This window comes from Myxocyprinus asiaticus, chromosome 23 (assembly GCF_019703515.2).
Source record: "Myxocyprinus asiaticus isolate MX2 ecotype Aquarium Trade chromosome 23, UBuf_Myxa_2, whole genome shotgun sequence".
NCBI lineage: Eukaryota > Metazoa > Chordata > Actinopteri > Cypriniformes > Catostomidae > Myxocyprinus > Myxocyprinus asiaticus.
The window spans coordinates 31,861,186-32,005,364 of record NC_059366.1 but is presented as its reverse complement, the minus strand read 5'-3'; positions in this window follow the sequence as shown (position 1 = coordinate 32,005,364).

Below are 144,179 nucleotides of genomic sequence, written 5' to 3'. Positions count from 1 at the left end.
GCTGAATGTGGTGTAGGGTCTAGCTTACTCTTTAACCTAGCTAGTGTAACAATGAAAAATGTTTTCACATTCACATGGAAATTCGGGATAAATTAAATGTTAGATTAGATGAACATACCTCTCAAATAACAGCTTTCTTTTTGACCACAAATCGACGTCGTGAACTCATTGGAAGTTGGAGGTAGACGCTAGCTCGTGTCAGCTTCGTGCTTCTGACCGACCATTATACTACAGACCTGGCGCCCGCTGCCCACGACCTGCGGCACCTGCCTGTCCACCCGCGGCCTGCCCCTCCCCCCCACTGATCAAAGATCAGCTCACACAGCTTCAGTCCCACCACTACTATAATGGTCAGAAATATAAAACTGACCCTGGGTCAGTGTGGCTCTAAATCAACAAATGACCTGAGATGTCATCTTTGATTGACAGGTGTTTCTATTGGTTCTTCGTTCTTGTGTTGATGAACATGATGAACTACCAATCAGTTCTGGGGTGGCCATAGGGTGGCCAATGAGATTTCAGGGGTGGCCCAGGCCACCACAGGCCACCCCCTAAAATCGCCACTGCTGTTGTGTGTTTGTTTGTAGTGTGTAACCGAGTGTAATGTCACCGCTGGACACATTGCAAGGGTTCAATCCAGTGTTCAGGACTCACACGGAGCTGAAAGAAAATGTCAGAATCGAATGTCAAATCGGTAGATGCCTTAATTGCGATTAAGAAACAAATTAAGCGTTATACATTTTTAATTAATCGCATGTGTTAACGCGTTAAAGCAGTCACTTCCGCCTTATTTTCGGTTTGTTGATTCAGCAATTTTGTAATCGAGGAATTTTTTTAATCAAGTAATCAAATTCAATTGAGTAATCATGACAGCCCTACTCGGTTTGAAATGACTTGAGTGTGAGTACAAAATGACATAATTTTTATTTTGGGATGAAATGTTCCTAAAAATTGCTATTACACAGGAACATCAACATAGTAAATTGAGATATTCACTAAATTCTCCCCCCAGCATATATAACATAATTTGATTTACCCGCCTCACCTTCTTTCCTAACCCTCATCTTTCGCTCTCTGTTTGTCCTGTCTCAAATCGTTGACACATTGATGGCCACTTGTTCCTCCCAGGTCAGACAACTCTGCACTGGGGTAATAATCTCCCCCAGATTAGCTGAGATTAAAGTGTTTATTTTTCACCACTCCTGAGATATTAACTACCTAATCAGCAACAGCTGTGTCCGCCTTTCTTTCTGTTTACAAGAAAAATTAGCAGCACCTAATTACTGTGGTACTTACGTAGATGCCAAGGCCTTAGTTTAACTTCTCACTTCTAAAGAAGGAAGGAATTCTAAAGGATGGGGTGTCATTAGTTGGTATTCCTAAATGGTTAACCAATTGCCATGGAATGTTTTTCTACTCTGTACTTTTCCAAATCCTCTGAATAAACCCATTTTGTGATAAGGTCATTATGCACAATATACAGGGTAGAATGTTCTTAAAAGTTTAAGAATCTATTATTGAAAAACCTATGTTCATCCACCACTACTGTGAATATTGCAGAGTACCTCACAATATCGGTTGTTGGTTACAGCCCTGGCGTGTGGACATTTATTCTTTTTTTTTCTGTATTTCTTCTATGGAACCATCTATTCAGGGATTGTTCGGAAAACATCTCCCACGCTCATATCAAAAACTCTGTTCTCCTTCATGTTCCTCATTAATATTCTCACAGAGCCAGAATAAGTGGGTGGAAGCAATACATTAGCAGCTTTTCCAAATCCTTCCTGACTATCATGGTTTGCACTGATAGGTTATCTCAAGTGAGAAGACAGAGATAGCATAATGATGAATCATAGTTTTATACAGTGTCCTTCATGTTTTACACGTAGCAAGCAACTCTTGCTTTCTGTGTAGAAGCCAAAGAGTGAATGTCACAGGGTAGCATGTACTGGACAGATGATCAGTATATTTGAGGTTTACCTTTTGCCAAGCCTTGCCTCCATAGCTTGTCTGTCTACAGAACCAAGACACATATCTTTTATTTTTTCTCCAAATGAAGGCCGAGTGCTCAAGGCCCTGTGAGGAGTCTCGTCCGAAGGACCACTGTTTTTCGTGACTGTGCCAACATCTTACATAGCTACTAGCTACTCAAACTCTATGTTGTATATTGTTTCATCCAGAAATGTGTCAGAACACAAGTACACATTACATACTCAATATTGCCACAAGGGGCAGTATAGCGGACATTATTGTCTATGTCTACTTCTACGGTGAGTTGTCTCTTTCTGCTACAGTGATAGCAGAGCAACAGTTTGAAGAGAATATTTTTTAACAAGTAAGTAAATGTCAATACATATATAGCAATGTACCTGAATGAAAACACATGGTTTTATGGCATAAACGTTATCGCCCCCTTGAGTACTGAGGTCTGTTATTGCTACAGTTAAGCAAGAATGCATGTTAGTATGTTTAACCAGACCACACATTTGCAATACATTGACCAAGCACTCTGGTCTGCATTCATGTACTTGTATACAATATGTTTCTGGCCTTAATGTGGACAGAAAACCATAAGTAAGCCTTTCATAGGTTTATTTCCTCAAAAATGTAAACAATGAGACTCTGTGGCACTTTCAAAACATTGCTCTGTTCGTTTGAGCATCTCAAGTAGCCTGACATAGCAACATTGGCTCGACCAATGGGGTGAGTTTGGGACGGGACTATCTGTTTATCCAACCAATGGAAGATGGGGAGAGTGTTTTGGGAAATATTTTTGCAGTCCTGTGTGGTGCTTCTAGTGGAACAGAGATTACAGACTTCAAGAGGTGTGAGATTTTCAGTAATACTCTGGTTGGCACAGAAGCTTCACACCTCTATTGGGCATTTTGCCAGTGATGTTACATTTTCAGTTTAATACATGACAACAATCAAGTTAATGATGAATGTATGAGCAAAAAAGCATTGTAAAAAGTTTATACAAACAGCAGCAAGTACACTTTGGCGGTGTGACATTATGTCTTTTCTCAAATGCTCATATGCTAACAGTTATCCCCAAAGCGCTGCTGCTCCTCAGGCAAAATTTAAACAGTGCGATGCTTAATAACATTATGATGTCATAGTTTCTTTTCTTTGGCTGTGTGTAATGCCACTGCTCTGATAAGTGAATTGGCAAATGGATATGAGATTCTGCAGATCGTTCAAATGCACACACATAGACGTTGAGGCTATGTTTTTTTTTAGATGTCAAGGACAGCTAAAAACAGACTCAAAGTTTTCTCCTACCTGTATATACAGTACATGTACAGTATAAGATAGGAAAATGTTGACTTGTGTTTCAATTTGTGACATCAATGACAAATCCTCTTAAAAATTTTGTACATCGAAAATTAAATGTTTTCCAACTTCCAAAAGATAACCTTTTACAATGTGATGAGATTTGATGCATTATTAAAATTTTAGTGTTTCCAAAAAAAAAAAAAAAAAATGTAGAAAGGGATTATTATCTAACTCAGTGTTTCCCAACCACTGTGCTGCGGCACACTAGAATTTAAATTCATCAAGAAAACGTTTAGACCTAAACATAAGGTCATTTTATTACTTTCTGCTATCAAAGCAACTGCAAGCTTTTTTTCTCTCTTACAAATACGTTTTCAGTGTTTATTGTGCACACCTCCCGCTTTTTACGTGGCAAACTCGTAAAATTGCCCCTCTGTGACACTTTTGCAACTCTTGTCATGTGGAGGGCAATGCGGCGCATAACGTTGGCGTTGAACGGAGCGTTGACGCCTCGACTCAACTCATGTGAAATGCGCTTTACAATGACATAAGAACATTATTGAAACTCAAAATTATTATATTTGTCTATTATTGTGGTCTTTTCTGTTAAAAGTCATGCTCAGCAGTTTAAATAGGCTACTGTAGGAAAATGATACCGTAGATCTGCTTTGTGTTTATAATTCTTATACTGAAGTCAGTAGATTTGTAGCCATGCAAGTTTTAATAAAGGAGAAGGTAAGGACATTATTGAAACTCACTATTATTAGACTATTATTGTTGTCTTTTTGGATGAAAAATAATGCTCAGACTGAAGGAAGACTATAGATCTGCTTTGTTCTTTTAATGCTTAAACACTATAAAGTCTCTTGTTAGATTTCGGTCATGAACGACTCAAAATGATTCACTGACTCACTCATAGCACATAAGACACTCATTTGTCACCACCTAGTGACATTTCCAGAAGGGGCACTGAACTAATCAGTTAATAAAATCGAACAAATTTGTCAAGCCTCACCAAAATACTCTTTATTTTGCAGCTAATTCTGCACAATTGTAAACTTGAATAAACTTGAATCACTAAAATAGCTGGAATTGGTGCTTTTAGCTCCAGTATATATCCCCAGAAAAGATTTTCGTGGACCAGTGATTGTCTTAACTTTTTCACCCCTCATGAGTTTGCATCCCTGTTATTTGTTGTGGCACTGCAAGAACAAATCTACAAATTAGAAAATAAGCAAATTTGTTGTTTTTACATTACCCACTTTGCGCTCTTGCCACATGTGACTTCACACAGCGTAGCCTACCTATGTGATTTTTTTTTATTTTATTTTTTTTGCATTGCTGAATTTCAAATATTATAAGTAAAAACGCTACTAAGACGGACAGAAAACATGGACAAGTTTTTGAAAAGGACAAATGTCGATGGTTAGCCTAAGTGGGATAGTGGTGTGCCGTAGAATTTTTTAGTCTTAAAAAGTGTGCCGTGGCAGAAAAAAGATTGTGAAACACTGATCTAACTCACAGCGAAAGTAAAGATTGTAGAACTGGATTTGATCCAAGGCATAATCAGTCTGACTCAGTATTAAGTGATATTCTGGTAGAGTGCCACTGAGAATCTTTTCTGAGGAGATACAGAGTCCCAGGCATGCACGCTTTTGTAGTGCAATATTTAGATAACATCCTTGGGAAATAGTTTTCAGCAGACTGTTTGGCATTCATTTACTGTAGCATGGTTAGATGGTTTATAAATATGTAATATATTGTATACATTGTTTGACATTCATTTGCAACGCAATAACAAGATTTGTTTTAAAACTGCTCTCACTCATTAGTCAGTGTTATAATGAAACAAAAGCACATGCGCAAGACCTGTTGTACTGAGTATTTGTGCAGCTGGGTTGAAGGTATTTACAACTGTGCTGATATTCAGTACAACAGCACCTTTGATTGTGTTATCAAAATGTTAATATCAGGTAACTTAAATTTTGGACAGTTATTTTGATAGATAGATGGATAGATGGATAGATGGATGGATGAATATAGTGTGTGTGTGTGTGTGAGAGAGAGAGAGAGAGAGAGAGAGAGAGAGAAAGAGAAAGAGAAAGAGAGTACTCAGCTAAGATCTATGATCTAGTGAATCAGTGTTTGTGAAGGCTGAGCTGTTCTTGATCTGTTTACAGAAGGAGTAGGATGGGAGATAAGAACGACACAGATAAACGGCTATACACAGCAGCTTCAGGTCTGAATCACAGAGGGGGTTGGTTAAGAAATAACAGCCTCATTCAGATTGATAAGAAAAAGAAGAGGATGAGTGGTGGGGAGCACAAGGGAATGTTGACGATTCCATAAAAACATGCTTGCATTGCCACAGCCCGATTCAAGAGCTGCTTTCAGATGTAATAAAAAATGTTGACTATTTGAGTCTAGAAATCAAAGAGATAGTTCACCCAAATATATAAAAAGGTTGTCTTTACTCACCCTCATGTATTTCCAAACCTATCTGAGTCTCGTTCTTCTGTGGAACACAAAATGAGATGTTAGCCTCAGTTACCTTTCACTTTCTTTGCATTGGAAAAAAGTTGCAATATAATATATCCCCCTAAAATTTTAATTCAGGACTTGTTTTTTATTCAGTCTTGCATTATGACTTAAACACCTTTCAGCACTAAAAATTATTTTTCCGCTTCAACAGTTCATGTGTGTTTATTTGCCCTTCCTTCTTGTGTGGGGGACCTGTAACTTGAGATTCAGTTTTGCCAATCACTGATCAAACTCTTGAAGTCTTGACCTGAGGTGAAAAGCCAGTGCATATCATTAGCCTTCCATCTCACTCTTTTCCCCCTGTGGTGCGGGGATTTCGGAAGGGTTCCATATCTCTACCTGCTTTCGGATGGCTGCCAGAAAGGGCAATCGTTTGTGCTACCTTTTCAGCAGCAGACATCAGTGATTAGAAGGTGAAGAATTGGCCATGTGCTCAGGGTCACCCTGCACCAAGCTGGAAATTTCCAAAGCAAACAAATGCATTAATGGCTGCAATTCTCGATAAAGCAAATATACTCTTTGTCTTATTCAAATAGAGCTGTCACACAATCATCTGTATGGTTTCATTATTAGGGTAATTTGTCATTTGAGAGAAAAAGTTTAAAAATAATGATTTGCTTATTGATTTGTTCTGTAGCGATGTCAAAGGATTTAGATTTAGCTGAATGCATGTGATTCTCTGAACATAAAGAAACTAGCTACACGTTGTTGTCAGGATATTTGTGCTGTGAATTCTGCCACAAAAAAGAGGAAAGATATGCTCTGTAGATTTAACCATGGTGTTATTATTAACTATCAATAATGCTTCACATGAGACTTTTATTACAGTATGATTTCTGCAATGCTAAAATATTAATGTTATACAACATCTTTGATATACAATGGCAGTTGAAAGCAACTCACTTGTTGGACCCATAAGGACCCAAAAATATTATAAAAGTAGTTCATGTGACCTGTGAATCATATTCAAAGTCTGAAGACATAAATTATTATTTATTATTATTATTTATTTTTTTGGCTGAGAACCAGCCTGAAATGTAAGTAATCAGTTGGGGTGTTACAATCTAATGCAAAAAAGCTGTATTTTCCTTCTCCCTCATGTAGATTTCTGTGAAATATGTACAGCACAAAATAATTCTGAAATGTAATTTTAAAATGGAAAATTAACAGACAGAAAGAGCCACTTCTGTGTATACAGTATGATTACACAGAGTTAGACATGAATCTCTTTTAACCCAGAGTTTATGGATGTTCCTACTGAACTGGCACCGCAGCTGTGTGTGAGTGTGAGAGCTCACACACTTCTCTGGAGGTTTGTAATGCACTATGATGTCAGAAAGGACCCTAAGTTTGGCTGTGTGACATTCATCAGTCAGACCTCCTAATCCTGAGTGCCAGCACTTGGGAGATATGACCTCACAATGCTACGCTTGGCCTGACCAAACTCTCTCCAACAGTCCAGAACTCTGGCCATATCACTTGTTGCCAGGCAACTCCAATGAAAATATTGCCTCAGTGTCTGCTTTATAAATACTTTTAATTAGTTGCCATTTGAACAGAAATTATGGTTATGATTCAAAATGGGGTTGCAGTGGACCACAGGTCTCTGCTGTGTGGGCCTCAGTGGCTTAACTGGGTTAACGTCATTTTAGAAACGCTGCCCAGTTTGTAGAAAAATTCCCAACTTCTCACACATGCAAACCCACACTTACACACCACATTTCGGTGCTTGGTTTGCTGTTCCAGTGCCAGCCCTAAGGTTAATACAACTCAGCACAGCTGAAATGTACTACAAAATATGAGAATATTCAAAACAGTAGAGCAAAAATAGAATGGAATCCAAAACAACAAGGTTGAGAATTCAAAAGATGTAGAGTTATCATAGTATTTATATGCAGGTGATTGAAGAGGGCAGATCTTAAGAGCCCAAAGTGCGATTTCACTAAAGTATTTCACTATCTTATTCAACAATCACTCACAATCCAGTTTAAGCAGGCGCTAAATGCACAGAAATAGTGGTATGGTGTATTTAAATTAAGTCATTTGCTATTTCGAAATGCACGCTATCCACTATATAGTGCACTATTTTGAGTGGTGGCCATTTTGTCGTAGTGTCCGAATTCTGAATGAACAAATCGTTTCCTAAATATATTCACTCATTCTTACACACAATCCACTCTGATTTCGAGTGTACAGCCGATGGACACTTGCCGACGCTATATTGCCCATAATCCACTGTGGGGAGGACTGTCGAGCTGGGAGAGAGAGAGTACGAGAGGTGTCAGTTTACAGCTTCCTTCATTCCTGCAATCTTTTATTTCACACAGACTGCAGTGTTTTACTTTTTGACAAAACTGCATTAATTGCAAAATAAAAAAACGACAATAACCTAATTTACATAATTTCATCTAAATAAACAAATCTAATTGTAAAATGTATCTGTATGTTTTTGTCTCTGCATTTTAAAATTATATTTTTAATGAAGTGCACACAGTAGAAATCATAATGTGGAAAATTATTTAAATATACCGTTATCACAAATAGGTAAATTATTCGTCTAATCAATGGATGTTATATTATTAAAAATTTTAGTACTCTATTAAAGTCACATGAGGGTGCTATGCTCACATGTTGATCTCTTCTGCGCTCAAAAACGCTGCCCAGCATGGATAGGAGTTTCAAGATACAACAAATAATAATTAAATACAGTAATGTGGGCTTAATCAAATGTGTTATTTTTGTTGGTAGGTTTTTCAAATTATAATATTTTTATATGAATAAATATATTAAACTTGTCAAAAAGAATGAAGATTTATTGTATATACACCATTTTGAAAGAATATCTATAATAACAATAATAATAATAATTATTATTATTATTATTATTACTATATTATTATATTAATTATTATCTAAAATAAGGTAAAAGTATTTAAAAGTACATATGTGAGGGGGCCTGGTAGCTCAGCGAGTAAAGACGCTGACTACCACACCTGGAGTCGCGAGTTCAAATCCAGGGCGTGCTGAGTGAATCCAGCCAGGTCTCCTAAGCAACCAAATTGGCCCGGTTGCTAGGAAGGGTAGAGTCACATGGGGTAACCTCCTCGTGGTCGCTATAATGTGGTTTTCTGCACGTGGTAAGTTCTGCGTGGATGCCACAGAGAATAGCGTGAAGCCTCCACACACGCTAAGTCTCCACAGTAACACGCTCAACAAGCCACATGATAAGATGCGTGGATTGACTGTCTCAGACGCATAGACAACTGAGATTTGTCCTCTGCCACCCGGATTGAGGCGAGTCACTGCATATTGGGAATTGAGCATTCCAGATTGGGGAATAAAGGGGAGAAAATTAGGCTTATTATAAATTGCACCTTATTCACAAAACTCAGTCGTATTCACTTTGCGCAATTAATACTGCTATTACCGCCACCAGAAAGAAGGCGGTAAATGGCATTTTATTTTTTTTAAAAAAACTATTTTTAATGATTATGACAACAGTTATTTATCAAATGATGATCAAATGATGGAGAAGAGCATTATAACTGACCACATACCCAGAAGCGCAGTGTAATCAAACAGACTTTCAACATTTTAAAGAGCCATCAAATTGCGCTCAACACAAAAATCTGGTGCATTTTTATGCCATAACCTTATTTGTCTAATTCCTTTCGTGAATGGAGCCTTTTCACAGACTGTGTTATCATGTTTTAGGCTCAAGTAGCAGTGTAAATCTAGAAAAGTTTTTTATTATTTACTTTTTTTAATTATTTATTGAAAATATAATTGTTATTGTTTGTGTTTATATTAACCTGGCATTAACATGACAACAATTACAACAAAAAACTAGTCACCACTGCTGTAATGAAGTTAGCGGTGACAGTGGGTTAGTGACAGTAAATTTAGCCTTTCTTCAGACTGGCTAAAACAACGCATACAAGTGTGTGCAAATAAACTGCACTATCAGAAGGCGCAATTCATTCTTAGTGAATTCCCCCCTGGGGGTTTCCAGATAAGAGAGGAGGTGCTGAATGAAAGGGAAGACATACAGGGAGCTCAGAGCAAGCAGACCTCACACACCCACACATCGTGTGGATTGCGGTGTTCCCCTCTCTCTCTATTTCTGCTCAATCTCAGGTTTCATATCTGTCAGGTTTTACGAGCAGTAATTTGTTTAGGAGAGCTGGGGGAGGAGAGTAATTGCCTAACACCTTTACAGCTGTACTGCCAGGGGCTTTACTGAGAAGTGCTTGAACTGATTTGTGCCTACAGACACAAGAGTTGAGCCAGTGATGTCATCAGCATGCGCCTGTGTCATCTCAGTCAGGCTGGGGCGGCTGACAGGGCCATCCAGTAGGTGTGGTCGACACGGTGCTCTGCTTTATGTTTACAATACCCTTAGAGTCGGTATTGCAACCAGCATCACCCCTGATGAAACCAAGAGCCGTCTGTATTCAAAGTCGATCCTCTATCACAGTAGGAAGCAGTATAGAAAGAGAGTAGGGTCAGTTTTCTTTTGATTGATCTGATGGGAATCTGGAGATGTCATTTGAGCAGCTTAGTCATTTATGATGCTTTTACTGCATGCCTGAATTACAGAGGCATCATATAACAGCTCATGCTTAAACATGGCCTTGTATTGCCTAGATGTGCCAGTGTTTCTCTGGCTACATGGTTAAAGGCCAAGTTACCTTAAAGATGAAAATTCTGTCAAGATTTACTCACCCTCATGCTGTTCCAAACCCATATAACATTATTCTATGGAACACAAAAATTTGATGTTAGGCAGCACGTTAGTCTCAGTCACCATTCACTTTTATTGCATCTTTTTGTCAAACAATGAACGTGAATGGTAACTGGGGCTGTCATTCTGCCTAGCATCTCCTTATGTGTTCTGTGGAAGAAAGAAAGTCATACGGGTTAGGGAAAACATGAGTTAATGATGGCAGGATTTTCATTCTTGGTTGCAATGTGTCTTTAAACAGTCTGTTGTTGTGGTGACAAATTCATGCAGTTTTACCTCCCATGGCTCCTACCATTATGATGTCATAATGAATCAGAGTACCTGTGGTGCATCACTATATCCAAAAACAGCCCAAATCACCAGAAACAGCAACCTCCCCAGTAAAGATTCTGTAAAGAAAACAAGGGCAGCTCAGGATGACTGTTTGGCTCGGGTGCACTTGGCCCAAGGTGGAATTATTGTTTAATGGATCAGTTGGCGGTGTATCAGGGCAGTTTGAAAGTGTCTTTGACAGTCTAATGCCATTGTTGGAGTACAGATGAGCAGTTGTGTTGTCTCTGGCTGAGTGCAGGAGAGCCAAGAGCAGGGCTTGGCATGTTTATTATAATACGTTTCAGCATGGCCCAGGGGGACCCAACCTCCCAGAGGATCTCCACTATAGGTCCCTTACACAGTGGTGTGTATATATACTGCAGACTGTGCCGATGAGATGTACAAAAGGGCTGGCTGGAAGAAAACAGAAAGCCAAGTTATGATAATGACCATTATCTTGATAAGTTTGCATTTGCGTTGCACCATTTGGAGCCAGGATTGTTCTAAATGGACAATAAATTGTCAAAGGATGAAAACTTAATTAGAACTTCAACTTTACTTTGTTTAAAGATCACATTCTAAAATGGCTTATTTTATTGATGACCCTTGACAAGCTTTCATGAAGCCAATACTTACAGAATTAGCTGCCAGTTTTATAGCATAGCGAACATTACCATCAGACATCAGTAGATCCATCAGTAGACATACTGCAAATATTCATTTAATAGTGAGATATCATACAGAAAGTCTGAACCATATCATCCAACAATAGTTTCCTCAATAGCTAACGTCTGTAGTTCCATTATACAGTATCTGTTAGATATCCGTTCATTACAATAAAAATATAGCTATTCATAGTGTCTCGTTTAGAAGGCTGTGTGTTAAGTAGGACGCGTCCTTTGAAGGCTGCAGTATACCGAGTGTCCTCCTTTAAACAAGCCTCATTTAAATAAGACGGCCTTCGTAGGACAAACGGAAACAGAACATAACATGGTTGCTATGACAGCACGCCACACTTTAACAAGTGTGAGCGCTTTGAGTGAGAAGTGAACAAAGTCTCTCTGGAAGGGAATGCATGAGGTACATTTTAGGAGAGTTATAATGATGTAAAGAGAAAAGAAAATAGATTTTACAGGTGTACTTTTAGTCTAATACTTTATTTTATTTAATTATAATTTTTAATTATTAATATAATTATACATATTATATATTCTGCACCCATCTACTGAGGTACTTCAACTTGGGAATTAACATTCCTTGCATTTGAACATCATATTTACGGGCAAATTGGTGTCATTTTTTTTAGACATTTCTGTTGAAGCAAAGAATTTGGGTTGTGAGTGCCCACGAAGGATACACCTTATGCATCCTCCGAATTCCCATGAAAGAAGGTCACATTCGAAGGCTGCATTCGAAGTGTCCTACTCGCTTTTCTGAAACAAGACAGCCTCGATGATGTATGCAGCCAACAAATGCGACCTCTGGAGGACGCAGCCTTCCAAATGAAACACAGCCACAGAGTAGCAGTAGAAGTGATACATGTTATCCTCACTAAAGGACAGTCGCCTGGATGCAGATTTACATTTAATGCCAAAATGGCAAGATATTGCCTTAAATAAAGGCTTTGTGTTTTAATTAATGATAGTAGAACTTTTGTAAAATGCAATATTTTTGCAATCACAGTGGTGTAATTATTCTGTTCTATGTCAGTGGTGTTCTATGAACACTTTAAAGCTTTACAGTTCCATAAAATGGTGTGCCACCAGTAAACTAGCCAACATAGTCTCATGACAACTTTCATAAGATGGCGAAATCATAAAATATAGAACAACTTGGTTCAAATGAATGGGTACAACTTTGATTCCCAGACTAACTTTTCAAAAAACAGAATTTTAAATCAATACAATACAGGGAAATTTAAATTAGCCTTCTTCCAACAATTTAGTTTAAGAATCAAAATGTTTTTGAACAAGTTTGGTTACTCGTTCCATATGTATTTAAGCAATATAAATGACTAAAGATACAAAAGATATATGAAAATAATACGATTCCATCACCTCGTTCCAAATGTGATTTTTATTTTTCTTTCATGGTACACAAGTTATTTTCCTATTAAAATCATGGTCAGGTTTAGGGTTTGGGTAAAGGATTGCACTTAATGGTTGAGTTTAGGTTTGGGGATTGGGTTAGGGGTTAAACTTGTGAAAAATCATAAGAATGTTTGTTCAAAATCACAATGTTTCTCTTTCTTCCGTGGTTAGACTTTATGGTTTGGTTTGGGTTAGGGGTTTTACTTAGAAAAAACTTTTAATAACATCGTCATTGGTTCATTCATTTTTCTCTAAGTAAAAGTTAGAGGGATTTCAAAGTTGCTCTTTGACATACAAAAATGGATGGTGATCACAAACTATCAAGTTCAGAATCAATTTTAATTGATTTATAAAAAAAATAAAAAAATAAAATAAAATAAAAACTCCAGTTTAGGTTGCGAATTTAAGCTTCTTTGCAAATCTGTTCAGTTCTTTTCAAATTTGGAATAGATCATACACTAAAGGAAAAAAATCACAATCTTTTTATTTCTTGGTCATGTCTTATCTTGCATAGCGAAAGAAGTGAGTTGAAACTGCGACTAGTGCCTTCTCAAAAAAATGGGTGCATGACACCCCTTCTTGCTACCATGGTGCTGATGCACACAGTTCTGACTGTGTTTGATGAATGTTATTTAAAGTCATATTTCTTATGATTTCTCTATCTTTAAACTTACCTGAGCAAGGCGGACATGGCAAACTCTTTGAAGAGTCCTGTAGCAGCCTCAGTGTGTGATGGATTGGTCGTATCAGGGCATATGCTGGGCCCTGAGGAGCTTGTTCAGTGGCCTGCGTAATGTCTGCTCTCCACAGAGACTCTAGCTGCATAATTGAGCTGTAATTAGGACTGGCAAAAAAAGTGCAGAAGTCTCTGGCTGGTTGGAGCTAAGTGAAGATGTTAAATGCAATGACGGCTCTGAGCTGAAGTTTAAAAGCCAATGGAGAGGAAGTTAATAAGAGAGTCTATATTAAACTGTTAACAACATCCATGCATTATAGAAATTAAAGTTAGACTCCTGTTCAAGTTTTTTGTTGATGATTACACAGCTCTGTGAAACCTAAACATAGTAACTTCGAATCTGAGCATAGTCAAGCCAAACCTGTTTGTCACTGGACAAGTTATAATTTAAGACAAATTTTACAAAATGTGCAGTTACTGCATTTTGGCTTTGTAGGTCAGTACATTACCCTTCAATGCTAAAACATAGTAACTACTCCAACACTGAAACTGAGAAAAGTGTGTGTAGATTGTTAAATAAAGGTAGAGTCTTCGTAAATTGTTTTACTGAATCCAGAAATATCACATGTTCTTTAAGGAAAGGTGCTTGGAGGAGAATTTTGAATTTTGAATTTTAATCCAAAAAGTGATTGAAACTGTTATCCAAAGCATATGTATTATTAGATTGTGTCCAAATTGTTTGACTCCTATCATTCCATGTTAAAAATTCTACTAATTCCCACAACTGCACCCGACTGAGGGGAGTCAAGTGATTCCAGCACCGGCTTGTAAGATGATTACATAGTGCCAAAATTGGGAAACAAGACACTAGCAGCCTATTACCTCATTCACGATTTCCTTCAGTTCACTCCCTACTGGGATTTGCCAATTTCTCTGCGTTTGCTGTTTGGGTTTGTCAGCGTGGAAGGTTGGAGGTGGTGTAACGTTAATCACTCTCAGATTAAAGACATCTATTATCTGTCACAGGAAATGGTTTATGTTAATAGGACAATTGCCTGGTCTTTTCACTGAAATTAATTGCCTACCGTCATTAAAACATTTGGTTATCAAGTCAGTGGTTCATAGTTTCCTTTGGCCTTCTTTGAAGTTAAAATAAGTTGAACATAATCATTCTAATATAATTGATGAATGTCTTTGTGCAGTGGATCTAATTACCTTGTGATTTTATAGAAATTTTGTTATGTAAGCCTAAGCATTTCAAGGGTTTGTCTTGATGGATGAACCATTTAGTTTTTTAATCTGTGTGTGTGTGTTTAATGGATGTCTGTGCATTTCTGTGTTCATAATTTGGAAGTCAGTATGGACTTTAGCTTTTTTTAATAAGCGCTTTAAATAAAACACCATTATACTCTGACCTTCCACTAATTGTTGATATTTTTAAATGAATTTATCCCCAGTGCAGATTATGGGTTTTAGAATCCTGATGAGGATTGACCTGGAGTCGATATCACTTTGGTAGTTGCGTAAAGCTTTCAAATTTCCTTTTGAAAACAAATACATCATCGGCCATCACATGAGAATCAGTTCACCCTACGAACAGGCCTCTGGACCGCATCACTACTTCACAACTCTCTCTCACTCACTTACTTACTTTCCTTAAAGGGATAGTTCACCCCAAAATGAAATTTTGGCCCTTATTTACTCACCCACAAGTCATTAAAAACTCATGTACATGACTTTTTCCAAGGAGCAAATGAGAAGAAATTTTAAAGAATGTTGAGATGCTGCTCTTTCTCATACAATGAAAGTGAATGGTGACTGAGGATAAAATTCTGCCTAACATTTCTTTTTGTATTGCACGGAAGAAAGAAAGTCACATGGGTTTGGAACGACATGGGGGTGAGTAAATAATGACAAAATGTACGTACTCCTGAAATAAAGACACGCCAATATTTACTTAAAGCTGATTAAAAATTGGATTAAAGTATGATTGAGAGACAGCATTGGCCTGTCCTGTCAGACTGTGATTCTGTGTGATGTTGTTTTAAGACAAATGCTGGGGAGTAAAGGAAGTGATGTCTAAAATGAATCTGTTAGATCCGTCCGTCAGCCATAATCTGGTAATCACATGAGTGGTGGTTAATTTCCTGTGAGCCTTTGGGGCCATATACTGACTCACACCTGCAGGGCGGCAGAAAGTCAATAATATACTCACCGGCTAGCAGTGATTTACTCCCATCAAATATACACATCAAATGTGAAGCAACTATAAAGAAGTAAAATTTATGTTAGCAAATGCACATTCGGGCATAAGATAAAACAAGACATTAGAGAAAGAAAAAACTATGTAACACTGTTCGTGTCTGAGCTAAAGATCAGGTAGTTTATTAATTTAAATGGTCACTGTGACATATGGAAATGTTTTTTTTTTTAGAGCACTTGAGAAGTTGGCCATAAATTTGAAATAAAAGGTAACGGAGAGAGCCAAGTTAGTTTCTGGATTCCCTGACTTTGAGCAATTTTTTTTGCAAATCTACCAAATTTTTACACACTGGGAGACATAAAAACTCCTTTGGTAGCTTGCGATTTCCATTAGTCTCTGACTTGTAGGGTACAATGGGACTAAAGGCACCCCTTAAGAAAATCTTGCTTTTTTTGTGGTCACAAAATGTATCAAGGTAAAATAATAATAATAATAATAATAATAATAATAATTTAATATTGATGAAGCAACATCATTTGTGTGAAAAGAAATTATAATTCGATTAAAATTCAGTTTTAAAAAAAGGTGGTGAGGGAACCTTTTACACCACACTTGGGGTAAAAGTCCCCTAGGGTGTTTGAAGTAATATTGTGTAGATATATTGGTAATAGTTATTGTGCAAAATTTGTCAACTAATGCAAACAATTTTGAGACACCAAGATGTTTTTTGTGTAACAAATAAAGATGATGCTTACTCAAAATAACTACTTCAGAAAAAAAGTCAACCATTTCCTGTTAATTTCAAACACATTTGGCATTTTATTACATCTCAAATATTCTATCAACAAACTAATCTCTATTATGATTGGATGAGTCAATGTGAGCCCACTTTGAACATTTTTCATAACAAAAACAATGTGTTTTATAGGGTCCTTTAGCCCCTGCAACAGGGGGGCTTTTTACCCCAAATTATATCCTTTCACTTACTGGACAGTTATTGAAAAAAAATTTGATTTAATGACCTTAAAACTTAAAACCCAAAACTGAAAATGATAAATATTTCGTCACAAAAGAAATGTGTTAATTTCAGGGATTTTCATTAGCTACGTAAATTTGCAACATTTCAAAAAATATTATAATTTAGACAAAATTGCCTGAAAATCAACCTTTAGACACCACAAGCAAAGATCTCATGGATCAGGAATATTTGCAGTACATAGTGACAAACAAGTGTTTAGGAAAGTACTGTGGTAGTTTTTGTTGCTATTTAGTGTTTTAGGAGAAAATAAAATCAATGTAGCCTTTCACCCTGGGGAGCCTTTAGCCCATTGTACCCTACTGTGTCATGGATTTTTTTTCCCTAAACAATAAGTTTCTCTATAAGGTCTCTCAGCAGAGGCAAATGTTTTGTTCATTGATTTATAACAATGTTTTCTGCAGTGATGTAGTTAGGGGGAACTCCTAAAAATCTTTATGCCAATCACCCTATTGTGTCCTGTGCCTCAACTGGTAAAGCATGGCATTAGTAATGCCAAATTCATGGTTTTTATACCCAGGAAACATATGGACTGATAAAATTTCAACATGACCACACGAAAAGTCATCATGTAGTTTTCGGGAGGTCCGGTACCCTGATCGGCCGCATTAAGCTGGCTCTACACTAGCAGGCTCAGAACAACTCGAATTGGGTGGGGGGTGTCACACTTAATGACTGTTTTTGCTAATCTTGCCCTCCTAGTCAGTGAACCTGTCACATTTACCGATTAAAAATGGAGGGAAGGTGTCACACTTAATGACTGCCTTTGACTTTGTTCTCTGCCTTATCACTGCAGCAGTAGTATAAAGTTTAATTACAACCTGGCTCCTAATAATCGTTATTGTATATTTAAACGGTCCCTTACAATGTACATTGAGTTCGGCAGCAATTTCTGACCACTTCTTTTTTTTTTTAAATGGTCTGTCATGATATGAAATTTCATGATGTCAAATTTCGAGATGTCATACAAACATACGTGCTGACTCCAGAGAGCCATAAACTTTTCCTCCAAATGCACCGTCCACGATTGCTTTCCAGATGCCATGCTTTTTCTGCAGAAAAAAATAGCTTCCATCCTCCAGCCAAAAAAAAAAAAAAAAAAACGTTATTCATGAACTGCACTCATTGGTCACTGTCTTGGTGGCGTGTTCCCGCTCCACCCACAGCCAGTGATAATTTCAAGCAAGCCGGATGTGTATTTTTAGTGTTTCAAATCATTAACTCAGTTGGGAGTCCAGACAGTCAAGTAATTAACACCTCCCACTGAGAGGTGCTAATGTGCTCTCTGTCTCCCTCTGCCTGGCCAGTGATTATGTTAATGAAGATAACACTTGAAAATCATTGAAAAAATCAGCTAGTGTAGAGGCAGCTTTATGCCAACTCACTGACAAGCGGCATCGACTTCAGTGTGTTTACCTTCCCCTGTGGTGTGACTGGAAACATGTTGCGTCACTAACGTGAGAGATCTGGGTTTGGATACTGCATTGAAACCAGAAAGTAATCGCGTTCGCATAATCAGTAACGAGCGCGATTAGGAGGTTGCATATTTTACTCTAACATAACATTTTTACTCCACTGATGGTTAGGTTTAGGTTTGGCCATTGGGTTGGGGGGTATAGTAATAAAAATATGCATTCCTCTTCATTGTATTACAGCCTGTACAGCTGAAAACAACTTGCTATTGGCACCCCTCCGTGGACATTTCACCTAGAAAATGGAGCTCACACATGCCTATGCAACCAAAAAAAGTGGCCGCTTTTGCCACTGAGGGCAGCTAAAAAAAAAAAGTCAACCTACTTTTTCACATATCACTGCACTGTAAGCTGCTTTGGATAAAAACATCTACCAGTAGCATAAATGTAAATGCAATGGTACGGTAAAAAAATATGGTGTCCATAATATCCATGACATTTAATTGCATACATTGTAATTGCTAAGTTACAGTACCTTTTTACATAGTTTCTGTCATTACTGTTTAGTAAGGGTACCATTATGTACCATTTCATGTCCGTGAGCTTGATGGACACGAGGGCTGTCCCATGTCAGATTACGTCATCTCTCCCATTACTAACGGTGATGAGTCTAATGTGGAACTGCTTGTCTCAAAGTGATATTTGATTACAGTGTAGCTTTAACTTCCTGGCTCAGTCCTTATAGCTCAAGACATAGCTAAGGGACAGAGCATGTGTATATGGAAGGTTTGGGAGCCACGCAGAGAGAGGAGAACACATGTTAACCATTAATGTCTGTATTACCATTTTTCACCCTGTCAGGACGTGCAGCTACATGGTGAGAGCTGTTCAGTGTACGAGGTAATGCAGGCTGAGTTAAACTAAGCAGGACAGAGGAAGCTTGCAGCTCAAAGTGTATCAGAGAGAGGGAAAGAGAAAGAAGGAAAGAGAGAGATATTGCTGTTTTGTAAGTTGTCATTCTTTCATTATGTTTTCTTGTGTTGTTATGCTTTCATTCTATTGTAAAGCGACCTTAAGCTGTGGGAATGGTATCTACTAAATAACAATTATTATTATTATTATTATTATTATTGGTGACTGAGATTAACATTCTGACTAACATCTCCTTTTCCGTTCCACTGAAGAAAGAAAATCATATGGGTTTGGTACAAAATTAGTAAATGATGACAATGTTCATTTTTGTGTGTGAACTATCCCTTAAGTACCAAACGTTAACAGGCCTCTCTCTGTGCTCACTCTGTGATGGAATTATCAGTAGTAGTGTCACTTTGATGCATAATTCTGGCTTTCTCATTTATCTCATTACTATGTTGTCACCCATTCTCTGGATCATAAATTCCTCCAGCACTATTTTTATGGCACTCCTTCTAGTTCTTGCCCTGCAAGCAGCACTTTTGTCTGTATGCCTGCACACTTGTGTTTGTTTGTAGGTATGTAGGGTCTATGCCTTTTGCATTGTAAAGGACAGTCCACTGAAACATTTACAGATGAGTCCATTTCAAGAAGGTACTTTACCATTTATTCCACAAATACATAAAATCCATTGCACCATAGCCTATTGCCTGCTGACTTCCACAGGCTTCTGAATTACTCTGCTCAATTTGATTCTGTGGCATGTGTGATCAGAGATTTTTATTTTTATTTATTTTTTTAAAGGGACTGCATTCTATAGGGGGCAAAACTTTCATTTATGTGTAAGGCATTTAGATTAGTGAAATAGTTCACAGAAAAATGCAGTTCAGTCATAGTTAACTCACCCTCATGTTGTTCCAAACTCGTATGACTTTCTTTCTCATGCAGACCACAAAAGGAGATGTTTTAATTAATATCTTGTTCCCTATCTGTCACTCACTCGACGTTGTGTTGATGTAGTGACACTAGGGGTCACTCTTGGGAGACCAAAACACCTCTGATCTTTTAGAAAAGGCCAATGGGAATTGGCGAGTGGAATTTGCATGCCACTCCCCCGGACATACGGGTATAAAAGGAGCTGGCTCGCAACCACTCATTCAGATTTTCTCTTCGGAGCTGAGCGGTTGTATTTCAGCGAGCTGAATTCCTCTGCCGATCCATTCACCTCAACAAAAGCTGTTGGATTTATGGCGCATTACAGCGGCTTCTCCCCCTCTTGCACCGGTGGAGTGCAGAGAACGCCCCTGGGTGCTTTAGCAGACTAAAAGAGTATATTCTTCCTCTAAAAGAGTATATTTCCCTTCTAAAAGAGTGGCACTCACGGAAAGCGTCTTTTTAAAGATGCCTTTCCGTTTGTGTATAATTCCTGGTTGTGGTCGTTACCTCTCTGCTTCCGACGGCCACGATCGATGATCGATGATGAACCCTCACGGCTTGACGATTGGTTCCTGGGCCCAGAGCGCCACTCACGGTCCCTTTCTTCCCAGAGGTGCATGAGGAGCTTACGAGGTCGAGGCAGGCACCTCTCGCTGCCTGGACACGGTTTCTCAGCTCCTCCGCTCTCACTACCCTCAATGGTGGGGCTGCCAGGGGGTACTCGGCGATTCCCCAGGTGGATAAGGCAGTTACAGTGCACCTGAGCCTACAGAACGCTGTCACCTGGCGGAACTGCCCAAGATTCCCGTCCAGGGCCTGTAGGTTTACGTCGTCTCTGTTGGCTAAGGCCTACGGTGCCGCTGGACAGGCAGCCTCCGCCCTGCACGCCATGGCTGTCCTGCAAGTGCACCAAGTAAAGGCGCTAAAAGAACTGCACGAGGGTAGTTCTGACCCGGGATTGATGCAGGAGCTGCGTTCGACGACCGATCTCACTCTCCGGGTGACGAAAGTCACGGTGCAGACTCTCGGGCAGGCGATGTTAGAAATGCCACCTTTGTCTCAACCTGGTTGAGATGAGGGAGGCTGACAAGGCACGGTTCCTTGATGCTCCCATCTCCCAGGTTGGCCTATTCGGTGACACTGTCGAGGACTTTGCCCAGCAGTTCTTGGTGGTTAAGAAGCATCTTGGCAGTTAAGAAGCAGACGGAGGCTATTCAGCACATCCTGCCCCGGCGCGGATCAAGATCCCACAACCCGTCTGCTCGTCGCCAAGGGCACCCCCCTGCAGCAACAACACCGGCTCTGCCGCAGCCTGCCCCAGTGGCCCGGCCCCGGCGTGGAGCTACCCACAGAAAGCAGATGCCCCCGTCTCACGGCCCGCCGCCAAGAACCCGAGGAAGGCTTTGAAGCGCCCCTGAGACAGGCGACCCAGGGACGTGGAGACCCACTGCATTGGAGGTGGTAAACAGACCACTCCATCCCCTGGTGGAGGGCCGGGAGGAGAATCTTTTGTTTCCTTTTCTGTTGATTTTGCCGCATGCCCAGAGGGCTGCAGTACCCACATTGTCAAGAAAAGAGTGGTTTCCTCATTCCCTGGGTCACACACCTGGTGCTTACGGCTGTTGTTATCATGACCGCTGGACACCTTTACGGCTGGCATGGCGTCCCTTGGCAGCCCTTGCCCCGCTAAGGGAAGTGGGCATCCACATCCTCAACTATCTCAACGACTGGCTAATCCTAGCTCACTCTTGGGATTTGTTGTGTGTGCACGGAGACCTGGTGCTCAGGCACCTAAGCCGGATGGGGCTTTGGGTCAACTGGGAAAAGAGCAAGCTCTCCCCAGTTCAGAGCATCTCTTTTCTCGGTTTGGAGTTAGACTCAGTCTCGATGATGGTGTGCCTCACGAGCGAGCGCACGCAGTCGGTGCTGATCTGCCTGAAATCGTTCAGGCGAAGAACGGTGGTCCCACTGAAACAATTTCAGAGGCTCCTGGGGCATATGGTGTCCTCGGTGGCGGTCACGGTGCTCGCGCTAGCCCCTGGAGTCAGTTGATCTAAAGACATTCTCTTTGAAGACTGCCCTCCTGACTCCGCTCACATCCATCAAGAGGATAAGGGAACTGCAGGCGTTCTCTGTCAGCGACACGTGCCTGGAGTTCAGTCCAGGATACTCTCACGTGGTCCTGAGACCCCGACCGGGCTATGTGCCCAAGGTTCCCACTACCCTGTTTCGGGATCAGGTGGTGAGCCTGCAAGTGCTGCCCCAGGAGGAGGCAGACCCAACCTTGTCGTTGCTGTGTCCAGTGCGTGCTTTGCACATCTATTTGGACCGCACACAGAGCTTTAGATGCTCTGAGCAGCTCTTTGTCTGCTTTGGAGGTCAGCAGAAAGGGAGTACTTTCTCCAAACAGAGGATCACCCACTGGGTCATTGACGCCATCGCCTTGGCATATCACGGCCAGGACGTGCCGCCCCCCTTGGGGCTACGAGCACACTCTACCAGGAGTGTGGCAGCCTCCTGGGCCCTGACCAATGGCACCTCTTTAGCAAACATCTGCAGAGCAGCGGGCTGGGCAACACCCAATACCTTCGTGAGGTTCTACAATCTCCGGTTTGAGCCGGTTTCATCCCGTGTATTTTCAGGTACGAACAGGTAAGTGTACGGGACAACTGGCCAGGTGTACTGCTTGCGCATAGTGCCTTCCCCCTCCTGGAGGGGGAGACATGCACTTTTACCCCCCAGCTGTGTTCACGAAGTCGTGGACCATGGATGTCCTTCCTCCTTAACCCTGTAGCAGGTGAGTTGGCGGCGAAACTCGATGCCGGCCCAGCACGTGTGCTAATAGGCCCTGTGCTGCTGTAGGTGCTCCACATGCACCGGTTACCTGTATGTAACCCCATGTGATGTATCTTCCGCAAGACGGTTTCCCTATTGGTAAACCCGCGTCTTCCTTGGGCAGAGTTCCCTCTGCCACTGGTCGCCGTGTTGTAGAACTCCTCCCCTCTGGGTAGGACCTACTACATGGTAGGTGGTAGACTTCTCCATGTGCAACACTGCCGACAAGCTTGGTAAGACCATGTGACGTATTTCCACACAATTACCTCCCTTTCGGGTAGGGTGTGGTCTCCGTGGTGTCTTCCCCTTGGGAAGGGACACCTCCCCGACGCGGACACTTAATGGCCCCTAGCTGAACAAGATTTCCATTCTTTTTTGGGGAGAAAAAAGAGAAGAGGCTACGGCTGGGGCAGCCTGTCCCCATTCTTGGACAGTCGACTTGTCCCCGAGGTGCAGGGAACCGTACGATGCTCATAGGAGCATTGTGGGAGGTTACGTGATGGCCAGGTGTGCTGGCTACGAGGCACACAATGGCCTGCCTGTCTCGCACTGCCAGTCCACGTAACACAGTTCAGCTAGTTGTGGCATTTCGTATAGGAACCCCTAGTGTCACTACATCGACACAGCGTCGAGCGAGTGACAGATAGGGAACGTCTTGGTTACTTTCGTAACCTCCGTTCCCTGATGGAGGGAACGAGACTTTGTGTCCCTCCTGCCACATCACTGAACTACCCGCTGAAATGGCCGGGACCTTGTCTCAGCTCCTCAGCACAAAACCTGAATGAGTGGTTGTGAGCCAGCTCCTTTTATACCCGTATGTCCGGGGGAGTGGCATGCAAATTCCACTCGCCAATTCCCATTGGCCTTTTCTCAAAGATTAGAGGTGTTTGGGGCTCCCAAGAGTGACCCCTAGTGTCACTACATCGACACAATGTCACAATGTCTTTTCAATACAATGACAGTGTATAGTCCCTCACTTTACAGCTTAAAAAGGACCCAAGGGTATCATAAGAGTAGTCCATGCAGTGTAATTAGGAAGCAGTTTGTGCATCATTTTCCAAGTGTTTTTAAGCCATATGATATGCTTAAGTAAGAAACAACTTAAAATGTAAGTAATTTTTCAGTTAAAATCTTGACGTCCTTTGAATATTCAGCAACAAATATGGAATATGACTTGCACGGACTGCTTTTATAATACTTTCCTTTTATTTTTTTAAGCTTTAAAGGGAGGCCCTTTTCTACCTCCATTGTATTAAAAAGATGGGATGAGATATTCATTAATTTTTTTCCTTTTGTGTTCTGCATAAAAAGTCATAAAGGTTTGGAACGACATTAAGGAAAGTCCTTTTGACAGAATTTTTATGTGATCTATTCCTTTAAACTCAAAGTAAGGTGATCCAACCTTAATAATGCCCTGGATTTTTATTTATTTATTATTTTTTCAGAAAGAAAAATTCCAAAGTCTTAAATATGTATTGGTATGACTCACAAACCCTTTTAAAAATCTGAAATGTTTAGGTTTAAACAAAGGCGCAAGTTGGTGCAATTCACCCCTTCAAAAATTCTTCACATCCAGCCCGTAATCTATAATGACACAGCTTTGACGCCCATTTACTGTAAATAAACACCAAAGCAGAGTCATAAAACTTCCAAGATCGTTTCATCTGCCAGGCTGGTGGAGGCATTACCAGTTCATTTGTTCATTCTCCTTTCTCTCCCTGACTCTAATTTCCACTCGCACAGTAGGAACTGGTTTGGTCCAAATGAGCAGTGAGCACTGAGAGGATGTCCGTCTGCAATGGCATCCCGTTTCCAGCAAAACCTCCTCTCCACTCTCCCTTTAGCGCCCGTGGCCTTGCTGCATTTCAGTAATGGAAAACGGACCTTCCTCACATTTTGAAGGTTGATTGCAACCATATGGGGAATCTATTATTTTTTTTTCCTTTTTCACTCCATTTTTAATAGCCATCTCGGATATCTATTTCAACTGACTGGCGTTGTTTTTATTTAGAAATTAGTTTTCTGAAGTTCGGAGGATTGTTAATTAGGGATGAAAGCAGCCAAGCCACTGACAACAAATAGCACGGACTGCAATAACCTCCATAGAGGGTCCAAAATTTACTTTTTGCCATGCCTGCCAATGGCGAGTGAATTGAGAAAAGTTGCCGGACTCCATTTTACTTACTCACCAAAGCCAGTTCCTACTCACATTTTGAGTTTGGCAGGTGTTCGTTTTAGACACTACCTGCAAATCATTGTATGTTGACATTCTCAGGTAAAGTTTTAGTGCTGCAAAATTATGCTCAGAAATTGTTCAAACTCAAGAAAGTTCTTTCTGGAATTTGCCTTCAAATACTAACTGGAGTTGAATGGTCAGGCCATTGACGACACAGGGACACAGTGAGAGTGTTTACAGCAGGATCCGAGAGTTGTCTGCCAGAGTAAATTTACGGGTACACTCGCAGGCCGTGCTGTTCTGGGCTTTCTCACCTTTATGGGGCATTTGTGGGTCATTATACAATTACATATCTTTCAAATATAAACAAAGCCATAAAACACAATGACAGCTGCGTGACATTAAATCTGCTCTCGAAGACCTAATTATACACCATAACAGAGTTTTGCTTTCTGATGCTTTACCCAACAGGACACTAAAAGAATATTGATTGATGGTGATATGAATCTGGAAAATGTAATCTTTGGTAGTATTTTTTTATTTATTTTTTACATATTTCAGGTATGAAAAAATGCATTTGGGCTGCTCAGTACACCAGGGTGTGTGGTGGAACTTATATTTACACATGTAGTTTATACACAGGAGCTCCATGATCCCCCAGTATCCTGAATTAATGGTTTAAACAGACATTAACACGCTCATTATACTGATTTGACTCAAACACTGCATCAAATAATTTTCTTTATCAGTTTTTTTGTCTTGTTTGCAGTAAAAATATCTAAACATCCTTAAAACAAATAAGTTCACTTGAGAAGCAAAATTGTGATTCTGAAGGCCCGGGTATATTTTGTTTTTCTGTGTTCTGGATTGTGGTATTTCTGAGTATTGACCTGTTTCATGTGACATCACTAAATGACCGCACCACCATGTTTGTGACCAAAATGGCATACCTTCAATGTGCTGTGCTGTGGAATGCGACAAAAGCCTTCTTCAGAAGTTAAAAGCAGCTCTTACATTCATACAGACAGGATCATCACATACGTTTTTTAATACTATGAGTAAATCAGACCAGTAAACAACACAAAAACATTTGTATCTTCTGAATGAGAGATGTTTACGGTGATGAACTGCTGGGTGTGTGTACTCGCCAATCACACATCAGTCTCGCTAGCATACGGAGATGAATTGTGGATAAAATATCTTGAAATGTCCGCAAAAGTTCAATTTGGCAATATTTGTGCTGTCTTCAGACCTGTATGAACTTTTTCTGGGACTGGGCATGATCAAAAGCAATTTGTTATGGTTTTTTTTAATATTGTTTCTCAGCTATTGTTTCCTCCCGCTGATGGTCACAAATATGGCTGCTTTGTGATACTCCTTTAGTACAGTCAGTGGCAATGCGCACAGAGCAGGACTGCATATGCAGGTCTAGAACATTTGGGCCATGCGGACTGTGCTGATGACGAAATTTGCTTCACGCATACTGTGCGCAGACAACCGAAGTATACTCAGGCCCTAAGTCTCATTTACTGAGACTGTATTATTTTTCTTATCCCACCGTCAATTTTTTTTTTTTTTTGTTTTACCATAAACGTGACTACATTTTATTAGATTTATGCTTACATTCTCCTCTTCTCAAATATAACCAAGATAATGGCTAAATTCTGAATTGCACACTACCATACTATCTCTTACTATTTCTGCAGCATCTTTAAATGGCAGAGATACATGAGTAATATGTTCAAACGTATCTTTAAATGGCAGAAATAGTAATATTAGTATGTTTGTGTGCAATTTCAAATCCAGCCATGATCTTCACCATTAGAGCAAATTCTTGTTTCTCAGTAAATCCCAACACCACCCATTGACTGTGGTTAAAAATGTTTACGTTTCTGACTGTTGTACATGATGATTGTGTGACGTGACAGTCATCAGCATTGCAAACTTTAGCAGGTAAAATTTCATGTATTCATGTTTTGGTTTTGAATTTGGACATGTTGAGACCAGACTTCTGAACTTAACTGAAAAATATTTTTCCATTGACGATGACCTGCCCTTATTTCATTCCAAAACTCGGCTGCAGCACAACTTTTGTAGTCTTAATCGTTCAGCTTCACACTGGGGATGGAAATTGGACTTTTGGCTGCTTTTCCCATATGATCCTGAAACATTGCTCCAAATTATTCACATACACCGATTTTTTACCTCAACCCTCCGCCCACACCGGCTTATTTTAGTCTCTGCTTCCCGAGTGTTTCATCATTGGGGAGTCGCCCTGACATCTCTCTTACCTCAGCTCTTTTGTACTCGCAAACTTCTGCGGTTCCATCCGGCATTTCTAACACGTTCTCCTCCGGTGAATCCCAGAATTTTAGCCAGAGAGTCCATTACGAGTAGTCTCCAGCCCACTGCTCAGGGGAAGTGCTGGTCATCCTGTGTTAGGGTAATGCACATTACAATGCTGCAGTCATAAAGCTTCAAAAGCACACTATGAGTTACAGCATGAATATGAGGCTTCAAGGACTGGAGTTGGAACTGAATCTGATTTATCTGCATTATTCGTTGTCTGGAGCAGGAAACTGTTGTATGGGTTAAGAGGGTTCATTACTGTGGCCTCCAGTGCTGTTCCTGTTGGACTCTGTTCATGGTTTGTTTAGATGTTCTCAGCTTCAAGGTCCACCCCCCACCCCACTGATCAGCATATGCAGGCTTAAATAACAAGGAAAAGTGATTTCCTGAACTGAGACTAAACAATGTCCTGTAAAGGTGATGTGTGTAGTTTTGTCAATGTTGAAATTTAACTTGCTTAATTTGCAGAGTGAACTATAAGTAAGCCATTTGTGGTTGATTTCACCTAATAGTGCAACACTGTGGCCCCTTGGCGCTATCAAAACTTTCTTCTGTTTGTTTGAGTAGCATTGGCTCAACCAGTGGTGTGAGGAACTGAACTGAACAACTCGTTAATGCAGTGACACCACTATGTTTTGGACACTGACATTTTGCAGATTTGAAAACTATCTCTGTCTCTCTCTGCAACAGATACTTTTACCATCCCCGTAGTCAAGAAGTGACCTAGACAATTAACCTTTGGCAACTTTGACGAAAGTGGTTTACAAAAAATTGCTGGACGTAAATACATCTCCAGTTTCCCCAAAAACACATAATGGGTTAAACAGTTGCCATCCATTTCTTTTTTTACAGCTGCAAGAAGGCAAAACATTGTTATTGTAATCGGTATGTCAGTAATCAGAATTTTAAGAGTGATTCCTGTATTCCGTTCACCAAACATGATCACATGGCAGTTGGCATGTTTTTTCTGAATGTTCCAGTAACCTGACGTCAGCCCCATTATGCTGAGTAACTGACAAATACCATCTCCCATCAGACATTTTTGCATTGGTTCAAGTGTTTACCTCCTCCTTTGAGGTGACCGATAGCATGTTGCCTCCGCATCGTAGGAGGCCTGGGTTCTCAGCCTGTGTTGAAACCAGGAAGTAGTCTCGTTTTTTATAATCAGTGGTGAGCGTTATAATCATTTTCCCTCTAGCATAACATTTTTACTCCATTGATGGTTAGGTTTAGGGTTGAGGTTTGAGGTAGAGTTAATAAAATATGCATTCATCTACAATACATTACAGCATTTACAGCTAAAATCAACTCACTTTTGGTGCCCCTCTGTGGCTATTTCACCCTAGAAACTGGAGCTCATACGTGCCCTTATGTTCAAAAACACTTTCCATTTTGGCCACTGGGGGCAGTGCTTTGAATTTCAGTGAGGACAGACTGAATTTAGCTCAAGAAAAGTCAACCCACGGTTTCCGAATTCACTTCGAGATCAGGCTTTGCTTGTCACTCACAAAACATTGCAGGGTATACAGTACGTGGCCATTCTCTGCTGAAAACTGTCTTTAATTCAGGTTAGTTATTAGTAGTTAATTAATTTAAATTCAAAACATGGTAGCATTTGAAAAGAGAACATTTAAAATCGAATCTTATTGAAAAAAAAAATAAAATAGTTTGGGAACGAATCTCATGACAAACACAGTGTGCTCAAATGGACCAGAAAAAATCTTTCTGAATGCCTTATTAGCCTCATTAAATCTTTGACCTCATTCACTATCCAAACACCTTGACAGGTCCCAGATGACATCTGTTTTCCTATTCCGTTCCAAAGTGCAGGGCGATTCACAACCTCTCCCCACCATTTATTTGAGTCTCTAAAAATTATACTAATCATAATGGAATTATACAAAAGCACTTTTATTGAAACTACACATTCTGACTTCCTGCCTGGGTGTAATTTTTCTTAGTCTTATGATCATCCTCCCCTTTCATTTTTAACACTGCCTCGAAGGAAACTATCATCTAAACAGAAGCTCATTCCCACCCTCTTTTCTCCTGCTTGCTCTCGGCTCTGGTTCATGCTGTTGGGAGGATGTTGAGGGTCTTATTACTGAAGACTCTGACCTATGACTGCATCCATTCAAAGCCCATCCCTGCAACGTTTGTACTTTCATTAATCTCTGCTGTGTTTTTGCTTATCCCTCTTTTTCCTCCTTGCTCCTTGTTCTCTCTTCTTTCTGCTAAATTAATTGCTGCTCTGTAAGGTATATTTGGAACAGTGGCCATGGGTTTGTGGGTGCCTGGACTAAGGGAATTAACACATTGTGTCTGATTTCTTTGCTGTAGCCCACACCATTGACGACATTAATGAAGCATTTCTGAGCTTTGAATGAAAAAGAAGAGCCCAACTCCTCTCCCCAGGGACCAAGTAAACAGTATGTTTTCTGACTGTCCCAGGGCCCATCCTACAGACCAGACTGTTAATTCATTTTCCACAGCACTGAATGGCAGTTCTCCAATAAAAATCAGACTGGAAATATACTTAATCACCCAATATACCCTTTGGCATTATGTAACGATTATATTTTTGGTGAATTGTTTTAGGGTCTGCATGACCATTTATTGATTGATTTCATTTTATTGATTGAATTCATTCATTCATTCTTACTGTGCTGCCAAACTATGTATGTTCTAGTTGCTCAAATGGTAGAGCATGGCGCAAGCAACACCAAGGGTTCATGACCTTGGATGCACTGTAAGTCCTTGGATATAAAGTGTCTTGCAAATGTATAATGTTGTGTTGTTGAGATCATGAGATGTGTTTTGATTATTGCTTCACTAATGCGATTGGATTGCATGGTGTTATTAGTCATATTTTTTGACCTTTGTAGTTCTAACATCTTCTTGAGTTCATTGTATGAGCACAGACTCGAAGTTTCACCTCTTCTGTTTCCTTGATCGCTCTCAATTGAATAGAGCCTCTGATTAGCAAGTAGACATACAGTTTTATGATAGATCCCTCCCAGGATGCTCTCCGGAATCTGTTTAGTGTCAGGCCTGGCCTACAAAATCTTTGTCAATTGGTCAAATACTGATGAGCTGCCTCTCCATTTTCTGCAAGGTGTTTGTAGTCCAGTAACTCAGACCAATCATTTGGGGATAAAACTCTCTGGGTCTCTCTAGGTCCTCTACTCTCCCCTTTCTTTTCTGACATGAAAATGAGGTCAAGCCTGTTGTCAAACAGATGAAAAGCATGATCTTCCACAGGAGGAGAAACAATGCCTCCCTGAAAGTGCGTGCTCAGCTCACATCCTCTGTGGAGGTGCTCATTATAGTTCCTGGCTCTGGACAGCCATAGCAGAAGAGAGGGAAAATTCCTGTTCTCTAGATGCAGAAGCTCATCTTTCTCCACTCTTTATTCCTCTGTTCTTTATCTTTCTTCTCCAGGGTCTTTTGCTTTTCTGCGTTAATATCCTGGACTGGAGAAGAGACGTGCCGTTACAGACAATTAGTGTCTCAGCCAAAACAACCACATGGCTTAACACACACCCAGTACTTGATTCTAGACCAGTGGTTTTCAACGTCTTTGAATCCAAGACCAACATGATCACACAGGAAAAAACACGTTGCTACCGAATATCCCGATACCCAGAAATCGACCCCATTCTGCCAAGTTACTGACAAGCGGCATCTCCCATCAAACATTTTTGCATCAACTCAAATGTCTTTACCTTTTTCTGTGGTGCAACTGGTAGCATGTTGCACGAGCAGCCTCAGAGACATGGCTTCTTGTCCCATGGAAATCAGGAAGTAAGTGCATTCACATAATAAATTATGAGCGCAATTTGGCCGTTACATTTTCGATCTGAAATTAAATTTTTACTCCATTGATGGCTGCGTTTAGGGTTAGGGTTTGGGTTAGGGTGTATGGTTAATAAAACATGCATTCCTGTTCACTGTATGACAACATTTACAACAAAAAATTCAACTAGCTTTTGGCTTCACTCTATAGATATTTCAACTGAAAGCTGGAGCTCATACATGCCCATATGTCCAATAATACTTCTAGCTTTGGCCACTGGGGTCAGTGGTTTGAATTTTAGTAAGAACAGACCAATTTAAGCTAAAGAACATTTGACATAGTGCCGCTGAATTTACAATGAGATCAGCAATTAATCATATGTTGTAGGCCTTGAATTGAGCTTTTAGAAACATATTTACAAGTTTTTGTTTTAAGATTATATTGATCAAACTTATTTTTAATAAATTTAATGTTATTTCACACTGAATCATTCCCTTACCAATCATTAAAAAATAAAATAAAATAAAGTTAATTTCAGTTAGGAACACTTTCATCAAATATAATGCCTAAATAATAATCTGAAGGCTGAATGTAATGACACACATCCACTGAAAAAAAATTTTTTTTTAAAAAGTTAAATTGAAGAAGTTTTAAATCTGCAATTTCTCTAACCAAGAAACATACCTCCAGACCCATATTCCGCAATATTTCTTAAAATCATAGAAATGTTCTTAGCACACACATACAAATCAAACACTATTGTATACTTACCACTCACACAGTATAATGTTTTTGTCACAGACTGTCTCCCTCATGTTTCCTAAGGACTCTTATTCTGAAATTATCCCCCGGACTACTTTTCCCATTGTGCACTGCCCTCATCACTTCCATCTGTTTCCAATCATCCTCACCTGTCCTTCTTTCCATCATCTGCCATTGTTTGTATAAATACCCTCCTGTTTTGTTCATTCCCTGTCAGTTCTTATATTGCAAAGTTGTGCTGTTTTGTTGTATCGATTCCTTGTTTGATATCTTCCACTCCAACGTCATTTATTCAATATCTTAAATTACTCCTGCAACTCCTCTCTTCCTCTCCCTGTTACCCAATTTTACAGAAGGACTGACCGAATAAGATGGATATGCCTGCTGGCATCCAGCTCCTCCTTGAGCAAGGGGACCATCCAGTTGAGGATCACGTCCGTGAGTTTTTACAACTGGCGAATTTAGTGCACTTTAATGAACACTCTCTGGTGATTTTCTTCAGGACTGGACTTAATAGTGCACTAAAGGAGCTCATGCCTCCGGCGGATCCTCACTGGATGCTACTCGAGTTCGTGGAGGTGGCATTACAACTTTGCGGCTCACCATTCACTGTGGGTGTGGAGGATGAGGATTTTGAATCTCTTCCCACAGTAGACATCCTCCAGCCTTCCACGGCTCCTCCCTCGAAGCCTTCCACGGTTAACAAGCCAGCATCCATGCCTGCCACGGTTAACGAGCCAGCGTCCACACCTGCCATGGTTAACGAGCCAGCGCCCATGCCTGTAGCCCCGACTGTCCCAGAGCCAGTGCCTGTAGCCCCGACCATCGTTTTGTTCATTCCCTGTCAGTTCTTGTTTTGCAGTGTTGTGGTGTTTTGTTGTATCGATTCCTTGTTTGATATCTTCCACTCCAGCATCATTTATTAAATATCTTAAGTTACTCCTGTGACTCCTCTCTTCCTCTCCCTGTTATCCAATGTTACAGTTTTAGCTAGGTCCAGATTTAGCCACTGCTGCCCACTTAAGCAAAGTTTGAAATCTAGATGTCGATGTATTTTTTAAAAAAAAATTTTTTTTTTTTTTTATTTAGATAGTATTGCATTTATTTTCAGCATCTTAGCAGGTTGAGAAGACCATATTTCTGATAGGAGTTCTCTGTGAGTCATAAATTGCTGTTTGGGTTTACTATTAATGCTGAATTAATGCTGTACCATTATTACCAAAAAATAATGTTTTTTTTTTTTTTTTACTATTAGTATTCATACGTTTATACAATACTGCCTCTTCCTGCCCTCCAACATAATTTACACACCTTTATGGCATCCCAATCTCTCCCATTCTCTTCTAACCTCTCTACTGACCCCAGAGTCACAGTCCATGACCTCCATGGTCTCTCCTCCCCTCACCTCGTTCTTTCCTGGCCAGACCCCAGGATTCCTTAGAAATCAATACCACTGCACAAGTTTACTTCAACCCACTCCCTTTCTGTCCACTTGCCCTCAGCATGGCCCAGCACAGCTCTCTCCCCCAAGTGAGTCACCTGCTAAAAACAAACCCTTAGAGCAATGATGACTTCTGGACAGCATCTGTCCAGCTTTATCACCCTACTGTCCACATTCATTCATACTTGCTCCTTTATTTCTCACTCTATACTGACAGCTATTGTCCCTCCTCTCCAGTTTCTCAATCACCCCTACTCTCATCATGATGTTTTTGGCTAGAAAATGCATTATTATACATATGTCTTTTTTTTTTTTTTTTGGTGAGTAAATGATGAGAGATTTTTCTTTTTTGGGTGAACTATCCCTTTAAAAAGTTTGTTTTATTTTAAGAAATGTATTAGGAATATACTTTGAAAGACACCGATTAACTATAATTAATTAAATATTTTTTTAAATTTACACATACAGTATTATCATGCCCCCTGTCTCATGCGTAATTCCGTAATGAGGAATTTTCCTACCAGCATTTCAAGCTTGAACTGCCATCTTTTTTGCATTAAAAAACAGCTAGACAGAGCAAACTACTTTTTACAATATTAATCAATCAGTAAGTAATAGCGAACTCATGACTGAGGTAGTTCACTGTTAGGTAATCAATAATTACTGAATTTGACTTGCCTCATTGAGAACTATTAACTAACTATGGCTAATTTAAAATGACTACTAATTAATTATTAATCAAAACATTAACATGTGTCTAAAATGTGAATGATTATGTTTTTATTGTGAACAAGATCATGAAATGTGCCTTCAGAGAAACATGCGCCTCACGTGTGTCCTTTGCAGGAATTAATTTATGAACGTAACAGCTCGCTAAATCAATGCTACAGTGTCTGGTAGAGTATCATAGTCTGCTTACCTTACAGAAATATAGGGATGTATGTGTTTTCCTTGGGATATCTCTTCTGTTAATTTCAAATTATTAACTTCGGCAGGTTTGATATTGCTGGAGGTGTTTTTAAAATAATTTTGGTAACCCATAAGTAATCGAATCAAATCAAATCACTTTTATTGTCACGCAACCATATACACAAGTGCAATAGTGTGTGAAATTCTTGGGTGCAGTTCCGAGCAACATAGCATTAGTGACAGTGATGAGACATATACCAATGAGTCAAGTGTTACCACATAAACATTAAGGAATTACTAATTATTTTAAAGTGAGTGTCATGGTAATGCATTATTAATTAATGAATATACACTTGAATATACAAATTATTTTATTTCTGTTTTATTTATTTTTTTACAAAATATTTTTACAATGATTTTTTTTAGTCATAGATACTGTAGGTTAATCTTACAAGAAGTGTTTAATTTTATGTGAAGTGCATTTTTTTTTTTTTTTTTTTTCTGAAAAGTTTTTCAGTCCTGAATATGTGGTTACATCCTTGACTATGATACTCTACCAGACTCTGTAGCCTTGATTTAGCGAGCTGTTACATTCATAAATTAATTCCCACAAAGAACCCACGTGAGGCGCATGTCTCTCTGAAGGTGCATTTCATGATCTTGTTCACAATAAAAACATAATCATTCACATTTTAGACACATGTTAATGTTTTGATTAATAATGAATTAGTAGTCATTTTAAATTAGCCATAGTTATTTAATAGTTCTCAATGAGGCAAATCAAATTCAGTAATTATTGATTACCTAACACTGAACTACCTCAGTCATCAGTTTTCTATTACTTACTGATTGGTTAATCATGTTTCCATATTAATTAATAGTAGTAACTAAAGTGTTAATGTAGTACTAATCATTTGTCCTGCAATAATTCCTGCATAGTTACCTATTAATGATGGACCATTATTATAAAGTGTTACCGATGAACTTGATTGCAAAATGGATAGCTGTGGACTGCAGACAGTGACAGGCTTATGTTCAATGACGTAGACATAAAACAAACAATATATTGACTTCTATATAGCAAATATATAGAATATTGATATACAATGTTCAATTATTTGTGATTAATTCAATTAATGTGGCTCAGTGGGTGGTGCATGAGCTCATGACACAAACAGCTGTTGTGTGCAAGTTTGAATCCGAGTCATGTTCTGATCCCTCTCATTCCCTCTCTCTGTCTCACTCTCTCTGCTTTTCTGTTTGATCTTGATTGTCCTATTCAGCAAAATTCCCATAATCAAAAAGAAAAAAATATTATTTTATTTATTTATTTATTATTATTATTATTATTATTATTTTTTACAAATTACATTTGTTTTTCTGTTGTTGCCCTGATGTACTTTATTTTATACAAATATTAGAAACATTGCTACTATAGGAGCATATAAAACCATAATTACACATAAATAAATGTGTTTCTCTGTTGTTTTCAGCAAATCCATTGAGAACCACTCACTGATGGAGGTACTATATAGGTATTTATGTCATATGTAGATTATATAGAGATATTTTGATGAATTTAAGCCCTAGAAAGAGCATCCAAAGTTAGCACAGGCACTCTGCAGGCCACTCCATAATCCCGTAAACCATTTCTGACTGGCTCTGCCATCCAACACCAACAATTACCTCAAAGGTGGGTGTTTGTGCTGGTGGTTTTAACTTGTTCTCCCATACGGTCATGGAAATCTCAGAAAACCAAGCGTAGAAATGTGACATAAATCTGAGTGCAGAATGAACGAAAGCCACAGAGAACAGATGAGAAGCCAATTAACTGCTGTGTAGGAGCCATTTTCCACAGAACAGCGAAGTTGAGGTAGTCTGAGGTGCATGTAAGTGTTAGGGTCACCCCTTATAGAAGTGATCAGAAGTGACTATTCCACTTTGAAGAGATTTTTGTTATTTAAATGCCATGCTTAATGAATAAAAGACATCCAAAACATACCAAATTAGTCTCTTAAAGTTTAAAGACCTGAAAGGATGATTGCGACTTGTGAACTGGTGGCTAAGGGTGGTATAACAATGAACACAATCAGTAAATGGAATTGCTTCGACTGTACAGTATACAGTATATCTGAAGAGCTGTATCTTAAAAACATTTTAGGTGTGTCTAAAGTGTAAGTTCCCCCAAAAATGAAAATTCTCTGTAATTTACTCTCTCTCATTTTGTTCCAAACCTTTATGACCTTCTTTCTTCCATGGAACACAAAAAAGATGTTAGGCAGAATGTTAGGTAATAACAGCCTCAGTCACCATTGTCACGAGCGCACCGGGCTCTCCCTCACCGTCTGTCACCCACTCTCACTCGCCTGTGTTCTAATCACGCACACCTGCAGCTCATCTTCACCTCATTTGGACACGCACTTAAACCGCACTCTCACTCTCAGTCAGCGTCTAGCCTTGTTGTAGGTACCTTGGACTAACCTTTCGCTCTGACACAGTGGCAAATTGCTTCTCTGTGTATCACCAGCCTGTTTATCAATGACCTGTTCAGGATTTGCAAGATAAGTGACTTTGAATATTCCGTGTGTATGGCATACCGACTCACCTGTATTGACCCCAACTGTTTATTGATGAACTGGTCTGGATGTGCAAGATTGTTCAGGATTTGCAAGATAAGTGACATTGAATATTCTGAGCGTATGGCCTACCGACTCACCTGTATTAACCCCACCTGTTTATTGATGAACTGCTCTGGGTGTGCAAGATTAGTGATCAATGTGAAACCTGAGTTACCCATGTATATATCCTTTCCTGAGTGATACTTACCTGTTATCTATCACCCCTCTCTGTATGTGCTGGAAATGTGTCTTTGAGAACACTGTATGTACTTCATGTCTCGATATACAGACCTGCTCCCCAGTTTATGGAAGGAACTCACCTTAAGGCCTGTCTGAAGCTTAAGTTTCCTGTTTTGGCAAGTGCCACGAAGGAAGTAAAGATTTATGGATCTGTGCCCTCTGCCATTGTTCTATGTTTAACCGACAAATGTGTTCTAAGACTTTATACCTTGCCTGAATACCTGCTCTCACTACTTACCTGTTTCTCCTGTATTTTGTGAAATAAACTCCCGCATCTGGGTTCATCACAGCTCCCAAGTTGGTGTGTTGTTACAACCATTCACTTTCATTGTATTGAAAAAAAGATGCAATGAAAGTGAATGGTGATTGAGGCTAACATTTTACATTGTATCTCCTTTTGTGTTCCATGGAAGAAAATATGTCATATGGGTTTTTGCAAAAGGGTAAGTAAATGATGACAGGATTTTCATTTTTAGGAAAATTTCTGGAATTTAGAATTAATAAAATGCACCATCTAATCTCGCTCTGGACTGTTCTCAACTTGTAGCCCCAGCTGCAAAATTTCATAAATGTCACTGTTTTTTATCAAAAACCTCTAAGTATCGCACCAATAAATAAATGTCTGCTACTGATAACTTTTATGTCATGTAAATAATGCAGCCTTTATGTGAGTCTGCCATGGAACACAACGACTTGCCAAAGAGCACATTTATTATGTCTCTGTTAATGAGACAGCTGTTTGTTATTTAAGTAAATAAGGCAATTACCAGCTGCTCAAAAGAATCACTGCAGGTGTTAGAACCACGTCACTGCATTTTTGAATTTCTGAAACAAACCATGTTTTGCATCTTTCCTCCTTATATTATGCAGTCTCTCTCCTTCTCCCTCTCCTGGGCAGATGTTATAATCAGCAGTGCATGCACTGCTGTCCTTTAACAATGAAAACTTGTCCAGTTAATGACCTCATAGTTCTTAAGCACAGAGAGGGAGTATGAGCGAGAGAGAGAGAGCAAGGCCCACGGGAGAGCCTGCAGGTGTGTTGGGACAGCTCCAAAACCATCGCGGGTACATTTCTACGCTGCTGCTTCACCAATGAACGCCGTCCAACCTTGCTGTAAAAAACAGCTTTGTGATCAGGGACTATTTAAGAGCAGGTCCCCTCCTCCCCACCACCTCAACCCTGCCAAATGGCCACGGGAAAAACACGTGGGGCGTCTCCTCAAAGCCGGGTTGCCAGTTTTACTGAAGCCAAACAGAACTGAATTACAGCAAAGGGACATTTTACACAGTGTGAAAAATAAAACTATGACTGAGAGCTCTAAAGCCCCCAAGGTCTGCGCTCAGTGCATTCGCATGTTGGTGCAAAGCGGTACAACCTCATGTCTCATGTCAGTTTCTACTTTAGACATGAAATGCTGTCAAAATTATGTGCATCGAAGGATAGCATTTGACTAGAAATAGTATTTAGAAATTAAAGGGGTGGATGGGTATGGTGATTGGCTGCCAACAGATGACAGACTATTCCACGTACTATAGTCACTTTGAATAAAAAGTCTTTATGACTAAAAAGTCTCTACAAATTTGCAAGAACCTGTGCCACTATTCCTAACTGATATCTGAAATTGCAATTATTGCAAAAATAAAATAAATAAATAAATCTAATTTTAACTAATTTGCCAGGCTTTTTTAACTAAAGAATGTAGTTTTTCATTTAATTTCAAATGCAGTTTTTTTATTGAAGGATTCAGCTTTGTCCTCTATAACAGGGTTATTATTGCTTTGGATTGTGGAATGGTGTCTAATTGACCCTTCACTAAGCCTCACCTTAAAAATATTACTTATCAATCCTATCTTGGAAACTGGTGCTGCCCACCATGTTGGACAAACCACTGTGCTTGTCTGAGATAACTTTCTCTGAACCTTGTGTGTTTGGATATTTTTAAATGGAATTAAATGTCAATATAGTATGGTAAATTGATGTTAATAGATTGCTAGGTTATAATGACACAAGGTACCCAGAGTGATTACAAATTATATTTTTCTGTCTGTAAAACTTGCCCTACTGCATACTTCCATCTGATTAAATTTCAGTCTGATTTACTCATTCATTAATCTGTTAATTTGTGAATGATTCAGGCAATGGTAATCAAGGAGTTCACAAGACCCTAATTAATGCATAGTAGGATCATAAATAAACTCACCAAAAAAGAAATGTCCTCTCACTTTCAACTGCTTTTATTTTCAACAAACTTAACATGTGTAAATATTTGTATGAACATAAAAAAGATTCAACAACTGAGACATAAACTGAACAAGTTTCACAGACATGTGACTAACAGAAATGGAATAATGTGTCCCTGAACAAATGGGGGGTCAAAATCAAAAGTTACAGTCAGTATCTGGTGTGGCCACCAGCTGCATTAAGTACTGCAGTGCATCTCCTCCTCATGGACTGCACCAGATTTGCCAGTTGTTGCTGTGAGATGTTACCCCACTCTTCCACCAAGGCACTTGCAAGTTCCCGGACATTTCTGGGGGGAATGGCCCTAGCCCTCACCCTCCGATCCAACAGGTCCCAGATGTGCTCAATGGGATTGAGATCCAAGCTCTTCACTGGCCATGGCAGAGCACTGACATTCCTGTCTTGCAGGAAATAACGCACAGAATGAGCAGTATGGCTGGTGGCATTGTCATGCTGGAGGGTCATGTCAGGATGAGCCTGCAGGAAGGGTACCACATGAGGGAGGAGGATGTCTTCCCTGTAACGCACAGCTTTGAGATTGCCTGCAATGTCAACAAGCTCAATCCGATGATGCTGTGACACACCACCCCAGACCATGACAGACCCTCCACCTCCAAATCGATCCCGCTCCAGAGTACAGGCCTCGGTGTAACACTCATTCCTTTGACGATAAACGCGAGTCCGACCATCACCCCTGGTGAGACAAAACCATGACTCATCAGTGAAGAACACTTTTTGCCAGTCCTGTCTGGTCCAGTGAAGGTGGGTTTGTGCCAATAGGCGACGTTGTTGCTGGTGATTTCTGGTAAGGACCTGCCTTACAACAGGCCTACAAGCCCTCAGTTCAGCCTCTCTCAGCCTATTGCGGACAGTCTGAGCACTGATGGAGGGATTGTGCGTTCCTGGTGTAACTTGGGCAGTTGTTGTTGCCATCCTGTACCTGTCCCGCAGGTGTGATATTCGGATGTACCGATCCAGTGCAGGTGTTGTTACACGTGGTCAGCTTGATTAGGATGATCAGCTGTCCTTCCTGTCTCCCTGTAGCGCTGTCTTAGGTGTCTCACAGAACAGACATTGCAATTTATTGCCCTGGTCACATCTGCAGTCCTCATGCCTCCATGAAGCATGCCTAATGCACGTTCACGTAGATGAGCAGTGACCCTGGGCATCTTTCTTTTGGTGTTTTTCAGAGTCAGTAGAAAGGTCTCTTTAGTGTCCTGAGTTTTTATAACTGTGACCTTAATTGCCTACCGTCTGTAAGCTATTAGTGTCTTAATGACTGTTCCACAGGCGCATGTTCATTAATTGTTTATGGTTCATTGAACAAGTATGAAAAACATTGTTTAAACACTTTACAATAAAGATCTGTGAAGTTAATTGGATTTTTACAAAATTATCTTTAAAACACAGTGACCTGAAGTTTAGTACTTATAAAATGTGATGTATTTGTAGTATAGCAAACCACTTCATCATGTATATCTTTGCCTTCTGTTAATACAGATATTATTTATTTCTTGCGATGATTCACTTTATTTAATTGCTTGTCTCTTAGTTTTTGCCAGCAGTAGAGCAAGTACTACATTTGGACCAAGTTAGCAACAGTACATAATAAGAGCATGGCTTATAAGGGTCCGTTTTTGGGTGTGTATGATGGTTTGTGGGAAGAGTGTATCCCTTTTGAAATATTTTCTGATATATAATGATGCCAAAGCTGCTGAATCAGAACTTAATCATGAGTGGTTACTGGGTGAATTTGGTCAATTTTAATCATTCTTTTTGAAACGCTGAGAATGTTTTGTTAAATGCATGGGGTGGGGTGGACTCATGTTCACTTACTGGAAATTAAGAATTCAAATCCCCCATGTCCTTTAAACAAGATTGGCTGAGACAAAAGAATTGAGATTGTTGTTTTCATACTGCAAAAACACTTTCCAGTAATGCTTCAAATTTTTAAGACTAATGCTTTTCCTACATGGTTCTCCAGACTGTTTTGAATTTTGAGTAATGAATAAAAAAGTGGAACTCATGGGTGTTGAACATACAGAAAAGCAGCTTCCTGTTGCTTCATGTGTCTCTTTACTAAATCTGTTGAAAGCAACTGTTGGTTGTCCCTGTACTTTGTGTGCTGTAAAGTTAATTTGGCTGAAACTGTCATCTAAATGACTAATTAGCAATTAATTGTGGATCTGAATGGACATGATGATGAACTAGCTCTTGGTCTACTGACCTATTTTTAGTAGTGGCTCCCTCAAGCCAAAGGCCTTTGGTGACCATCACAAGATCACATAGCTGTACACTATGGTGTCCTGAAATGCCCCTTACTTTAAAGGTTTTATTGATAAAGCATTTAATTACAAGTAATATCAAAGGCTGTAACATATGTACTGTAATGCTTTATGATAGAGCTACACAGACAGACGTGAATCTAAATGTGGCAAAACTAGCACTCCTTTGCTGTTTCATGGTTGCTTGGAGATTTAGTGATTGAAAACGTCTTGGTTACTGATGTAACCTCTGTTCCCTGATGGAGGGAACGAGACATTGTGTCGATGTAGTGACACTAGGGGTTCAGTCTTGAGAGCCCCAATCACCTTTGCTTAAAATAGAAAAGGCCAATGAAAATTGGCGAGTGGAATTTTATATGGGTATAAAAGTAATCACTCATTCAGATTTATGCTGAGGAGCCGATAGAGAGTCCCAGCCATGTCAGCGGCTGGTTCAGCGCCGTGGCAGGAGGGACACAACGTCTTGTCCCATCCATCAGGGAACAGACATTACATTAGTAACCAAGACATACCCTGTCTGTCACTCACTCGACGTTGTGTCGATGTAGTGACACTAGGGGTTCCTATAGGAAACGCCACAGGCGCTGAACCATGTCATGAGGTACGGAAGAGTGGACACGGGCAAGCTTTTGCGTGCCTTACAGCGAGCGCTCAACCGCGTCGTGACCTTCCAGAGAGTTAGGTAAGGCATCTCCCTAGTCCCATTAAGGGGGGAGGAGGCACTTACCCAAGTAGCCTACCGGAGGTGCCTTTCTTAATTTGCTGTTAAGCAATCTCCCGCCGAGCACTTTCTAGAATATCACTGGGAAGTGCTCTTCCCTCTCCAGGAAGGAGAGCACTATGGAGACCACATCCTGCCGTTGGGAGGTTAACATGTGGAGCATACCTCACATGGACTTACCAGCGGGGAAGTACACATATGGAATCATCAGAATCAGAATCAGAATCAGAATGAGCTTTATTGCCAAGTATGCTTACACATACAAGGAATTTGTCTTGGTGACAGGAGCTTCCAGTGTACAACAATACAAAAACAATACAAAAACAGCAGCAAGACATAGATAATAATAAAAAATAAAAATAAAAACGAATTATACACATACGTACAGACACACACATACATACATACACACATACACATGGGTAGTGCAAATCTAATACAAATCTGTTATGTACAGTGCAAATGTTTTTTGTTTTTTTTCAGAGGAATGAAATGGCAGAAGAGGTTGGATGTGTTGGATAAATATAAGAAAGACTAAACTGTGTATTGCACATAGTTATTGCTCAATGGGGCAATTTAACTGTTCATGTGATGGATAGCCTGAGGGAAAAAACTGTTCCTGTGCCTGATGGTTCTGGTGCTCAGAGCTCTGAAGCGTCGGCCAGAAGGCAACAGTTTAAAAAGGTAGTGGGCAGGGTGAGTGGGGTCCAGAGTGATTTTTCCAGCCTTTTTCTTCACTCTGGAAGTGTATAGTTCTTGAAGGGGGAGCAGGGGGCATCCAATAATCCTCTCAGCAGTCCGAACTGTCCTTTGTAGTCTTCTGATGTCTGATTTCATAGCTGAACCAAACCAGACAGTTATTGAAGTGCAGAGAACAGACTCAATGACTGCTGAGTAGAACTGTATCAGCAGCGCCTGTGGCAGGTTGAATTTCCTCAGCTGGCGAAGGAAGTACAACCTCTGCTGGGCCTTTTTCACAAGTCAATGTGGGTCTCCCACTTCAGGTCCTGTGAGATGGTAGTGCCCAGGAACCTGAATGACTCCACTGCTGCCACAGTGCTGTTTAGAATGGTGAGGGGGGTCAGTGTTGGGGTGTTCCTCCTAAAGTCCACAATCATCTCCACCATTTTGAGCATGCTCAGCTCAAGGTTGTTTTGACTGCACCAGACAGCCAGCTGTTTAACCTCCCTTTTGTATGCAGACTCATCGTCATCTCGGATGAGGCCGATGACAGTGGTGTCATCTGCAAACTTCAAGAGCTTGACAGAGGGGTCCTTGGCGATGCAGTCATTGGTGTAGAGGGAGAAGAGTAGTGGTTAGAGCACACATCCCTGGGGGGCACCAGTGCTGATTGTACAGGTGCTGGAAGTGAATTTCCCCTGTCTCACAAGCTGCTGCCTGTCCATCAGAAAGCTGGTAATCCACTGACAGATAGACATGGGAACAGAGAGTTGGTGTAATTTATTCTGGAGTATAGCTGGGATGGTGTTGAAAGCCGAAATGAATTCCACAAAAAGGATCCTTGCATATGTCCCTGGTCTGTCCAGATGTTGCAGGATATGATGCAATCCCATGTTGACTGCATCATCCACAGACCTGTTTGCTCGATAAGAAAATTGAAGGGGATCTAGAAAGGGTCCAGTGATATTCTTCAGGTGGGCCAACACCAGTCTCTCAAATGATTTCATGACCACAGACGTCAGGGCGACAGGTCTGTAGTCATTAAGTCCTGTGATTTTTGGTACGTTTGAAGCAGCATGGGACTTCACACTGCTCCAGTGATCTATTGAAGATCTGTGTGAAGATGGGGCCAGCTGGTTAGCACAGGATCTAAGACATGCAGGTGAAACACCATCTGGGCCCTGTGCTTTCCTTATCCTTTGTTGTTGAAAGACGCGGCTCACATCATCTTCACAGATCTTAAGTGCAGATACCATAGGAGAACCCTGTCTACAGAGAAGGTATACAGCACAGTGGCCGAGACAGAGAGAGCTCTGTTGAGGGGAAACACAGGTTTCACCTAAGGGGAAACCGAACAGTGAAAACTTATCATACAGGATTACCAAGGGAGAATCACCACACATGGAGCACTGAGCCAGAGCACACGGGCTCACCTGAAAAGGGGAATACCACGAGTACTGGGCCTGGTGGCGTTACTCCTCCACAGAATTCGTCACCGAACAGTGCTAAAGAATTAAAGAGGTGTCCAGAGTTCACTGGGTATGGGGAACCGTTGTGGACAAAAAAGCGTACATTATCACCTTTGAAAAAAGGGGTAAGGCACAAAGAAAGCGTTACACCCAACCGGCCTCCCGGTCTACCTGCTGTTACCGCGTAGCACTCGGGTCAAAACCGGGTCTATACATAGGTTATAAAACCTCACAAAGGTATTGAGTGTAGCCCAACCCGCAGCTCTGCAGATGTCTGCTAGAGAGGCCCCCCTTGCCAGTACCCAGAAGGACGCAACACCTCTAGTGGAGTGTGCCCAGACTCCCAAGGGGCACGGCAAGTCCTGAGACTGGTATGTGAGAGAAATGGCATCCACAATCCAATGGGCCAACCTCTGTTTGGAGACAGCTTTCCCTTTCTGCTGTCCTTCAAAACAGACAAAGAGTTGCTCCGAGTGTCTAAAGCTCTGCATGTGGTCCATATAGATGTGCAGGGGACGAACTGGACACAGCAATGACAAGGCTGGGTCTTCCTCCTCTGAAGGGAGCGCTTGCAGGTTCACCACCTGGTCCCAAAAGGAGTGGTGGGAACTTTGGGCACGTAACTGGGCCAGGGTCTCAAGATCACGTGAGAGTGTGCCGGCCCGAACTCCAGGCATTCGCTGGTAACAGAGCCCTCTTGATGGAAGTGAGCACCACCAGGAGGGCCGTCTTCTAAGACAGAGTGCTGAGCTCGGTCTGCTCCAAGGGCTCAAAGGGGGCTGTCTGTAAGGCAGGTAGGACCACAGAGAGATCCCAAGAGGGGATCAGGCACGGTCTAAGAGGACTCAATCTCCTCACAACTTTGAGGAACCTGTTGATCAGGTCGTGCTGTTGTGAGGACTGCCGTCCAGTGTATCGTGGTGAGCTGCTATGGCAGCCACATATACTTTCAGGGTAGAGGGAGACAGCCATCTCTCCAGCCCTTCCTGAAGGAAAGACAGCACAGACCCGATGGCGCATCTCTGTGGGTCTTTCCCACGGGAAGAACACCAGTTAGCGAAAAGACGGCACTTCAAGGCATACAGCTGCCTCGTAGAGGGGGCCCTGGCCTGAGTGATCATGTCTACCACTGCTGGAGATGTGGAGATTCCAGAGGTCCGGCCGCGGGTGCTGGAGCATGCCTTGCCCTTGAGTGAGAAGGTCCTGCCTCAGGGGAATGCGCCAGGGAGGTGCTACTGTCAGGAGCAACAGATCCGAGAACCATGTCCGGTTGGGCTAGTACGGTGCAACGAACAGGACTTGCTGCTCATCCTCCCTGACTTTGCACAGAGTCTGTGCAATGAGGCTCACAGGAAGAAACGCATACTTGCATAGCCCCTGAGGCCAGCTGTGCACCAAGGCATCCATGCTGAGGGGGGCCTTGGACAGGGAGTACCACAGGGGGCAGTGAGAGGAGTCTCGGGAGGCGAACAGGTCTATCTGTGCCTCCCCGAATCTCTCCCAATTAGCTAGATTATGTGGGGGTAAAGTCTCCACTCCCCGTGGAGCGTTACCTGCCATGAGAGCGCTTCCGCTGCACGGTTGAGGACGCCCGGAAGGTGAGTGGCTTGCATAGACTTCAAGGTCTGCTGACTCCAAAGGAGGAGCCTGTGGGCGAGTTGTGACATGCGACGCGAGTCTCATATGCATCAACCCGAGGGGGAGAACTGCCGCCGAGGATGCCATATGCCCCAGGAGCCTCTGAAATTGTTTCACTGGTGCTGATACCTTCTGCCTGAGCACTGACTGAGCATGTTCGGTCGTAAGACGTGCCCTGAGAGTGACCGAGTCCAACTCCATACTGTGAAAAGAGATGCTCTGCACAGGGGAGAGCTTGCTCTCCTCCCAGTTGACCTGAAGCCTGAGTCGGTCGAGGTACTGAAGCACAAGGTCCCTGTGCGCACACAATGGATCTTGCAAGTGAGCTAGGATTAGCCAGTTGTCAAGATAATTGAGAATGCGTATGCCCTTCTCCCTCAGAGGGGCCAGGGCAGCCTCTGTGACCTTGGTAAAGATGTGAGGAGACAGGGACAGGCCGAAGGGGAGGACCTTGTACTGGTATGCTCATCCCTCGAAGGCAAACCGAAGAAAGGGTCTGTGTCAAGGAAGGATCAATACTTGAAAGTACGTATCCTTCAGGTCGATGGCCGCAAACCAATCCTGATGTCACACTGATGCCAGGATGCACTTCTACGTTAACATCCTGAACAGAAGCCTGTGTAAGGCTTTGTTCAGGGCACGCAGGTCCAAGATTGGGTGCGACCCTCCCCCTCTCTTGGGCACGATAAAATAAGGGCTGTAGAAGCCCTTGCGCAACTCGGCTACAGGGACAGGCTCCCTTCGCCAGAAGGACGGAGGCACCCTCGCTCTGCACCATAGTGGAGAGGATGCCACTGAAGTGGGGCATGTGTCTGGCGAACTGGATAGCATAGCCAAGGCTAATCATCCTGATGAGCCACCGTGAGGGGCTGGAGAGTGCTAACCAGGCCTCCAGCCTCCACGACAGCGGCACCAGGGGGACAACTGGACTTAATATGCCCGGGCAGGGTGGTTTGCGGCAGAGCAAAGCAAGCATCCCACCTGGAAGACAGCTCAGGGGGGACGTGCTGCTCCGCAAGCCTGCAATGGTGGCCGGTGACTGGGTGAGCGGCCCCACAGACCAGCACACTTACCTGTTCGCCGGCTGTCTCTCAGAGAACGAGGGAACGGGAGGTACTCGCGTTTGCCTGATTGACCGGAAAGACTTCCATTGCCTGGCCGTCGTGAGTGCACTGACCCAGGAAATTAGGAGCTGTTTTACCAACCATGTGGGGCCGAGGCCCAGAGGGCACCCGGCGATATAATACTTACCATGCAGTGGCCCAGGGGCGATGGTGGGGCTGGAGAGCTGCCTCAAAGTCCATCTGGGGTGCTTGGGGGCCAGCTGATGGGCAGGTGGAGCCGACTTCCTGCAGGAGGATCTTCTTCTCTGAGGCTGGCATACGGGCTCCGATGGTATGGGATGGCTCTGGTGAGAAGCAGACAGGGCGGGGACTTCGGAGGCCTGAAGGCGGCCAAGTCGCACCAGGGCAATATGTGCTTAATCACCTCGGTCTGCTCCCTCATCGTCGAGAACTGATGGGCGAAATCCTCAACGTTGTCACCAAAAAGCCCCTCTTGGGAGATGGGCGCATCAAAAAAGCAGATTTTCTCTGAGTCACGCATCTCCGCAAGGTTGAGCCACAGGTGCCGCTCTTTGACCACAAGAGTGGACATCGTCCGGCCCAGGGTGCACACCGTGACTTTCGTCGACCGTAAGGCGAAGTCAGTCGCAGTATGCAGTTCCTGCATCAGCCCTGGGCCGGTTCTACCCTCGTGCAGATCTTATAGCACCTTGGCGTGGTGGACCTGCAGGATGGCCATGGCATGCAGGGCAGAAGCAGCTTGACCCACGGCCTTGTAAGCCTTCATCATTAATGAGGAACTTACAGGCCTTGGAAGGGTGCCTTGGTCAGTCGCGCCAGGTGGCTGCCCCCTGCAGGCATAAACACACTGCTACAGCGCGCTCTATCTGGGGGAGCTCAACATATCCCTTAGCCGCTCCGCTGTCGAGGGTAGTAGGATGGATGAGCCCGCGAAGCATGTATGGGCAGAAAAAGGTGCCTTCCATGACTTCGTTAGCTCCTCGAGCACTTCCGGGAAGAAAGGCACCAGGGCGGGGCATGGCCGTGAGCCGTGCTCCGAGCCCAGAAACCAATCATCCAGCCACGAACGCTCAGGGCAGGGTGGAGGGTTCCACTTCAGCCCGATGTTCGCAGCCGCCCAGGCAAGCACGGCTGCCATCTCAGCCTGCGCCTCATCCTGTGCTCTACCACCCGTGGGCGGGAGCTCAGAAGATTCATCCGTTTCCAATAGCAGAAGCCCACCCTCCGATGCTGCGACTGAAAGCTCATCCTCATCGCAAGCCGCGAACGATACATTAAATATGCCCTGAGGCGGACCACGTGTATCGATAGACAGCTCTTCTGGATAGAACGATTGTGCTGGGGGATGGGAGGTACGCGGGGGTTGAGCCGGCGAAAACGCTCCCATATTCGCATCCAGATCGCCCACAGTGCTTGACGACCCAGCTGGCTGAGCATCAGCCCAGAATGGAGCGGGTCGGTTAGCAGCCGCGGTGGCTCCTTGCTTCATGAAGAAGGAAGTGAGCCGCGACCGCAACATTCTGATGGGCATGTTCTCGCAATGAGAACATAACCCTTCCACGAAAGCTGCCTCGGTGTGCTGGCGCCCCAAGCACTCGAGACAGATTTCATGGCTGTCCAGAAAGGAGAGATAACGGCCACATCCAGTAGCGCAAATGCGGAAGGACATCTTTAAAAAGACGGCAAGCGTTTGCGTGAGCTCTTTTAGAAGGAAATATACTCTTTTGAATATACTTTTTTAGCAACCACGAACTCAGCCGCCGAAGCACCCAGGGGAAGCACAACACTCGACCGTGCGAGGGTGACCGCTGATATGCGCCGTAAAATCCAGCAGCATAAGCGAAATGTGATAGGACGAACACAAGCATGCATTCGGCTCCGAAGAAAAATGATGCACACCATCTCCTTTATACCCGTATGTCCGGGGTGGAGAGTGTCATGCAAATTCCACTTGCCAATTTTCATTGGCCTTTTCTATTTTAAGCAAAGGTGATTGGGGCTCTCAAGATCAAACCCCTAGTGTCACTACATCGACACAACGTCGAGTGAGTGACAGACAGGGAACAGAGAATAGGAGGAGAAGACCAATCTCTTTTAATCTCTGACCTCTGCCAACACAAATAAAATAAAAAAATAAAGACAGATTACATTCTCCTTTCTTCTTCAGGATGATATTTAAATGACAGATATGTCTAATGAATGTTAAATGACAGTTTCAGGGAAGTAGTCATGCTTTTCTTCTGCTCATTTCCCATGTTGTGGTGTTCTTTATTTTGTACAGCCACAGTGACATGGCCCATTTCAGGAGGGCTGGTGTTGATGCTATGCAGGGACTTTCCTCATCCTGTTGGGCTGTGGTTCAAATGCTCACTCTCCATTTTCTCTCTTTCCTTTTTTTCTCCTCTCTCTCTCTGTCTTTCTCTCTCATTTTTCCAAGGAGCTGGACATACTTAATACACATTATCTCTCTCATCTATCACTCAGCTACGTGCTAAATGACATCACTTGGGTAACCAAACTTCATGCAAAGACAAAAAAAAAAAAAGAGAGAGGGGGAACAGTTGAACTAAAGCTGAACCTCTGAGGACAAATGTGTCTGCTGCTTCTAACCCCTCAATCAAGCTGAATGTTGCTTTCTTAAACCAATTTAAGACATGTCAAAATTGTTTGAAACAGCTCAAATAGACATTTCTGATTATGTATTGTAGTTACAAGCAGCATTCTAGATTTCGAGCACTGTTTGTTCGAATGAGAACTTCAAACAACCACCAAATTAAGTTGACAGTTTGTTTCTTTGTACTGGATTTTATTTGGTTTCTCTGGCTGCGCACTGGCTTGGCCTTAATGCACCGAATGCTTTGCAACTTTATTGTGTCACATTTTTTACGAGTGAAACACCCTGATCTCCTGTTCTCTGGTGGGTTTCAGATGAGGGGTGGTGCCCTGAAACTAAATATCAATCAGAAGCAACAATCCAGGGCAAAGCCTGCTGTTGCTTCCCTCCCCAGACTGCAGGATCCAGTCCAGATCTCACTAAGCCCCAACAAACACAGCACAGACCACATTCCCCTCTCTCAGCATCATAGGGCCCCGACCATTGAGATGGCCAGATGGCCTGAGAGTCAGACTCTGAGCTGAAGGGAATGAGTTAGATCAACAAAAGGTAAACAATACAGTTTTACAGTAAAGTTGCATCCCACTGGCTGATTTTTTACTGATTTTTAGTTGTAAGCTTAATTTACATTTTCATCAGAAAAGCAAGGTGTGGTCACACAAGGCTTACATTCACATCCACTTAATCGCCTGTGAACATGTTAGAGTGGAAACGTAAGTCCTAGCGAAGACGTTTTGGTTTTCAATGCATACCAAATTTGGTGAACTGTGACCTGCAAATTCAAATGCCAAATAGAGAATCTAAAAGTCACATATTAACCTCTTGGCTTAGTACAAAGTGTATAAGTTTAAAAGCTGCCTAATATGAAATGTTGTGTGGTTCGAAGTGATTTTGCATGCTCAAAACCTAGTTCAACTGCACTTCAGAGGGAGTCTGCTCTTTGTTCCCAAATTAGTTTTCACCAAGGGCCACATTTTTTCAAAAATACAAAGCCAAGGGCCACCGCCCTCGATGTTATGACAAAATGTTTGCACTGCTGCTATTATTATTATTATTATTATTATTATTATTGTTGTTGGTTTTGTTTTTGTTGTTAAAAGAGTCACAATATAAATATTCAGATTTTTTTATTAGTTCTTTTTCCAGTATTTGTAGCCTGTTTTTTTTATTTAAACAATGATTAACATTTTGTTTCTATACACAAAACTACACAACTTTGTATGTTGAAAAAAAAAAAAAAACAGAACAACAAAATAAAACTTTAACAAACAATCTGTATCTCTGTATCCTCCATGCAAGTCAACTGCTCATCTCCAAACCGGATTCCGCCCTGCACTTTCCCTAATTGCATATTCAAGTGTTAGACCTATCAGCATTAATATTGTTATTGTTCTTAAGCATAATTTAACTGTGGCAGCGGGGGTGTGGTCAAGCGTCCATCTGGAGAGAGAGCAAGTGGCAAGGGCGCTTGCACCTGAGCTAGATTATGTTTAACACCTGTTTCTAATTCCAGTGAGCATGGGGAGAGCAGCATATAAGCAGCCTCACCACCAGCAGAGGGGAAAGAGAGTCTGGCACAAGGAAGGCCACGGTGCTCCTGAAGCTGTTATGTTTAATCTGTTATGTTTGTGAAGCTTATGTCTTTAAGTAATTATGTGCCTGTGAAGCTAATGAGTTTAATTGACTATGTGCCTGTGAAGCTAATGAGTTTAAGTGACTATGTGCCTGTGAAGCGGATGAGTATGTGAAGTTGTAAAGCACTGAAGTGGCCGATTAAAAGTTCTACCTGAGCCTGGAAAAACCTGCTTCCCTGTGTTCTCCTTCCCTTCTGTTTGTGAAGCTGTGTTACACTGGTGCTGAAACCCGGGATCTTGAAGTACGCCCCATGGAGTCCTCCCAGTTGGCAGAGATCCTCAAATCCCTCCCTGGCTTACACCAGTCCAACCAACAATCCCTGCTTGAGCTCCGGCAAGATCAAGATTAAATCAATCCACACCAGCGTTTACCATCCACAAACAGATGGCCTGGTGGATTTAATAAAACATTTAAAAATACGATTTGTAAGTTCGTGCACGAGGATGCTAGAAATAGGGACAAATGGCTTGATCCCCTGTTATTCGCAGTACGAGAGGTCCCGCAAGCCTCCACTGGGTTTTCCCCGTGCAGCATGCTTGATGTCTTACGCGAAGCTTGGGAGGAGGGACCTTCAACCGGTAAAAACTAAATTCAATACGTTCTTGATCTTAGAGCAAAACTCCACACTTTGGGGCAACTAACACAGGAGAATTTGCTCCAAGCTCAAGAACAACAGAGCCGACTGTATAACAGGGGAACTCGGCTGTGGGAATTTGCACCGGTAGATAAGGTACTCTTACTCACCACATCGAGCTCCAAATGACTCGCCAAGGACCCTTTGAGATCACACGACAAGTGGGGGATCTCGATTATGAGGTTAAGTGAACCGATAGAGGGAGTGCATGTCAAATATATCACCTCAACTTCCTGAAATTGTGGAGGGAGGTGGTCCTTGTGACACTGGCTATGGTAGTGCCGGAGAGGGCGGAGCTCGGGCCGGAGGTGAATACAAAACACAATCGTTTCACCCTGGTCACTTGCAGAGACCACCTCTCACCGTATCAACTCGCAGAGGTTGCCAAATTGCAACAGGAGTTTGCAGACATGTTTTCCCCTCTACCGGGTCATACAAACCTCATCCAGCACCACATCAAGACCGAGCTGGGGGTAGTAGTACGTAGCCATCCCTACCGATTGCCCGAGCACAAAAAGAAAATTGTCCAGGAAGAATTGGATGCAATGCTCGATATGGGGGTAATAGAGGAATCCCACAGTGGTTGTCCAGCCCGATTGTTCTAGTTCCTAAGAGGGGTCTGTATGGTTCTGTGTGGATTATATAAAAGTCAACGCGGTGTCTAAATTTGGCACATACCCAATGCCTCGCGTTGATGAGTTGCTCGATCGGTTGGGCACTGCTCGATTTTATTCGACACTGGATTTAACAAAGGGTTATTGGAAGATCCCCTTGACACCAATTTCCTGTGAAAAAACGGCCTTCTGTTCGGGTTGTTTGGTGCTCCGGCTACGTTTCAGTGTCTCATGGACCGAATCCTCAGACCGCATTCAGCTTACGCCACTGCCTATTTAGATGATATCATAATTTACAGTAATGATTGGCAGCGGCACATGTAGCATCTGAGGGCGGTTCTGAGATTGCTGCAATGAGTGGGATTCACAGCAAACCCAAAGAAGTGCACGACGGGGCGGGTGGAGGTACGGTATCTGGGGTTCCACTTGGGCCATGGGCAGATGCGTCCCCAAATTGACAAGACTATGGCAATTGCGACCTGCCTGAGGCCCAAGACCAAAAAGGGGGTGAGACAGTTCCTGGGGCTGGCTGGCTATTATAAGAGATTCGTGCCTAATTATTCGGATGTCACCAGCCCGCTGACTGATCTCACTAAAAACGGAGCTCCAGACCCGGTCCAGTGGACGGAGCAGTTTCAACAGGCATTCACGCAGGTTAAAGCCACACTTTGCGGAGGGCCGCTTTTACATTCACCCAATTTCTCTCTCCCTTTTGTCTTGCAGATGAACGCTTCAGACAGAGGGCTGGGGGATGTGCTCTCGCAGGTGGTGGAGGGAGAGGAGTGCCCGGTGCTGTGCATTAGCCACAAGCTCTCACTGAGGGAGACTAAGTACAGCACCGTAGAAAAGGAGTGTCTCGCCATCAAGTGGGTGGTTCTCGCTCTCCAGTACTACCTGTTGGAGCGGGCCTTCACCCTCTGCTCGGATCACACCCCACTCCAATGGCTCCACCACATGAAAGACACCAATGCACAGATCACCCGTTGGTATCTGGCCCTTCAGCCGTTTAAGTTCAGGTGGTCCACAGTCCGAGAACGCAGATGGCTGTCGCCAACTTCCTTCCCAGGAATGGGGGGGAGTGGTAGACAGGCCGGATGTGTCCCCAGAATGAGTCGGGCAGTGGGGATATGTGGCAGCGGGGGTGTGGTCAAGCGTCCGTACGGTAGGGCGCTTGCACCTAAGGGTGCTTGCACCTGAGCTAGATTATGTTTAACACCTGTTTCTAATTCCAGTGAGCATGGGGAGAGCGGCATATAAGCAGCCTCGCCACCAGCAGAGGGGAGGGAGAGTCTGGCACAAGGAAGGCCATGGTGCTCCTGAAGCTGTTACGTTTAATCTGTCATGTTTGTGAAGCTGATGTGTTTAAGTTACTACGTGCCTGTGAAGCTAATGAGTTTAAGTGACTACGTGCCTGTGACGCTGATGAGTTTGTGAAGTTGTAAAGCACTGAAGTGGCCGATTAAATGTTCTACCTGAGCCTGGAAAAATCTGCTTCCTTGTGTTCTCCTTCCCTTCTGTTTGTGAAGCTGTTACAATAACAAAGTATTGTAACGATTTAATTAAAGAAAGGACCGTGAGCCAGTGTTTTCTTATAAATAATTTTTAATATTATGCATCATATTTTATTCTGGAATACATGTTATTCTTTAATGTGCACTACTCCATGTGTTATATTATTCAGGCATTAATCCAGACATTATAAAAAGAGTTGGCTTCGGGAGTCCGTTTGCTCGTAGCAAAATACATGTGCAAATATGTACATCACAGCACTCTTTACTCTTCTCACCTGCATAAAAACACAGATTATATACTCCTCAAAATGCATCAACATCATGAAAAGGACATAATGAAACAGCTATGCCAAATTAGGTAAATAAATGCTTTAACAGTGTTCAAAATATTAATCACTTGCATTGACATCTGGGCAATGCAGGAGACTGGTATAAATGTTTGTAGGATAGCAACAGCACCACTTACTGTACAGGGGGTGAAATTGTTTTTTGTTTTTCTTTTTATGGACTCTGTGTGTATACACCTTTCATCGGAAGTTTGTCTCACAAAATCGTCATGGATTTGGTGTGAACAGGCCTTTAGTGTGGTCCAAACATTTGTCTCTCTCAGGCTGGATGTGCCTGTGGGACGCCTATTGAGGAACCCTGGCATACAGTATCTCAAAGGAGGAGCGTTAAGAGCCATAGTGATTTAACTCCCTGCTGATCTCATGGCCCTGCTGACTCAAAAGTTCCAAACATTTTAAAAATATTGTGCAGTCACTAGGGCCAGTGTCAAATATTTATTTATTTATTTATTTAGTCTTTTGACAAAAATATCCTTTAAATTTAGTAATATTTCAATATTAATAGTCCATAACTTTTGTCAGTTTTACTCTTACTAAAATGGCATCTAATTTTAGTCAACAAAAATAACGCTGGTTACTAACGTAACCGTGGTTCTATGAATAGTGGAAAACCGCCAGAGACAGTTTAACATGGTGGAAGGAGTCATGCGCTCACGCATGATATTGAGAATCTCGCATTGTTTTGTCACACGTGACCCTGACCAATGATGTTTCAGAAGCCATATATGCTTCCGTTCACATCATGGTCTGTCTCTGTAGTCATTCTCATTAGTCCAAGTGACCAGAGATTCTGGCGGTCTTCCACTATTCGTTGAACCACGGTTATGTCAGTAACCAGCGTTCTATTTCATTGTTCCAGACCTTCAAAGATGGTTTAACATAGTGTAAGACGAATATAGCCAAGGACAGAGGACTATATACACAATCTAAAACACTGTCCAGAAGTAAAGCAGAGCCGACTAAAGGAACAGAGGCCACAATTAATCTATAAAATCTTGTGAATGTGCAAGGTGACACCCATGTAGCTGCAGCACATATTTCAACAGGCATTTCAAAGCAGATGTACATGAAATTATGCTATAACAGAAAATGAATGAATATAATGCCAATATTAGTTATTTATGTTTTGAACTATTAGTGGTTAAAATTAGTAAACTAAGTGAGTTTTGTGGGTCAATGATTAAAGAAAAAGATTTTATATTAACTAAGTTTTAGTGTTAAAGTCCTTGAAGTCATCCCAAATTAACTGAGGAAATACACGTAGATTCATTGTCCTTTAATTTTTGCCGATGAAGGCATTTGTTAGTGGTTAATTCATTTTCTGTGTAGTTTGAGAGAGTGTTGTCCCTCCTTTGACCAAGTTGATATAGACATCATTCAGTGAGGAGCATCGCAGTCCAGCTGGAAGCTTATGGCAGGTCATTTTGTGAACTCCATCCTGAGCCCATGCTTCGGAGAGTGGTTCATGAAGATTCCCATGTCTTTGAGTTTGCATTAATTCATCCTCTGTGAAGTCTGTTTTAGTAGACTGAAGTGAAGTCTGGCTGGGACATGCTGAAGTTGGTCATCATCATTCAGCGACAAAGTGGGAATCGGACATCAAACAGGACCGGAGATATAATCCTGAGGTTTAGACAGGGAAAGAAATAAAATAAAATGATCTTAGATGCCATTCAATTTAAAGCAGGTTTAAAGAATAAGAGAAGTGTTTTTGGTTCCGGCAGACCTAACTAAAGCAGCAATGCTATGAATTGAGGGATAAATTAGGTGTATGCCTGGCTGAATAAATAAGTCTTTAGCCTAGACTTAAACTGAGAGAGTGTGTCTGAGTTCCGAACACTGCTAGGAAGACTATTCAATAGTTTAGGAGCCAAATATGAAAATGATCTCCCTCCGTGGATTTTGATATTCTCGGTATTGTTAACAGGCCGGAGTTTTGAGATCGTAATGAGTGCATTGGATTATAGCATGACAGAAGGTCACTTAAGTACTTTGGAGCTAGACCATTCAAAGCTTTGTAAGTAATTAATAGAATTTTAAAATTAATACGAAATATCAACAGGTAGCCAGTGTAACACCGATGATATGATTGTATTTCTTGGTTCTAGTTAGCACTCTCGCTGCTGCATTTTGAACCAACTGAAGTTTATTAAACCTACAGGACATCCACCTAGTTATTCATTACAATAATCTAGTCTTGAGGTCATGAACGAATTAATTCGTTTTTCGGCGTCAGAAACAGATAGCATGTGTCATAACTTGGCAATAATTCTGAGGTGGAAGAATGCAATTGTACAAATATTGGAAATTTGTTTTTCATAGGTTAGATTGTTATCAAATATAATACCTACATTTTTTGCTGTAGAAGTTGACATTACAGTACATCCATTAAGAGTCAGATTACATTTTAGTGTCTTATATTTTGAGGTTTTTGTTCCAATAATTAGTACTTCTGTTTTAATCGCAATTGAGTGGAAGGAAATTTTAGCCATCCACTCTTTGATATAATTTATACACTCTGTTAATTTGGAAAATTGTGAAATTTCGTTGGGTTTATAAGAAATATAAAATTGAGTATTGTCGGCATAACAGTGAAAACTAATTACATGGTTCTTGATAATGTCTCCCAGGGGGAGTATATATAGGGAGAAAATAAGAGGCCCTAAAAGTGATCCCTGTGGCACTCCATACTTAACTTTAATTTTATCTGACAGTTCCTCATTTACACAGACAAAGTGGTAGCGGTCAGAGAGACAGGACCTACACCAAGCTAATTCCTGTCCATAATTGTCAACATAATTCTCAAGCCTATCCAAGAGAATGTCATGATCTATGGTGTTGAGGGCAGCACTAAGATCTAAGAGCACTAGATGAGAAATGCAGCTGTGATCAGATGATAAGAGCAAGTGATTTGTAATTCTGAAAAGTGCGGTCTCTGTACTATGATGGGGCCTAAATCCTGACTGAAATTCTTTATGTATACCATTTCTCTGTAAAAATGAACATAACTGGGAGGACACTACCTTTTATAGTATTTTCGACATAAATGGGAGATTTGAAATTGATAAGAAATTCATAAAGTCATTACTGTTATGCTGCGATGGAATATCTGGTTCAATAGTTTTCAAAGTTTTATTCCTAACCAATTTAGCCACAGTATTGAATAAACACATAGAATTGTTGTGTTTATTTTCTAAGAGTTTGCTCAAATATGCAAACCTGGCAGTTTTCAGAGCCTGTCTGTAGTTAGAGACACTATCCTTCCATGCATACCTCTAATTTTGTATTCTTCCACTTACGCTCCATTTTCCAAGCTGCTCTCTTGAGAGCATGAGTGTGTACCACGGTGCAGGATTTTTCTCTTTAACTTTCTTTAATCGAAAGGGGGTGACACTATCTAGAGTGCTTGAGAAGAATGTATCCATATTTTCTGTGACAACATCAAGTTCTTCTGAACTTTTTTGGCATAGTGAGTATTTGAGACAAGTCTGGAAGATTATTAGTAAAGCTATCTTTAGTAGTTGAAAGAGTAGTTCTACCTGAATTATAATGTTGTGTAGATCGAGTTACCTTTCCTAAGCGCAGCATACTAGAGACAAGGTAATGATCTGAGATATAATCACTCTGCGGCAGAATTTCTATATTATCAACATCAATTCCATATGACAAAATTAGATCTAGTATATGATTTTGGCGATGGGTTGGACATTTTTCTAACCCCAACAGAGTTGAGAATATCGATAAATGCTAATCCCAGTGTATCATTTTCATTATCTATGTGGATGTTGAAGTCACTGATGATTAAAGCTCCATCCACAGCAACCACTAGATCTGAGAGAAAATCAGCAAATTCTCAGCAAAAAAAGGAATTCAGAATATGGCCCTGGTGGTCTATATACTGTTGCAAGAACAAAAGACGATAAAGACTTTTTATTTATATCTGATGATGTCACATTAAGCATTATCAGTTCATAAGAATTAAACTTATATCCAGACCTTTGAGTAACACTGAAAATATTTCTGTAAATTGAAGCAACACCTCCTCCTTGACCTTTCAGATGAGGCTCATGTTTATAACAATAACCTGAGGGATTAGACTCATTTAAACTAATATATTCATCCAAACTATGATCTGTAATAATTTCATTTACAATTAGTGATTTTGATGAAAGTGATCTAATGTTTAGTAGTCCTACCTTTTATATGATGTTTATCTTCAGTTTTTTGTTATTTTTAATTTTGACATCAATCATTTTTTTTTCTAAATTACTTACAGGGTTTTGTGTTTGGTAGTTCGGGGAACAGACACAGTCTCTAAATGATATATAGGTGATTCATTCTCTATGTGTTGTAGTTTATGTGACCTGTGTGATGTCTTAAGGCAGCTAGCAGATGTTCAGTTTAGCCAGTTTGTCTGCTTCCTGACCTGGGCCCCAGTTAGTCAAATACTATCACTATTAAAACTATGAGACATAATACTAGAGAGGAGAGTGGCACATTCAACGGAGGGATGGAGTCCGTCTCTCTTTAGCAGGTCAGGTCTTCCCCAAAAACTCTTCCAATTGTCTATGAATCCTATGCTGTTCTCTGGACACCACTCAGACATCCAGCAATTCAGTGACACTAATCTACTATAAACCATGTCACCATGATGAGCAGGGAGGGGCCTAGAGCAAATTACATCATATTTGCAAGTTCACACACCTCTTTAAAATTATCTCTAGTGATCCCTGACTGGCGGAGCTGTACATAGTTAGTGCCGACATGAATAACAATCTTAGAAAATCTATGTTTAGCATTAGCCAGTACTTGTAAATTGTATCTGATGTCAGGTGCTCTGGCACCAGAAATGGATTTAACAATAGTGGCTGGATTCTCTATTTCCATGTTCCTTACAATAGTCACCATTAACAAGGGTGCTTTCAACATGATTTTCAGTGGGTGTATCACTGAGTGGGGAGAATCGATTGGAAATCCTAACAGGAACAGAAAAGTGGTGTCGATTTGCCCTACGAGTGTGCTGTGAGATGTCACACAAACACCTTGCTGTGGGGGCTCTACAGCCAGAACCAAAGTGTGTCTGTTGCTCGCTGTTCTACCCACATCTGAAACAGTATCTACCAGCTTCTCTTTTGTCTCTAACTCATTAACCTTCTCCATCAGCCTGAATAATTCTTTAAGTTTATATCATGTGAATCCCTCACTGCTGCTGTAAGAAGCTATAGTAAACACATGGCATGGAATGCACGAAGAGATAATTTTAGCGGATGCTATGACTTATCGCAATTGTTTGTTGTTGTGGTGGTTTTTGAACAGTGGGGGTTTGAGATCGATGTGAATCCCTCACGTAATTGTTGTTGTTGAGGTGGTTCCTGATCTCCAATGGAGATTGATGCAATGATCCGTGTAAAAAATGTGTGCAATAAAGCATGCAGTTTAATCGCGATATAAGTGGAAAGGTGTTTGTGTGTGGTAAAATGCACATAGTTGTATCACGTTAAAAAGTATAAAAGTGGGGAAAAAAAAAACAATGCACGAGCAAAATGCAAATGTGAAAAAACGGGAGAGATTAAAGATTAAATGCTGAAAATGGAAAGATAAGCAATGCTAAGCAGGCTAGCAGGTTATAAACATGAGCACTAGCAGCAATGGAAACAGGAAACAGCATCACCATAGCGTCACAGCGTCCAATGCATGTTTGGGTTTGGCCAGAGAGTGACCCGATTGTCCTCAGGCCCCCACCTGAGGCATTGAGGACTTAATGAGAGGGCATGCAATTTGTTCACCCTTCTAGCTGATGTTATAGCCAAGAGAAAAGCACATAGAAAGATCATAGAAAGATCTTTAATGTCAGCCTGCTCAAGAGGCTCATATGGCACCTAACACAGGCTATTAAGCACCACATGCAGATCCCACTGAGGATGTGTTCTGCTCACTGGTGGATTAAGGCATACAGTATAACTACCTTAAGAAATGTCACCACATGTTTATTTGCACCAATTGACACATCTCCCACAGGGTCCCAGTAAGCTGCTATAGCTGCCCAAAACACCCTTAGCGTGGCTGATGAATTCCCAGTGTCCAGTATATGCTGCAGAAAGTCCAACACTGAGCCGATTGTGAGAGCTTCTGCTCAACCCCTGGGGCAAGACGCAAAGCCTCAACCTCTCTGGGGATGGATGCTGTAGCGCCCTGTTCATCTGGAACAATACGTCCCTCCAAATCGGCAATGATTGTGGTGGATCAATCATGAGGGCTAACATGAGACTGAACCAAGGCATTGCTATATATGGCTATAAGGATGAGCCTGTGGTGCCTCTTCTGTACACTGTTCAGGATGGCCCAGAGAAGTGGAATCAGACCACCATCATGGCTTTAAAAAATATGTCCAAAGATAAATATTTTTTACATATCTTATGTTGTTAATACAATGTCCCCCAGGGGCCTGGGTAGCTCAGTGAGTAAAGACGCTGACTACCACACCTGGAGTCGCGAGTTCAAATCGAGGGCGTGCTGAGTGACTCCAGCCAGGTCTCCTAAGCAGCCAAATTGGCCTGGTTGCTAGGGAGGGGAGAGTCACATGGGGTAACCTACTTGTGGTCACTATAATGTGGTTCGCTCTCGGAGGGGCATGTGGTGAGTTGTGCATGGATGCTGCGGAGAATAGCGTGGGCCTCCACGCGCGCTATGTCGCCGCGGTAACATGCTCAACAAACCACGTGATAAGATGCACGGATTGATGGTCTCAGATGTGGAGGCAACTGAGATTCGTCCTCCGCCACCCAGATTGAGGCGAGTCACTACGCCACCACGAGGACTTAGAGCGCATTGGGAATTGGGCATCCCAAATTGGGGAGAAAAGGGGAGAAAAAAATAAAAAATACGATGTCCCCCAAAATTGAATCACATTTATAATTTGCAAGATATGATTTATGCCTTATGTAATCCCATATATGCGCTTTACAGATATAAATTCATAAATACATCATATTAACCTCAGCTGTCCTGCCATTTACACATGTGCTTTTAAGCCAAGAGTTCTGGGGAGGAGATGATGGGTTTTCAGTCACCCGTTTAGTCATGCTGTCATGCAACTTTTGCCCATGTGTAGTGTTTTCACAAGAAGGATCAAAGATTATTCACTGAGTTAAAGATTTGATTATTGGCTGAGAGAACAGACTTGCTACAAAATCGGTTGTGATGTGCATTATACAGTAGGTAGATATTAGGCCTAATCTGTGAATTAACAATGTGTATATAACATGAAATCAGACAACCCAAACAATACCAACACTGACTGATATACAAAGAACAAAAACAATAATACCTGTATGGTCCAGAAATGAGACATGTAACAGGTATCATGTGAGGATGATATGAAGTAGACTGTTTCAAATATTCATCTTCACCCTGCAGCTGAACAGCTCTGATAATAATAGCCTAATAGCCATAGTGATCTTGCTTCTTTTCATATCAGATGCCATTATCATGTCGAATTAATGTTTACGTTTCAAAACATTACCTAATTAAATGTATACTTACATTTTGGATACTGAGCACCTTGTGATTTCCAGACACGTGTATAACTGGGGTTTAACAAAGTTTATTACGTCTCATTCAGCATCTGTGGTTACCACCTCCCTGCGTGCAGGGGGCAGCCCCAAACTTGGAACTTCGCTATGGCCCTCTGTACAGTTTACCTCCTGTGCACTGTGAGAGCAGCCTTCATCATTCTGGAGTCCAGGTGCATGCCCAGGACTGATGAGGAACAAGACAACTCTTCTGTACATTCACCTTCATCCCTATGTCCGTGACATGTTCTAGTAGAGCTGTGTGTTGTTGACAGCCTGCTGAGGTGATCTGGTGCACAGCAGCCAGTTGTCCAAGTACGGAAGGACCAACATACCTTCCCGCTGCAATGGTTCCAGTGCTACCTGAATGCACCACATGAATACTAAGGGGGAAAAGGGACAGCCCAAATAGAAAAATTAAATACTGGTATGTTCTGTCCTGAAATGTAAACTGAAGAAACCGTCTGTGATGGGGTGCAATGGGGATTGAAAGTACACATCTTTCTTTTCAGGTGAACCATGTGCTGAGCTCCACAGCACACAAAACATCTGTCATACGCAGCATGCAAAAGGAAAGATGCTTGAGGCTCTTGATCAGGCATCTGAGGTGGAGTTTGGGTCTGAAACTTCCGGCCTTCTTGCAGACAAGAACGTACTTTGAATTGAATCCCCCAGTGTAAACTTCGGGGTCTACTGGTTCTATCACACACTTCCTCAGTAGCTCGTGGACATCCACTGACAGGACGAGAGCCTGGCGAGGGTCTCAAACTACTGTAGGTCGAGTACAGGTGCATAGCGGGTGTCTGTGTTGGAACTGAAGACAATAGCTGCTTGCTCAAGTGTGTTGAGGAACCACTTGTTGTCTGTAAAGTCTCTTCAATGCTGTAGCTGAGAGTCTGAAAAAATGTCCTGTCACAGACCTGGGGCATCAATGGCAGTGGAAGGCAGTTTCATTATCCTTGTGGGGGCGATGTTATGTGGTTGAACAGGTGGCAGAAAACAAGGGCGAGACCCATTACCTCTTGATGGGGGAGCGCCAGGTCGAGCAGTCTGCTGTGAGGGCCTATATGACTGCCCATGCTCCAGATGTTGGGAGTGAGATTTGGCTGCATGCGCTCTACGCTTAAGAGCTTCCTGGGCAGCTGTTCCAAAGACCTGTCCAGGCACTTGTTACGGTAAGCTTATGGCAGCTTAGACTGTGCCAGCCATACTTGTCATCTAGCCTGCGTGAGAAGCCCAAGAGCCTTCCCACTAGAAAAATCAATTGACCCCAAAGCCTGTAAGGAAGCATTAAGTAACTCTGAGGCTCTGCAGTCCAGTGGGGCTACAGTCATGGAAGAATGGGGTGCAAGTAACATGTGGGCCATGGAATTTCCCACCCGACTCAAGCCTGAGACAGTGTTATATGTCCTGACCAACAGGTCATCCATACGCCTGCATTCTGGGCTTGGACAGCAGATATTTTGTCTGAGGGACTCATCCGGGGACACTACTAAGGAAGATATACATGGTTCTACTAGAGGCATATTACCAAGTCCCCTTTCCTGGGCCTCATTCATTGGCACTAGTGTATGCGCCACCTGATCAGGCCTGGTTGATGGAGCTGACTGAAAAGCAGAAAAAGTACCTCAGTAAAGTCAGAACAGCTTGGCATCAGAAAATCCTCAGGCCAGGAGACTGGATGCTACAAGAGGTTCAAGGGGCCAGCAGGGGGGTGGGTCCAAATTCAACCTGGCTATTACCATCTTAAGTGTGTCCTGTAATGAATACACCACTGATGATTCAGCACCACAGAGGTTTGAGTTCTCATCACTATGGCACTGGGAATGTAAAGATGGTATGGCCTCCAAAAGAGGATAGTGGTCCTGCTCAGCTGCAACTAGGGGGTCCGAGGCAGCCAGGGACACAGTGTCAAAGTCCTCCCTGGATGCTGACTTGCACCTGGGCAAGAGAGAGTTAGGGTTGCACACCCCTGTACCCTCACCCACATCCTGGTTGGTGGCAGGAAGTGAGACTGCCAGTAAGGCCAGAAGACCCTGAACTGTGTTCGCGAGCTCAGTCACTTGGTGGGCCAACACAACCGAGAAGGCCCATTTTTTCTTTAAAGAACCTTCAGCCTTACCTGCCGGGTATTTGTTGCTAAATGGGAGAGCTGAAGTCCTGGTTGGTGGAGGGATGCGCTGAAAATCAGGGTCCAACTTTTCAAGTCAATGCTGCCTTAATTCCAGTGGCATTACATTACACTGAGGGTAGGGATCTAATAAAGCCTCTCTGAGGTGTTCAATGCCCGGACTGGTGGGGCATTGGATATGGGCGTCCATAAGATCCATAGGCCCAGAGCAGACAGAGCATGAGGCAGCCATAACCACCTATACCAATAAATGGAGAACCCTGGTCTACCAATGGGTTCACAACTGGTAATGCCGGAGTATTATAGCGTGTCACAGCGGATGCCACGGCAACTGCACATTACACTGAACAAGACCCTGGTCAACCAGTAAGCATTTGTCAGGCAGGGTATAATAACAGTATGTAAACAACAGCTAAATACTGTAAAAAGGCATTAATAAGAACCCTGGTTAACAACTGATTTTCTGAACAATATCACTCACCTTAATACCGCTGGTTAATGCCACTGACGAGACACACTGGATAACCAATGGGTCCTTTAGTCAGGTAAAGATCCACGCAGCTGTAACATCATGGTTACTGGTGTAACCTCCGTTCCCTGATGGAGGGAACGAGACGTTGGTGTCGATGTAGTGACACTAGGGGTCACTCTTGGGAGCCCGAGACACCTCTGGTCTTTGATAAAAGGCCAATGAAAATTGGCGAGTGTTATTTGCATGCCACTCCCCCGAACATACGGGTATAAAAGGAGCTGGTATGCAACCACTCATTCAGGTTTTACGCTGAGGAGCCGACATAAGGTCCGGCCATTTCAGCGGTTAGTTCAGCATTGTGGCAGGAGGGACCAACGTCTCGTTCCCTCCATCAGGGAACGGAGGTTACACCAGTAACCATGACGTTCCCTATCTGTCACTCACTCGACGTTGGTGTCGATGTAGTGACACTAGGGGTCCCTATACAAAACGCCACAAGGCTGAACTGTGTTACGTGAACTGGCGGTGTGTGGTGGGCAGACTTGCTGTGTGCCTCATAGCCAGCGCACCAGGTCAACACGTAACTTCCCCCAACACAGTTATGAGTGTCAAACGGCCCTTTTTGGGGACAAGTCGACCACCCAGAGATCGAGACAGGCTTAACACAGTCGTGGCCTCTTTCCCCTTCTCTTTTTTCACTCCCTAAAAAAGAAGGGGGATTATCTGACTGGGCCGCCAGGTCTAGTCGGGGGGTGTCCCTCCCAAGGGGAGGACACCGCGGAGACCACACCTCGCCCCAAGAGAGGGGGGGATATTTAAGTGGAAGAATACATCACATGGTCTTTCCAACCATGTGGAGAGCCTTCAAGGTAGATCCTGCCCAATGGGGGAGGAGTTACTACAACATGGAGACTGAGGGGCTTTGCCCAAGGAAGACGCAGATGCCAGTAGGGAAACGAACTAGCGGAAGATATAGATCGCATGGGGTTAGCCTTACAGGGAACCGCCACATGCGGAGCACCTACCCCAGAACCAGGCTCTTAGTTAGCGCGTGTACTGGGCCGGCAGCGAGTCTCTCCGAAAACTCGACTGCCACAGGGCTCGGAGGAAGTCAACCAGGGAACAACTTTTGTGAACACTACTGGGAATTAACAGTGCACGTCTTCAGCTCAAAAGGAGGTGGAAGGCGCTATGTGCAAGCGATACACCCGGCCGGCTATCCCGGGCTTATCCGCTTGTGTTGCGTGCCACTACCTGGGAGGAAACCAGTTCCACCCGGAGGTTGTAGAACCTTGCAAAGGTGTTGGGTGTTGCCCAGCCCGCTGCTCTGCAATGTCTGTTAGAGAGGCACCTCTGGCCAGGGCCCAAGAAGCTGCTACACCACGGGTAGAATGGGCTCGTAGCCCTACCGGGGCGGCATGTTTTGGGCGAGACATGCCATAGTTATGGCGTCAATGAGCCAGTGGGCGATCCTCTGCTTGGAGACAGCGCTTCCTTTCCGCTGTGCACCAAAGCAGACAAAGAGCTGCTCAGAGATACTAAAGCTCTGCGTGCGATCCAAATAGATGCGTAAAGCGCGCACCAGACACAGCAACGACAGGGCTGGGTCTGCCTCCTCCTGGGGCAGCGCTTGCAGGTTCACCACCTGGTCCCTAAAAGGAGTGGTGGGAACCTTGGGCACATAGCCCGGTCGGGGGTCTCAGGATCACGTGAGAATAGCCCGGACCGAACTCCAGGCACGTTTCGCTGACAGAGAACGCTTGCAGGTCACCTACTCTCCTGATGGAAGTGAGCGCAGTCAGGAGGGCAGTCTTCAAGGAGAGTGCCTTAAGCCCGGCTGACTGCAAAACTCAAAGGGGGCTCTCTGTAGATCCTGAAAAACTACAGAGGTCCGATGAGGGAACAAGGCGTGGCCTGGAGGGATTCAGCCTCCTGGCGCCTCTTAGGAACCTGATGATCAGATCATGCTTCCCTAAGGACTTGATCGACTGCGTCATGGTGTGCTGCTATGGCAGCAACGTACACCTTCAAGGTGGAAGGGGACAGCCTCCCTTCCAACCTCTCTTGCAGGAAGGAAAGCACTGATCTGACTGCGCACCTCTGGGGGTCTTCCTGATGGGAAGAACACCACTTGGCGAACAGACACCACTTAAAGGCATACAGGCGCCTCGTAGAGGGAGCCCTAGCCTGAGTGAATGTGTCTACTACTGCAGGTGGGAGACAGCTTAGGTCTTCCGCGTCCCGTCCAGGGGCCAGACATGGAGATTCCAGAGGTCTGGGCGCGGGTGCCGGATGGTGCCCCTTCCCTGAGAAAGAAGGGCCTTCCTCAGGGGAATTTGCCCGGGGGGAGCTGTCACGAGGAGCGTGAGGTCCGAGCACCACGTCTGGGCGGGCCAGTAGGGTGCTTACCAGGACGACCTTCTCCTCGTCCTCCCTGACCTTGCACAGGGTCTGTGCGAGCAGGCTCACTGGGGAAAACGCATATTTGCGAATGCCAGGGGACCAGCTGTGTGCCAGCGCATCTATGCCGAGGAAGGCCTCGGTGAGGGCGTACCAGAGCGGGCAGTGGGTGGATTCTTGGGAGGCGAACAGGTGCACCTGTGCCTGACTGAATCGACTCCAAATCAGCTGGACCACCTGAAGGTGGAGTCTCCACTCTCCCTTGAGGGTAACCTGTTGTTACGGCGTGTCCGCCGGAGTGTTGAGGTTGCCCGGGATGTGAGTGGCTTGCAGCGACTTGGTGCTGCTAACTCCGTTGGAGGAAACGGCGGGCGAGTTATGACATACAGCGGGAGCACAGACCGCCTTGGCGGTTGACATATGCTACCGCTGCCGTGCTGTCTGTCCGAACTAGCATGTGCTTGCCCTGGATCAACGGCCGGAACCTCCGCAGGGCGAGCAGAATTGCCAGTAACTCGAGGCAGTTGATGTGCCAACGCAGCCGCGGACCCGTCTAGAGGCCGGTGGCTGCGTGCCCATTGCCAACAGCGCCCCAGCCCATTTTGGAGGCATCTGTCGTGACCACGACGCGCCTAGAGACCAGTTCTAGCGGAACACCTGCTCGTGGAAACGAGAGGTCGGTCCAAGGGTTGAAAAGATGGTGACAGACCGACGTAATGGCCACGTGGTGTGTCCCGTGGCGCCATGCCCGTCTCGGGACTCGAGTCTGGAGCCAGTGCTGAAGCGGCCTCATATGCATCAACCCGAGCGGGGTGGCCACCGCCGAGGATGCCATATGCCCCAGGAGCCTCTGAAAATGTTTCAGTGGAACCGCTGTTTTCTGTTTGAACGCCTTCAAACAGGCCAGCACCGACTGGGCACGCTCGTTTGTAAGGTGCGCTGTCAAGGAGACTGAGTCCAACTCCAAACCGAGAAAAGAGATGCTCTGAACCGGGAGGAGCTTGCTCTTTTCCCAGCTGACCCGAAGCCCTAGTCGGCTGAGGTGTGAGAGCACCAGGTCCCTGTGTGCGCATAACCCGTCTCGAGAGTGAGCTAGGATTAGCCAGTCGTCGAGATAGTTGAGAATGCGAATGCCCACCTCCCTTAACGGGGCAAGGGCAGCCTCTGCGATCTTCGTAAAGATGCAAGGAGACAGGGACAGGCCGAAAGGGAGGACTTGTACTGATACGCCTGACCCTCGACCGCGAACCGCAGGAAGGGTCTGTGTCGAGGAAGGATCGAGACGTGAAAGTACGCATCCTTCGGGTCTACCACCGCGAACCAATCTTGATGCCGGACGCTCGCTAGAATGCGTCTTTGCGTCAGCATCTTTAACGGGAGTCTGTGTAAGGCCCAGTTCAGTACTCACAGGTCCAAGATTGGGCGCAACCCACAGCCTTTTTTCGGTATGATGAAGTCGGGGCTGAAAAACCCCTTCTTCATCTCGGCTGGAGGGACAGGTTCTATCGCGCCCTTCCATAGGAGGGTAGCGATCTCCGCGCAAGGTAGCAGCATTTTCGCCCTTCACCAAGGTGAAGTGGACACCGCTGAACCTGGGTGGACGCCCGGTGAACTGAATTGCGTAGCCGAGTCGGACGGTCCGGGCCAGCCATTGTGACGGATTGGAAAGCGCAAGCCACGCATCCAATTTCCGTGCAAGGGGGACCAAAGGGACAACGTTGTCGGACGTACCGGCAGGTGGGGCCTCGCGACGGGGAGGTCCCCCGGAACAGCCTAGGACGGGGAGTAAGAGGCCTGTCCTCGTGACCTGTGGAGACTGTCACATCGGGGGTGGATTTATGCCACAGCTGGGCGCTCAGGTGTGGGAGACCGCCGCTGGAGCGCCAAACCTGCCAAATAGAGTGGTGGACAGTGGTTGTGATGATGGCCATGCACACCGAAAACGTGACCCAGGGAACAAGGAAACCGCTCTTGCTGAACTCTTGAGTACTGCAGCCACTTGGGCATGCAGCACAATTAAATGCAAAAGGTAACAAAAAGATGGAGAGGTCTGCTTACCAGCTCCAGAGCAGCGGGTTTCGTCGTCCCTGGGTCGCTTGTCTCAAGGGCGATTTGAAGCATTTCAAGGGTTCTGGGCGGCCGCGAGACGGGTGGCGTCTGCTTCCTGTGGTGGGCTCCATGCTGAGGCCGGGCCAAAGGGGCGGGCTGTGGCGGAGCCGGTGCAGTCACCGCAGGGGGACGCCCTTGGCAATGAGTAGATGGGGTGCGGGATCTTGAGCCGCGCCGGGGCAGGAAATGCCGGATAGTCTCCGTCTACTGCTCCACTGTCGAGAAATGCTGGGCAATGTCTTTAACGGTGTCGCCGAATAGGCCAGCCTGGGAGATGGGGGCAGCAAGGAATCGTGTCCTGTCAGCCTCACCCATCTCGACCAGGTTGAGCCCAAGGTGGCGCTCCTGGACCACTAATGTGGACATCGTCCACCCGAGAGACCGCACCATGACCTCTGTTGCTCGGAGAGCGAGGTCAGTCGCCGAGCGCAGTTCCTGCATCAATCCCGGGGCGGAACTACCCTTGTGCAGTTCCTTTAGCACCTTGGCGGACTTGCAGGAGAGCCAAGGCATGCAGGGCAGAGGCAGCTTGTCCAGCGGCACCGTAGGCCTTGGCCATCAGAGACGACGTAAACCTACAGGCCTTGGAAGGGGGCTTTGGGCACCCGCACCAGGTGGCGGCGCTCTGCGGTCATAGGTGCACCGCGAGCGCCTTTGTCCACTGGGGGATTGCCGAATAGCCCTTGGCCACCCCACCATCAAGGGTAGTGAGGGCGGGGAAGCTGAAAAGATCAGGACCGGGCAGTAAAAAGTGCCTCCCACGACCTTTTCAGCTCTTCATACACTTCTGGGAAGAAAGGAACGGGGGCGGGGCGTGGCAGCGCCGCGAGCCCAGGAACCAATCATCAAGCTGCAAGGGTTCAGGGAAGAGCAGAGCAGAGGGTTCCACTCTAGCCGACGCTCGCGGCTGCCCGGGAAAGCATGTCATCATCTCCACATCAGCCTGTGACTGGGCAATCGTCCCCGAAGGGAGGAGCCCAGCTGGGGCTTCCGCGTCCGACTGGACGAGCCCTCTCTCCGATGCTGCGCTCGAGAGCTCATCGCTTTCGCGGGCTCCGAATAAGAGGTTGAACTCGCCATGAGACAAGCCAGCGGACTCATCCGGAAGCCTGATCGGGGCAGACGAGCGTGCTGGGGAATGGGAGGTCTGTGGGGGGATACCCGGTTGAGGCAGTCCCATTAGGGTCCCCAAATCGCCCCCAGTGCTAGCCGCGCTGGCCTCATACCCGTGGGTAAAAGGACCGAGGCGGGGAGCCTCTGGGGTGGCTTGCTTTCTTACGAAGGCAAGCCGCAACCGCATCGTTGCCATGGACATGTCCTCGCAATGAGAACATGACCACCCACAAATGCTGTCTCCGCGTGAGCAGTGCCCAGACACGAAAGACAGCGATCGTGACCGTCAGAAGGCGAGAGATAACGAGCGCAACCAGGAATAACACACAATCAGAAAGGCATCTTTAAAAAGACGCGTCTTTAAAAAGGCATTCCGTGTGTGCTGCTCTTTTAGAGAAATATACTCTTTTAGAGAAATATACTCTTATTTCTTCCGAAGCTCCCAGGGACATTCTCTGCATTGCACCAGTGCAGAGGGGGGAGAAGCCGCTGAAATGCGCCATCAGTCAACAGTTGTGGGAATTCAGCTCAGTGAGCATGACCGTTCGGCTCCGAAGAGAAAATCTGAATGAGTGGTTGCATACCAGCTCCTTTTATACCCGTATGTCCGGGGGAGTGGCATGCAAATACCACTCGCCAATTTTCATTGGCCTTTTATCAAAGACCAGAGGTGTCTCAGGCTCCCAAGAGTGACCTCTAGTGTCACTACATCGACACAACGTCGAGTGAGTGACAGATAAGGAACCTGATTTATGCAAAGTACTATATGTCTGCTGCCTCCTTGTGAAAGTTTCCATGCTATTTTGGAAGTAGAAGACTATGTAATATAATTTTCAAAAAGGCCACCTTTACATCGTTGTTCACATGTCTGTGAAATCTTTGCTGATTTTGATAAAGTAAAATAACAAAGACATTTGTTACTGTTATTTAAAAATGAGTATTTGCTGAACTGAAGCAACTACTGCTTGGTTAAAATGTTCATTATTTTACATAAAAATCACATTGAAATGCGTTTATCAAATATGATACAACAGACGTTTGATGTATGCCTCTAAATTATCATTACATTACATTCATGCCCACCATAATAAAAAACACAGAGATTTGAAAAGGTTTTAACATTTAAATGTCAATATGATAAAACAATTGTTTTTGGAAAAAAACAAACATTTTATTCATATTTGATATGATGCGCTGAACTGTAATGTCATACATTTCTATTGACCAAAGAGAGGAAGTTGTCATGGCCAAATACCTAAACATTTGTTATCTCTGAAAAGCCCAAGGAGACCTCTTAAGATATCCAAAGATTTACTATGGCATGATGGGCTAAGAGAAATCTAAATAACAAGAGTCCTTTACAAAAATGAATTGCTGGGTCTCAGGAGGATAATGACTTTTAAAGCCTGATGTATGAAATATGATACAAATAATAATTCCATTTTATTATGTAAATTTTAAAAAAATTGTTTTTATATTTTGTCTGTAGGTAAAAAACAAAAAAATAAAATAAAAAATAAACAAAAAAAAAAATAATAAAAAAGAAAAATGCCTGACTATTATTTTATATGTCAGGCTTTATAGGGTTAATCATGTATTAAACATAACATAATAAAATACATAAGAAAACATTGTTGTGAAAACATAAGCTTCAGAAACAATAGCATAAAATGAATATACTTCGGCTCCGAAGAGAAATTCTGAATGAGTGGTTGCATACCAGCTCTTTTTATACCCATATGTCCAGGGGAGTGGCATGCAAATACCACTCGCCAATTTTCATTGGCCTTTTATCAAAGACCAGAGGTGTCTCGGGCTCCCAAGAGTGACCCCTAGTGTCACTACATTGACACAACGTTGAGTGAGTGACAGACTGGGAACTTGATGTGTCGATTATGAAATTTAAGAATCAATTATCATTATATATTAATATATATATTAACAAAAACCTTAGTTGAAAAACACTTTTGTCAATATTTTTTATTTTTTTTAAGAGATTAACACTGACTAGTAGGGATGTGACAATTTGCTCTGACAACGATTCAATTCTATTACGATTCTCTACCTAACGATTACAATGCATCGCAATGCATCGTGAAATCTGAAATCTGAAATCTGAAACCAGTAATTAGGCCTATAGATGAAATGTCATGTGCAGGCAGACACGATCCAGGTTTTAATTAAGCAGGGTCATAGAATTAAAAACTATCTATTAGTAGCATGTTAAGGCAGTAACATTGGATATGTGGTAACTGTGAGTTCCATATTCATTTTGGGATATGGAAAGAGGCTAGACGGAGAGGCCTCCGCATGTCAAGGCTTTAGTCAGCTAAACGGAGAGGCCTCCGCATGTCAACCCCTTTACGAGAATTCAATCGCATTGTCATGCAGGACAGTTTGCGGCACACACTGCGAAAGATACACATTTTTTTAATTCATTGACCAATCACAGGTGACTTTAATCAACTGGTTAGTTCCTTTCAGAACAGTCTGCAATCCCTCCCTATTTGTAGCATTCACTATAAAGAGAATGAATTAACGAGAGAGTGTTTTCATTCACAGCCAGTGTCTGCCCACCAGTCACATTTATTTAAGCCAAGTTCTATTTGTGGTTAAACTATTTTATGGAGAAATTACACATTTTATGGAGATAAAAAGCATTATTAACATAATAGGCCTATATCGTAATCGGGGTAGATGGCAAGAAAAACTTATATTGGTCAAAAGGATGCAAACAGTTTTGAATAATGACATAGATATCTGAACTCGGCAGTATCCATCCATCCATCCATTTTATCCTATGTAGTTTCACGGGGTGAACTCGGCTGCATAATAATTTCAAAGTGTGCTTTTTTTGCTTTTAATCTCATGTGCTCTGCTCCGTGTCTGCTGCGAGAAGGTTTGTAAAATATGAGACGTACACATTGGGTATTAATATATATTTATAATTGATTCTTAAATTTCATAATCGACTTATCAAATTCCCTATCTGTCACTCACTCGACGTTGTGTCGATGTAGTGACACTAGGGGTCACACTTGGGAGCCCGAGACACCTCTGGTCTATGATAAAAGGCCAATGAAAATTGGCGAGTGGGATTTGCATCCCACTCCCCCGGACATACGGGTATAAAAGGAGCTGGTATGCAACCATTCATTCAGATTTTCTCTTCGGAGCCGAACGGTCATGCTCTCTGAGCTGAATTCCCACGACTGTTCATTCACCTCTGCTGGATCTGATGGCGCATTTCAGTGGCTTCTCCCTCCTCTGTACTGGTGCGCTGCAGAGAATGCCCCTGGGCGCTTCGGCAGAAATAAGAGTATATTTCTCTAAAAGAGTATAGTTCTCTAAAAGAGCGGCACACACGGGACGTCTTTTTAAAGATGCGTCTTTTTAAAGAAGACTTTCCTTTGTGTATTATTCCTGGTTGCGCTTCTTATCTCTCGCCTTCTGACGGTCACAATCACTGTCTTTCGTGTCTGGGCACTGCTCATGCGGAGACAGTGTTCATGGATGGGTCATGTACTCATTGCGAGGACATGTCCATGGTAACGGTGCGGTCGCGGCTTGCCTTCGTAAGAAAGCAAGCCAGCCCAGAGGCTCCCCGCCTCGGTCCTTTTACCCATGGGTATGAGGCCAGCGCGGCTAGCACTGGGGGCGATTTGGGGACCCCAATGGGACCGCCTCCACCGGCTATCCCCCCGCGGACCTCCCATTCCCCAGCACACTTGTCTGCCCAGATCGGTCTTCCGGATAAGTCCGCCGGCTCGTCTCATGGCGAGTTTGACCTCTTATTCAGAGCCCGCAAAAGTGATGAGCTCTCGATCGCAGCATCGGAGAGCGGGCTTGTCCAGTCGGACGCAGAAGCCTCAGCTGGGCTCCTCCCTTCGGATGCGGTCGCCCGGTCACAGGCTGACGTGGAGATGACGACATGCTTTCCTGGGCAGCCGTGAGCATCGGGCTAGAGTGGAACCCTCAGCCCTTCCCTGATCCCTCACGGCTTGATTATTGTTTCTTGGGCTCGCGGCGCCACTCAAAGCCACGCCCCGCCCCTGTTCCTTTCTTCCTGGAAGTGCATGAAGAGCTGACAAGTTCATGGGAGGCACTTTTTACTGCCAGGTCCTGATCTTTTCAGCTTCCCTGCCCTCACTACCCTCGATAGTGGGGCGGCCAAGGGCTATTCGGCAATCCCCGGTGGACAAAGGCGCTTGCAGTGCACCTATGCCCACAGAGCGCCGCCACCTGGCGCGGGCGCCCAAAGCCCCCGTCCAAGGCCTGTAGGTTTACATCATCTCTGACAGCCAAGGCCTACGGTGCCGCTGGACACGCCACCTCCTCCCTGCACGCCAGGGCTCTCCTTCAAGTCCGCCAAGGCACTAAAGTAACTGCACAAGGGTAGTTACACCCCGGGATTGATGCAGGAACTGCGCTCGGCGACCGACCTCGCCCTCTGAGTGACGGAGGTCACAGCATGGTCTCTCGGATGGACGATGTCCACATTAGTGGTCCAGGAGTGCCACCTTGGGCTCAACCTGGTCTAGATGGGTGAGGCTGACAGGACACGGTTCCTTGCTGCCCCCATCTCCCAGGCTGGACTATTCAGCAACACCGTCAAGGACTTTGCCCAGCAGTTCTCGATGGTGGAGCAGCAGATGGAGGCTATCTGGCATATCCTGCCCCTGCGCGGCTCAAGATCCTGCACCCCATCTGCTTGTCGCCAAGGGCGTCCCCCTGCAGTGACTGCACCGGCTCCACTGCAGCCCGCCCCTTCGGCCCGACCCCGGCGTGGAGCCCACCGCAGGAAGCAGATGCCACCCGTCTCGTGGCCGCCAAGAACCCATGAAAGGCTTCAAAGCGCCCCTGAGACAGTTTCCACGGGTCATGAGGACAGGCCTCTTCCTCCCCCATCCCAGGCTGTTCCGGGGGTGGTCAAAAGGAGCCAGGTAAGTGCTTCGATGTCCCTAGACTTAGCACGGCCACGACATGGTGTGGCAGCTCGAGCTCCGCCCCGCCGTGAAGCCCCACCTGCCGATACACGTCCGACAACGTTGTCCCTTTGGTCCCCCTTGCGCGGAACTTGGATGCGTGGCTTGCGCTTTCCAATCCGTCGCGATGGTTGGTCCGGACCATCCGACTTGGCTACGCAATTCAGTTCACCAGGCGTCCGCCCAGGTTCAGCGGTATCCACTTCACCTTGATGAAGGACGAAAACACTGCTACCTTGTGCGTGGAGATCGCTACCCTCCTATGGAAGGGTGCGATAGAACCTGTCCCTCCAGCCGAGATGAATAAGGGGTTTTACAGCCCCTACTTCATCGTACCGAAAAAAGGTGGTGGGTTGCGGCCATTCTTGGACCTGTGAGTACTGATCCGGGCTTTACATAGACTCCCATTCAAGATGCTGACGCAAAAACGCATTCTGGCGAGCGTCTGGCATCAAGATTGGTTCGCGGTGGTAGACCTGAAGGACGCGTACTTCCACGTCTCGATTCTACCTCGACACAGACCCTTCCTGCGGTTTGCATTTGAGGGTCAGTCATATCAGTACAAGGTCCTCCCTTTCGGCCTGTCCCTGTCTCCTCGCATCTTCACGTAGGTCGCAGAGGCAGCCCTTGCCCCGCTAAGGGAAGTGGGCATTCGCATTCTCAACTATCTCGACGACTGGCTAATCTTAGCTCACTCTCGGGACATGTTGTGTGCACATCAACTGCCTCGAGTTGTTGACAATTCTGCTCGCCCTGTGGAGGTTTTGGCCGCTGAATCCTCCCACTGCCCGCTCTGGTACGCCCTGACCAAAGCACCCCTCGGCATAGACAATCTGGCACACAGATGGCCCCCTGGCCTGCGCAAATATGCGTTTCCCCCAGTGAGCCTACTTGCACAGACTCTGTGCAAGGTCAGGGAGGACGAGGAGTAGGTCATCCTGGTAGCACCCTACTGGCCCACCCAGATGTGGTTCTCAGACCTCACGCTCCTCGTGACAGTCCCCCCCGGCGAATTCCCCCGAGGAAGGACCTTCTTTCTCAGGGATGGGGCACCATCTGGCACCTGCGACCAGACCTCTGGAATCTCCATGTCTGGCCCCTGGACGGGACACAGAAGACCTAAGCGGTCTACCATCTGTGGTGGTAGACACGATCACTCAGGATAGGGCCCCTTCTACGAGGCACGTGTATGCCTTTAAGTGGCGTCTGTTCGCTAAGTGGTGTTCTTCCCGACGGGAAGACCCCCAGAGATACACAGTCGGATCAGTGCTTTCCTTCCTGGAGGAAAGGTTGGAAGGGAGGCTGGCCCCTTCCTAATTGAAGGTGTACATTGCCGCCATAGCAGCACACCACGACGCAGTTGACGGTAAGTCCTTAGGGAAGCACAACCTGATCACCAGGTTCCTGAGAGGCACCAGGCGGCTGAATCCCTCCAGACCATGCCTCGTTCCCTCATGGGACCTCTCTGTAGTTCTTCAGGGTCAACAGAGAGCCCCCTTTCAGCCTTTGCTGTCAGCTGAGTTTAAGGCACTCTCCTTGAAGACTGCCCTCCTGACTGCGCTCACTTCCATCAAGAGGGTAGGAGACCTGCAAGCATTCTCTGTCAGCAAAACGTGCCTGGAGTTCAGTCCGGGCTACTCTCACATGATCCTGATACCCCGACCCACGACCCCTTTTAAGGACTAGGTGGTGAACCTGCGAGCGCTGCCCCAGGAGGAGGCAGACCCAGCCCTATCACTGCTGTGTCCGGTGCGTGCTTTACGCATCTATTTGGATCGCACACAGAGCTTTAGGATCCCTGAGCAGCTCTTTGTCTGCTTTGGTGCACAGCGGAAAGGAAGTGCTGTCTCCAAGCAGAGGATCGCCCACTGGCGATTCATTGACGCCATAGCTATGGCATATCACGCCTAGGATATGCCGCCCCCAGTAGGGCTACGAGCCCATTCTACCAGAGGTCTAGCGGCCTCCTGGGCCCTGGCCAGGGGTGCCTCTCTAACAGACATTTGCAGAGCAGCGGGCTGGGCAACACCCAACACCTTTGCAAGGTTCTACAACCTCCGGGTGGAACCAGATTCGTCCAAGGTAGTGGCACGCAATACAAGCGGATAAGCCCGGGATAGCCGGCCAGGAATATCGCTTGCACATAGCACCTTTCACCTCTTCTGAGCTGAAAAAATGCGCCATTAATTCCCAGTAGTGTTCACAAACTATGTTCCCTGGTTGACTTCCTCCGAGCCCTGTGGCAGTCGAGTTTTCGGAGAGACTCGCTGCCGGCCCAGTACATGTGCTAACTAAGAGCCCTGTTCTGGGGTAGGTGCTCCGCATGTGGCGGTTCCCTGTAAGTTAACCCCATGCTATATATATCTTCCGCTAATTCATTTCCCTGTTGGCAAACTGCGTCTTCCTTGGGCAGAGCCCCTCTGCCACAGTCTCCATGTTTGCAGTAACTCCTCCCCCGTTGGGTAGGATCTACCTTGAGACTCTCCACATGGTCGTCAAGACCATGTGACATATTTTTTCCACTTAAATATCCCCCCCCTCTTTGGGCGAGGTGTGGTCTCTGCGGTGTCCTCCCCTTGGGAGGGACACCCCCGACTAGACCTGGCGGCCCATTCGGATAATCCCCCTTCTTTTTTAGGGAGTGGAAAAAAAGAAGGAGAAAAGAGGCCACGACTGGGTTAGCCTGTCTCTATCTTTTGGGTAGTCGACTTGTCCCCAAAGGGCCGTTCGACACTCATAACTATGTTGGGGGAGGTTACGTGTCGGCCTGGTGTGCTGGCTACGAGGCACACAGTGGTCTGCCCGTCACACACCGCCAGTTCACGTAACAGTTCAGCCAGTTGTGGCGTTTCGTATAGGGACCCCTAGTGTCATTACATCGAGTCACAAATCAGATCGTTTTCTTTGATAGATCGATGCACAGCGCTGCATTTTTCCACCCCTACCTTCTAGATCGGAGTTTTATGGCCTTGGCAGTGACCAGTGAGCTTTGTTCCACACTGTAGAACTGAGAAGTCATTGCTCTAATGACGTATCTGATCCAAATGCAAAGGCCTGTTGAAACTGATGATTGTTATTCGAGTACTTCCTTGAGTGTAATTTTTTTTTCTCGCACTAAAGCCGCTCCACAAACTGTGTCCTAATGCAGTCTGTTTCAATTGTTTGCACAGTGATGTTGTTCTTATTTCAACAGTTTGTGACAGGGTATAGCAAAAAAATGTCAGAGGCAGTCGTTTTACTTGTCTCCCCTCTTCCATTCTTAAAGTAAGTGTGACAGACATCTGACAGTAGAGTGTGAGATTTCAGCGAAAACAGTCGGTAGTTGTGACATCCCCAACTGAAATCAAATCGTTTTGAGTAAGCTAGTGGGACGCCGCTTGTAGTCAATTCTGTGTTATTGGTAGACCAGGAATTTAAGTTCCACATTACAAATAGAAGCCCCTATGTGGTTCAAATGGAAAGCAATAATAAAATAGCTCTGATGTCTCCTTTGTCATGTTTTATGCATCTGCTATTGTCATTCACTGTGTCATATATGAAATGCAGAACTGTTGTGAAGAACAAAAAAAAAAAAAAAAAAAAAAAAATTATTGTCACACAGCCATATACAAAAGTGCAATGGTGTGTGAAATTCTTGGGTGCAGTTCCGATCAACATAGCAGTCGTGACAGTGATGAGACATATACCAATTTACAATAACATCAAATTAACACAGCACAATTTAAAGTCTAATATACACATAATTACACACAACAATATACAAATAATAACATACACTGTACAGTATACAATACACACAATATAGATACACATTATTCAATAAAAAAAAAAGTATATATAGTAGTATATATAGAATGTACAGTAGGTTGTATTGTACTGTATTGATATTCAGGCTGTCGGTTGATAGTAAGTTGTTAAGAGAGAATATAATATAATAATAATATAATTTATGACAGTCCGGTGTGAGATATAAGAGTAAGAGTAATAAAGTGCAGTGCTGATGTATTTTGATCGTGGGAGATCAAGAGTTCAAAAGTCTGATTGCTTGGGGGAAGAAGCTATCATGGAGTCGGCTGGTGCGGGTCCTGATGCTGCGATACCGCCTGCCTGATGGTAGAAGTGAGAACAGTCCTTGGCTCGGGTGGCTGGGGTCTCTGATGATCCTCTGAGCTTTTTTCACACACCGCCTGGTATATATTTCCTGGAGGGAGGGAAGCTCACCTCCGATGATGTGTCTGGCAGTTCGCACCACCCTTTGCAGTGCTTTGCGGTTGTGGGCTGTGCTATTGCTGTACCAGGCGGAGATGCATCCAGTCAGGATGCTCTCTACAGTGCAGATGTAGAACCGTGTGAGGATGTGGCGGTTCATTCCAAACTTCCTCAGCCGTCTCAGGAAGAAGAGGCACTGATGAGCCTTCTTCACAACGACTTCAGTGTGGATGGACCATGTGAGTTACTCAGTGATGTGGACACCCAGGAACTTGAAGCTGCTGACTCTCTCCACTGGTGCTCCATTGATGGCGATGGGACTGTGTTCTCTGTCTTTTCTTCTGAAGTCCACCACAAGCTCCTTTGTCTTACTGACATTGAGGGAGAGGTTGTGCTCCTGACACCAGTGTGTCAGAGTGTGCACCTCCTCTCTGTAGGCTGTTTCATCATTGTCAGTGATCAGACCTACCACCGTCGTGTCATCAGCAAACGTAATGATGGCATTGGAGCTATGTGTTGCCACACAGTCATGTGTGTACAAGGAATACAAGAGTGGGCTGAGAACACAGCCCTGTGGGGCTCCAGTGTTGAGGGTCAGTGATGAGGAGATGTTGCTGCCTATTCTAACCACCTGGCATCTGCTTGACAGGAAGTCCAGGATCCAGCTGCACAGTGAGCTGTTTAATCCCAGAGCCCGGATTTTCTCATCTAGCTTGGAGGGCACTGTGGTGTTGTATGCTGAGCTGTAGTCTACAAACAGCATTCTCACATAAGTGTTCTTTTTTCCAGGTGGGAGAGAGCAGTGTGTATTGTAGATGCAATGGCATCATCAGTGGAGCGGTTGTTGCGGTAAGCAAACCGCAATGGGTCAAGAGTGAGAGGCAGCACAGAGCAGATGTAATCTCTGATTAGTCTCTCAAAGCATTTGCTGATGATGGGGGTCAGAGCAACAGGATGTCATTTAAGCAAGTTATTTTTGATTGCTTTGGAACAGGCACAATGGTGGATGTTTTAAAGCATGTGGGGACTACAGACAAAGAGAGGGAAAGGTTGAAAATGTCTGTAAAAACACCAGCCAGCTGGTTCGTGCACGCTCTGATGATGTGGCCCGGAATGCCGTCTGGGCCCGCGGCTTTGCGGATATTCACCCGTCGGAAGGATTGGGTTACATCCGCTACAGAGACGGAGAGTGAACTAACCTCTGTAGCTTCGGCCGCGAGAGCTCTCTCCACGAGGGCGGTGTTATTTCCCTCAAAACGAGCATAAAAAGTATTTAACTCATCCGGGAGAGAGGCAGCGGTGTTCATGGCGGAGTTTTTATTCCCTTTAAAATCTGTGATGATGTTAATTCCCTGCCACATGCTTCTAGAGTTGGTGGTGTTAAACTGTCCTTCAAACTTGCTCCTGTACTGGCGTTTTGCTGTTCTGATAACTTCTGATAACTGGTTTGTTTATGCTCCTCCACGTTCCTGGAATTGAAAGCTGAGGTCCGCACATTAAGTGCTGCGCGAACACCGCTATTTATTTATGGCTTCTGGTTCGGATAGATCCGTATTGTTCTGGTCGGAACGACATCCTCCACGCACTTTTTGATGGAACACATTACGCTATCAGCGTAAAGCTCGATGTCGTCATCAGAGGCGGACCAGAACATCTCCCAGTCCGTGTGATCAAAACAGTCCTGTAGCATAGAGTCTGATTGGTCCGACCAGCACTGGAATGTTCTGAGGGTGGGTGCTTCCTGTTTCAGTTTCTGCCTGTAAGCGGGCAGAAGCAGAATGGAAGAGTGGTCCTATTTGCCATCCCGGAAGGGAGAGTAACAATGGTCCAAAGCCCGTTCCCCTCGTGTGTTGAAACTAATGTGCTGGTGGTATTTTGGTGCGACTGATTTGAAACTGGCTTTGTTAAAGTCCCCGGTCACAATGAACACGGCCTCAGGGTGCACGGTTTCCTGCTCACTTATACTCCTGTACAGTTCCTTGAGTGCCCGGTCTGTGTCGGCTTGTGGGGGGATGTACACAGTAGTGATAATGACCGCTGTGAATTCCCTCGGTAGCCAGAATGGTCGACACAGAAGCATGAGAAATTCCAGATCAGGAGAGCAGAAAGACTTGATAGAATGAACGTTCCTCTGATCACACCAGGATTTGTTGATCATAAAACATACACCACCACCTCTGCTTTTACCTGAGAGGTCTTTCGCTCTGTCCGCTCGGTGCACGGAGATCCCCGCGGGTTCAGTGGCTGAGTCTGGAATCTCTGCAGACATCCAAGTTTCTGTAAGGCAGATAATGCAGCAGTCCCTCGAACAGAGCCTTTAGCAGCTTCTGGCTGTGCATCAGAGAGTCTTTAGGCCCAAACGCTATGCTGTGGGGGTTTGGAGTGTGTTTCGCATGAGAAAAAAAAAATCACACACTCTTGATGAATGCATTAAAGCAGCGAGACGGACTGAAGCAAGCTGAATATTAGCCTCAATGGCACCATAACAAAATTACGGCAGAACATTTACTAAATGCTCACTCAAAGCACCCCCATAATGCCAGAGGCTCCAAAACTCCCCCTGAAGCGTCCCAGCAGGAAAACACCGCCTCTCTGGCCAAGATGCATTCCTCATAATGGCTTTTTACCATCCAGACTCACAACCACAGAGCTGCGAATATGACTTTTTTAATCATAAGTCGTTGTTTTTCAAAGCGTTCTGTTGCACAATTAGAAAAAAAAAAAGTATAAAAATCAAAACCTCTCTGATTTTACTGGGGTGAGAAAGCAGCTGGGCCGCCCAGTATGTTCAGGGAAAATTGAATACATTTGTAGAGGGGACCATGCTGGTTATGGCTCTGTAAATATTCTCCTTTAGTTGTGCCTTCAAAGCATGGAGATTTTTTCGCTTCAGAGAGAGATTAAGTAGCCTTTGTTAGAGTAGTAGTTCACTCCAAAGTGAAAATCTGTCATCATTTACTCACCCTCATGTTGTTCCAAATCTGTATGAATTACTTGCTTCTGCTTAACACAAATGGAGAACTTTTTAAGACTGTTTTCCATGCTCTTTTCCACGTAATTACAATAAATGGGTACTGAAGCTGTCAAGCTTCAAAAAGGATGCAAAAACACCTTAAAAGTATAATAAAAGTGATTTATACAATTCATGTGCTTTAAAGCTCAGTTTATTTATATTTTTATTTATTGTACCACGGAAAAAAGTAGGGTGATTGTCCAAAAAAGACACTATTCAACGGATACTATTCATGTATTTTATACATTAAATAAATAGTAACATTAATACATTTAATTATGGCCATAAAATAAAATAAAACAAAACAAAAAAGATCAACATTAAGTTTTATACTACTACACTTTTCAGTCCTCCTGCTGTGCCCAGGTGTAGCCTATTTCCCTGAAGATCAGATTTTTATGACAAACTTCTCCTTTGGCCTATGTTTAGTGCTTGTCACATAATATTTAGTATGGATAGTATGTGAATAGAGACGCAGGGCTTGTTTCTCCCCTCACATGGCCTGACCTGTGTTCTTGCTCATTGTATTTTCTGACTTTTTTTTTTTTTTTGCCATGTATTGATGCACAAGTATCACTTTACAGGTAACATAGAGGTTGCACTACAAATACAGACTGATTTGTAAAATCATGGTCTATTTTTATCAGTCATATTAGTATATTTAGTTTATTAGTTTATAAATTCAAATTTCCCTGATACGTAGAATATTTAAATTTTTCTCGATACAGTCAAAATTTTTAGTTAAAAATGACAAGCATGAGTCCAATGAAACAGGTGTTCTGTTTTATAATATGCAGAGGTGGGGAACGTACTTTTAAAAGTGAGCTTATATTATTAATTTTTCTGGCTGAGATCACAAGAGCGCTCTGCCACTCTCAGCCACAAAAATCAATAAGGCAAGTACAACATGCGCAGAGAGCGAATTGGCGAGCGAGAGAGAGAGAGATTAAAAAAAGTTACTTTGAAAGATTGCACATAAGGAAACGTAAACAATTAATAACTGATGCACAGTATCAAATACACTGAATGTATGATAATCCTAACTCTAGAGAGCACATCAATATAAAGACAAAAACAAATTCTGTAAATTTTTATGCAATTTTGCAATCCCGGCCAGATGCTTTTTAAAGGTCCGAAAAAGAGGACATGTGTGGGAAAAAAAGGACATATCAAGTCATCTGGGTTTGGAACTATTCCTTGAAGTCTCTAAGGTTCTTTTAGGTGAAAAACGTTTCTGTTTTAGATATTTGGTGAGGTGGTAATGGAGGGGGTAACATTCAAAAGGCTGCTTGAATAGCTGTCCTTAAGAATGGCGAAAAGGTCTGTCAACAGACTCTGCCTGACACTGTTTGATTGCTGTTGTCTTGGTGTTTGATTATGTGTAATGTTTATACATCATTATCTACCATATGTAGTGACTGACCACAGATTCTTTGTCTGTGGTCAAATCATTCCATCTGCTGTCATAATATCCCTTCATGCAAGTCTTTTTGGGAACAGAGTGTTTGCCAAGAATATAAATGTTAATGTAAATAATGTCATTAAAAAACAGACCAAAACACGCAATGGGATCGGCTTCCGCTCATTACATCATCAGCACAGTTGTGGTGTGTGTGCTGGCACCACTGTTAGAATGTAAGCAGCACTGGGCTCTGACCTCGCTGGTACCCAGAACACACCACATAAAACCTCAACAACCAGCATCTTTTTCCCTCAGCCAACTCCATAAAACTCAACTTCATCCCCCACCCCCAATCACAACACGGCTGTATAACGAGAGTGACAACCGCACAACTGAACTGACCTGAAGCTGATTCTTTGTATCCCAGCTTAACCCTTCTATTGTCTTAGGGTCATTTTTGACCCGGGACAGGTAAATAATTTTTTGTTCTGGAACGAAACGTTGTGATTTTGTCAAGACCATCAGAACAAACAAAATAATAAAAAAAATATAATATTTTTTGTATTTAATTGTTTAAGAGAAATAACAATTAAAAACAAATTGTTCCTTCCATTGTCTTAATGGGACCTGTTTGGGAAGAACCATTTGTGACCTTTCAACTTTGAACTCACTGGATGTTACACAGCTTTAAATAGTTTTGTTTACATATAAACTTCGAGACATCCTAAGGCAATGTTTGCTAAGTTTTTAAAATGTTTATTATTATTATTATTATTATTATTATTATTATTTTAATATTTAAAAGTTATTTTACTTCATTAATATTCAGAATATAGCATTTCCCCCCTATCATTATACACTTTGGAACCACAATAAAACAGATTTTCGTTAAGGGTGGTCTTTAGTGCCATTGTACACTAATCAATAATTTATGTATTTTGAATGGTTTTCAGTACTGGTCAAAAATGACCCGAAGTACAAAAGGAGGGTGGAGTTTCTTAAGATGACTGAAGGATTAATTTGCAAAGTTGTCATCTTGATATTTTATTTCATCAATATCACTTGTTATTCATGTCTATTGAAGGAAAAGGGGCGTAATCATTAACTCATCCTCATGTTGAACCATTTGACTTTCTTCCGTGGAACACAAAAGGAGGTGCAAGGCAGAATGGTAGGCTCAGTCATCATTAAGTTTCATTGTATCTTTTTCCACTGAATAAAATTGAACAGTGACTGAGACTGTCATTCCGCATTTACTTTTGCATTCCACAGAAGACAGAAAGTCATATGGGTTTGGAACAACATAAGGGTGAGTTCATTTTATTTTGGGTGAAATATCCCTTTACTATGGCTATAACCTTTATATGGCTGTTTAACCTTAGCTTCATTTGATTTCCCTTTTGAATTACCAACTTCATTACTGAAATAACAGCACTGGAGATGCTGTGAGAGGGAAATGAAATAAAGGGCTGATCAGAAAAAAAAAAAGAGAATATCACAGATTAGAAGGAGAATGGGTAATTGTTGGTATAAAGAATATTGACGCTCATTTAAGGACTGTGGTCTAAAAAGATCATTGGATAACTCTCCTTTGGAGGGACATCAGCAACAGTGCTCTCTGGTGGGCAATGCTGTAACTGCTCTGATGGAGGTCAGGCTCTGTACTGCTACAGAAAGCTCCTTTCTGGGCTGTTGCCAATAAAAACAGCTTAATTTTTTCTCTTACAGATCTATATTCTTATGTAGAAAAAGAGAAGTAAGAGCTAGAGCTGAGCGAAATAAGAGAAAGTGAAAAAGCTGTAAATGGCTATTTAACTTTTCTAGTTCTAGATCTCAGTTTCATTCTCACACACATTCTGAGTAGCCTTCTGATTTCAATCTGTCAATCTTTTTAAGTTCGGCCAGCACGCTGCATGCCTAGCACGTACTCTTTGCTCTAATGGAAATAAGACTCAAGTTTGAATTCTCATCAGCCTCCCTGACAGTGAGTTTCATCAGAGTTTTTATTCCAGAGTCAGATTGACATATTAGAGAGCAAACAAAAGCAGTGCTGATATTCCAGCATACGGTATGACCAGAGAGAGATTCTGGTTCTATTGAACAGATATCTCAGTCAGATAAGAGATACTACTTTTGGCTTAGAAACATCCCCACAAACATATTTGAAATCTCAAGAGGACATTTTTGTAACCCTTAGGTTCATACTGAGTTAGCCCAGTGAGACACAGTTTCCCAAAGTAGACTTTGACCGTTGACCTGTGTGATTTATGTAAGTTGATTTTGCTACTGTATGATTACAGAAGAAAATATATCTCAGGTCAAATGTCAAAGGAATATTTCACAAGATACAATTTCTGTCATTATTTACTCACTCTCATGTCAATACTATACAAAATGAATTTCTTTCTTCTGTGGAACATAAAAGTGGCTTTTTGAAGAATGTTCTGACCAGTCTTTTCAACACAATGAGAGTGAATGAAGACTGTGGCAGTCAAGCTATACAATGATAAAACAGCACCATAATATATTACCTGCATTTTATTTTAATTATTTTGTAGCCATAAAATAGCGATTTTAGTTGTATGGACCACTTTTATGATACTTTTATGCTTTTTCCTGTCATTTTGGAGTTTAACAGCCTCAGTTCTAATGTTGTGTTGCACAGAAGACAGTAAGTACAGATAGGGGTTTGGAACAACATGAGGGTGAGTAATTTTGCCTACTAAGCAAAATTACTCATAACACACACGCTACTGTCCCAGCAGTGACCTGTGGCTCTGGTGTCTAAAGTCCATGTGACACAGGCCCCTCCAGAGTGCACAACCAGCTAGAGCACTACAGAAAATAGACACAAATAGAGACACACACAAACAAACACACTCACTCACTCACTCATACTAAAACTCTCATACATACACACACACACAAACTGTGACATGGCCAAGCTGGAGGCAACACACCACGGTTGGCCTGTCGCTATGGAGCTTCCTTCTCTGTGCTGTAATTGGCAACCGATCACAGCACCCTCCCACATGCTGCTGAACTGGAAATCTGCACACACACACACACACACACACACACACACTGCATTTCTGCATGTACTGACCATAGCATTTTGGTATAAAGACAGAACTGTTTAACATAAAGATGGAATGTTACATGACATTTTTATTTTATTTTATTACATACATATAGAGTAAAATGGATAGCTAAACTGTATATTAAGCAAAATATATTAGAGCCTTGATATTCTAACAACTTTAAAGCTAAACGACACACAATACAAAAAAAATAAATATATATATATATATATATATATATATATATATATATATATATATATATATATATATATATATATATATTATCAGGTTTTATGGACATGGTGCCTTGGAAATATTATGATTTTTATTTTTATTATTATAATTTTTTATTGGCATTTGCCATGGTAGTACCATGATAATATCATGATATTCTTTAAAGTACTTTGGAGTATCATGTAAATACCATGGTGTATGTGTAAGGTGAGGGTTCCTGTAGTGTGACTGGTAGAGCATGGCAATGATGCCAAGGTTTTGGGTTCAATTTCCAGGGAACACACTTAGGGGCCGTTCACACCGAAAAAGTAATGCTTCAAAGAAGATGTTTCAGGTTAAAAGAACCTTTTAAAGTTTTAAAAACGTGTCTTAAAACATATGTGTTCTTTGCCATGTGTTGCGCTGCATCTAGCTTTTTTAATACAGAAACATAAAAGTGTTTGCTAAATACATGAATGTAACATGTAAATGTACCATTTGTAAAATTTAAAAGTGCCATATAAATATGGTAATCATACAGGAGCATGGTATAGGCCTTTATCAAAGTACCATGTTATTACCATTACTGTACGGCATAAGACAGAAGGAACCGCCCCTCCCTCTCGTCATCATCGCCCCACCTCTGAGGGCCATCTTTCAGCCAGGCTCAGGATGGGATTTGGGCAGGAGAAGAGAAGAGGCGCATAATTAATAAGCCTTGTTTGGGTAGTGGGGGAATGAGGCACACCTGGTTTGTGTTTAGCCTCATCATCACTGCCAAATAAATGCAGAGCCCACCTCTTCTCGGGGAGCCGGCTTCTATTCTCCATGTGTGCACACACTGGCATCCTCGCAGGCCCAGGATCAGAGCGGGCGGGGATTAGATGTGGTGCCAGGGAGGACAGCATACGTTCCGGCCAACGGGCTAGAGGCCGGGCCACATTCCCCTCATGCCTACTGCAGGCCTGGTAAGACAGGCCACCAAGGACGCCACCACCCCACGTGCCACGGACCCAGAAGAGGAGCGCGTGTGGCCATCGGACCCCGCTTACACCTGGGCCATTCCATGGACACCCCCGACCTTCACGGAGCCCTGTTTCACCGCGAGGATGCCAGATTTCCTTTTATTTTGGACAACATTCCCCATGGACACTATTTTCCCCATTTTTGAACATTTTATGTTTATTATTATTTTCAATAAATGCCTCTCTGAGGCTTGACGCCACACCCACTGTGTCTGTCTCTTGCTTGCCCCGCCACTGTGGTGGAGAATGTGGGCATGATTGTGGGCAGAGACGGCACAGTAGGAAAAACACAGTGACGTCACTCTTCCACTCTTCGCCATTTAGATGGAAAGCCTGGAGTGGGACACAGAAAACATGAGGACAGCCTCCCAGTCTCAGCAAAGGTTAAGTGGCATTTAATAAGCATTTGCCCTGCGGTTGGTTGAGGCTGTCATAATAATTAGTGTTTTTCTCTGTTCCCACCCGGGTGTGAACGAGAGGGAGAGCTGGCCTGGAGAAGTATCCCCCATATGGCCACTCTGACCATAGGGCCTGGTTGAAGAAGTAGCATTATTATTTTCAATAAATACCTCTCTGAGGCTTGACATCACACCCGCTGTGTCTGTCTCTTGCTCACCCCGCCACAGTGGTGGAGAATGTGGGCATGAGTGTGGGCAGAGACGGCACAGTAGGAAAAACACAGTGACATCACTCTTCCTCTCGGCGTTTAGATGGAAAGTCAGGAGTGGGATGCTCTCGTCATTGTTTCCTCTGAGGGCTGTCCTTCAGCCAGGCTCACGACGGGAGTTGGGCAGGAGAAGAGGCGCATAATTAATAAGCCTCGTTTGGGCAGCAGGGGAATTGTGTGTAGCCTCATCTCCGCTTCCAAATAAATGCAGAGCATGCCTCTTCTCGGGGAGCCAGCTTCTATTCTCCATGTGTGCACACACTGGCATCCTTGCATGCCCAGGATCAAAAAGGGGAGGGTTTGGCCGAATTAGATGCATCACGGAACCCGTTCCTCGGACCCCCGGCATGGATTAGATGCAGTGCCGGTAAGGATAGCATGCATTGCAGCTGAAGGGCTAGAGGCCGGGCCACCTTAACCTCACACCTGCCGTGGGCCTTGGAAGACAGGCCGTCAAGGACACTGCCGCACCACACGACACGGACCCAGGAGGGGAGCACTTGCAGTCGTCGGACCCCGCTCATGCCTGGGCCATTCCATGAACGTTCCATCGACCATCATGGAGCCCCGTTTCACCACAAGGATGCCAGATTTCCCTTTATTTTGGACATCATTCCCTCTGGACACTATTTTCCCCATTTTTTTACATTTTATGTTTATTATTATTTTCAATAAATTCCTCCCCGAGGCTTGACGCCACACCCACTGTGTCTGTCTCTTGCTCACCGCGCCACACAAGGCACTGCCACAGTACTTTTTGTAAGTACAAGTGAAATTGGCCAATCAATGAAGGAAGAGAACTTTGCCAAACGTAATCATGTCATACATATGAAATCTGTTTCTAAAAGTGCTCATTGGGAGGATTTCTGCTGAAGAGCAGTTGACTAAATTGATTCATAGATTAACTTGTTTTCCTTTGCATGGTCTGTCATCATATGTTTTGAGTCAAAACACTTGTATGAGAGTTTGATCAAAACTGAATTGTATTTGGCAGATTTTTTATCCAGCTTTGATCCCGGAGTCGAGGTTGAGTAGGAAATCAGGCCAAAATCTCACAGGAGTATCTTGCTTTTTCAGATCTCCTTCTCTTACCCCTGAGAAGGTAACAGAGCAGGAACCCACACAAGCAAACAGTGGGAGGAATAGAGCCCTGTCTTTCTCTCTTTCTCTTTCCCTCTTGTCTCTATGGGAGGGTAGCTTCAGGGCTACATTCAGCCCTTGGGGCTTCTCCTAAACACTTGCATGCCTGTCAGTGGAGAGAGAATACTGAATGAGGAAAAAGATGATAGAAAGATGTAACTGATATCCCTCCAAGGCACTGGGTGTTTGTTTTTCGTTTTGGGTGTCCTGTTTCCGAAAGCTGCTATTCTGTAGGCTGTGCTCTGCTCTGTAGCTGCTCTTTATAAGCATCTGTTGTTTGAAACACATCTTTCAGCAGATAAAAGGAGAGGTTTGTCCACATTGTCATATAAGTGTGTCAGGTACACAACAGGGGTGTCAGGTACACAACAGAGCCAAGTTCATTGAGACTAACCTGCCAGAAAAGAACAATGAAAGAGATAGGACTGATGGACCTCTGTTCATCTGTTAGAATCACACAGAGAAACAGCTGTGGGTTGGTTTACTTTAGAAAATATGATGGCAATGAATTTTATAACAAGAAAATGACATTCTGAAACAGCGTTTTCTTCAATTTTGGACATAGCTGTATAAAGTTCAGTGTTTGACTCGACTGCGCTTTTATCTCAAAGGAGACTAGAGACGTGAGCTCCACTGACACCCTCTTCACTCTTATTGGTTGTCCCTCCCGAAAGTCAGTTCTCATTAGCAAAAAGTTAAACTTTTCTCATCTTTCTTAAGTCACTGGACACAGCCACATCTAGTCACCAGAGGTCGCTGTCGCTCGTGTCGCCGGAAGTCACCAGCTTTCATTGAAAATAAATTACATCTAGATGCTTTGTCACTGCTTGTGTGTATGGGACTTTGTTGTTTGCAAAACTGCAAGGCACACATAATAGAAAGTAGAGAATGAGATGCACCAATGTATCGGCCAATGCATAAAAGCAATTATCTGCAATTATTTTGGACATTGGCAGATTGTTTAAAAACAGAGGTTAAATCAGGGCTGATTATTTTCTGGCAAAATGGATCTGAAAAACATATCAGAAAATTAGCTTACAACTTGTCCTGTGTGTGAAAGAAAATGTTTCTGGTGTGGAACTACTTTGAATTGAGTGACAATGACAGCAGAGTTGCAATTTGTTAGCTTTGCACTGCCAGAATTTCACAAGATGGAACTACCGTTAAAACTTTTAACACAACTAATTTGATTACTTGTCTTTAAGCTTGACACAACAAGGGACAGCACTTTAAAATAAGGTTACATTTGGTATCATTATCTAACAATGAACAATATATACACCGATCAGCCACAACATTAAAACCACCTGCCTAATATTGTGTAGGTCCCCCTCGTGCTGCCAAAACAGCACCAAACCGCATCTCAGAATAGAATTCTGAGATGCTATTCTTCTCACCACAATTGTACAGAGTGGTTATATGAGTTACCGTAGACTTTGTCAGTTCAAACCAGTCTGGCCATTCTCTGTTGACCTCTCTCATCAACAAGGCATTTCTGTCCAAAGAACTGCCCCTCACTGGATGTTTTTGGGACCATTCGAGTAAATTCTAGAGGCTGTTGTGTGTGAAAATCCCAGGAGATCAGCAGTTGAAGAAATACTCAAACCAGCCCATCTGGCACCATCAATCATTCATGCAATTATCTAATCAGCTAATCATGTGGCTGCAGTGCACAAAATCATTCAGAGATGTGTCAGGAGCTTCAGGTTATGTCCACATCAACCATCAGAATGTGGAAAAAATTTTATCTCAGTGATTTGGACCGTGGCATGATTGTTGGTGCCAGATGGGCTGATTTGAGTATTTCTTTAACTGCTGATCTCCTGGGATTTTCACACACAACAGTCTCTAGAATTTACTCCGAATGGTGCCAAAAACAAAAAACATCCAGTGAGTGGCAGTTCTGTGGACAAAAATGCCTTGTTGAAGAGAGACTGACAAAGTCTGCAGTAGCTCAGATAACCGCTCTGTACAATTGTGGTGAGAAGAATAGTATCTCAGAATGCTATTCTGAGATGCGGGTTGCCGCTATTTTGGTGGCACGAGGGGAAAGGGGTGTAATGATCCATCGATCTGAATCGATGCATTGATCGAATGACCAACGATCCAATGTTATCGATACAATGCGTAAATATTGATATAGACATTTTTTTAAGATGTACCTTTATTTTAATACTCTCATGTCAGCCACGTCCTTACGCATTTCTGTCAGTCGATGAAGCAACCTTATTACATTCATTTAACTTTATGAGCGCTTAATATGCTTTTCATGTGGGACATGGATGTGTGTGGGGTCTTTGAAGCCAAATTTTGCTATCCATGCGCACGTGTCAACCGGGCTTCCTGCGAAATGCCAGCTCCATTGACAGGATCAGTGCAAGCACATGCTCTCCTTAAAGGCACTCCTTAAAATGTGAGCTCTCGTGACAAATGCAGAACGGCTCACTTGCGCGATTAATTCGGGCTTCCATCTATATCGTTGCATATGCGACCCATTGTAATTTTACATGAATATTTGCTATTTTAAAATACCATGGAGAAGTTCAACCATGTGAAACATTTTGACAACGCCGACATTCTGAACAGCACCAACGAGGGAAAGAGAAACACCTGCTCAACTCCAGCATCAGTTATAAGACTTTACATTTACACATCATGACCTTTACTAACATTTATCCCAGTTAACTGTAACAGAATTTGTCATTACAACTGTGGAAGTTGTAGCCAAGAAAACCACGGATAGCACGGAAAGTTGGAAATAAGTCATGGGTATGTAAGTATTTTGAATTGGACTAAACTGAAAAATTAGCTGTCATCAAACACTTACTGTGACTTTGTTTTTTATATTATTTATCTGTATGGTCAAAAGTTTTGAAACATTTGACTGAAATGTTTCTCATGATCTTAAACATCTTTTGATCTGAAGGCGTATGCTTAAATGTTTGAAATTAGTTTTGTAGACAAAAATATAATTGTGCCACCATATTAATTTATTTCATTATAAAAATAAAAATGTAAAAATTTTTTTTTGAAATTGATGACTTGGACCAAATAATAAAGAAAAGCAGCCAATAAGTGCCCAACATAGATGGGAACTCCTTCAATACTTTTTAAAAAGCATCCCAGGGTGATACCTCAAGAAGCTGGTTGAGAAGTGTCAAGTGTACATGTCTGCAAATTCTAGGGTGACTACTTTGAAGGTGCTAAAATATAACACAGTTTTGATTTATTTTGGATTTTGTTTAGTCACAACATAATTCCCATAGTTCCATTTATGTTATTCCATAGTTTTGATGACTTTACTATTATTCTAAAATGTGGGAAAAAATTATAATAAAGAATGAGTAAGTGTTTCAAAATTTTGACTGTGTGTGTGTGTGTGTGTGTGTGTGTGTGTGTGTGTGTGTGTGTGTGTGATATATATATATATATATATATATATATATATATATATATATATATATATATATATATATAACCTGGCCGTCAAATGATTAAATGCATTTTATTTTTATTTTTTTCAATCAGAGCTTTGTTTACTTGGAACGAAAATGTATATAAGCCGTAATTAGGGTGACAACATTAAACTTAACAGATAGATGTACATATAGCAGTTTTGCTATAATAACTAAGTATTTTGCTCTAAAACAAAAGACATTTATTACCCCAACATTCATAAAGACTAAAGAACAATTGCAGTGTCTTAAAAAGTCTCACGTTTAAACAATATGGGTGTGTGTATGATACATTCATACCAATGCATCTTTGTGTTGAATTAATTTTAGCTGTTTTGTTTAATCAACGGAGGTCTTGTCATTGTCTACAGTAGCACACACAGTTCGAAAGTCTCTGTAAATCAGAACATAGAAATAAATCTGTATACTGTATGTGTGTATGCGTGCAGTGTAGTTCCTGTTCTTAATCTTCTGTCACATAATATTAAATTCAGCCTGATCTAACAGTACATTCTGTTCAAATGCACAAAAAAGTTACAGTGCAGAAGAGAAACGGTTTTAACAAGGAATGAGGTGCAGTAAATATTCGTCTCTCTTGGACATTGGTCCATGAATAATGTCGGATGTGCAAATTTCAGCTGCCATGACAGCTGTTTTATTTCATTAGTCCCTTAGTTTCTGCCAAAGCGGGCCCTGATGTTAAGATTAAGCTTTGATTGGGCAGAGAGCGGTGTGGGGAGGGCACTTGTACAAACCTGCCCTATCCCAGCATTCCTTGCCAGGAAACGCTGACCTGACTGGTTTATTCAAGTGTCCAGCACAAAATCCTTACCATCTGCAACTTTCAGGCATTAAACTGTTCCTGCTTTATCTTTAATGGGGAAATAGAAGACAGTTCCCTTGGAAACAGGGCTAAAACACACACACACACACACACACACACACACACACACACACATACATACACACACACACACACAATCATAAAAGCATTTTGCACATAAACACACTCATGCTAACACTCAGACACGCACAAACACGAATAAACACTCTCATACAAACACTGGGGCACAAACAGACATTCATAAACACACTCCCAACCACTCACAAGAACATGTGCTCAAATACACACACAGTCTGTTGCAAACATCTGCAGAGAGTGCTTCTCTCTCTGTGCCATGTGCTCTGGCATGCCATGACATCTCCTATTAGTGTGTTTTCAGTTCAACTTGATCTTTGGGGTTTATTTATTTTAGGTCTGATTGGTGAAATCAACCATTTGTGACATTTATGCATTTTCAGATGGAACTTATAAATAAGAAATATCTGAGAGCATTGGCCAGAGCAAAGGAAAAAAAAAATCCTGATATCAGTGATCCAGGACAAAAGCCCCTATTTTAGGACTCTTCAGCCAAAATGGATTGGCCTAACATTCCATTTTAAACTGATTTTCTCTTGTAAGAACTATGATCACCAGCACATAATGTTGTTCCCAGGTCAGTTCATATATAACATTCAGAGCTTTTATCTCTTTCACTGTACTGTCTGAATTCTCACAGAACCATGGGATCTAAGACAAAGCTGTGACTTCTATAATTTGTTGTGCACAAAGTGCACTAATTTAATGCACAGATAACTAGGTTTAGAAACTGACAGAGCTCAGCTTTATAGTTCTGTGTGCCTCACTGTATGTGTGTATGCAGTATGTTTTGAAGTGTGAGGACTGTCTGAAAAGGAAGTGAATTCAGAAGCAATGATGAACTTGGAACATCTTTGAAGTGCTCATTCTAGACCGGGCCACTATATCAGCACTCTGATGTCAGAACCCCAGAACAGCCAATCAGTAGGCCAGAAAAGCCAGCACTTTTTGTTCCCTTTTGGTCCCTCTTGTATCTATTCAGACTGTTTTGGCATGTCTTTCCAGGCTTGTGTCTTAGAGTGGTACAGTACCTTCATTGACTGATCCAGAAATGTATTATAAATGAGTCAATTAAGCCTTTAACTTTTTGATCAGATGTCACCCTCTCCCCTCACTACTAGACAAGCAGGGTGATCTCATTAGTATGTGTAGGGATATGCACATAACGCATATACTGTATGTATATTTTTGTCTGTTTCGATAGACACTGAAACTAACAGTATCACGGTATTCACAGCATCTAAAATGTAAGTGCTTTTACTTATTTTACATATTGCTGTAGAGACGTAGAAATGTTTGTGAATCTTCTGACAACTGGTCCAAAATTAAATTCCTGAAACCTTTATGAGTATAGTGCTGCATTTGAACGAGTTCAATACTCAGACACAATCCCATAGCGGGACTTCACTATCAGTGAACGAAAGAGAAACTTCGTCAGAGAAAAACCTTTGGACTATTTATGTATGAATTACTGATAAAAGTATAAAAATATAATTATTTCCACTCTTCATGAATTTACTTATCAATAAACCTCAATAAAGTATGAAATTTAAGTGAAACACCATTGATGTTACAGTGTAATGTTAACATGTTTCATTCATTTACTGATATTTGTCTTTGTGTGCAGTCGAAATTGTTCTGAAACTTCAGATTCGTTGAACCTCAAATGATTCGTAAGCATTTGTACATCTCTAAAGCTGTTCAAACGTAAAAGGGTTCATATTTCAGACACTTCTAATATTTTAATGTTATACGTTTCTATGCAAATGTACAAAATTGTATGCCTGATACAGCTATGCTTTACGAACAAATACCTACAGTGCGAATACTAATGAGATCACGCTGGGACAAGAAACCTCTAACCTCATTTCACATAATTGATACCCCAACACCCTCCATTTTTATTAATTCTGAGTAATAATATTAGCATAATTTACAATTATTTTAGCAAACTCTTTTTGGGGTAGTGTAAATCACTATCCACTTTCCTTGTATAGAACATTGGGTATTTCTACCTATAAAGTCTACTTTTTATGTTTTACAGAGGAAAGAGAATTATGGCAACATATACATTTTTGATCCTTAAATATCAAACAAACACAGGTGCACATGTCATGTTTACTCATCATGATATGATAAATGCCTTTATCCTAAACTGTCCTGCACGCAATCAACTGGAAATTAACTCAGCGGTTTATAAAGTACATTGTTAATTCTCTCTGAGCGGAATCCTTCATCAGATGCTGGAATCCTCCAAGCAGCAGAGCTGAATGGTAAACAGACTGGGTACTTTAAGGCCATTATGTTCTTTGCTCCCTGGAAATGATTTCTAAACACTGTCGTAAATCCCAACACTCGTCACGTGGGCCAGAGGCGAACCCTCTCCTACTTTAGCCACAGATAAACACTTCAAAGGGGATTGGCCGTTGAATTGGAGAGTGGGATTTATATGTAAGGCATGCTGGGTTTACTTTGCCACTGAAACTCAAACAGACTGTACACTAAGAGAGGTGTGGTAGTGTGTATTAACAATACTGCCACCCACATGCTAATGGTGCCTGCCGCCGCTACCCTCATTGACTCAAGTAGTTCTAGAGTTCTAAAGCTGCTCTTTACAAAGGGACGTCTCTTGAGTAAACAGAGCCAGAGAGATGAGCGATGACACGACCTGCCAAAGAACAGGAGGTTTCCTTTACTCTGCAGTTAATGTCAGCATCAATGCATCCATCATGTGGTTGATGGGATCGGTGTAGACTAATCACACTGAAGGCATACGGACACAGCTACGTGTATAGGGCTTGGCAGGTCTTAGGCTCCCTGGAGGCAAATTTGCCATTCAGAGTGCTCGGCCAGCTTCTCCGCCATCCCTCCCTAGGAATAATGAATGTTGTGGCAATGACTCGAACATTACCATAGAACAATGTTTCCCAGAGTTCTCAGGAGTCATTGTGCAGCTCTTGGGATGCTTCCACTGCTGGAGAAGTGATCAGGTTTTCTCTTAAGTTATTTTAATGTCATTAATAATTGCTAAGAGACGGTATTAGCATTACAAAAACGGAAATCTAATGCAGATCCCGTATTTGGTAAGACATAAGACATTTTTACGGAAAAATTAGCTGTCATTTTAAAAAGTTAGGGCTGTTTGCCCAGTTGTTGCCCAGTGGCATGAAGCGAAAATTCTAAGCTTGCTAATAATACCACAAAGGGCATTTCCATTCAGAAATGAGTCCACCATTCCACTCTTCTACAGGTAACACTAATGATGTGGTCAGCTTGGCTGGGCATTTTTCATTGAAACTGCATGGTCATGGTAACTCTAGATATGAATAGCAGACTTACTGACTGTGTTGCTCAGACAGATAGATCCATAGCCCAGAGATTGGAGCACTTTCGCATGAGTTGAAGTCTGTATAAGACTGAAGGCCAAACCTGGACCCTTATTCACCCAAGGAAAGAGAATAAAACAAAGACTTGATCCAACATTTCTGCAGGAGATCACAGTGTTCCTCCCTTTCTCCTATCTCTTTTCTTAGAGAGTTGCTCTGGGGAGCCATATTTAACTGGAGGAGGGAAACGAACATGAACCAACCAAATCAACACATGGAATAAGAGGGAGAGTGTTGTCATAGCATCCTAATGACTGAATTAAACCTCTGTAGACCCCACTGCATTTGAGCCCAGAGGCAAAAACTGAGATGTCCTCACAGGTTTTTTATGTCTTGTGGAATATAGACATTTTGAAAAAGGAAGATTACTTCAAAATACTCAGTTTGGTTAATTAATGAATGACCATATCACATGCTTAATTAAATGGATAATTACCCCACAAATAAAAATCATTTACTCACGTTTGTTGTTCCAAACCTATATGACTTTCTTTGTTCTGTGGAACACAAAAAGAGATCTTGCGGGAGACCGGTGTTCAATTCCCAGATGGGGAGTTGGCACTTTGGGGCCTGGGTAGCTCAGCAAGTAAAGACACTGACTACCACACCTGGAGTCGCAAGTTTGAATCCAGGGCATGCTGAGTGACTCCAGTCAGGCTTCCTAAGCAACCAATTGGGCTGGTTGCTAGGGTGGGTAGGGTCACGTTGGGTTAACCTCCTCGTGGTCGCTATAATGTGGTTCTCGCTCTCAGTGGGGTGCGTGGTGAGTTGTGTGTGGATGCCGTGGAGAATAGCGTGAGCCTCCACACGCGCTAGATCCCTGCGGTAATGCGCTCAACAAGCCAGGCGATAAGATGCGCAGACTTACTGTCTCAGACGCTGAGGCAACTGAGATTCGTCCTCCGCCACCCAGACTGAGGCGAGTCACTATGCCATCACAAGGACCTAGAGTGCATTGGGAATTGGGCATGCCAAACTGGGGAGAAAAGGGGAGAAAAAAAAAGAGATCTTAGGCAGAATGCTAGCCTCAGTCACCATTCATTTTCATTGTATAAAAAAAAAAAAAAAAAAAAAAAAGCACAATGAATTCTCAGTGTAGGACACTCATTCGTTATTTTGTAATACCCAATCGTTATATATATCGGCCCACTACAGTCACTTTTCATTCTTTTCATTTTAAGTGTCTGACATTTGTGAATGTACATACTCTATGGTAAAGAGCCAGAATGTAATGGAGGCATGGACTCACTGCAAGGAAATGCTATTAGCTCTTCAAGTCGGTGGTTCCCCTCTACAGTCAGCAGCTAGCAGTTAGTGAACAGGAACGCAGAACATTTCCCATCGTTTTGACCCTGAACTCCTCCCTCTCTTCTCCTTAGCTTCATTCAGTGGGTTAGCTAAGTAACTCCTGAATGGTTTTCCATATGTTTGCAGCCTAATGGCGGTCTTTATCCTATAAAATGTCTTTGCTGACCACTGATGAAAGTTTCCTCATTATTGTTACACTGGGGACAGAAACATCCAATCAGTTTAACGTCATTAGCATACCTGTATTAAGATGTCACATTTCTTCAAAGCTACAGAGAGCCAAAGTTGTAAATATACTGTATGTTGTTGCTATGTTATTATTCATGGTAAAAGTATTGTGGTTTAGGATGGTGTATGGGTCTGTAACTCTTTGACCTTGTGGAAGATTAACAATAATGTTAGCATGACTGGCCACTGTGTCAGGCCTTTAATAAAACTAGGGTGAAATATAGGTTTGGGATCAGAACTAGAAATAGACAACTAAGATCAGACCAAACATTGCAGACTGAGAACAAATATCAGACATTTACAAAGGAAAGATTAGGATGAACCTATTAAAGGCTGATAAAGCTTAATCGAGTGCAATCTTAATTAATTAAGAACAAAATCATGTATTTTTCTTTCCTAGTATATAATTTCTTTAGAAATTCAGATAATCAATAAATTACCATTAAAAGGATTAGTTCACCAAAAATTAAAATGCTGTCTACCTTCATGTTGTTCAAACCTGTATGAATTTCTTTCTTCCATGGATCACTAAAGAAGAAATTATGTACTGTTTGCTCTTTTCTATACAATTACAATAAATGGAGGACTGGAAATCACAAATTAAAAAATTACAAAAAGACACCATAAAAGTATCATAAAAGTAGTCCATACAATTTATGCACTATATTTCTACACTTCTGAAGCCATTTGATAGCTTTGTGCTATTTAAGAGTTAAAGCTGAAGTATGCAATTTCTGCGACACTAGCGCCACCGAATGAAATTGCAAAAATAAACATAGTATTCAAAATAGTTTTCTGAATACACTGAAAACGCTTAATCACATACTATCGCAATCACATCACAAGTGCATGGCTACATAAGCAGAGAGTGCGGGTGCTAAATTGGCCTGCCTGCAGTCATGACATGTCTCCAATATAAAGCGCACAATACGACAACAAAGGCCCTGTACAATTGCGCAGCTGAGGACCTGCATAATAGAAGAATGGGGGAAAATTATGCTTGCTAAACTTAAAAAAACTTGTGTCTTCAGTGTCCAAATGCTTAATGAGTTTTATTAGAAGAAATGGTGATGTTACAAAGTGGTAAACACTTGACTGTCCCAACTTTTTTTGAAATGTGTTGTAAACATCTATCATCTAAACAAGTCTATCTATCTATCTATCTATCTAATATATATATATATATATATATATATATATACACACACACACACACACACACACACACACACACACACATACAACAGTTAGTTCTGGTCCGAATCTGATTGGATGAGAGACTTTCCATGAGTACTGATGGTCTCACTATCAGCACTCGGATACTACCCAGCTACTGAAATAGGGAGTAATACCCCCGCTTGGATGGCTATTTTTCCACTGAGAAAATAGGATGAATTTCACAAAAATTACATTATCTTCAGAAAGCTAACAGACTACAGCATCATCAACAGGTGATAGCACATGCTGTGCTCTCTCTCTCTCTCTCTCACACACACACACACACGCTCATCCTTGTTTCTACAATAGCATGTTAGAAACAGCAGAAGCCATGATACTAGTAGTTCTAAAGTGATGTTTTTGAGAGGCTTGGACGCATTTGTTTTGAACTAGCAACGGCAGATTCTGATCCATGGCGTTAGAAAGTTATATATATATATATATATACTGGCAGCCAAAAATTTGGAATAATGCACAGATTTAGCTGTTTTAGAAGGAAATTGGTACTTTAATTCACCAAAGTGGCATTCAATTGATCACAAAGTATAGTCAGGACATTACTGATGTAAAAAAACAGCACCATCACTATTTGAAAAAAGTCATTTTTGATCAAATCTAGACAGGCCACATTTCCAGCAGCCATCATTCCAACACCTTATCCTTGAGTAATCATGCTATATTGCTAATTTGGTACTAGAAAATCATTTGCCTTTACATCAAACCCAGCTGAAAGCTAGTTGGTTAGTTAAATGAAGCTTAACATTGTCTTTGTGTTTGTTTTTGAGTTGTCACAGTATGCAATAGACTGGCATGTCTTAAGGTCAATATTAGGTCAAAAATGGCAAAAAAGAAACAGCTTTCTCTAGAAACTAAGTCAATCATTGTTTTGGGGAATGAAGGCTATACAATGCTTAAAATTGCCAAAAAACTGAAGGTGTACACTACAGTCTTCAAAGGAAAAAGACAACTGACTCTAACAAGGACAGAAAGAGATGTGGAATGCCCAGATGTACAACTAAACAAGAGGATAAGTACACCAGAGTCTCTAGTTTGAGAAACAGATGCCTCACATGTCCTTAGTTGACAGCTTCATAGAGTTCTACCCGCTCAACACCAGTTTCATGTACAATATTAAAGAGAAGACTCAGGGGTGCAGGTCTTATGGGAAGAATTGCAAAGAAAAAGCCACTTTTGAAACAGAAAATCAAAAAGAAAAGGTTAGACTGGGCAAAGAAACACAAACATTGGACAACAGATAATTGGAAAAAAGTGTTATGGATCTTAACCCCATTGAGCATTTGTGGGATCAGCTCGACTGTAAGGTGCGTGAGAAGTAACTGACAAGACAGACACATCTATGGCATGTGCTACAGGAAGACTCAGGTGAAATGTCACCTGAGTATCTGGACATACTGACAGCTAGAATGCCAAGGATCTTCAAAGCTGTCATTGTTGCACGTGGAGGATTTTTTGATGAGAACTCTTTGAAGTAGTTTAAGTAGTTTACATTTTTTTTTTTTCAAATTGTAATAGTAATTTTTCACGTTATTAATGTCCTGACTATACATTGTGATCAGTTGAATGCCACTTATATAAAAGTACCAATTTCTTTCCATAAGAGCAAAATCTGTACATTATTCCAAACCTTTGGCCGCCAGTGTGTGTATATATATATATATATATATATATATATATATATATATATATGTAGGGCTTTACTGGTTGTTTAGATCAGTGTTACTATCAGAAATAATTAATAATTATTTCTGTAGTTATTAATTAATATATAAATTAATCAATTGAATCTAACTCATTAAAACCTCATATGGTCCAGTAAATGTAGTGTGCTACATTTAGAGCAAGTTTGTTATTAGCAATAATTAATAATTATCAAAGATAATTATTAATTATTAAAATCAATAGAACATTGATGAGAATCAATTTTAGCTTTTTCAAATCCTTTAAATCAACAGTTATCAAAGATAATCGTTAATTGTTAACATCGATGAAACATTAATTAAAATTAACACTAGCTAATTGATCATTCAAATTCAATCATCAAAGATAATTATCAGTTATCAAAAATCAATAGAGTATTAATAAGGATTAACATTGACGGGGCACCACCCTGGAATTAGGGACTAATAACCAGATAGTAAAACAGTTTCAATATTAGATTGTTTTCTTAGGAAAATCGACATCCGAAGAATATCGATTTTCGGGAAAAAAACAATGAATGAAGGTTTGAATCCGAGCACTGATATCCCGTCAGCATGATACAGGCATATGCAAAACAAACCAAAACACTTCTCTTTGTAATATAAACAAAGTTTATTTATGCAGTAATATCAATTAATAATTAATACAATGCAGTCAATAAACTTCCGACTTACAACTACAAACTAAACAGTGATATGATTAGATATGAAAATAAAATAATCCTATAACACATAAGGTGTGTGTGTGTGTGTGTGTGTGTGTGTGGTTAGTACGAGAGAGAGAGAGAGAGAGAGATGATTAAGTGACAGCCCTAAAGCCGATTTCACGATAGTGGGAGAGAAAGCAGCTGTGTTTATCACTCAGAGACGTGGTGGACGGCTCGTAAAAGTCCCGCGTTCTTTGACTCTTTAATGGATGAACTGTCTCACCCGCGATGCCGAAATTGCACAACAGTCCAATTTGGTTGGACCACAATACAGCAAATCAAATTCGTGATAATTAATACCCTGAGTATTAATAATGAGCGGACATGGCGGTCCGTAAACTGTACAAGCAAAAACCTTGAAACACAAGAATAACACACTATAATATTCTATCTCTGCCCAGACGTAAACCTCTTACTTGAGTTGTGTTGGGCCTCATGTATTCAGATAGAAGACAAAGGCAGGCCTAACACAGTCGTAAAAACATAACTCAAGCCCCCACCTTCTAAGTCGTAAATTTTACTGATAAAAATCGTGCCAAAATCAAACAAAGGGAGTCCAAAACAGACTACAGATCCATGAAGCCTTGCTCACTAAAGGATTGAGCTCTCAACTCCTATTGGATGAGGCACACAACAGAACGTCCCTCAAACATGACATCATCAGGAGTTGAAATAATTCTGAAATGCATCCAGAATTGCTTCCAGCGACTTAGTTCACCGAATACGGACGTAGCTTTTCGCTGCTCTCAGGTGCAACCTCGTGGCACAAGGAAGTAATGTCCGACTTGAAACTGTGGCCATACAATCTGGACGAGTTGAGATTTCTCTGTGTTCAACCGAACACTTTAACGGATCCGAAGGAGACCGCCGATCAATTCGCATCTTCATCCGTTTGCCTACAGAAGTGAAGAGATTAAAGATTTCTCTTCCATCTTCAATCAAGTCAATATTTCTGAGTTCTCCGCCAGCCCGCCGAGAATCAACAGCCGTACCGCCCGCCGACAATCAACAGCCGTACCGCCCGCCGACAGAGCGAGGAAACGGCCTCCCGTCATCACCTGAGCCTCAAGGAACCGGGTCAAAGTTAAAGGACGGAGGAAAACACATTCTACCTGTGTCCTCATGCGATTCAAGTAAGAGGTTACGTCTGGGCAGAGATAGAATATTATAGTGTGTTATTCTTGTGTTACAAGGTTTTTGCTTGTACAGTTTATGGACCGCCATGTCCGCTCATTATTAATACTCAGGGTATTAATTATCACAAATTTGTTTTGCTGTATTGTGGTTCAACCAAATTGGATTGTGCAATTTCGTCATTGCGGGTGAAACAGAAACTGAGTTCATCCATTAAAGAGTCAAATAACGCAGGACTTTTACGAGCCCCGCTCGTAAAACCGCGTCTCTGAGTGATGAGCACAGCTGCTTTCTCTCCCGCTATTGCGAAATCAGCTTTCGGGCTGTCACTTAATCATCTCTCTCTCTCTCTCTCTCACTAACCACACTGACACACACACACACACACACACACTGTCACACACACCTTATGTGTTATAGGATTATTTTTATTTCCATATCTAATCATGTCACTGTTTAGTTTGTAGTTGTAAGTCGGAAGTTTATTGACTGTATTGTATTAATTATTAATTGATATTACTGCATAAATAAACTTTGTTTATATTACAAAGAGAAGTGTTTTGGTTTGTTTTGCATACGCCTGTGTCATGCTGACGGGATGTCAGTGCTCGGATTCAAATCATTCATTGTTTTTTTCCCGAAAATCGATATTCTTCGGATGTCGATTTTCCTAAGAAAACAATCTAATATTGAGACTGTTTTAATATTTGGTAACAAGTCCCTGATTCCAGGGTGGTGCCCCATCAATGTTAATCCTTATTAATATTCTATTGATTTTTGATAATTGATAATTATCTTTGATGATTGTTGAAATTGAATGATCAATAAGCTAGTGTTAATTTTAATTAATGTTTCATCGATGTTAACAATTGATGATTATCTTTGATAATTGTTGATTTTAAAGGATTAAAAAAAGCTAACATTGATTCTCATCAGTGTTCTATTGATTTTAATAATTAGTAATTATCTTTGATAATTATTAATTATTGCTAATAACCAAACTTGCTCCTAAACGTAGCACACTACATTTACTGGAGTCCTATATGAGGTTTTAATGAGTTAGATCCAATTAATTAATTTAAATATTAATTAATAACTACAGAAATAATTATTAATTATTTCTGATAGTAACACTGATCTAAACAACCGGTAAAGCCCTACAATTGCATGAGGACACAGGTAGAATGTGTTTTCCTCCGTCCTTTAACTCTGACCCGGTTCCTTGAGGCTCGGGTGATGAAGGGAGGCCGTTTCCTCACTCTGTCGGTGGGCGTTACGGCTGTTGATTCTCGGTGGGCTGGCGGAGAACTCAGAAATGTCGACTTACTTGAAGATGGAAGAGAAATCTTTAATCTCTTCACTTCTGTAGGCAAATGGATGAAGATGCGAATTGCTCGGCGGTCTCCTTCGGATCCGTTAGAGTGTTCGGTTAATCACAGAGAAATCTCAACTCGTCCAGCAAGATGGAGATTGTATGGCCACAGTTTCAAGTCGGATGTTACTTCCTTGTGCCACGAGGTTGCACCGGAGAGCAGCGAAGAGCTGCATCCACACGCTGCAAACAAAGTCGCTGGAAGCAAATCCCGGAAGCATTTCAGAGGTATTTCAACTCCTGATGATGTCATGTTTGAGGGACGTTCTGTTGTGTGCCTCATCCAATAGGAGTTGAGAGTTCGATCCTTTAGTGAGCAAGGCGCGATTTTTATCAGTAAGATTTACGACTTGGAAGGTGGGGGCTTGAGTTAGGTTTTTACAACTGTATTAGGCCTGCCTTTGTCTTCTATCTGAATACATGAGGCCCAACATTATATATATATATATATATATATATATATATATATATATATACAACAGTTAGTTCCGGTCCTCAAATCTGATTGGATGAGAGACATTCCATGAGCACTGATGGTCTGACACCATCAGCACTCGGACGCTTCACTGTGTGTATCACTCCGCTTGTGTTCATGCCGTTCTAAACTAAAGTATAAGAGCAGTCCAGATGTGTTAAGAGCTACTGTTTGTCTTTTTTTACATGTATTGTTTTTGACATTATATGTGTTAGCCAACAGGTGGTGGCAAAAGATCATTTTTATGTGTAATATGAGCCAGTTAGGTGACGTGAAGTGAATCCGCGTCAGCCAGTGTTTACATACAGCACTCCGTGATCCTTGTATTACTACACTACTAAAGCTAGAAAATAGCTTTTTTCTTTGCTAAATTATTCCTTTAAAAGGAACTAAATAGAAAGAGAAGGGAATTCACTCATGTGCATTCGTTGTCACATCCACACTGGACTCCCTCTCTCACTCCATACTTCGCTCGTTCCATCAGCCCTCAGTCCAATTCCTGGGTTACAACATCGGCCCAGAGGGAGTGGAGATGGACCAGGGGGAGGTCCAGGCAGTCCAGTCTTGGCCACCTCCGACCATGATTAAGGAACTCCAATGCTTCCTCGGATTCGCTAATTTCTACCGCCAATTCATCTGGAATTATAGCACCCTGGCCGCACCACTCACATCACTCCTCCGTTCCAAGCCCAAACTCCTGTCCTGGTCTCTGTCTGCGTCCGCAGCCTTCCAGCAGCTCAAGGATGCCTTCACTTCTGCACAAATCCTCGTACACCCCAATCCAGATCTTCCTTTCGTGGTCAAAGTAGACGCCTCCACCACCGGCGTCGGAGCGATCCTCTCCCAGTGGCAGGGGAACCCCTTCAAATTACACCCCTGTGCCTTCTTTTCCCACAAGCTGTCCCCAGCGGAGCAGAATTACAATATTGGCAACTGGGAGATTCTGGCCATCAAGCTGGCGCTTGAGGAGTGGCACCACTGGCTGCAGGGTTCCCGTCACCCCTTTCAATTTATCACAGACCATCGGAACTTGGAGTACCTCAGGGATGCTCGTCGGTTGAACCCCCGGTGGGCATTATTCTTCACCAGTTTCAATTTCCATGTCACATACCGTCCAGGGTCCAAGAACACCAAGGCAGATGCGCTCTCCCAACTTCACACTGGAGATCCCATTTCCACAACTCCAGAAACCATTCTGCCATCCTCTCTGATCATCAGTCCAATCCACTGGACCCTGGATGAACAGATCTCAGAGGCTACCATCGCCGAACCCACTCCGCCGGGGTTCCCGGAGAGACGCACTTTTGTTCCCACTCCAATCCGCCAACAACTCATGGAGACAGTCCACTCCTCCCTGGGAACAGGACATACTGGATTTCACCAGACCCTCTCGCTTCTCAAGGATCGTTATTGGTGGCCCCGTATGTCTCGGGAGGTCCAACGGTTCATCCAATCCTGCCCCGACTGTGCCATCTCTAAATCCTCCCCATCACCTTCCTTCAGGCAAACTGGTACCACTACCCATTCCACTTCGACCAGTACCTACCCTGGGCAGAGTATGCCCAAAACTCTCTGCACCAGCCAACTACCAGCCTAATACCTTTCCAGTGTGTGCTTGGTTTCCAGCCTTCTTGTTCTCTTGGTCAGGGGAACCTTCCAACGTGCCTTCCATCAACCACTGGTTCTCGGAGAGCGAGAGGGTCTGGGATGCCGCACACGTACACCTCCAGAGAGTTGTCTGATGCCATAAAGATCAGGCAGATGTACGACACTCCAAACCTCCACCATATCAACCGGGACAGAAGGTCTGGCTGTCCACACAAGACATCAAACTCCAACTACCATGCAGAAAGCTAAGTCCCTGATTCATTGGTCCCTTCACTATTTCACATCAGATAAACCCAGTCACATACCAACTCCAACTCCCCTCACATTACCGTATCTCACCTACCTTTCATGTTTCCCGTCTGAAGCCATATCACTCATCTCAGTCTTCCTCTTCCTCTAGGTCTGGTGGGGTTGTGGAGCCCCCTCCACCGCTGCTCCTTGATGACAGCCCAGCATACGCCGTACACGAGATCCTGGACTCTCAACGTTGAAGAGGTCATATCGAGTACCTCGTCAACTCGGAGGGGTGTGGCCAAGAATAAAGATCATGGGTGGCTTGGGACAACATCCTGGACCCGGCCCTACTAACAAGATTCCACGTGGACCATCCCCAACGTCCTGCTCTGCGTGGCCAGGGTCGGCCTCGACTTCGGGAGTTCTGTCGACTTCTGGAGCGGCCCATGGAAGAGGGGGTAATGTCACATCCACACCGGACTCCCTCTCTCATTCCATACTCCACTCACCCTCCCCTGAGTATTAATCATCCACACCTGATCCCAATTCATCCCTCATCAACTCGCCACTATAAGTATTCACCCTGCCACTTCATCCTTGTCAAGTCTCCACAAGGAAACCAAAGACTCACTTGCTCTCTGATCTACAATGAGAAGCTTACTCTCTCCAGCGATTCCCAAATCCTAGACCTTCCAATACTCCTTCATCCTACTGCTGCACTCTCTGCTCATTCTCCGAGGAAACTCCCTGTGATCTCCCACTCCGTTATCTACAAGCTAACCTGTATGTTTAATAAAGCTCCCGCATCTGGGTTAACCAGTCATCTGTGTCTATGTGCTACGTTACATTCGTCTTTCAAGAGTTAATCCAGAAGTTTGGTATTAGGAAAGAACAATATCTACAAAATAATCAAAATGAAAACATAATGAAAGCCAAAATCAATATAGAAAACAACCCCCAACAATTTCCCCCCTGCTGGAATATATCAGCAAATTGGCAAGCGCAGCCAAACCTCTCATTTAAAAATGATAAAAAACACTAACGATCTGTATATATAATTTCTAATTGATAAATGGGAAAGAGATCTCAGTATTTTTACCAATAAAGGACTTCTGAACACAAAACTTTTAGTATACCTTCAATATATCCAAAAATACAAACATACAGCTAATCCAATATAAGGCTGTTACCAGAATAAATAACACAGAGCACAAAGATACACATCAGGGGAATCACTGATTCAGAAATATTTATTTAGTGCTCACTTAATGCTGCTAACAACTGCACTCTGGTTCTGCCCTCAAATACATAATTTTTTGGAAAGAAATTTTGGATGATCTGTCAAACCTAAACATCTTCACGGTTCAAAACACTATTTCTTGAGTTGTAGCCAGGGGCGGATTTAGGCATGGGCGACATGGGCAGCCGCTGTGGCATCGTGCTGGGGGCAGAACAAGGCACCCACACAAACAAGTGGGCACCCTGAAGTCCACCAGCCTTCTCATTTCCACCACCCCCCCTCCCCCCAACACAAAATATGAATGATGAATGGACTGCAGTTCACTTCTAACACACAAAATTACCTTAGTCAGAAGTCAAGAGAAGCCTGAATTGTGTAAAGATATTTTCTTTTCTGTTTCCTTATGTCAAGTTTGCCTTTGGTACCATTTACACCTGGTATTAAGATTCACCGATCACAAGTGGTGAGTTGAGACACATCAGCTTTTACACCTGGTACTAAAATTTGTCACAAATAAGTCACCTGTGACCACTTGTGTTCAGATTTCGAGGGGAGTGTCTCTGATTTCATGATTGCATGCATCACTTACTACATCAGTGTGTTAGTGCATGATGATAAAGCCTGATTTGATTAATCTGCAATGTATCTACACAATTACATACAAAACGATTTATACTGAGTACTAAAGAGACTTTCGTCTGGCTCTGATGAAAGTTTGCATGACACCACTTTACAGTTAAGTTTTATTCATTAGCACTGGTTAACAAATTAGGTATCATGACCTAACAATGATTTTTACTATTATTAATTGTTCGTTGATATTATTTCATAATGCATTAGCTAATGTTAACATATAATGTTAATGAAATAAAACAAACAAGAAACAAGTACCTGACGAAGGTCGCATGACCAAAATGTTGTTTTAATTAAATTGTTTATTCGCAAGCAGGAGTAGTGTGCGGGATTTTGTTTCTTGTTTATTTACTTTCCTACGCACCTGCTGATAATTTATCAGGTGTGCTGTTTTTTTCTTCTTCTTTAATGTAAAAAAAATAAATAAATAAATAAAAAAAAATATAATAAAATGTTTGTATGATTATATGTAAATTAACATTCATTAACCAAGATTAATAAATGCTGTAAAAGTGTTGTTTATTGTTAGTTCATGTTAACTATTGCGTTACCTAATGGTAATAAATACAATCTTATTGTAAGTGTCACTATTGGCATACCTAAACAAAAGCTACATTTCTATTAATGCATTTCTATCGATGCATTGTTTGTGTAAAAAAGCCTTGTGTGTGGGTAAGTGTGAATAGGCCTTAAAGGGATAGTTCACCCAAAAATGAAAATTCTGTCATCATTTACTCACCCTCATGTTGTTCCAAATCTGTATAACTTTCTTCTATGGAACAAACTCAAAAGAAGATGTTAGACTGAATGTTAGCCTCACTCACTTTCATTATATGGAAAAACAATGCTCTGAAAGTGAGTACTGACTTATGATAACATTCTGCCCAACATCACCTTTTGTGTGTTACAATGAAGTCATGCAGATTTGGAACAAAATGAGGTTGAGTAAATGATGACAGAATTAAAAATTTTGGGTGAATTATTCCTTAAAGTATTCACAAATATGGGCTACCTCCTTTCAAAAACCTGCTTGAATTGTTTACATTTTCCTATCTCCATCAAACATAAATGCTTCACCTGCTATAGCACCAAAAAAGTCAAACTATGTCACAACTGTTTAAAGTGGAGGACATTACTCTGCAGGAGCTGTGTACACTTTAGGTAGGATGTCAGTGAATGATTTGGGCGTCTCTGAGTTTTTCTTGGCCTTGGCCGGTCACTGTTTTGCTGCTTTGATGACTTGCTTGTGTGTAAAGAGTCAGCACTGAAAGGAGAGCTTTGCAAGGGATATGAAACATTGGTCATTAGGCCCAAATCCAGCTTCACTCCCTCTCAGCTGATACATTACCAAGTGATTAGTGAAAAAATTAATCTTTAATATTCATTTGCATGAGCAATCCGGTTATATCCATTTATTGTATTGCTCGGGTCAGGAGTGACATTCATATACATTGTGAATGTGCATAATTCTCAGACTCAAGAGATTCCATGAGAATTACTTGACACCATCAGGGCACTCTATCTTGAAAATGTATAGCCGGGGTTGGCAGCAATGCAGTGTAAAAAGGTGTAGATAGATATTCATCTCTTCAGAGAGGTTCATCTGAGTCCATAGGCTGACACAAGAGAGCGAGCATTGTGTGTCTCCATTGTCTAACAAGGCAAGGGACTGAGTCCAATTTGAGTCACCTTGTCAAAAAGGAAAGATTCACAGTCATTACTGTAACACACCGAATACTGCTGTCTTAAAGGAAAAGTTCACCTGAAAATGAAAATTATGTAATCATTTACTCACTCTCAGGTCATTCCAAAACCTTCTAATTGTATTTTTTCAGCGGAATACAATATGTGAGTTTTTGAAGACTAAACTGGCCACTCTCTTTTTCATTTAATAAAAAAAAGTGAAAAAGGTCTGGTGGCTGTTAAGCTCCAAAATGACATAAAAAGCATCATAAAAGTGGTTCATACAACTAGTACATTATATTCCAAGTCTTCTGACCTCATATGATAGCTTTGTGTGAGGAACAGACTGAAATTTTATGTCATTATTCACTGAAAATCTTTTATCTTTATGAAAAGAATTTATATATTAGGAAATAGTTTTTAATTAGTATTTTTTTTTTAAATATCTGAACATCATTTAAACAAGAAAACTATATTTGAGAAGCAGAATGGAATAAGATATTAAGTTTCTTTTCCCCCCAGAGAAATTCTAACAAAATGTGGTGGTGGTTTATGCTTCAAATAATACAAAATAAATACAAAATATTAATAGCATTTTGCCAGTGGGGTACGGAAAATATATATATTTTTTATTTTTATTTATTTATTTATTTTTTTACCTAATTGGCAAATATATTTATATTTAATTATAAATATTAACATAAAAAAAAGTTTAAAGTTTAAAAAGCAAAATATATTATGTAATTTTGCTTTTCTAGTACATTTATCATGCTTTTAGGATATTTAGATATTTTTACTGGAAAACAAGACAAAAACACTCAATATGAAAGTTTTTTATTGCTTTATTTATTTATTTATTTTGCTGTGCATAATTACTGTAAAAAAAAATAAAATAAATAAATACTGCTTTGTCAGCTGAAAAACAGCAAGCTTTAGTTAACTATTTTCTGAACCACTTAAAATAGAAAAGGAAAAAAAAAATGCTTAATGTCCAAGAAAGCCACAATAATGAGCATGACACACTAATTGCTATAAAGTGCTGCAAAAAGTGAAATATTCGACCAGTGATCTTTGACATTATGTCCATGGGGAGTTCAAAGTAGACTGGGAGGCTTGACTTTATCTGTCTGGCTCTGCCTGTAGGAAATATTTTACTTATTTGTGGGCTCTGCTGAAATAGTAAAGAAAGTGTGGCTTTTGGTTGACTGCTCCATGTATCGAGTTCTAAATATGTCAGTAAGTCTAAAATGTTGGCAACTGTGTCAAATGCTCTTTTCTGCTTTGAAATGTAATTGAAAATGTCTCTTAACTAGACAATCTGGAGACCCAGACTTGGTCGCTTGTATATCTAGCCAGCACAGACCAGACAGGGTCGGACATCGAGGCCGAACCAGAATCTGCTGCTGTTGCCAGAAGCCTTGAGCAGTTCTGAGAATGACAGTGTCTGTTTTTTCTCTCACTGATACGAGGCCACTTCACAGTTTCTGAGGCTGGACTGAGATCAAATCTGGACTGGGGCCAAATTTGGGCACCAGTTAAATCTCAACATCCGAGATTTCCTCTGTAACTCCCAGGGATTTGCAGGTTATGCTTGTTGGTGTCCTCTGGCAGTCAGATTTTGCCTCCTGAGAGGGTACATTCATGGGTGGAATCACACAGATCATAACCGCCTGGATGTAGCATTTGCTTTTTCACTGCATTTGCTATAAAATATGTACTGTTACTGGAAAAACTTTAGCCCTAAGTGACAGGGACCAGATAAACTCTTCACCTCTCAACCGAAAACAGGCTACAGAGAGCTCTCTAAATGACACGGGATCTTCAGAAGACAGGGAATTGAACCTCAGCCACATATGTGCCACATGTGCTGGAAGCTCCATATGGTGCTCCGCAAGTGTCGCCCAAACCCTGCTTCCATCGGCCATCATAAAACCACTGCATAAACGATACAGTCTTTATATTTTAATACACCACTCAAATGTCAACTGTAGACCCGATCAATAAAATAATGTGACTCATTGAACCATAAAATGGATGAAACGATGGAATAATTAGATGCAGATAATCTACTTTCTCATTATGAGTGTGAATAAACAAATCCAGCTGCCCTTGAGACAGCTGACCTTTCTCCTGCTCTCCGGATGCCTTAAAACTCTCAACAACCGCAATGAGTTACTGTGGCTCTCTCTCATATGTTAAATGCAGGCACAACAGATAGCACAATATTAATATGTCTACTGTATAATAAAATGTCAATGTCTATAGAGTAACTGTGACTTTTAACCAACATTTTTTGGGGATGGTACAGGGAAGCAGGCAGGTTTATCAAATGTATCTGCACTGGAAAACTGATATATTTCCTTCGCACTTTCTTTAAAGATCTTGCAACCAATTTGTCCTTTAGAAATTTCTGAATTACCTTTATAATGGTTTGTGCAGTGACAGATCGTGGAAAAATAGGGTGAATGCAGGTAAAGGATGGTACTTTCTAAAAATTTCCCTTTGGTTTTATTTTAAAATATGATCCAAATGGCACATCAATGTCATCCCACACTAGTTTAGGACTAACTTAATGCTGATTCTTCAAATTATAAAATACTATTGTAAAATGTTCTAATACTTATGATTTAGCTTAAAAGATAGTTGATCCAAAAATTAAGATTCTGTTATTTACTCCACCTCATGTTGTTTCATATGTGAATGACTTTCTTCTGCAGAACACAAAAGGATATATTTCAAAGAATGTCGCGATCACTGATTTCCATTTGTGGTCGACCGATAAGGGTTTTTCAATGGTCGACGCTGATACCGATATCTAGAGAGCATGATAGCAGATTGCTTATATAAATGCTGATAAACATAATACAATTTAACAACACCAAATCAGATGTACACAAAATTTCCTAAGTGAAAGAAACACTTATTTTATGAAAATTTGCATTAACTTGAAAAGAAAAAAACCTTGAAAACAGAAAGTGTTGACTATTCATTGACAAATATTTTGGTAGGTTTTGGAACTGACACAAGTCAATGTTAACACTTCTGTTAATCGGCCAAGTGAACACGCTTATTGGCTGATGCGATAATCGCAAATCGGCCTAATATTGGCCAATTAATCGGCCTGGCTGATATATCGGTCTGTGACTAATTTCCATACAATACAGGGCTCAACGCTAAGGATTTTTTCTACTGGCCCGGTTGGGCCAGTGCTTCAGATTTTTACTGGCCCAGCCAAAATGTTCACTGGCCCCAACACAAAAATTATAAATAGCTGTTTTTACCATCATGGCTTTAAAAATGTGTCCAAAGATAATTATTTTTTTTACATATATTATGTTTTTAAGACAACGTTCCCCCAAACTGAATCACATTTACAATTTGCAAGATATGATTTATGCCTTATTTATCCCATATAAGCGCTTGATATAAATTCATCAATACATCATATTAACCTCAGCCGTCCTGCCATTTACACATGCGTTTTTAAGTGAAGAGTTCTGTTGTGCAGATGATGGGTTTTCGGTCACCCATTTAGTCATTCTGTCATGCAACTTTTGGCCATGTGTAGTGTATTCACACACAGGATCAAAGATTTAATCACTGAGTTAAAGATGTGATTATTGGCTGAATGTAATAAACATATGAATCCCTGAGAAGAGACTTGCTACCAAATCGGTTGTGATGTGTAATATAAATTAGGGAGATATTAGGCCTAATCTGTGAATTAAGAATGTGTATATAACATGAAATCAGACAACCTAAAGGCCAACACTGACTGATGCACAAAGCACAAAAACAAAAATACCTGTACGGTCCAGAAATTAGACATGTAACAGGTGTTTTATGAGGATGATATGAAGTAGACTGTTTCAAATATTCATCTTCACCCTGCAGCTGAACAGCTCTGATAATAATAGTCTAATAGCCATAGTGATTTTGTTTCTTTTCATATCAAACGGCATTATAATGTCGAATTAATGATTACATTTTGAAACTAACCTAATTAAATCTATACTTACATTTTGGAAATTGAGCAGCTCGTGATTTCCAGACACGTGTATAACTGGGGTTTAACAACCCCAGTTTAAAGTTTATTACGTCTCATTCGGCGCTTCATCTCTAAAGGCGAATTAATGAGAGAAAATGTGTTTGTTTTTTTACAGTGGGAATAAAACTAGCGCTCTGTCCCTTTACGAGAGCACATGCATGTTAAACAGTCTACGCCGCACGGAGAGAGATAATGATGAGACATACGCACGGAGAGACATGGATTTTCAGTCCTATAGAATGAAACTGTTGATTTTTTGTGTTCCAAGGTGTGGATTACTGCTTTTCACCAACATGTAAAAACGAAAAATGTGGGGATTTCACACGCTGTGAACGCGGAATGTGCGGGGATACTTAAAATGTTGCACAAGACGTTAAATCCCACTACGAAATTCATTAAGTGGGTTTTTTTTTCTTCCCTTCTATTTTCTACACATTGGTAATAGCTGCAGCTAAGACACTTGGAAAAGAGCGAGGACAGTGCTGGGAGAGTATGCTTGGTGTCTGCACGCGACTGTGCCTTGGCGCGTCCAGTATATTATGCACTTGCGCATCTTTGCGAGATAAATATACTCACGCTTGCTCCTCGGTTAGAAGACTTCATTCGCTCTGTGTAATTTTTGTGCTCTCTCACTTGTTGTTTGCTTGCACTAATGTTATAAATGCAGCACTGGCCCAATCGGGCAAGTGAAAGTTCTAGCAACTGGCCCGAATCTCTCTCACACTGGCCCCGGGCCATCGGGCAGTCCTTATTGTCGAGCCCTGCAATAGCAGTGTCACTTTGACTTTTAACTTTTGGTCTGTTCATCATTCAGTGATTTTATGACTTCAGATATGACACACAAGTTACAACAGCAGATTATCAGTTCACAAACACTTACTTTTTGCTCTGTTCCTCATACAATGCTAGTGCATGACTTGAAAGGCAATATATTTCACCGTTTACATTAAATAACAAAACTAAATGTATAAGCTTGTTTAGGTGTGATTAGATTATGCAGTTGCTGAACTTACGTGCAAAGGACCGGGATAGGAGTCATAAAGAGCATAAGTGAGTCGAAAGTATCAAAGAAGCACCACAAAAAATCTGGTTGCTTCAGCAATTGTGTTTTTCATGTCACAATTGCTTTTTATCACTCTATCTTTTCAGTTTAATGTTTAGGGTAGTGAGGTACAGTTTGTTGTATAAAACTCGATAGAGCATTAACCTTAAAAACCTCATGTGTTTGGGAGAACAATAATTTTGCATTTAGAGCTCCACAGTGGACATTTCACCTCAGAACTGCTGCCATAAGTGTTAGGAACCATATAATAACATTTTGCAAAATTTTGCCACAGTCAGACAATTTTCATGAGATCAGGCTGCTTTTATTACACTTTTGGTTGCTTTTTTAAGTTAAAGTGAGTGACAATCAACTGCTATTGTATGGATATCAGCAAATGTTACATTCTTTAAAATATATCATTTTATGATCCACAGGAAAAAGAAATCCATACGAGTTTGGAAAGACATGAGGGTGAGTAAATAATGACAGAATTGTTTACTTTTGGGATAACTAACCCTTTAAGTGTCCCAATTTACAATTTTTTCTCTCTGCTCTCACTCACAATGCGGAAGAGTCTTGTCTACAAATAGAGTTTTTGGGGAAAGTCTGGCTGAAGGGAGTTTTGCCCAGGGCACCATACAAGCTATAACCACTTCTTGGTTTATGATATGACACATGATAAAGATTGATGCAAGGTTGGGAAGGTCACACAGTAGGTCTTGAATGTGTACTGGACTAGACAGGCACATGCATATATAATGCTGAGAGGTGTATGATGCAACAATGGTTCCTAGATAAACTCCCCTGTCACAACATTTGAGCCCCTGACACTAACCGGCCAGATGTAGCATAAGAGTACTCCTGTAAAATGCACATATGTTATGTAAAAGACCAGCACATGCACACATTCCCCCTAAAGTTTCTGTTCAGCTCAACTGTCCTTTTTATCTCAATTGTTCCTTCTCACTCTCTTTGCTTGGATCTGTGCCCACTCTACAGATCAGCTACACTGAGGCAAAAATCATGTATCTCTTCCTGTTTACACAGAGGCCTGTGGAATGAGATGTGGATTGCATGACCTGTTCAGCACAATAGGAATGAAGCTCTATGCATGTCCTGAGCATGAGAAATACATTCTGCTGAATTTCTCACTTTTGTGTTCCACAGAAGAGAGAGTAATTTGGTTTTGGATGATGACAGAATTCTCATTTTTGGGTGACAACTAGACTTTGACCACTATAGAAAAAGCCTTCCCACAGCTGTATTAATTACTAATTCTGCGTGAAAATGCTGATGACCTCATTGGTTGCATCTGGAATGAATGGAATGGAGAGAATCATAAAGGGGCCCTCTGCCCGCTGCTTTCGAGTTGACTTTGGGGTGAAACTGCTTGTGTTTGAATGCATGTAATGTTTCTATAAGACACCAGAGCAGACTGATGCTCCACTCTGGCCTTTAATCTGTGTTTCAGAGAGTGTAGATTCCCCTCAGTTCTCTCCTGGATAAACACCATTACAGGCTGATGCTGAGGAGCTCAAAGTTGAGTCAATATTATCCAGAGCAATAAAGTCCTGCGCAGTGCGCTCTTCCCCCCCTGTGAGACCAGGATGAGTTAATCTCAAAACTGCTGAGGTCCAGGAGGTGCTGGACTAGGTAAAGTTTGAGTGCGTTCAGAGCTTTGCGTTGTTTCTCATGCCAGACTGGGGTCAGTAATGTTACAGTTCTTTAAATTCCTCAAACCTGTTCCTTCATCTCATTAAATCTGTTTACAATATGATGCGCTAATGCTCACGGTCTTTCCGACTGCTGACAGATCTCTTATGCCAGGCCTACACAATCCAAGGTGCTTAATATTCTTTATAACAAACTCAATTGTTATTCCTCATTATCTCTGTCTTGGACTTTGATCCTTTGACAGCATGAGATCCAGGATCAGTTCAAGGTCATCAAAGCTTGGTTTGATGGTGTGAACCCATCCCTGGCAAAACTTCTTTGTGAATTCAGATCAACCCTTGTCATTCAATTCCCCCAGTGGACTTCACTTCTAAGAGTCGCCCTACTGCTGTAACCTGCGCACACTTGTTTGTTCAAATATCTCACATTCACAGCAGGAACATTTTTTCCCATCGTACCTTGGGCAGGCAGGCCAACAGAAACATGGCCGAGCCCTGGAATAACACCCAGTGAAAGCTGCTGGTGTTTCTTAATTGGACTGAGCTCTTTCAACATTGAATTATTTTAAACTGAAACAGCTTAACCACAATACAACTTCTGTTCTGCTAATAACAACGGGCTGTTGGGTTATCATCCTGTTGGCAAAGGTGATATTGCCCCAGGACTATACACTTCTGCTGCCAGAGTCTTAACATTGTTTACATATATGTGAATATTGCAGTCCGTAAATGTCAAAGAAATTTTGGTTTGCAGTTAGTATAAGTTGTGTCAATCATATTATATGAGTTCAGTACTGACTTTTAAACACCCAATGAAAAATGTGTCATTTTGCTGATATTATTATTCTTATCAATTACAGATAATTTGTTGTGTTCGCTTTCTACTTGCTATATTTGGCTTATAATTAACATTTTCTTGGTATCTGGGCTTTGCCCCTGGTAGCTAACTAGTTGAGTCATTTAATCTACAGTATATTTGTGTGTGAGAGAGAGACAGATTGGGCCTGGTGGTCTGTCTGCCACATCTCCTGACAGGGGTCCTTCTGATGGGCTTTTAAAGCCAGCAGTCATCTCTTATAATCACAAACACACCAATTCACCCCCTCACTGTGAGTGAGAGAGTCTTTAAACACCTTTATTTTGTTTTTTGTTTCAGGAGAAATGCATGACTGAACATGTTGAATGTCACATCAGAAGATCTGTCTGGTATGTTCTGTAGGAAATATTTTTTTTTTTCTTTTCAGCAACAGTACAGTGTATTTTCAAAGTATCTTATATCACTGATACTGTACACTAAAAGCTGAGGAGTATAATTGGTGAACTCTTATGTTCAGTAAGAGACTTACATCGAATGCATTTTTTTTTTCTCTCTTTTTGTTTTTTTACACGTACTGAATTCACTAGGTTTTGCCACTTTGGTATTTCAGACCCAAACCTTGCATCCTATTCACAAACCATTCTCCATTCAAACAGTGTTAGATTTTTTGACAGTAGTCACTGTCAGAAACACATCTTAATGTTCCATACACCTGCCAGTCAAACTGACATGCTTTCAATTTCCACCCAGAACACACATAGACACAAGCACATCTTGCCTGTCACAACTCAGTGAAGCTGGTTATGTGCTGTACAGTGTACACTTCTGTAGACATTTTAAGGAGCCGTTCACACTGAATGCATATTTGCGCAAAGAAAAAAAAATAGACACTGCGCCATGAATTGAGTGGAACGCAGGTGTCTCGATTTCTTTTGAAGTTCGGAACTCTTAAATATGACACTGAAAAAATAAAAAAAACATCAAGACTCTTTGTAAAACAAAAACACATTTGGTGTGAACAACCTCTAAGTAGTTAAAGGAATAGTTCACCGTGTTGTTCAAAACCCATATGACTTTCCTTGTATGCTGAATTCATACAATGTATTTGTGTGAGAAACAGACCAAAATGTAAGTAATTCATGAGAGAATTAGCAATGTCTGATTTGTTTCTGATATTTTTAATATTTTAAATCAGTTGATCCCATTCACAAAATTGGTTTTAAAAGATGACTCAATAGAGCAATTCATTCATGAATCAGATGTCTCTGATGAACTCTAATGAATGACCCAAGGAGATGTAGGGTGGATTAAGATTTTCAGTGAATAATGACTTTCATTTCGGTCTACTTTTAACCCAAAGCTATCGTATGGCTTCAGAAGACTTGGAATATAGCACATGAGTTGTATGGACTACTTTTTTAGTGCTTTTATGGAGCTTTTGTGTCTGTTTTGAAGCATGAAAGCTCCAGTCCCCATTCATTCATTCAACTGCATGGAAAATATACTTTAAGGTATTTTACTGAAGAGAGAAAGTCACAGGTTTGGAACAACGTGTCGGTAAGTAAATGATGACAGAGCAGACGTGGGTAGAGTAGCCAAAAACTGTACTCAAGTAAAAGTACAATTACTTAAAAAAAAAAAAAAAATTACTCAAGTAGAAGTAAAAGTACTAACATAAATAATTACTTGAGTAAGAGTAAAAAAGTATCCAATTAAAAGATTACTCAAGAAGTGAGTAACTCGTTACTTTCACAGATGACATAATAGACGTTTACTCCCCAATATTCCATTACATAATACACATTTAACATGTATTACAGAATTATTATTATTATTATTATTAATGGAAATTCTGTCATCATCACCATCATGTTGTTCCAAACCTGTATGACTTTCTTTCTTCCATGCAACACAATAAGGAGATATTAGACAGATTGTTAGCCTTGGTCATTATTTACTTGCAGTGAATTTGTTTTTTTCTCCATATTTTGAAAGTGAATGGTGACCGAGACTGTCAGTCCCTAACATTCTGTCTAACATATTTTGTGTTCCACATAATACAAAGCGTCACACTGGTTTGGAACAAAATGAGGGTAGGGCAATTATGGTAGAATTTTAAATTATGGCTGAGCTATCACTTTAAAGAGATAGTTTAACCAAAAATGAAAATTCTCTCATTATTTACTCACCCTCATGCCATCCCAGATGTGTATGACTTCCTTTCTTCTGCAAAACACAAATTAAGATTTTTAGAAGAATATTTTAGCTCCGTAGGCCAAAATGTTGATGCTCCAAAAAGCACATAAAGGCAGCATAAAAGTAATCCATAATACTCCAGTGGTTAAATCCATATCTTCAGAAGTGATATTATAGGTGTGGGTGAAAAACAATAGTTGTCATTTTTTGCTAGACAGCAGGGGGCAATATGCAGAGAAGACTGTGAATCACCAAAAACACAAGAAGAAGAATGTGAACGTGATCTGTTTCTCTGTTTCTCATCCACACCTATCACATCGCTTCTGAAGATACTGATATAACCACTGGAGTCTTATGGATTACTTTAATGCTGACTTATGTGATTTTGTTTAGCTTGAAAATGTTGCCACCCATTTACTTGCATTGTATGGACCTACAGAGCTGAGAAATTCTTCTAAAAATCTTTATTTGAGTTCAGCAGATGAAATAAAGTCATATACATCTGGTGTGGCATGAGGGTGAGTAAATAATGAGAATTGTAATTTTTGGGTGAACTATCCCTTTAAGGGCTCTTGTCAGATCTGGATGAATTTGTCAATAAAAGAGGTTTGGAAACATTTATAGTAATTATTACAGTGAAAACGTGAAAATGTCCCACAAGGACATTATATATAATGCTGAAATATAAACCAAAGCGAGATCATGTTTTATTTATGCCTACTTTAGCTATTTCATAGCTTTTAAAGACTATTTAAAGCTATTTCATAGCTTATTTCAGTGTAGTTACAGTTCCCTATCTGTCACTCACTCGACGTTGGTGTCGATGTAGTGACACTAGGGGTCACTCTTAGGAGCCCGAGACACCTCTGGTCTTTGATAAAAGGCCAATGAAAATTGGCGAGTGGTATTTGCATGCCACTCCCCCGAACATACGGTATAAAAGGAGATGGTATGCAACCACTCATTCAGATTTTCTCTTCGGAGCCGAACGGTCATGCTCACTGAGCTGAATACTACTGTTCATTCACCTCTGCTGGATCTGACGGCGCATTTCAGCTGCTTCTCCCTCCTCTGCACTGGTGTACTGCAGAGAATGCCCCTGGGTGCTTCGGCAGAAAAACTAGAGAGTATATTTTCTGAAAGAGCATTTTTCCCCTCTAAAAGAGTATATATTTCTCTAAAAGAGCGCACACACGGAACGTCTTTTTAAAGACACGTCTTTTTAAAGATGCTTTTCCGATTGTGTGTTATTCCTGGTTGTGCTCGTTATCTCTCGCCTTCTAACGGTCACGATCATTGTCTTTCATGTCTGGGCACTGCTCACGCGGAGACAGCGTTCGTGGATGGTCATGTTCTCATTGCGAGAATATATCCATGGCAACGTTGCGGTCACGGCTCGCCTTAGTAAGAAAGCGAGCGACCCCAGAGGCTCCCGCCTCGGTCCTTTTACCCACGGGTTTGAGGCCACTGAACGCTGAACTACCCGCTGAAATGGCCGGACCTTATATCGGCTCCTCAGCGTAAAACCTGAATGAGTGGTTGCATACCAGCTCCTTTTATACCCGTATGTTCGGGGGCGTGGCATGCAAATACCACTCGCCAATTTTCATTGGCCTTTTATCAAAGACCAGAGGTGTCTCGGGCTCCCAAGAGTGACCCCTAGTGTCACTACATCGACACCAGCGTCTCATTCCCTCCATCAGGGAAAGGAGGTTACACCAGTAACCATGACGTTTTCAGTGTCGTAAGTATTTCGATCATTACTTCTGTACAGCAGTACCGCTGATCTCTAAACGCAGAGTACACAGCCTGGGTAGGGCACCCACCCCGGTCGTGGAACACTCGCTGTGTCTTAAACCACCCCCTATTCACTATATAGTGCACTATTTCGGGTGTCTGCCATTTTGTAGGAGTGTATGAATTCTGAGTGAGCCATTCATTCCCTACATTTGCTCTTTGCTTATGTTTACAAATTGTACAGCACATTGGTCAACTACCTGTTGTTTTTAATAGTGCTTTATAAATAAATTACCTTACCTTATCTTACATTTGTTCACTCATTATTACCCACAGTGCACTCTAATTTCGAGTGTACGTTTGATGTACACTCGACGACGGTTAATTGCCCACAGTCCACCACGGGGAAGACGTACGAGCTGGGAGTTTACTGCTTCCTTCACTCCTGCAATGTTTTATTTCATGTTGAATGTATTAAATTACATTTTGACAAATCATTACTTGATTAATATAACATAACATATAGAGAGACAAAACATACAGATACATTTTAAAATGTACTCTTTATTTGATCAAATGTGTTTACTCTTTATATTAACACACAATATATATTAAAAATGACAAACAGAATGAAGATTTATTTTATTAATATATTATTTAATAAGAATAACAAGTAAGGCCCAAGTATTTTAAAATTTAATATGTGATGTTGTTTCTGAAACAGTTCTAGAGCTCCGACACTCTGTGTATACATCAGCATCCAAATTCACTCACTCATTTCGTTCACTTACTGCTGAGATATAGTGCACTAACTGCAATTCACTATATAGGAAATAGTGAATGAGTGAACGATTTCGGTCACAGCCACTCTCTTCACCATACGATCGCCTCGCGCCCACACACCTCACATGCGAGCGCCCCGCGCACCTCGCTGTGCACGCGCAGAAATGCTGTCTGTTCGCGCTCCAGTTGTTGATCACGCGAATGGTAGAGCAAAAGACATTTATTTACACTTAACTTGGATGTTTACATGAATGTATAGTTAATCTGCCTGAAGTAGCTGCGATAGTTTCCAGCACCCCCGCGAGGGTGCGGGGTAAATGCGTAAATACTGCTCATGACATGTGGGACGCGGGACAAAGCACACTGATTTAAAAATGTACACTTAAAAACTGATGTCATAAGAGCCCAGTTACATTATCACCCTGAAAATGACCATCATATTAAACAGAAAAAAGCCCGCGTTAGCATTAGAGCCAAAACTTACCTCAGCGTGCTGCCTTAAGTTGGCAATGTGATTTTAATCTTGAAATATCAGCTTGTCTTGGTGTTAAACGAAGGCATTGCATGACGAAACTATTCTTTTTTTTCACTGTGAGGAGCAAAGAAAGTGTTTCACTTTGAAGAGTTTGATGCTGCAGCAGTGATTGAGTGACAGTCTGTGACAGCGGCTCTGCGCGTGCAGCTGTGAACTTCCGCTCTCGTAAAAGTCCCATTCAATAATCTCTCAATAAATTACAGATTAATAAAAATGAAACCCAGTAATGTAACGACAGGAATGTCACCCATTGTAAAGAAGTAAAAGTAAAAAAAAATCATTAGAAATTTACTTGATTGAGAGTAAAAAGTACCCACTTTTAAACCTACTCTAAAAGTTTTTTTTATTTTATTTTTTATTTTTTATAAGTTACTCAAGTAAATGTAACGGAGTAAATGTAGCACGTTACTACCCACCTCTGGAACTGATATAACAGAGATCACCGTCACCTCCATGTAAACAAAGCTCTTCTGCTACAGAAGATAGCAGGTTAAATGGTGTTTTTCCTGATACAGTTAAACAGATATTGAAGATATTCATGTTTGGTTATCTGTCTCCCACATTCTCTTTTCAGTCTCATCTCTAATTAAATCTGACAAGCAGCTGCAGATCTCACTACGACATGTGGATGTTTTGTTACACCACCCAGAATTTTCCTACAAAGCAGATTAGATATTTACCTGATTGACGCTGGATTAAGCCTCAGATCTTTTCATCTGTTATCAGACTCTAGATCAGAGAAGAGAGAAGAGACAGAACCAGGAGACAAAAGCAATATTGTCCATTCGCTGGCAAATGATCGCGATTCCAAGCACTTCGAAAGAATGAGAGGTGTTTTCCAAACACAACACGCACAATTCCGTATTGTCTGTGATTTGGCAACCATGTATTGAAGATGTTGCAAAAAAGAAAAATAGGGTAGAAAAGTAACATACCTATCCTTTTGTTACTCCCTTTTTTCATACACTTCATCATCTGTTATTAAAGCTGTAAATTTCATAAAGACACATTGGGTTATTTGCTCTTTATGAACATAAAAATGTAAACAGCAGGACAGGCTCACGTATCTGAGTTTTGATCTGATTCATTGTGCTCCATTATCACTGGTTTGAAAGAGGCTTACAACTGCATGTAGAATTTATTATTATTAGTTTTATTATTTAATGCCATATACATTCCTGTATTCAGGCCAGTCCCTCTCTGTCTCATAGTATTTCCTCCTTAAACAGCTGCTCTGGCTCTGATAACCACTGACAGTTCGGATTTCATTGGGCACATTCTAGATTCAGTGCTGAAGGGCCCTGGATTTCCTTAAACTGTTTGTACGCCTGACTTCTGTAGTTATGATGAGTGGCTTCGGCCTAATCTAAGGCTCTCCTCCTACTCAAATTAAATCACTCGCATATGAGGGAAAAGAGTGTGAATGTTTACAATGAGGTATGATATGTGCAAATGAATTTGTGTTTCTCAAAGTAAAACAAGCCAAAGAAAAAAACATGCGCTCTACACTCACAGACCCATCACTGATGACATCATCTCATTGCCAAAAGTACCTCTAAGGCCATTGGAGTCCTTGTTCCCTACATCCCTCTACTTTAATGAACACATACAGGCATGGATCTCTGTATCATCATTGCTTTTATGAACACACACACACACACACACACACACACAAGAACACACACACAGGCCTGGTCACCTGTAGCACCACTGTTCTTAGTTATACTTTTTATTTATTTATTTTTTTTATTTTTTTTTATCTGTTCATAAATATAAACCACAGTGGTGTATACTGTATTCATGTGCTATAGTTTGGGGAAAATTGTCCCTGGAAGTGAGCTAAACCTCACAACACCTCACTTAGGAGATATTTTGGGACATCCTCATTTGGAAAAAAAGATCCATATACTGTAAAAGTGTATATACAGTACTGTGCAAAAGTCTTAGGCACATTACATGTTTCACACAATACATTTGTCTTAAGAGGTTATAGTGATTATATATTGTAAAAGATGAGGCGAGAAGCAGTTTTCCTTCTTAAGGTGAGGCTTTATTTTTCTCTCTTCGCCATACCACTTTACAGTTTTCCTTTAAGCACTAAGCTAAACACTATCACACACTGCTTTCACAAACAAACTTTCACTACTAAAAATCCTTGCTCTGGCTCGGCTCTGTCGTGTCCAGTCTCTCTCTCCGACTAAGTGCTGTGTCGCTCTATTTATGCCGCTCTCCCCGTGCTCACTGAAATTAGAGACAGGTGTTAGACATAATTTCGCTCAGGTGTAAGCGCACTTACCGCTTTCTCTCTCTCCGGAGAGATGCTTGACCACGCCCCCGCTGCCACATATATATATATATATATATATATATATATATATATATATATATATAGATATAGATATAGATATAGATATAATGTACAGATTTTGCTCTTATGGAAAGTGGTACTTTTATTCACCAAAGTGGCATTCAACTGATCGCAATGTATAGTCAGGACATTAATAACTTGAAAAATTACTATTACAATTGGAAAAAAATTAACTACTTCAAAGAGTTCTCATCAAAATATCCTACATGTGCAGCAATGAGAGCTTTGAAGATCTTCGGCATTCTAGCTGTCAGTTTGTCCAGATACTCAGGTGACATTTCACCCCACGCTTCCTGTAGCACTTGCCATAGATGTGGCTGTCTTGTCGGGCACTTCTCACGCACCTTACAGTCTAGCTGATCCCACAAAAGCTCAATGGGGTTATGATCCATAACACTTTTTTCCAATTATCTGTTGTCCAATGTCTGTGTTTCTTTGCCCACTTTTCTTTTTGTTTTTCTGTTTCAAAAGTGGCTTTTCCTTTGCAATTCTTCCCATAAGGCCTGCACCCCTGAGTCTTCTCTTTACTGTTGTACATGAAACTGGTGTTGAGCAGGTAGAATTCAATGAAGCTGTCAGCTGAGGACATGTGAGTCATCTATTTCTCAAACTAGAGACTCTGATGTACTTATCCTCTTGTTTAGTTGTATATCTGGCCTTCCACATCTCTTTCTGTCCTTGTCAGAGCCAATTGTCCTTTGTCTTTGAAGACTGTAGTGTACACCTTTGTATGAAATCTTCAGTATTTTGGCAGTTTCAAGCATTGTATAGACTTCGTTCCTCAAAACAATGATTGTCTGCTGAGTTTCTAGAAAAAGCTGTTTCTTTTTTGCCATTTTGACCTAATATTGACCTTAAGACATGCCAGTCTATTGCATACTCTGGCACTCAAAAACAAACACAAAGACAATATTAAGCTTCATTTAACAAACCAAATAGCTTTCAGCTGTGTTTGATATAATGGCAAGTGATTTTCTAGTACCAAATTAGCAATTTAGCATAATTACTCAAGGATAAGGTGTTGGAGTGATGGCTGCTGGAAATGGGGCCTGTCTAGATTTGATCAAAAATGACTTTTTTCAAATAGTGATGGTGCTGTTTTTTACATCAGTCCTGACTATACTTTGTGATCAGCTGAATGCCACTTTGGTGAATTAAAGTACCAATTTCCTTCCGAAACAGCAAAATTTGTACATTATTTTGGCTGCCAGTGTACACACACACCGATCAGCCACAACATTAAAACCACCTGCCTAATATTGTGTAGGTCCCCCTCGTGCTGTCAAAACAGCGCCAACCTATTCTTCTCACCACAATTGTAAAGAGCGGTTATCTGAGTTACAGTAGACTTTGTTAGTTTGAACCAGTCTGGCCATTCTCTGTTGACCTCTCTCATCAACAAGACATTTCCATCCACAGAACTGCCCCTTACTGGATGTTCATTTGTTTTTGGCTCCATTATGAGTAAATTCTAGAGACTGTTGTTTGTGAAAATTCCAGGAGATCAGCAGTTACAGAAATACTCAAACCAGCCCATCTGGCACCAACAATCATCCATGTGATTATCTAATCAGCCAATCATGTGGCAGCAGTGCAGTGCATAAAATCATGCAGATATGGGTCAGGAGCTTCAGTTAATATTCACATCAACCATCAGAATGGGGAAAAAAGTGTGATCTCAATGATTTGGACCGTGGCATGATTGTTGGTGCCAGATGGGATGCTGACCTCCTGGGATTTGTTTTATATATTTTAGTAAATGTATATTTAGCATTATATAAAAACAATAGAAGTATGTCTCTATTGAGATAGGTAAGTAAATGTGCGTGTGTGTGTGTGTGTGTGTGTGTGTGTGTGTGTGTGTGTGCGCGCGCAGCTTTAGCCCTTGTGGGCCAAAATTGTAGAGACATTTTTTTTTTTATCTACTGCTATATGCAGATATCTCTAAGGGTTTAGTTGCAGAGGTAGGGTTTAGGGCTTCTACATGACTCACATCATGGGATCCACATGCCGCTCAGTGCCAGTGCCAGTGCCAAGCTCCGCTTTAACCTCCACATGAGAAGTGTTGCAGACGGGCAAATTATTTAAATTTTTTTTAGTTTCCCAGGCAAGAAAGAATGAAGTGTGCACAGTAAATATTGAAAACATGTATTAGGAAAAGACAAAAAGTCTTGGCAATTGTTTTGATACTTTCAATGCAGAAAATAATAGAGGAAATATGTACGTTTATTTAGAGGATGTTCTTGGTGAATTAAATTAGTTCAAGAACTGTGGTATCCAAATGCTTGGAATCAATAAGGCATATATTTATGAATAAAAAGGAATGATAAAACATTCAATATCTCTTCATATCTCTTCATAAAGTTTGACAGTTTTAAAATAGTTCTAGTTTTTTTTAACTCTAAAAGACATAAAGGAGTTAGTGAGGTAAAAACGTGTGTGAAAATCACTATGGTGTTAAGTTGGACCTCTCATTGCAAAGACAGACTTTGCATTCACAGAATGCCCGGTAATCATAGACTGCCGCTTTGAAAGGTCAGCGGCAAGCTTTGACCCCCTCAACAATGCTTGATGTAAGTGCAACACACCACTGGGGACAACGCTGACTCTTCACTCCATAGAGCTCAATGTATTGGGCAACACTGACATGGATCAGGGGTTTCAAATTGGTGTCATCTGTGATGCAAGTTTTTTTCTACCTCGATACTGAATTATGTTTTAAAGTGGGATCATAATGGACCAGCGTTAAGCTTGGTTCTTCATGAACATCAAGGGATGCTGGGGACAAGACAGAACTTCTCAGTCCAAAGCCTCCAAAGTTCTCATAATGTGGGGCCGGATAGCTTTTAAAATGCTATCAAAAGAAAGTAACTTAGTCTCATATATTTTATGTTAAATTCCTGTCTTATGATGCTGGATATAGTAAAGGTTCATGTTCTACAGCACTTGGCAGGTGAATGTTTTTATAAGCAATTAATTATGGCTCTGTCTGGCCTGGATTTCTGCTATCAAATATTTTCACGTCTTACGTTGCCATGGCGAACAATCAAGCTAAACAGAGCAGTGAGCAAAGGATAGAGCCAGATCATATCTGTCTTCATTGTGTCGGTTCAGAGGGTTAGACGTCTTATCTGCTCTCTTCACTGTCAGCTCAAACTCTCCATTTACCAACAGCAGCTGAAAGAGTTTTGACTTCTCAGAGGGATTTTGAGAGAGCACATAAACATTTCCTTTATAAAAAGGGAAAATGTCTACTGGACTACTGTTGTAGGGGCCAGGATAGTGATGATGGTTTACATTTGAGGGGTAACACTGCCGCCCCAGTGAGCAGAGTTGAAACTGTTTTATCGCTGGTTAGGAACATCAGTAAAGCAAATCAAATTCTTGATTTGAATTTATTATTATTATTATTATTATTATTGTTGTTGTTGTTAAAATGGTGTAGTTCTGTAAATGCTAGGCTTAATGTCTCAGTCATCATTCACTTTCATGGTATGTAAAAAAGATGCAATGAATTAAAAAAAGATTACAAAAAGATTAGTTGAGCACTAAAGGACACGGTTTGTGTACAAATGCTGATTGGTATGGATTGTGTCTTGTAAGTAACATATTGATCTATTGCCTGATGATCTGCTTCCATGTCTCTTGACTCAGTGGAAATGCATGACACAAATCTGACCCTATATTTCTGTGATTTGTGGAATAGGAAGAGGAAGTCTGTATGATTCTCAGAAATGAGTCACAGCAGAAAGATCCACCCTTCAAAGAGGGAAAGATTTAAACTCCCTTAGGAACACCATCCCCTTAAACAGAATTACTGTAATAGAAAATAACATGTTTCAAATCAGTTGTTCTGAGAATGTTCAACCAAAAAACTCACCCTAACCCCAGAAATGATGGTGAGATTGGTTGGTTTGCTAACGTATATCATCATATTGTCCAACAGTATGTAATATTGGATGAATTATTAATTTAATAGCATAGTAACTGTCAGGATTTTAATGATAAAGAGCTTCCAGTTGAACACAGATGTGTTTATGCCATCATTTTTTAAAACCTGAGTTCAGGCTTGGCTCATTCAAACTGGACCACTTTTGATGACGCAAAAGAGAATTTTGTTTGTGTCATTCCCAAATCTATCCCCACACACTCATCCGCTGCCTCACAGAACTGTCCGGCATCTCCTGCTGTTGCTTTTCCGACTCCCATGTTCCTGTCTGCCTTACTAAGAGAGCAGCAGTGTGGTTCTCGTTTCGTTGTTGAGTGGTTTTCCCCTCTGTGTTACACATGTAATCAAATCGCCATCCAAACCACACACCTCACCACAATGTCAACGAATCACCATCACTCGCTACCAGAGCTGTGACCAATCACATCAGTCCTGTCCGTCACACAAGGAGTGAACTTTGGGGCAAGGCATCCACATTAATCATACCTGACAGGGTTAATGGATGCCTGACGTTGCCCCCCTCAATTACTAGACAGAGGTTCTGATATTAGTGCTGAGATAAAATTGTATTTTCTAAGTCATGGTCTTTCCAGGGTTCTGGTTTTTAAAGTAACATTGTTTTGAGGCCTTTGGAAAGATAGTTCACCCAAAAATTCTAATTCTGTCATTATTTACTCACCCAAATGTTATTCCAAACCCGAATGACTTACTTTCTTCCATGGCAAACAAAAGTTGAATTTTTAAAAAAGTCTTCACATGGTTTATTCTATATAATGAAAAGGAATAGTGATTCTGGTCTGTCAAGCTTGAAAGAATAAATACAATAAAATAGCACTATAAAACCACAGTGAAAGTAATCTAAGTCAAGTATATTCCAAGTCTTTTGAAGTAATACTATCACTTTGTGTGATGAGCGGAACTAAATTTAAGTTGTCGTTCACTGTTAAATCATTTATATACCCTGTAACTCAACTAAAATGGATACATTGATAACATTAAACTTCACTGGTTCTCATTGTGTCATGTGACTAAACGTCATGTCGCAAGAACCACTGAGGTTTGATATATAATTAAGTACATCAGTTACTATTACTGTAGTTTTATTAATTAATTGTATTTTCCCCCTTGTTTATATATATACACCACTGAGGGCAACGCTGACTCTTCACTCCATAGAGCTCAATGTATTGGGCAACGCTGACATGGATCAGGGGTTTCAAATAGGTGTCACGTATATATATATATATATATATATATATATATATATATATATATATATATATATATATATATATACGTGTCTGGAATTGTATTTGTATAAATACAGTAGTTATTTGTTTAAATATGGTTGTTAGAAAAAATTTAATTACTTTAATTGTACTTACCTAATTTAAGCAGCAATCTGGAATGGAATGTGTGAATGACAGCAAATACAAAAAGTACAATGTTCTGAATGTGGGGTCATCTGGTAATGCAACCCACATATTTATGTAAAAGTATCGTTTGGTGCAGCAATTGCTCTAAAATGTGACCTTATACTTGGCTTGCAGGGTTTTCATGAAAATTGGCCCATGTATAATTTTTTTTCTTTCTGTGTCTCTGGAGAAGAGCGCTCCGGGAACATGCCAGTCTAAATCTACCCATAACTGAACAAATTTCTAGAGCACCTCCATCTTGGAGTACTTGGTGTTCTGCACAGAATTAACATTTGGAAACAATGACACTGGATCAAATCACCACACAATAGTAGAACAGCCTTATTCTGTACACATAAACACACCTTGTGAATCAGAAGCATAGATGTGTTTTTCAGAGGAAATGAGTTGCTCTAAACAGTGATCAGTTTGAGTTTAAAGTATAAAATGTGGATAGTGGAAGTCTGTGAGGCCCTCATACTGTTGTCATTATGCTGCATATGTTAGCATTCAGAGAACTTCCTAAACATTTCCCATAATTGACCTTAAAGGCAGTGCTACCATAACCTGACAGGAACCACTCTGCATTCACCATGACACTATACTGGATGTCAGTTTCAGTGAGAAGTGTCAAATCCACACACTAACACACATATGGAACCTTACACAGTGGAGTTATTTGTATAGCTTACTCAATCAGTGATTTTCTCAGGTTTTGCCCTTGAATGAACAAGAATAAACGAAACTTTGATTGCGGTTCTGACAGCATATTGTGGGGCGGATTCACTAAACAGTTGCGCCATTTTTCGTGCAGTATCACAGAAAGCATGCAGTCAACAGTGTTCTGTTTGTAAGAAACATTTGTGAACATGTCCTATTAATCATGGCAGCAGTTACTCATCAACTGATGGAGAAGCGTGTCAAAACTGGGCATAAATCCATGTGCACAATTTAGTGGAGTGCACTTTAATTGTCTGGATCAGGTGTCTGGATCATAATAGTGGCGTGATGCTATACAGTCCCTGCAAAATATGCCAGATCACGGTAGTCTGCTGCATCCTCCACAACTGAGCACTCCACAATGATCTTATGAGTATTCATAGGTATTTTTACATTAAGTGTGGTTCTGGCTCACGTACATTTGCATAGACACTGAAACAATACTGGCTAACAATATTGATGTATTGACAGCATCAAAAATGTCTTCTTTTTTTTTAACATATGAACAACTTTAGAGACATACAAATGTTTACAAATCCTTATTGAACCCAAGAACATTGAATTGATGGAATTAATTGTTTGTTTTTATTGTATTTATAATCAATGAAATTAACTAAATATTCAATCACACCACATTTAGTTAACGTAATTGATGCATTTACCTCATTTGATATTAAAACAATTGATGTTCTGTTCAACTTGTTTTGAAGGATTCTGTCATTTTAATCTAGACTTCACTTTAAAATGTTAAAATAAATAACAATTCTGTTAGCATTTATTCAGTACTTAATCATTTAATTTTTATTTTGTTTGCTGTGGGACACAAAAGTAGTTTGGATTAATTTTTTACAGATTTTTGTCATTTTTTTGGAATAAATGATTGTGATTCCAATTGATCATCCTGTTACGTTTTATATATATATATATATATATATATATATATATATATATATATATATATATATATATATATATATATATATATTGTTAGGTTTTGGTGTAGTGGTGGGATTAGTAGCTAAAATTATCCACTTTACATTTATCTGCCTCTTAAATTTTTTTATATTGTTGTGTAGGGGTACAGTTAAAAGATATAAAATATCTATAAAATAGTAAAAAAAATAAAACTAAAAAAAGTACAAATATATTTAAAATATAAAGGATTAATAAATATTTGTAAGTTTCTGAAACTTTACATTTTAGAATTTTTAAATTCTGTCAATATGTCCATATTGCACTTTTCAGCATCTATGCAAACCTACAAAAATGTTTTTGTGCCCGTGTTCAACAACTGCCTGATTTGAATTGTTCGGTTTGGAAATCAGGTGCGTAAACAAAGCAAAATAAATGATGCAATCAGGCACAATTAAATTTTAGTAAATTCCCCCTATTGTGTTCTTTTTTTATGTTCATTCTTATTTAATACATCAGGGTTTTATTTATCTCTATTAAGAATCTCACTGATGACATTTTGAGAAGACTTGCCGTCGATATTTGGGTTCTTAGGAACAGAAGCTCTGGTTTGAGTGTATGATTTAAACATATTTTAATTCTCCTCCATCATCTTATAGAAGACAAGAACCTCAAACACTTTTCAAACACACCCCTCTCCCCCCTCGTTCCTCAACTCAAAACATGTGCGGGTCTGATTTCCATGCCCTCGGCAAACCACTCCACCGGGAGCTTTTGTGGAAAACTTCATACTTTTAGCAATCATTTGTGGCCGACTAATTTGCTCCCTAGTTTGAGTTTACATTCCGTAGTGTGACATGATCTATTTTTGCAGAGATCCGGAGTGAGAGAGCGCTTACATGTCATGTTTGGCTTCCAGAGCTGGAGGAAAAAGGAGTGAGATATTTACATTTTAAATGCACAGTTCTAACACTGCTTAACTGAATCAAGGGCGTAATCTCTCTCTCTCTCTCTCTCTCTCTCTCTCTCTCTCTCTCTCTCTCTCTCTCTCTCTCGCTTTCTCTCTTTTTCTCTCTCTCTATCCCTTAACATCAGTCAGTTTCCATCTCTTTTACCAGCAGCTATACTGTGGTCAAACTTTGATCACTTGGTGAAATGAACTTGAGCCAGATCATATCAAATGAATCCCCTGAATCACAATTTACCACAAAGATACAAACACCTCCCTGCTAAAACACCAGCTTATACCAGCATGAATTCACATGAAATGACGCAGGAGTCGCATGGGCTACTTTTATGACACTTCTGAGTGCCTTTTAAGCTTTAAGTCAGTCACTGTCACTTAAAATGTCTACTGTTAGTGTTCCACAGAAGATAGAAAGCATACAGAAAGCCATTTGGCCATATTTCTAGTTCTTTACTGTGTGTTTTAATGCTAATCTATCTGAAAGACACGCATTGCCAGAATATTCCCTAGCAAAACATAGTGAAGCTAGTCGGCCAGCATGTTATTTCTGATGATGCTTGTTGAACAAGGAAGTCTTTCTGGTAAAGCTTGTGAAGAGGACTTGTTGGAACACCAGCAGACTGGCACTCCTTGCTGGGGACCAGCATCCAAAAGTGATCAGCTATGCTATTTTTTCAGCAGGGTATGCTTACAGTTTTAGCAAAATCCTGTCTTTGTAAATGAAGAGCATATTCATACCAAAAGTACCCTGGTTACATGTATTTATATTGGAGGAAATGCTTTAGGACAGTGTTTAGACCCTGGTTGGTATGTGAGTTGTCTCTCGTCATGCTCTACCCTGAGTCCAGAACATTTGCAAAGGGAGTTTTTGTTGGATGCTTTGATTCCTCCACAACAACAGCAGGAGATTGTTACTTACATCCTTCTCTAAATCCTATTAGAGAATATTGAATATACAGCGTTTTGTTTAGTTTTTTTCATAGCTTGTGGATGTGTCCATTTGTAAGGTCACTGGCAGACCTCACATGTCCTACTGTCTCAGGAGTTTCGTACTGGAAAGTGGATTGTGCTGGCCAAGCCAAACGGGATGACGTAAGTTTATTTGTTATGGTCAGTAATCCATTTATCCTATCATCCCAAACCGCACACACACCCACACCCTCACCCCCGAAACCTCAGAACTCTGTACGCTTTCTTTTGGCAAAGTTTAAGCAAATATCAGTGCAGGCTAGGTCGCCTTGTTAAACATTCTTTCTGACCCCCACCCCCATTTTTTTTTCTAACTCTCTTTGTTCATCTCTTTCTCCATCGTTTTCCACCCGTTGTCCACTATCACAACATTTTCCAATGCAGGGGTTCTCAACCTTTTTGGTCTGTGACCCATTTGTTTAGGTTCCAAGATTCTTGCCACCCAAAACATCCACCAAACCCAAGTAACAGAATTAGGCTATTCAGTTTAGGATCTCAAAGGCAGCTATATACTGCATTATGAACACATTTTGCTATTTTACTATTTTGTCAACTGTGTCTGAGTTTTTTTCAGCATCTTGCACCATGGTAAGTAGTTCATCTTTGAAAAGGTCAGTTCTAGGGTCAGTGGATATTAACCCAGACCTCTGTGGATAGCTTACGTATTAATGCAATACTGGAATATAATACACTTTATTGTAAAAGTTTAAATGTTACATCTGTGATATGTCATTTAGTAAATCTTTAAATATTACTGAAACTAAAACTAAAAGGTCTCACTTTTGTCTCACCCTCAGATACACTCAAAGATCAGAATTTGCATGCTTTAAACACATCTGATTTAGTAAAGGTTTATGTGTATAAATGCACGTGCAAACTTGATAGCATGTGCAAAAAAAGTTCCAAGTTGATCTACTAACGTAGTCTTTTAAGGATCACATTTTTCAGATGAGCAAAATTGCACCTCTTGGCAATTTTTGCCTCCAAATGCACATAATAAAGGGTGCTGCTGATGCAAATAAATCAAATAGCACCCGCAAAAGGATTTATCAAGCCTACAAATTAAAGGCAGGTATTCATTTGATTCGCGATGTACATCATTCTGTCATTGTGGCATAAAAAAAACTTTGAGAATGGAGAATACATAGTCATGTCATTTTTATTTGTGTAGGGCTTTTCACAACACACAATGTTTAAGGCAGCTTTACAGAAAATCATGCATGAACAGAAAATTAAACTTTAATATCTGTAATGTCTTAAGAGTCATCATTGTGCAGTTTGATAAAAAATGTATTGTAAATTTTGTCTTAAAATAAATAATTTAATAAATAAGTGCATAATGATTGTATTTAGAACCCCAGTGAGCAAGCCGAAGGCGACTGTGGCAAGGAACACAAAACCCCATAAGTTGACGTTGGTTAATGGTGAAAAATAACCTTGGGAGAAACCAGGCTCACTGTGGAGGCCAGTTCCCTTCTGGCTAAATAATGCCAATATTAGTTCCCTATCTGTCACTCACTCGATGTTGTGTCGGTGTAGTGACACTAGGGGTCACTCTTGGGAGCCCCAAACACCTCTGATTTTGAAAAAAGGCCAGTGGGAATTGGCGAGTGGAATTTGCATGCCACTCCCCCGGACATACGGGTATAAAAGGAGCTGGCTCGCAACCACTCATTCAGATTTTCTCTTCGGAGCCGAGCAGTTGTGTTCATTACTCTGCCAATCCATTACAGCGGCTTCTCCCTCTCTTGCACTGGTGAAGTGCAGAGAACACCCCTGGGCTAAAAGAGTATATTCTTCCTACTAAAAGAGTATATTTTCCCTTCTAAAAGAGTGGCATTAACGGAGAGCGTCTTTTTAAAGATGTCTCTCCGTTTGTGTGTATTTCCTGGTTGCGGTCGTTACCTCTACGCTTCCGATGGCCACGATCGCGGTCTTACGTGCTTGGGCGCTGCCCACGCGGAGACAGCGTTCGTGGACGGGTCATGTTCTCACTGCGAGAGCGTGACCATGGCAACTTTGCGGTCATGGCTTTTCCTTCATTAGAGGGAAAGACCACCCCAGAGGCTCCCCGCCTCGGTCCTTCTACCTATGGGTTTGAGGCCACGTCGGTTAGCACTGGGGGCGATTTGGGGACCACAATGGGAGCCACTCCACCGGGTAACTCCCCACGGACCTCCTATTCCCCAGTACTCTCATTTGCCCCGCTGGCATGAGACCACCGGCTCATCTCAGGAAGAGTTCGCGATCTCCTTTTGGCGCTCGCAAAGTGGATGAGCTCTCAATTGCAGCATCAGAGAGCGGGCTGTCCAGTCTGACGCTGAGGACTCGACTGGGCTCCCACCTTCGGGTGTGGTCGCCCAGTCGCAGCCTGATGCGCAGTTGGCAGCCATGCTTGCCCGGGCGGCTGTGTGTTTCGGGCTGGAGTGGAACCCTCCACCCCCCCTGAACCCTCGCAGCCTGACGATTGGTTCCTGGGCCCGGAGTGTCGCTCGCGGCAGCGTCCCGCCCCGGTCCCTTTCTTCCCGGAGGTGCATGAGGAGCTCACGAGGTCGTGGTGGGCACCTTTCACTGCCCGGACCCGGTCTCTGAGCTCCTCCGCTCTCGCTACCCTTGATATGGGGCTGCCAGGGGGTTATCAGCGATTCCCCAGGTGGATAAGGTGGTTGCGGTGCACCTGTGCCCACAAAATGTTTCTGTGTGCCCATAGCTGTTTTGTACCTTGGCTCCTTATAGTTGAAAGCACGCATCTCATCTTAGCTGTTATGTCCAGCTTGTACCATTATTTGGTCTTAATGCAAGCAAGAGCACTGAATTCTGCTTACACAGCAGTTTAAGGGTGCTCAGTCAGCAACACTTTGACATAATCAACTTTAGCTGCAGCTGACTCGTGATTAAGTTGACCTTTCATCTGGGTCTTGTTGTAGCCTACATTTCATATAATAAACCCAGCAAAAAAGAAACATCCCTTTTTCAGGGCACTGTATTTTAAAGATAATTTTGTAAAAATCCAAATAACTTTACAAATCTTTATTGTAAAGGGTTTAAACAATGTTGTATATGCTTGTTCAATGAACCATAAACAATTAATGAATATGCACCTGTGGAACGGTCGTTAAGATACTAAAAGCTTACAGACGGTAGGCAATTAAGGTCACAGTTATAAAAACGTCATGGTTACTGGTGTAACCTCCGTTCCCTGATGGAGAGAACGAGATGTTGGTGTCGATGTAGTGTCACTAGGGGTCACTCTTGGGAGCCCGAGACACCTCTGGTCTTTGATAAAAGGCCAATGAAAATTGGCGAGTGGTATTTGCATGCCACTCCCCCAAACATACGGGTATAAAAGGAGCTGGTATGCAACCACTCATTCAGGTTTTACGCTGAGGAGCCGATATAAGGTCCGGCCATTTCAGCGGGTAGTTCAGCGTTGTGGCAGGAGGGACCAACGTCTCGTTCCCTCCATCAGGGAACGGAGGTTACACCAGTAACCATGACGTTCCCTATCTGTCACTCACTTGACGTTGGTGTCGACGTAGTGACACTAGGGGTCCCTATACAAAACGCCACAAGGCTGAACTGTGTTACGTGAACTGGCGGTGTGTGGTGGGCAGACTTGCTGTGTGCCTCATAGCCAGCACACCAGGTCAACACGTAACCTCCCCCAACACAGTTATGAGTGTCGAACGGCCCTTTTTGGGGACAAGTCGACTACCCAGAGATAGAGACAGGCTTAACCCAGTTGTGGCTTCTTTCCCCTTCTCTTTTTCCACTCCCTAAAAAAGAAGGGGGATTATCCAACTGGGCCGCCAGGTCTAGTCGGGGGGTGTCCCTCCCAAGGGGAGGACACCGTGGAGACCACACCTCGCCCCAAGAGAGGGGGGGATATTTAAGTGGAAGAATACATCACATGGTCTTTCCAACCATGTGGAGAGCCTTCAAGGTAGATCCTGCCCAATGGGGGAGGAGTTACTACAACATGGAGACTGGGGCAGAGGGGCTCTGCCCAAGGAAGACGCAGTTTGCCAGCAGGAAAATGAATTAGCGGAAGATATAGATTGCATGGGGTTAGCCTTACAGGGAACCGCCACATGCGGAGCACCTACTCCAGAACCGGGATCTTAGTTAGCGTGTGTACTGGGCTGGCAGCGAGTCTCTCCGAAAACTCGACTGCCACAGGGCTCGAAGGAAGTCAACCAGGGAACAACTTTTGTGAACACTACTGGGAATTAACAGCGCACGTCTTCAGCTCAAAAGGAGGTGGAAGGCGCTATGTGCAAGCGATACACCCGGCCGGCTATCCCGGGCTTATCCGCTTGTGTTGCGTGCCACTACCTGGGACGAAACTGGTTCCACCCGGAGGTTGTAGAACCTTGCAAAGGTGTTGGGTATTGCCCAGCCCACTGCTCTGCAAATGTCTGTTAGAGAGGCACCTCTGGCCAGGGCCCAAGAAGCCGCTACACCACGGGTAGAATGGATTCGTAGCCCTACCGGGGGCAGCATGTTTTGGGCGAGATATGCCATAGTTATGGCGTCAATGAGCCAGTGGGCGATCCTCTGCTTGGAGACAGCGCTTCCTTTCCACTGTGCACCAAAGCAGACAAAGAGCTGCTCAGAGACTCTAAAGCTCTGTGTGCGATCTAAATAGATGCGTAAAGCGTGCACCGGACACAGCAACGACAGGGCTGGGTCTGCCTCCTCCTGGGGCAGCGCTTGCAGGTTCACCACCTGGTCCCTAAAAGGAGTGGTGGGAACCTTGGGCACATAGCCCGGTCGGGGTCTCAGGATCACATGAGAATAGCCCGGTCCAAACTCCAGGCACGTTTCACTGACAGAGAACGCTTGCAGGTCACCTACCCTCTTGATGGAAGTGAGCGCAGTCAGGAGGGCAGTCTTCAAGGAGAGTGCCTTAAGCTCGGCTGACTGCAAAGCTCAAAGGGGGCTCTCTGTAGACCCTGAAAAATTACAGATGTCCGATGAGGGAACGAGGCGCGGCCTGGAGGGATTCAGCCTCCTGGTGCCTCTTAGGAACCTGATGATCAGATCATGCTTCCCTAAGGACTTACCGTCAACTGCGTTGTGGTGTGCTGCTATGGCAGCAACGTACACCTTCAAGGTGGAAGGGGACAGCCTCCCTTCCAACTTCTCTTGCAGGATGGAAAGCACTGATCTGACTGCGCATCTCTGGGGGACTTCCCGACGGGAAGAACACCACTTAGCGAACAGACGCCACTTAAAGGCATACAGGCTCCTCATAGAGGGAGCCCTAGCCTGAGTGAACGTGTCTACCATCGCAGGTGGGAGACGGCTTAGGTCTTCCACATCCCGTCCAGGGGGCAGACATGGAGATTCCAGAGGTCTGGGCGCGGGTGCCTGATGGTGCCACTTCCCTGAGAAAGAAGGTCCTTCCTCAGGGGAATTTGCCCGGGGGGAGCTGTCGCGATGAGCGTGAGGTCTGAGCACCACGTCTGGGCAGGCCAGTAGGGTGCTTACCAGGATGACCTTCTCCTCGTCCTCCCTGACCTTGCACAGTGTCTGTGCAAGCAGGCTCACTGGGGGAAAATGCATATTTGCGAATACCAGGGGACCAGCTGTGTGCCAGCGCGTCTATGCCGATGAAGGCCTCGGTCAGGGCATACCAGAGCGGGCAGTGAGGAGGATTCTTGGGAGGCGAACAGGTGCACCTGTGCCTGTCAAATCAACTCCAAATCAGCTGGACCACCTGAAGGTGGAGTCTCCACTCTCCCTTGAGGGTAACCTGTTGTGACGGCACGTCTGCCGAAGTGTTGAGGTTGCCCGGGATGTGAGTGGCTTGCAGCGACTTGAGGTGCTGCTGACTCCATTGGAGGAGACGGCGGGAGAGTTGTGACATACAGCGGGAGCGCAGACCGACTTGGCGGTTGACATATGCTACCGCTGCCGTGCTGTCTGTCCGAACTAGCACGTGCTTGCCCTGGATCAACAGCCGGAACCTCCGCAGGGCGAGCAGAATTGCCAGTAACTCAAGGCAGTTGATGTGCCAATGCAGCCGCGGATCCGTCCAGAGGCCGGCGGCTGCGTGACCATTGCCAACAGCGCCCAAGCCCATTTTGGAGGCGTCTGTCGTGACCATGATGCACCTGGAGACCAGTTCTAGGGGAACACCTGCTCGTAGAAATGAGAGGTCGGTCCAAGTGCTGAAAAGACAGTGACAGACCGACATAATGGCCATGCGGTGTGTCCCATGGCGCCATGCCCATCTCGGGACTCGAGTCTGGAGCCAGTGCTGAAGCGGCCTCATATGCATCAACCCGAGCGGGGTGGCCACCGCCGAGGATGCCATATGCCCCAGGAGCCTCTGAAAAAGTTTCAGTGGAACCGCTGTTTTCTGTTTGAACGCCTTCAAACAGGCCAGCACCGACTGGGAGCGCTCGTTCGTAAGGTGTGCCGTCAAGGAGACTGAGTCCAACTCCAAACCGAGAAAAGAGATGCTCTGAACCGGGAGGAGCTTGCTTTTTTCCCAGTTGACCCGAAGCCCTAGTCGGCTGAGGTGTGAGAGCACCAGGTCCCTGTGTGCGCATAACACGTCTCGAGAGTGAGCTAAGATTAGCCAGTCATCGAGATAGTTGAAAATGCGAATGCCCACCTCCCTTAACGGGGCAAGGGCAGCCTCTGCGATCTTCGTAAAGATACAAGGAGACAGGGACAGGCCGAAAGGGAGGACTTTGTACTGATACGTCTGACCCTCGAACGCGAACCGCAGGAAGGGTCTGTGTCAAGGAAGGATCGAGACGTGAAAGTACGCATCCTTCGGGTCTACCGCCGCGAACCAATCTTGATGCCGGACGCTCGCTAGAATGCGTCTTTGCGTCAGCATCTTGAACGGGAGTCTGTATAAAGCCCGGTTCAGTACTCGCAGGTCCAAGATTGGCCGCAACCCACTGCCTTTTTTTGGTACAATGAAGTAGGGGCTGTAAAACCCTTTCTTCATCTCGGCTGGAGGGACAGGTTCTATTGCGTCCTTCCGTAGGAGGGTAGCGATCTCCGCGCAAGGTAGCAGCGTTTTCGTCTTTCACCAAGGTGAAGTGTACACCGCTGAACCTGGGCGGATGCCCGGCGAAGTGAATCGCGCAGCCGAGTCGGACGGTCCGGTCCAGCCCTCATGACGGACTGGAAGGCGCAAGCCATGCGTCCAAGTTCCGCGCAAGGGGGACAAAAGGGACAACATCATCAGATGTACCGGCAGGTGGGGCCTCGCGGCGGGGCGGAGCTCGAGGTGCCACACCACGTTGTGGCTGTGCTGAGTCCGAGGACATCGAAGCTCTTACCTGGCTCCTTGTGACCACCCCCGGAACAGCATGGGACAGGGGAGGAAGAGGCCTGTCCTCGTGACCCGTGGAAACTGTCACATTGGGGGCAGATTTGTGCCACAGCTGGGTGCTCAGGGCGGGAGACCACCGCTGGAGCGCCAACCTGCCAAATGGATTGGTGGACGGTGGTCGTGATGCCAGCCGTACACACCGGATACGTGACCCAGGGAACAAGGAAACCACTCTTGCTGAGCTCTTAAGTACTGCAGCCACTTGGGCATGCAGCACAATTAAATGCAAAAGGTAACAAAAAGATGAAGATCTGCTTACCATCTCCAGAGCAGCGGGTTTCGTTGTCCCTGGGTCACCCGTCTCAAGGGCGCTTAGAAGCCTCTCACGGGTTCTGGGCGGCCGCGAGATGGGTGGCATCTGCTTCTTGCGGTGGGCTCCACGCCGGGGCCAGGACGAAGGGGCGGGCTGCGGCGGAGCCGGTGCAGTCACCGCAGGGGGATGCCCTTGGCGATGAGTAGATGGGGTACGGGATCTTGAGCCGCACCGGGGCAGGATATGCCGGCTAGCATCCATCTACTGCTCTACCATCGAGAACTGCTGGGCAAAGTCCTCGATGGTGTCGCCGAATAGGCCCGCCTGGGAAATGGGGCAGCAAGGAATCGTGTCTTGTCGGCCTCACCCATCTCGACCAGGTTGAGCCAAAGGTGGCGCTCCTGGACCACTAGTGTGGCCATCGTCCGCCCGAGAGACCGCGCCGTGACCTCCGTCGCTCAGAGAGCGAGGTCGGTCACCGAGCGCAGTTCCTGCATCAATCCCGTGGCGGAACTACCCTCGTGCAGTTCCTTTAGCGCCTTGGCGGACTTGCAGGAGAGCCGGGGCGTGCAGGGCGGAGGCGGCTTGTCCAGCAGCACCGTAGGCCTTGGCCGTCAGAGACGACGTAAACCTACAGGCCTTGGACGGGGGCTTTGGGCACCCGCGCCAGGTGGCGGCGCTCTGCAGGCATAGGTGCATCACAAGCGCCTTTATCCACTGGGGGATTGCCGAATTACCCTTGGCCGCCCCACCATCGAGGGTAGTGAGAGCGGGGAAGCTGAAAAGATCGGGACCGGGCAGTAAAAAGTGCCTCCCGCGACCTTGTCAGCTCTTCATGCAC